The following is a 111,964-nucleotide window of genomic DNA, read 5'->3' as shown; positions in this document are numbered from 1 at the left end:
TGATAGGTATTGCACTGATCCTGTAGAATAAAGGGGATCTTCATTCTGATACCACATACTGATGGGTTTTTGATTGATGTATCATGTTTTTACAAATACTATTACTATTAACAAATACTTTTATTTTGCAGTAAATTAATTAATTCTATATTAGAATAAAAAATAGAAAATCTAGATAAGTAAAAAGGGGGAACTAGAGAGAAGAGCAGAATTATCTGTCACTTTAGATTCTATCAGTAATAATATTTGGATTCCATTAAAAATATTGTGACATGCTCAGTTCCTTAATCTATTGTTCTCCTTAGCCCTCTGTACCCCATGTCCAATATCAATATTTTTCTTTTGAAATTTTAAATTATATTTATTTATTGTGTGTGTGCAGCATGTGCCGCAGAGAGTGTGTGGAGGTCAAAGAACAACTGGCAGGAATTAGTACTCTACCATGTGCGTCCTGGGACAGCACTCAGTTTTTGCAACAAGCATTTTTATTTCTCTAGAGTTATACCAAATAATTGCAGGGAAAAGAGAAGGGGAAGGTGAAACACAGAGAGAGAGAGAGAGACAGACAGACAGACAGACAGAGAGAGACAGACAGAGAGACAGGCAGAGAGACAGACAGAGAGACAGAGAAACCAAGAGAGAAGGGGAGAGGATTGTCATCCAAAATGCTGTATTCTTTTCTACATTCTAGTCATTTGGGAAGTATCTTGAGGATGCTGGCTTCTGGGGTGCACGTATAATCAATCCTCTTGATTCATATTCTGAAGATGGGCTGTAAGTACAACATAGCTAACAAACTGCCCCAGGTAAGTAATGTATACTGAAGCATGAGGACCATTGGTATCCACAGTGTGCTTTCTGATATAAATGAAGACGTTAGGTAAATAGAATAAGGGTGTTGGAGAGATGGTGCAGTGGTTAAGACTATTGGACTGCTCTTCCAGAGAGCCTGAGTTCAATTCCCAGCAACTGTGTGGTGCCTCACAACCATCTGTAATGGGATCTGCTTCCTTCTTCTGGTGTGTCTGAAGGCAGAACACTCAGATAAGTAAAATGCATGAATAAAGAAAGATAAATAAAATAAAACATTGGTGAATGCTGAAGCTAGACGGATGGCCCAGCAGTTAAGAGTATTGGTTGCTTTTCGTGAGGTTCAATTCCCTGCATCCACATGGTGGCTCACAACAAACTGTAACTTCAGTCACAGGGGATCCAAAGTCCTCTTTTGGCCTCTACAGGCACAGGGTATGCACTTGTTACACAAATATACATTCAGGCACAACTTGTGTGTGTGTGTGAGTGTGTGTGTGTGTGTGTGTGTGTGTGTGTGTGTGTGTGTGTGTGTGTGTATGTTTGCTAAAACTTAAAAGTTAGAACGCTTATATAAACATAAATATGAATTTAAAAGGAAAATATTAGCAGTTCTATACATAAGACTTAAAAGCTTCTTGTTTACAAGGAAATACAGGATTAAAATTTTAAAACGCCAAAGACCAGAAATATGAGATAAAAGTTTTTTTGAACACCATGCTGAGCTATGCATTTTCTTCTTGTAACATGAGTAAGGCATATTAGGAAAAAAACACCTGCAAATGCGTATGAGTTTTCAAGATTGCACCAGCTTTATGGCTGCTGCCTGGGTTGGAGTTCCCACCAGAGTAAGGCTCCCCAGGCGAGGCTCATTGTGACAGTTTGACTAGAGTGGTTGTGTGTTCATCACCTTGATACTTAGAGGGTTACTCAGGCACAGGGCACGCTCTTCTGGGACCTCGGTCTGCCATTTGGTTTCTATGCCTCGGCTTGGATCAGGCACCAGCCCTTCCAGAGCTGAGATTTGAGAGCGATCCTGGACAGACTTACTTGGAGGGCAGTTCCCATTCTCAGCCTGAGCATGTTATCTCTTCTTCTGTTAATCTTTCTCTTTGAGAATTTTTTTTCCAGGAGAAGAGATAAAGCCTCAAAGCTTCCTCACTGGACAAACACTGGTTAGGACAGCCTTTGAGCTAGTAGGTGTCTCACTGGCTCTGACTAGGTTACCTGGGAACCTTGCTTCCGAGTCCATTGAACTAGCCTCTGGAATAACTGGCAAAAATGAGGTTAGTAAGCAAATAAGGCCTCCCCCACTTTTGTCCCATCTGCCCTGTTCAGACTTCCAGAATGGCCTGAAATGTGCCCTGGCCTGGTTCTATGATGACTTAGCTCGGTGTCTTGTCTAATGCAGGGCATCTCAAATCTGTGTCAGCTCGGGCCCAAAAGCATAGATGATTAAAAGTAGGAAGGGGGGAAAATGCCATTCCCTCTTGTTTAAACAACCCTACACTGCAGACTCAAGCTTTGATTTGGAGACTCAGGGCAATCCAACTGAATTGGTGTTTAGATGCTTTGTAAGGACCTGGAGACATGGCTCCCTGGTTAAGATCACTTGCTTCCCTTTCAGAGGACCTGAGTTTAGATCCCAGTGTCCACATTCATGATCACACAATCACCTGTGATTCCTGCTCCAGGAAATCCGATGCATCCGGTTTCCATGGGGATCTTCATTCTCTGCATGTTCTCATGCACACACATATATTTAAAAGGAAAAAAAATCATTGAGAAAACACAAAGCTGCTTTTTATGATATTGACAGAGGAAACAGTGCAGTTAAGTAAGTCATATGTTTCATATTTGTCTTTTGAAGAAATGTTTCTGACAACTTTTTTTAAAATCTGCTTTTGTTATTTATCTATCCATCCATCTATCATCAATCTATCTATTTTGGTTTTTCAATACTGGGATTCACTGTAGCCCTGGCTGTCCACTATTGTACTCCAGGCTGGCCTAGAACTCAGAGATTCCCCCCCACCCCCACCCCTGCCTGAGTGCTGGGATTAAATGCTAGCTCCACAATGCCTGACTGCTTTTGTTAGTTTTTAATTATATGTGTGTGTGTGTCGGTGTGTGGGTATAAGCGTGCTGGTGTGGGGTTGATCATGGGGGCCAGGAGCATCAGAGTCCCCCCTTGGAGCTGCCTTTACTAGCAGCTCTGAGCCCTTGGATGTGGGTGTTGGGAATTGAATTCTGCTAGAGTTCATAAGAAGCCTTTAACCTTTGAGTCTTTGAGTCCCCAGCTTCTGGCATCTCAAAGGATTCTTTGAGTAATGAGTTGAGAATATTCAAATTCTTTGATTTAAAAATGTAAAATGAGGCCCTCAGGGATGTCTCAGCAGGTGAAGGTGTTTGGGGCCAAACCTGAGAACCTGAGTTGGATCTCTGGCACCATAACAAGGAGGGAGGAACCAACTCCTCCAGCAGGTTTTCTTTTAAGTCCCACACACACAGAAAGGCAACTAGATAAAGAAAGTAGGGGGGAAAAGAAAGTAAGAAGAAAAGAATGACAACGAGGTTAAGTATATAGATAGCCTTAAAGACAAATAAATGAATCTCTTATCACTGTGGGGTACCAATTATCGTCTTCTCGAAGGACATCTAATTTTTTACATCTACTTTCTTAAAAACCAAGACATTTATAGTGTTCCAGACATAAGATTCTTTGACGAAACAAAATGTTTCTTCTCTACCACCATAGTTGCTGTGATCAGCAACTGATCTGTAAGTGATCACCGTGGACTCTGCTTGAGCCCAGGTCACAAAACAGGAGATTTTGAAATAATCATTAACCGAGCCCTGGAAAGCTATCCCCTAAAGTGATGGACTGAGTTTATTGAGAAAGCACATGGTAGAGTAAGATTTTCTGCTGAGACGAATGAGAGCAGATTGGTTAATTCACTTAAAATGAATTATATTCATACATAAAATCAGACTGAGTTGTGGAAAGCCAATTGGAAAACTATATGTTTATCAGTTGTCATTGCTACTGTCGGAACCACTACCTAGCCTTCTTTTTCCTTTGTATAAGAGAAGCAACTTTCAGACGAGCTAAATAAAATAACTAATTCATTTGTAATATAAAAAGCAATAGCTCAACACTGTGAATATTTACAATATGTATTCGTGTTCAATAAAGTAACATAATTCTCAAAAAATATATAGAAGCTGGGTGTTGGTGCCCCATGTATTTAATGCCAGCCTGTTCTACAGATCAAGTTCCAGGACAACCAAGGCCTCAAAACAACAACAACAACAACATGATCCTGAAAAAAAAGCAGCAACAAAAAGAGCAAGTGAGAAAAAGAAATCAGTAAGAAAAGAGCATTATTGAGGTGCTTTGAGGTATGTAGGTCAGTGATAGACCACTTGCCTAGCATGCATGTGCCCCTGGACTGGATCACAAAAAAAAAATCACATGAAAGTATGTAATTCATTTCACATCTACTATAGGTGTATGGAAAGAGAAAGTCTAGAAGGGCATATCTTTAATTATGTTTACCAGATAGCCACAGGTTCACATTTCATCTGTTTATTCATCCAGTCCAATAAATAATTCCTGGAAGACTTCTATATGTCTGACCATTGTAGCCCGAATCTATTTATCCATTTCAGAGTTTGAAGACTATCTATTCAGCTGCCCTCTGGGCCTGATCATTCAAAATGAAATAAATAGTATTAACTAGCCATGTGGGTGTAACTCTGCCAAGTTTTCATCACTTTTACTATCATTTCCTCAATCTCACCATGTTCACAACGTAAAATGGTTATAGGAGGGAATGCACAGGCTTTTGAGTTCATGGAAACTGCTTGAAATATGCATTTGCTTTTGTCAGAACTCTGTAAGTGATCAACAGGATTTGGACTAATCAGGTTTCCTACAAAAGCATACTTGTATTTGGCAGCCATGGGTATGGATGGTGTCCAAGGCCTGATAATTTTTGTGCTTATTTACTGTACTACTTTGGATAGGACCTAAACCACAGCAACATGCAAACCAACGTTCTTGCCTTCTGATGCATGTATGCGCATCTATGTGATTTTGGAAAGTTCAGATAAAATGTACATACAGGGAGAAGTATAGCTATCAAGTGTGCAACTCAATATGACTAAAATTGTAAAATGTGACAGTTCCATCTTTCTCAAAAGCTTTTCCCTTCTTACCCAATTTCCTGCTAGAAACCAGTCTAGTTATTCCAGAGAGTTGATATTCACTTATCTATTGAAGAACTTTAGATAAAAGTTTGTATATGGCATGCGCTTATTTGTAGCTGCAACCTTATCTGTCATTAATATAATGTTTTAAAACTTCACCTTGGTGGAACTGGAGCTCACTGTGTTACACAGAACAAGACAGACTCAGAAAGATGAAGATAGTTTGCTTTTCTATATATGCAGAACCTAGAATCATATATATATATATATATTTATATTTATATTTATATTTATATTTATATTTATTTATCAAGGCTAACCTGGAACTTGCTCTGTAGACCATGCTAACCTCAAACTCACAGAGATCCACCTGCCTCCACCTCCCAGGTGTTGGGATTAAAGGTTTATGCCACCAACACCCAGCTCAAATTTATATTATTATCTTATGTGTATGGCATATTTTTGCCTGTGTGTATTTCTGTGCCCCTTTGTGTCCTTGGCATCTGCAAATGTTGCCAGAGGGCATTGGCTCCCTGGAACTATAGTTATGGACAGATGGATGTGAGCCACCTTACGGGTGACAGGAATTAAACCCCATGTTTCTGAGAAAGGAGCCAGTGCTCTTAAATAGTGAGCCCCTTCTCCAACCACTCTAGAATTAAAAAATAAAATAAAAGACATCTAGAAGAGAAACTATTTGGGGAAGAGAATGGAGAACAGTAGAGAAAAGAGAGAAATGGGGAAGAGAATAGGTTCAAAGTACATTTATAAGCATTATGAAAATAATGAAACAAGGACTCTTCTTTTGTACAATTAATGTACATTAATAAAAATAAAATTTATATTGGGTGAAGATATATATATACCTGTAACCCCAATACCTGGGACATGGAGACATGAGAATTAAAATTCAAGGCCATCTTAAGCTACACAGGAAAGACTATCTCAAAGAAACAAATGCAAGAATAAAACCAAGCAAACAAAAAGGCTTTATTATCTGCAAGCTAAGAAGTACATGTAATCCCAGAACTTGGAAGGCTTATCATCCCAGAACTCTGGAGGCAGATACAGGCTTGAATGTTCAAAGTCAGTGAGAATGAATCAAACTATGAAGTTTGAGACAAGCTGGAGCTACACAACAATACCCTATCTATCTATCTATCTATCTATCTATCTATCTATCTATCTATCTATCATTTATCTATCATCCATCTTTCTACATATCTATACATATATACATGTTATAAAATAAGTTTTTTTAAAAGATTTATTTATTGGGGGCCAGTGCTCTTAAATAGTGAGAAAGGAGCCAGTGACAGCTCAGTGGTTAAGAGCACTGACTGCTCTTCCAGAGGTCCTGAGTTCAATTCCCAGCAACCACATGGTGGCTCACAACCATCTCTAAAGGGATCCAATGCCCTCTTCTAGTCTGTCTAAAGACAGCGACAGTGTACCCACATACATGAAAGAAAGAAAGAAATCTTTTTAAAAATGATTTATTTATTATTATATCTAAGTACACTGTCGCTGTCTTCAGACACACCAAAAGAGAACATCAGATCCCATTACAGAAGGTTGTAAGCCACCATGTAGTTGCTGGGATTTAAACTCAGGACCTTCAGAAGACCTCAGTGCTCTTAACCACTGAGCCATCTCTCCAGCCCATAAAATAACTTTTTATAGTTGTTTACTTCTGCAGAGTACTCCATAGTGCAAATACAGAATGGTTTGATATCCACTCAGATGCTGTGGGTTATATAAATTGTATCCATTTTCTGTCTGTTACAAATATAGTCCTTATATATATTTCTATAGGTCTTTTTGTCCACACACATAATCATTTCACTTGGGAAATATCAAGAAGAACAATTGCTGGGTTGTTAGACAAGATGAACATTTAATTTTATATGAAGTTTTCAGACAGTTTTCCCAATTTCAGTTGTTTCACATCCTTATCAAAATGTCAATGCTATGAAGAAACTTCTCTAGATTAAAGTGTGTTCAAATTTATCTGAATTCAATGTGACATGCAATATTTGAGTAAGGTTTGTGGATCAAATAATACTTATTATATCAATGCTGAATTTTCTGAATGTCACCATGATTGTATTGGTTGTTTAGAAGGCTGTCTTGCTAAGAAATTAAATGTAATCAAAATGTATTATATGAAAAAAGAAACATTTCCATAAAAGAAACATTTCCAAATGAAACATAATTTTATTTGATTTGTTTTTAAGTTGTTTGGCAATGAGGAAGAATGTGCATGTGGGGTGAAGCAATTTTAACATATTTATTAGTAAATGCAATATAGATGTGGAAATTTACTTTATTATCTTTGAGAAATGTTAAATTATCCACTTCATTATTCTTGGAACATTTTGCAAATACATTGAATCTATATTGTCTGTACTTAATGAAGGGCAATCTCATGAGGGAGGGAAACGAAGCTAACAAAACCCCAAGGCATGAGAACAATCCATTTAAAGAGCTTTTTTCCTGTGTTTTGTTTTGTTTTGTTTTGTTTTGGTGTTGCTCTAAAAAACAGTTTAATGTGGTCTTGTTGAGCAATCTTCTGGACCAAACAGAAGTGGAACAATATTTTTCTCTTTATCTTTGCTGATTTAGCTTGAAACTATGAATTTAAATGATTATTTTAAAAAAGATTTATTTCATGTATGTGATTACACTATCGCTGTCTTCAGACACACCAGAAGAGGGCATCGGATCTCATTACAGATGGTTGTGAGCCACCATGTGGTTGTTGGGAATTGAACTCAGGACTTCTGGAAAAGCAGTTAGTGTTCTTAACCACTGAGCCATTTCTCCAGCCCAGGCAATGTTGTGGGTTTGTTGTTGTTTAACTCAACACAAAATGCTATTATTTTATTTTGTTTTTTGTTTGTTTGTTTGTTTGTTTTGTTTTGTTTTGTTTTGTTTTTCGAGACAGGGTTTCTCTGTATAGCCCTGGCTGTCCTGGAACTCACTTTGTAGACCAGGCTGGCCTCAAACTCAGAAATCCTCCTGCCTCTGCCTCCCAAGTGCTGGGATTAAAGGCATGTGCCAACACCGCCCGGCTAATGGTATTATTATTATTATTATTTTTTAGCATAGCCTGGGTTTATTCCTTGTGATTGGATGTTTAGGCTCCACTTTCTTTCTTTTTTTTTTTTAATTAGGTATTTTCCTCGTTTACATTTTCAATGCTATCCCAAAGGTCCCTCATACCCTCCCCCCAATCCCCTACCCACCCACTCCCCCTTTTTGGCCCTGGCGTTCCCCTGTACTGGGGCATATAAAGTTTGCAAGTCCAATGGGCCTCTCTTTGCAGTGATGGCCGACTAGGCCATCTTTTGATACATATGCAGCTAGAGACAAGAGCTCCGGGGTACTGGTTAGTTCATATTGTTGTTCCACCTATAAGGTTGCAGTTCCCATTAACTCCTTGCTTATTTTAAAGGAGTTGTATTTGATTGCTCAGTTCAGGTTAGAGATACAGAATACTATAAGAAGGAGTTGGGACTGAGAAAATAATATCCAAAAGTTGAAGTCTGAGAAACAAAGTTTCTCTGTCACCTCCTCCTACTGCTTTATTTTCAACCATAAAGATAGGCTGTGGAAACTCTCATTTGTCTTTCAAAAGGTCAGCCATAGAAACTGGAATCCATTTTACTCAAAGCAAATTTATCTTGAATCTGAAAATAAGGAAATTCTCTGACCTATCTTGTCTGATAGGGGCTAATAAGAATTCCCAAGACATTCTACAAAATGTCCCACCCTTTACCTGGGAAAAATGAATGCTATATAAGGGCCAAGGGAACTCTGGACATGTCCCACATGGTTTCACCAATCAATCTCCATTATTAGCTCATACATCTAAAGAGCCAGGTCCTACCCTGTCTCAAAAAAAAAAAAAAAAAAAAAAAAAAAAAAAAAAAAGAAAAACAAAAACAAAAGAGAACAAAAAAAGAGAATTAATAAAAAAGAAATAATTGACTCTGACAATTTTCCTTTTTGATCTAAAGGCTCTTGTGCCGTGTATTATTATCTCGTTTCACTTGCTTACCCATCTTTTATTGTAGGGGTGTTGCTAATGATAGGTGAGGAAAGGATCACTCCTTCCAATCTCTTTGATTACATCCATCTGAACTGCTCTTTCTTTTTTTTCTAAGATTTATTTATTTATTATATGTAAGTACACTGTAGCTGTCTTCAGACACACCAGAAGAGGGCGTCAGATCTCATTACAGGTGATTATAAACCACCATGTGTTTGCTGAGATTTGAACTCACGACCTTCAGAAGAGCACTCAGTGCTTTTTAACCCCTGAGCCATCCCTCCAGCCCTGAACTGCTCTTTCTATGCATTGTGTATGTACATACTTTTGGAATCCAACAGGAGAAATGACAGTTTGCTGAGAATTTGAGACAAAAATAAAATATTTTTCCATTCTAATAGCTGCCTACTGGTTGTGCTAACAATGCTACATTCCCTCTTATGCTCTTTATCCTTTGTGATTTATTTAGAATAATGTGTGTGTGTGTGTGTGTGTGTGTGTGTGTGTGTGTACATGCACACATAGACACGTGAGTGCCTACTTGGACATGCAAATGTGTGCCAAAGATCAAATTCATACCCTTGGTTATGCTAAACAAATTTACCACTGATCATATTCCAAACCTTTTATAGGATTTGCAGGCAGCATTATCCTGAAGTTATTACAAGATCACAATGTTGATGGGGTATTATCTCTTCCTAGGAACCTGAACTTGAGTAAATTGCCAGGGACCGATGAGATGGTTTAGTTGGTAAAACTTGTGCTGTGCAAGTTTAAAGACCTGAGTTTGAATGCCTAGAGCCCACAGAAAGCCAGGAGTGGTAGCATGGGTCTGTAATCCCAGCAGTACTGTAGAGAGATAGGAGTCAGCAACAGAAAGATCCTTGGAAGTTACAGGCAAGTAAAAAAGGGGCAAGACATTGTGTTGTTCACTTCTTTTTCTTGCGTATTTTCTTCCTTTTGTTATATTATTTTGTTTGCCTGTTTGTTTGTTTGTTTGTTTTGAGACAGGATTTCTTTGTGTAGCCCTGGCTGTCCTGGAATTCGAGCTGTAGATTAGGCTTAAATATTACATTTTTAAATACTGAATTTAAAGCAACAGGTTTCTAAAATAGGTATCAATTTTTAAATAGTGAACAACATAAAGGATTTTGTTACGGCTTTCTTTTTATTTTTTATTTTTTGGACCCCACCCCACTGCTCTCTACTGGCACCCTGCCCACTGTTGTATTGGGCCTTATTCTTACACTTGTCCCCTTTCTCTTTTCTTTTCTTTTTTTTTAAAGATGTATGTATGTATGTATGTATTTATTTTTAATGTATTTGAGTACATTGTTGCTTTCTTTGGACACACCAGAAGAGGACATGAGATCCCATGACAGACGGTTGTGAGCTACTCATGACCTCTGGAAGAGCAGTCATTGCTCTTAACCAGTGAGCTATCTCTCCATTCCCCATTTCTATCTTTTAACATCACTTCTTCTCTTCTCATTACACACATACACACACACACACACACACACACACACACACATACACACACAAGACTTTAAAAACATAAGACAATAAATTGTCAACCTAATGCTCCATCTTTCCTATAGGTGACTGAATTGTCAAATATCACTTATATTTTCAACTGATTGTGTTACTCCTATCATTTTAAAAATTATTCAAAACCAGAGTATTTGGGTACCCTTAATCTGACCACAAGAGCCCTTTAAAAGGACAAAACTGTACCTATCTGGTGGAAGAAGGGGAAGGCGGATAGGTCTGAAACATGATCAGGCTGAACGCATCACCACTGCCAGTCTTGAAGGTGGATGGAACCTGTGTGAGTTGCTTTTTTATTGCGGAGCTAAGACACCCCAACCAAAACAACTTATAGAAAAAACAGTTTGTTAAGGGTGCACAGTTTCACGGAGTGAGCCTATGACTATTGTGTCAGGGAGCATGGCAATAGGCAGGCAGGCATGGTACCGAAACAGCAGCTGAGCACCTACAACCTTATCTACAAAATCAAAGAGAACAAGGTAGGGCCTGATGTAGGCTCTTGAAACCTCACCCTCAGTTACACATCTCCTCTAATAAGACCACACCCTCTAATCTTTCTCAACCACTCCATTGTGACTAAACATTCAAATATATAAGCCTACGGGGCCATAGTCATTTAAACGGCCACATTCCATTCCCTGGCCCCCACAGGCTTGTGACCATATCGGAGTCCAACTTCAAAAGTTCCTACAGTTTTTCACAGTCTCAACATGATTTGAACCACCAAGAACTATTGGAAGGCCAGAGAAAAACTTTAGGGAGCTGAAAGCAAACTTCTGCCACAAATTATCAAATAAGAACATTATTCCTATAACTTTAAGGATTTAGATTGTGCCACCAATCTGAATGAATTCAGAAAGAAACCCTCCTACTTCTACAGATAAGAGTCTAAGAGTTAATACCTTGATTTCAGTTGTATGAGGCCTCAAACAGAGAATCAGCCAATCTTATTTAAAACAGTGGTCTATACCACTATAAACTACAACCAAGTTGTTTTAAACTTATAACTGTAATAATTTGCTAAATATTGGATCACACACACACGCTGAGAGAGGCTGAAAGATCAGAAGTTCATGGTCTTGATGACCTACTTGAGAAACAATCTGAAACAAATAATTTTAAGAAGGAAACCTAACACGGATACATTATTACCGTCTAAACTTAGATTCAGACCTCAATAATGCCTTATCAGTTATTCTAGTGAGGTCCTTTTATAAAACAATGAATTGGTTCAGAATGAACCATTGAATTTACTTGTCAGGTCTTCTTGTTATTCTGTAAACTTGCTTATCCTTCGCTTTCATGGACTTAGTCATTTATTTTTTATAGTGTCTTTTTTTGCAATATTTTACTAAGTTTGAGAATTCCATGCAGTGTATTTGGAATGTATTCACTCCTCTCCCCTAGCTCCCCCACCCCCACACTCTCTACCCTCCCATGCCTTCCATTTTTAATACTGTCATTTTATTTGTTATTTCAGTTTGCCTGATATTTCATTTTGGATGGATTCAGATTGTGCGTCTTTAGTATGACTAGGGTGGTAGTGATGTTGCAGTATTCTTTTTCTATCCTTTCAAGTGGCTCACAATCCATGTTATTAGCCTTTTCTCTGTCACTTGTTTAAGGTGGTGACTTCTAGAAAATTCTAGAAACTCTTTCCCCTTGAAACCAATTATTCTATGGGAAGTTATTTGGGAGTAATTCAAATTATGTGCATGTATTTATTTTCTTAAATAAAATCTCATATTTTCCTGTCCTAGTTCAACAGGTTATGCTATAGTTTGTCAATATTAATTTTGGAGTTCACACTGTCCTCTATTTGGTTTTTGATCCTGGTTAGGCTTCTTTCCACGGTATTGCTTTAGCACAGTTCAGGCTCAGTCTGTTCTCTTCCTATCCAACCCACACAATAAACATTTACCCATAGAGTCTCTATTCCTTTTATTGAATAATGATGTTTAGAGGGCAAGGTAAGGACAGTAGGTGTAATGGCTATTCCTGGTTGTCAACTTGACTATATCTGGAATGAACTACAACCCAGAATTGGAGGGCTCACCTGTGATCCAGATCTTGAGGCTGGAAGATACAAGTTTTTGACCTATGAAAAGCTTAGGCTCAGGCAAGGTAGTGCACTCCTTTAATCCCAGGAGACAGAGGCATGCAGATTTCTGAGTTCAAGGTCTATCTGCAGAACAAGTTCCAGGAAAGCCAAGCTTAGGTAGTGAGGGAGTTGGAAAACAAAAGGCTGGTAATAGAATAGCAGGGGTGGGGGTGGGGGGGCATGTTCCAACCCCAGCAAACAGCAGAACGAGGCAGCTTTGTCCACGTGGCTCTGGCTTTAGAGTCTGTAATAGAAGGGGCTACAGGGACAATTGATACTGGTCAGCTGGAGCTAAGAAATAGTGGTAATTAAGAAGAGACCAGCATCACTGCAGTGAAATCTTCTGGGAAGTGTTTTCTGAGATCACAAAGAAGCTGTGTTCCAGAAATAGCCAAGGTTGTATCTCCTGCAACAGCTGGACTTGGTAATGTGTAAGGGTCACCCAGGTGGTACTGGTTTTGAAGGCATGAAGGGGCCATGGAGAACACCTGAAACTTGGCACTGTGAGAGTCCAGGGAAGGCCATTGGTGAAGGTACAGCCTTAGCTGTAGTTGATGGCCCAGGACTGAAAGGATCATGCAAAGGAGTTGAGGCTTGGTGCCATGAAGAGGGTCTATGAGAGGCTATTGGTGATATCTAGTTGCAGCAGAAGACCCAAGTGTATTGGGATGATCACCAAGAACAGCAGCAGCAGTAGAGTGGATCAACCTGACTTTAGAGTGTTACAGAGGACAGAGCTAGAGAAGTGACACTAGCTCTTTGGAAGAGCCCAGAAGATCATGTATGGATCCCAGATATTGGAACAAGAAGCTGTAACATTGAAGTTGCCTTGGAGCCCCCAAAATGTTTAAGATGCCAGAGCCATGGTCTATTTGTTGAGGAACACTGCTAACAGGGAGTGGAAACAGCCCAGGAAAAAGAACTTTGTTGCAGTCAACAAAGATGAAAAAGGAATTGGAGATCTGAAGACCACTTTGACATCAGACATGAAGGTACAGAGTTTGCCGCTTGCCCAGCTGGTTTCCTGTCTTGCTTTGGGGATTACAGTTAAATGATTGGCAGAATCTCAGAAGAGACTTTGAACTTTGGACTTTTAACATTGTTGAGACTGCTATAGACTATGGGGACTTTTAAAGTTGGACTAAATGTATTTTGCATTATGCTATGTTTAGGTATGGCCCCCATCTAATCATGTGTTTGAACAAGCCTATGGGGGTCAGGGAGTAGAATGTGATTGTTTGTATATACTCTGCCCAGAGAGTGGCACTATTAGAAGTTGTGGCCTTGTTGGAGTATGTGTGTCACTGTGGGTGTGGGCTTTAAGCCCCTCAGCCTAGCTGCCTGGAAACCAGTATTCTGCTAGCAGCTTCCTCCTGCACCACGCCTGACTGGATGTTGCTATGCTCCCGCCTTGACGAAAATGGACTGAATCTCTGAACCTGTAAGCTAGCCCCAATTAAATGTTGTCTTTATAAGACTTGCCTTGGTCATGGTGTCTGTTTACAGCAGTAAAACCCTAAAATAGTATGGTTTTTATTTTTCTGTTTTTATTGCTCCTGGCGTGTTGTAGCTCTCTCAGTGGAAAACATTAGGCAGCATTTAGATTTCTATAAAAGTTGAACACTTAAATATATCAATATATGATGCAGAATGTTCCAGAATCTAAAACCTTTGTAGCACCAACACATCACAAGTCTGATGATTCAATGTACAGAAGTTCTGTTTCATGGAGAACGATGTTAAAAATTAACGTATTTAACCTTTGAACTATGCATAGAGACTATATGTGAAACAAGTGAGATTTTGAGTTTAGGCTTGGGTAGTACCTACACAATGTCTATCCATATACACAATTATTAACCAAATTCCAAGAAATACAAAATACAAAACATTTTTAGTTTTAAACATTTTGAATAAATGATACTCAGCCTTTCACACAGAGAAAGTTATTTACACATATTTACACATATATTCCTATATCTTCATCTTTGTATACATTGAAATCCATGACTTCATATTGATAACTCACTTCAGTCTAACACATTAGGGAGTTTTCTTTTCTCCCTTTCCATATTTGTAGCTCCTTTGTATGAGGATGAGAACCTTGGTCCCTATTAGCCTTAAACTAGTTCTTTACTTGCCCAATCTCCCCGTATGGAAGCATCCTCTCATTTTCTGTGGTTCCTCATTTGTTTAGATGCCACATTCACCATCTCTTAGTCCCTATTCTACAATCCACCTTGCTAACATGCGATAACTGAGAACTATGCTCCCCACTCACCTCTTTTTTTAAAAAAAGATTTACTTATTTATTATATGTAAGTACACTGTAGCTGTCTTCAGACACTCCAGAAGAGGGCGTCAGATCTCATTACGGATGGTTGTGAGCCACCATGTGGTTGCTGGGATTTGAACTCCGGACCTTCAGAAGAGCAGTCAGGTGCTCTTACACACTGAGCCATCTCACCATCCCCCCCCCTTAACATAGTAGCTAAACATATGCCCTCTTCACATTTTCAATGGCCTTTTCTATGCACAAGCTTCTACTTGCCTTTCTCTGTTTATTGGTTCATTTCTCTATTTGTTTGTTGGTTGGTTTTGGCTCAGAACTCCTACCCAAGGCTTTGGAGCATTTTGATTGCACCTGTGCACTGACATATCCAGTTGTCATATGCCAGATTCTTAAACTGCTCAGACCCTTAAATCTTGCTTCGACTTACCACACACTATCTCCATATGGATATCCTGTTGAACTTAGTAGAATTCATTTTTACCATTTGGCTGTTTCCTGCTTAGGCGGCTTTCCTTTTTTTTTTTTAATTAGATATTTTCTTCATTTACATTTCAAATGCTATCCCCTTTCCAAGTTTCCTCTCCAAAAGTTCCCTATACCCTCTCCCCGTCCTGCTCACCAACCCACCCACTCCTGCTTCCTGGCCCTGGCATTCCCCTGTACTGGGGTATATGATCTTTGCAAGACCAAGGGCCTCTCTAGGAGGCTTTCCTTACCAATCGTAGACTGTTGCCCTTCAGTGAACCACTCTCCTAACGCTGATGTTATCTTTGCCTTTGTCAGGCATGCCTAGCTCGCTCTCTCCTCAATACCCGTAAAGACTTGATCTTCCCCATCTGATAGCAATGTATCTGAATTGTTCAGGAAGAGAGAAAAGATGGGATTGGAAAGAAAACAATGTAAACAAAACAAACAAATCGACAATTATGCTTTACATATGACTCATAGGCAGTATCACTCAACTAAAAAAGTATGATGTTAGATTTAAATCAAAGTCACAGGCAGATTTTGCTTATGTGCTATCAAATTGCTCAGAAAATAGCTGTTAATTGCAAAGCAATTACACCACCTTCGTAGCCAATTGAGGGTATTCTCTATGAAATGACTCCACTAAATGATGCCAAGGTAGCTTCTTAATACATGGACGCAAAGCAAGCAGCAAAGACGTCAGTAAAATCTATGTTGCTAACTGTGTATATTCATGAGGCTCCTGCCAAGATTCTAAGATTTCTGAAGACACTGAATCACAGGAAGAATGGCCACCTACCTTAGCAACCAACTTTCTAAAGAGAGATAGCCATACCCAGGCTTTGATGCAGGGACAGGAAGCTCCTCTTCTAGAATATACAAGAAAGCTTGATGACTATGTGTTCTGTGCATAGGTGACAGGAAGGAGAGAGGGATATCTGTTTTTATTGCCATGCTCTCATATGCTGTACCTGGAACTGGGAAAAAGAGAAAGCCAAGAGAGGGAATCGGGCAGATGGGACTCTGGCTCATAATACTCCCTACATTGAACCTTCACTGTCCTCCCCCATCTCATCCACATTATCTTTTCTCTTCATTGCTAGATGATGGAGTCTCTGATGTTTTTGAAGGTTGTGATGGTTTGAATATGCTTGGCCCAGGGAGTAGCACTATTAGGAGGTTCAGCCTTGTTAGAGTAGGTGTGGTCTTGCTGGAGGAAGTGTGCCCTGTCGGGATGGGCAATGAGACTGTCTTCCTAGCTGCCTGGAAAATAGGATTCCTTTGGATGAAGATGGAGAACTCTCAGCTCCTCCAGCACCATGCCTCCTTGGACACTGCCTTGATGATAATAGGCTGAACCTCTGAACCTGTAAGCTAGCTCCAATTAAATATTGTACCAATAAAGGAGTTGCCTTGGTCATGGTATCTGTTCACATCAATGTATCCCTGAGACAGACATCAATAAAAATGAGCCTAAAGATACTGTGTAATGAAGACCGTTTGTGCTTAGTCTTTCCTCATTTCCCCCAAATTTATAAGTAGGATAAAATTAGAAAACCATAATTCCCCGTGTAAGAGATGAATTGCAAGCCTTTTAATATTTATATTATGATAGAGGACAACACTTTACCTACTTTAGTATTATTTTTGATCCAAATCCTAAGACAATTGTTGTCATTTGCAAAGTAGATAACAAGGTGGTTAAAGCAAATCTTGCAAATAATTCAAATTATTGCTGATTCTGTCATCTGTAGACAACCATCCACTTCAAACCTATAAAAAAAATAAAACATTTTCAAGACCAAGACTTTTCCAGGCAGCTAGGAAGACAGTTTTTGAAGTTTGGAAGATTTCTAATGAGATATATTGGTATTCCATGTGTATCCTTACTTGAAGGAGGCACAGGAACTCTTCTTCCTACCTCAAACTTTGGACAGAAAGTTTCTAGATCATTCAGGGTTCCTGAGACCCGATACCATTATCTGAAGAGGCACAGCAAAAGCATGAGACTGGCTGGCCAGCTACTTTGCCGTCTAAGTGAAGAATGTTTGGAAGGAGCATGGCCTGTACGTTTGGGGGTCTTTTTTTCCCCAAAGGATGTGCTTTCCAACACACAACAAAGGCTAGAGAGGGGGTTACAGCTATTTTAGTGCTATCATAGATCTAGGTTGTGGTGGTCTTATGTAAGAGCAAGGGAACTTTTGTAGAAACAACCTGGAGATATATTTCTAAAAGCTTAAAGGCTAAGTATCAAAAGTGGCAAACCCTGGGATATATATGCTCCCAAACAAGCGCGCACATTTTTTGAAAGTGTTTTGTTGTTGTTATTTAAAGATGTATTTACTTATTTAAGTATATGAGTAAGTTGCTGTCTTCAAACATACCAGAAAGGGGCATCAGATCCCATTACAGATGGTTGTAAGCCACCCTGTGGTTGCTGAGACTTGAACTCAGGACCTCTGGAAGAGCAGTCAGTAAGTACTCTTAACTGCTAAGCCATCATCTCTCCAGACCTCGTTATTTTGAAGCAAGTCTTCACTCTGGTGTCCAAGCAGGCCTCAGACTTTCTATGTGGCCTAGGTTGGCCTCAAATTCTTGGTGATTCTATTTCAGCCACTCAAGTATGGATATTTCAAGTGTCCTACCATGTCCAGCTATGGTATGTTCTCTGTATGCTTTGAGACATGGTCTTCCTAAACTTTATAGATGAGGCTAAACTCAACCTCATAGAGATACTCTTGCCTCTGCCTCCAAAGTACTATGATTATTCGTGTGTATCACCCACCTGACTTTCAACATGTTGTATCTGAGGATATCTTTAAAAAAAAATAAAGCTACATAAGAGAATGTCAACTTTAAATCAATTTCTAGAGTAGAAAATGTCCACATTAGATAAACATAATCATATTTATCATATAAATTTTAATCTCTTCTCATTTACTGTCTACCTTCATGGAATGGAAACTTTCATGATAGAATTGGCATGGTTTTCACTTTATAAGAAAGAGCAAAAAAATCATAAGAAATAGATTTCGGCTGACAGGAAAAGAACAGCTTCCAAAAAGTGTGTTTGCATAGGCAGTGGAACTAAAAGTAAGATCGCTATTGCATCCTACAAGTTCTATTCACCCAAAGCATTTGCTACATTGGCAACAATGTCATAAAAACTCCTTTCTGGAGTGCAGATAAAAGCAGTAAGGGGTGTAACTTTAGGTAACTTTGTGAAGCATTTTTTAGCCCAGAGACTTTGCCTTTGTTAGTCCCTCTGCAAAGAAAACTCTGCCCTCAGCTATCTAACTTGTTTGTTTTTTACCCCTTTCAGGAAGTTCTTTAAATTCCTCTGATTTCTCCAGCAAGACTGGAACTTGACATGGCCTCTTGCATTCAGTAGTTATTCCAGAACCTCAGGTAGGGTAAAATGGGAAGTTTGGAAGGAAGATCTAATTACTTTTAACTACTTCAGAAATGTCATAGTAGACAGAATCATCCTAGATTAGAGAATTCTGTTAGTTGCAAACTGCTGCTGTGTTTCTCTAGCAGAAACAGGATAGGTGTTAACTAAATTCTGTTCAGTTTTTCTCCTGGATTTGTCCTCATGAGCTGCTTTGCCCTCACTGTATTACAGGTAGGTGAATGAATTCTGGCTTTCGGACTCTGAGCAAAATTGAGTGCCAGTTTCCTATCTTCCTCACAAAACTCCATCATAATTTCTCATTAAGCCCTTTTTCCCCTCCAGATTCTAGTTGCATATAACCCCAAGCCAAAGACTTGATATTAAAAATGACAGGCTTCTTGTCCCTTTGGCCATCAAAGGATTGTAGGAGCAGATCTGGCTTTTTCCTGTCTGCACTGAACAAATTAATATCTGAGTCATAGTTATAATTTTATTCCATCAAACCTGCAAAAAGTTTTAGACATGCACTTATTACTAGTAGAGAAATGGATAGGCTGACCACTGATTTCTGATAAGATTTGGGTTATTGAAAACTAATTATGAAAAACAATGACCAGATATGAGCCACTAGTAGTTAGTGTAGATTCTCTCTAATTTTAAAACCTCAATACATTTCAATATTATGTTCAGAGTCCTTTGATAAAGGACCTTATTATAGGGGCTGGAGAGATGGCTAAGAGGTTAAGAACACTGACTGCTCTTCCAGAGGTGTCCTGAGTTCAATTCCCAGCAACCACCTGGTGGCTCACAACCATCTGTAATGTGTGTGTCTAAAGACAGCTACAGTGTACTCCTATACATAAAATAAATAATTTTTTAAAAAAGCTTTAAACAAAGGACCTTATTATAACATAAAAATCAAGTACTGTGAACGACTTCCCTACACTGATAACCACAGTTAAATGTTATGGGTCCCCAAATGATAAACACAAAACCTGAGTCTCAGAAAATTCCCCCAAGAAATACACCTAGAAACATCATACCTGGGAATCTAACTTATAGTCTCAACTCTCAGATAAGACTGGGTCCTACAATTTTTGCTATATCATGCTCATGCTCTTCCATGACATGCTAGGATTCATTCACCAACATCTCTTAATATAATGGCATATTAGAAATTAAGCCCTTCCTAAGGCTTAGATGCCTGGCTCTGGGAAGTGCTTTAGCTGACGGAGCCTCAAATTAGCATAATAAAGGCCAAGAAGACAATCCAATTTTATCATATATCAAAAGGCTTTTGTATTTGCGTATATGTCTCTGTGAGGGGGATCTGTGTTGAATGTCCGTATGTGGTGTGTGCATTGTAAATGTGCAGGTATGCTCACCCAGGCGAGTACATATGGAGGCGAGAGGAGAATGAGAGGACATTGGATGTTGTCACCACTCTCTGCCTTCTTTTCTGGAGACAAGATCTTTCAGTGAAGTGGAAGCTTGCCACGTAGCCTAATCTGAGTGGCCAGTGATCTCCCAAGATCTGCCTGTCTCTGCTTCCCAATGCAGGGTTATAGTCATATGCAAGTGCCTGCCTTTTTATGTGGGTGCCAGGGATTCAAATTCAGGTATACCTACACAGAAAGCCCTTTTATCCATTGAGCGATCACTTGTTTATATATACAAGGCTTTACACAGTTTTTAAAATGTAATTAATTTATTTTTAAATGAAAGTTGGAGAGCTGGGCGTGCCTTGGTACTGTGTGGAGGTCAAAGGACAATTTTTGATAGTCTGTTCTCTCCTTCCATTATGTGGATAACGGGGATAGGTCTTCAAGCTTGGTGGCAAGCACTTTTACCTACTGAACCATCTTCCATGCCCTAAAAGAATTTTTTATACTTAAAAAAGTCGGTGTTACACATTCTACCTCTTATCTATTTTTTCATTATTGTGAGAGAAACAAACTGGGTGTTTGGTTTTTAAAGACATAGTTTCTCTGTGTAGTCCTGGCTGAACTGGAACTCACTCTGTAGACCAGGCTGGCCTTGAACTCAGAGGTCTGCCTGGCTCTGCCTCCCAAGTGCTGGGACTCAAGGTGTGTGCCATCATCCAGGAAAGCAAGCCGTTGTTTATAGTAAACTGTACTTCTAGCTAATAATAGCCCACCCAGTCAAACTGTTTTCTGCAGCAACTGCGTGATTACATTCTCATCAGAAAGCCTGAGATTTACCTTTCTCCACAGTTCAGTTCTCATCCACAGTTCTCCACACTTGTAGTTGTGTTTTCTTTTTGAGACCTAGGCTCACCATGTAGCCTCAGTCTCACAGTTCTCCTGTCCCTGCCTCCCGTGAATGATATTTACCGACTTGCACCCTGCATCCCACTTTCATGCCAGGTGCAGTATGCATTCTTCATGACTATGCTACTAGCTGCGAAGTGCTTAAGAAACACTTGCCTAATAATTCTTTTCTTGCTCTACTTTTCCAAAGCAATTGCCCCTCTTGCCGGATTGTACTAAACTCAAGTGATTGTCATTCACTTGGAAATGTTTGGGTTAATGCTTCAGAGTGACTCAGATTTTATATTGTTATTAAAACGGAAAGAGGTATCCTTAAATTTGTAATTGTGTCCTGAAGCATTTCAGATGCAGTTCCTAGTTCTTGACTGTCTTCTCACACTGCCCTTCGGAAAGGAGCTGAGCAAGCTATTTTCATGAAGCCCTATCTATCTAATCATGACTACTATGGGGACTTTAAAAAATATATATTTATTTATTATTATACATAAGTACGCTGTAGCTGACTTCAGACTCACCAGAAGATTATGGGTGGTTGTGAGCCTCCATGTGGTTTCTGGGATTTGAACTCAGGACCTTTGGAAGAACAGTCAGTGCTCTTACCCTCTGAGCCAACTCAACAGCCTGGGAACTTTTTTAAGATGAGAAAAAAATAAAGGTGTGAAAGGCTCAGTGATTTCAGCTTCTTTAGTTTAGAAGATAACAGAAACCATAGCTCCGACCTTCAGTGCTGTAAAGAGAAGATGGTTTTATACTTAAAAGAATCTCTTTGTAGAGTATATGAACGATATGTCAAAGTTGCACGCAGCTACTAGGACTACCTAATGAATTTAACAATATTAGGATACAAAGCTAACGTGGAAACATATAATGATAGCCCATCCATTGCTTCTGCCAGGCATTTTGTCACAGCAACAAGACACACACTCTTACAATTAGTTTAGAACATAGGCTTGACTCTCCTCTGTTGGGAGATCGCCTCATGCTTTCCCTCACTATTATTGGGCTTTTACCTCAAGCATGCACATTTCCTTAAGAAACCCAAATCTACAAATGTAAATACATAAAGACGGATAGGGATCAGTTTGGTCATCTTTTGTTGCATTTTTATTGGTTTCATACGAATATTTGTGTTTTCTTTTTCAAGGACTTTTAAGAGACACTGGTATCCATTTGTCACTTTAAAAGGACAGACTTCGGCCCGGCAGTGGTGGCCCACACCTTTAATCCCAGTACTTGGGAGGCAGAGGCAGCCAGGACTACACAGAAAAACCCTGTCTTGGAAAAAAAAAAAAAAGGACAGATTCTATCACCAAACAAAATAAAAAAATTTGACCCTCAAATAAGATGCATAAATTAATGCAACTGTTCACTTGGAAGGTGAAATTCAGTTTTTCTACTTTCTTTTTTTTTCCATTTTTTATTAGGTATTTAGCTCATTTACATTTCCAATGCTATACCAAAAGTCCCCCATACCCACCCACCCCCACTCCCCTACCCACCCACTCCCCCTTTTTGGCCCTGGCGTTCCCCTGTACTGGGGCATATAAAGTTTGCAAGTCCAATGGGCCTCTCTTTCCACTGATGGCCGACTAGGCCATCTTTTGATACATATGCAGCTAGAGTCAGGAGCTCCCGGGTACTGGTTAGTTCATAATGTTGTTCCACCTATAGGGTTGCAGATCCCTTAGCTCCTTGGGTACTTTCTCTAGCTCCTCCATTGGGGGCCCTGTGATCCATCCAATAGCTGACTGTGAGCATCCACTTATGTGTTTGCTAGGTCCTGGCATAGTCTCACAAGAGACAGCTATATCAGGGTCCTTTCAGCAAAATCTTGTTAGTGTATGCAATGGTGTCAGCGTTTGGAAGCTGATTATGGGGTGGATCCCTGGATATGGCAGTCTCTTCATGGTCCATCCTTTCATCTCAGCTCCAAAGAAAGCGGGCCTTTCTTAACTGATTTTCCCCCAGAAAAGCCTGTCCTCCATCTTTACAGAGACCTCTAGAAAGAAGCTTCCTTTAAACTTTAAATAACAACATCATGGCCCTTTGGCCCTTGAACCTTTGCTTTTAGATTTTTTTTTTTTTGTTGTTGTTGTTTTGAGACAGGGTTTCTCTGTGTAGCCCTGGCTGTCATGGAACTCACTCTGTAGAGCAGGCTGGCCCTGAACTCAGAAATCCTCCTACCTCTGCCTCGCAAGTGCTGGGACCAAACGCATGCGCCACCACCGCCCAGCAGAAATTTCTTGTTTTTAACGCCAAACTCAGTGCCAGGAGATAGTTTAGTGTGTGTGTGTGTGTGTGTGTGTGTGTGTGTGTGTGTGTGGTATTGTGGGGTGAATACCTACTCATAAATGTTTGACTAGCACTCTACTGTGGAAGATACACTTCCAGCACAAGAGGTGGCTTTCAACTAGCTCAAAATCAAAAGCGTAGTGAACATATTTCCTGACCTTTACCGCCTCTGGAACATTATGTCCTTATTCTATTAAAGGGATAAGGTCTTTTAAGTACTTGAACAAACCATATTTTGAATCGAAACATTGTTTTTTTTTTTTTAACCTCTTCCCAATCTTTGCATGCATCCTTTGCCCGATGAAGGGGGCTTCTGTTTCTCTTCCTTGGATGGAATCATATTCTGATTCCCCCCATGTTCTTAGCTTTAAAAAAGAACAGGTTAAGTGTGTGTGTGTGTGTGCGTGTGTGTGTGTGTGTGTGTGTGTGTGTGTGTGTGTGTGTAGGGGGGTGATACAGGAGCGCTGGTGAGCAAGACAGGATCAAGTACTAGTTTTTAAAATGTACTGAAAGAACATTCATGAACTTCAGTCAGACTGCTAGCCTTTTTTTATTGCCCAGGAATTTATCACTATGCATTTTCTGGCTAGGCTATCATCTCCTTTTTCTCGTCAAAGGACATATGATTTCAGTTCCAAAACGATATAGGCATGGTGTTGGTCTGAAATGTGTTTTGATGTAGAAAGTAGTAATAGCATCAACAATAAACATTGACCTTGTACGAGTGTGCATGAGCAGTCACACACATCAACTACTGGTCAGTATATGCTGGAAAAATGTCCAAACACTGTTCCGCGGAGCCACTGGAATGAGAAGCCAAGCCCCTTGAACTGGGGCTCGATAAGATAAAAGCTGCAAACGCAGCTCTTACACAAACTGGCTGTTTGGCTGTAGGTAAATCATTTTCCTGTTCAGTTTCCTTATCTGTGAAATCAAAGTTTGGACTGATAAAACACCCCCGAAAGACCTGAGACTGAAACTTCCAAGGAAAAGCACAGAGAAGCCACTTGAAGCTCCAAGGCAAAGGCTTTCTGATTAGGACACCAAGAGTCCAGAACAAACGGGACTGCATCTAATTAACTTTGGAGCTGTAAAAGAAACCAGAGAGCCAAGAGAAAAATCAAGGAGAATGTATTTGCCAGCTATTCATCTAACAGGATATTAATATCTAGAACATAAAAAGAGCTTTAAAAAAAAAAAAAAAAAAAAAAAAAAACCTTGCCAGGCTTGGCGCAGAGTCCTGTACTTCTGAGGGTGAAGTAGGAGGATCATAAATCCAAGCCTTATTTGGGCTACAGAGTGAATTCAATGCCACCCTGACCAGTTTAGTGATAACCTGTCTCAAAAATAGCAAGAGGTCTGATGATCTAGCTCAGCAGAAAAGCATTTGTATAGCATGTGCAAGACCCTAGGCTCTATTCTGTGTGCACACTCTCTCTTTTCTCTCTCTCTCTAATAATAAAAAAGAAAGTATAAGGATTATTTCGGCTAAAGGAAGGAACAGCATTAAGTGGGAAGGAATGAGAAACAAACATGTGTGGCATACATATATGAAATCCATTATTTGTAAAATAAATATAAACTAATAAAATAAGTTATTCTGTACTCAGAATTTTTTTTTGAAGTGCTGGGACATGAAAGCCAAAGGACTTGTTCTCGATAGAAAATGATATAGCTAGAAATGAGCTATATTCCTAGTCCTGAAATGCATTTTAAGGACCTGGGGATATGGATCAGTAGTTAAGAGCACTTGCAGCTTTTGCTGGTTTCAATTTCTAGCACCCATATGTGGCTTACAACCATCTGAAACTTCAGCTTTAGAAAATCAATAGTTTCTTTTAACTTTCACAAGCACCAGGCATAATACCCAGTACACATACATACATGCAAGCAAAACACACACACACACACACACACACACACACACACACATATACATGCACACACACTATTAAAAAAAACTTATTTTTAAAAAGAAACATGCCAGGCGTGGTGGCACATGCCTTTAATCCCAGCACTTGGGAGGCAGAGAGAGGCAAATTTCTGAGTTCGAGACCAGCCTGGTCTACACAGTGAGTCCCAGGACAGCCAGGGGAACACAGAGAAACCGTGTCTTGAAAAATTAAAAAAAAAAAGAAACAATTTTTTTTTCGAGACAGGGTTTCTCTGTATAGCCCTGGCTGTCCTGGAACTCACTCTGTAGACCAGGCTGGCCTCGAACTCAGAAATCCGCCTGCCTCTGCCTCCCAAGCGCTGGGATTAAAGGTGAGCGCCACCACCGCCCGGCAAGAAACACATTTTAAGAGTGCTTTTTCTCTTTATTTTATTTCTCTTTATTGAGGAAAATACCTAATAAAAAATTAATTCTAAAAAAAAACGAAAAAAAAAAGAGTGCTTTTTCTGCAGATAAAACTGTCCAGGTTTTAACACTAATGCAAGTATGGTGCTTTAAATATGTTTGGCCCAGGGAGGTGTGCTCTTGTTGGAGGAAGTGTGTCACTGTGTCGGTGGGTTTTGAGACCCTCTTCCTAGCCATGTGGGAGCCAGTGTTCTGCTAGAAGCATGATGAAGATGTAGAACTCAGCTCCTCCTGCACCATGCCTGCCTGGACACTGCCATGTTCTCACCTTGACAATAATGGACTGAACCTCTGAACCTGAAAGCCAGCTCAAATTAAATGTCCTTATAACAGTTGCCTTGGTCATGAAGTCTCTACACAGTAGTAAAGCCCTAAGACAGGGAGATAGACTTCATTTTTTTTTTTTTTTTTTATGTTGGAGATTTATCCCAGGGCCTTGCACACACTAGGCAGGAGAGTTCTACCATAAAACTGGTCTCTGATTTTTTTTTCATTCTTAGTTCTGTTAAAAAACAAAACAAACAAACAACCCTGATAAATCAGGACTAGGTTCATGGTCTCAGATTTTAACTGGTTTTTATGAGGCACAAACTTCTTTCGTGAGCCCAAGTGGAAGGGAATTCTTACTCTGAAGAATACTGAATGGAATTTTTTTATTGGATATTTTATGTATTTACATTTCAAATGTTATCCTCTTTTCTGGTTTCTCCACCAGAACCCCCCTATCCCATCCTCCCTCTCCCTTTTTCTATGAGGGTGCTTCCCTAACCCACGCCCACCTCCCTGCCCTGGCATTCCCCTACAGTGGGGCATCAAGCCTTCACAGCACCAAGGGCCTCTCCTCCCGTCGATGCCAAATAGGGCCATCCTCTGCTACATATGCAGCTGGAGCCATGGGTCTCTCCATGTGTACTCTTTGGTTGGTGGTTTAGTCCCTGGGAGCTCTGGGGCGGGGTCTGGTTGGTTGATATTGTTGTTCCTCCTATGGGGTTGCAATCCCCTTCAGCTCCCCGAAACTTTTAAACTTTTAAATTTACATTATTTCCCTCTTTGTCTTCTTTCCAGCCCTTCTTCCCGAATCGAATGTCTCCTTTTGATTATTATTATTAACACGTTTTATTCTCCAGTGTTCTAACTCTTAAAGTATCTGTTGAAGATATAAAGAGAAATGGAACTTCGTTTTTTTGTTGTTTGTAGCCATATTTTTGGTTACTTTTTGGGTTTTTTCTCCTCCCCTTACAACCCCCTAACTCTAGATAAGAAAAAGGAAAGAGGGGAAAGGGGGCACTGATATCATTAGACTACTTCCTGCTGATTATGAGCACTGAGTTCCTTGGAGCAAGTGTGACCTTGGCCATCAGGATATTTAATTTCTAACTTCTTTGCACACGACTACTTGACAAACTGCAACCAACAACACATAACCAATGCAGCCCACCTTTTGGTGCCCTAGCATTTATATAATCTCAGAAGAGTCCCCAGAATTCCAAACACCAAGCATTCTCAGAAATTATCTACAACTGTCCACATCACGTCCCTGCTAGAGCAGGAGACAAATTAGTCAACAGCTGTGGACAATCTGAACAGCCTTATATCCCATACCTGGGATTAAAATGAAACCATTCTTGTATTTCTGTGTTTTTAAAGAAACCAAAATGGTCACTACACTTGTTGATTCTTAAAACTCCCTGACTTGGTGTCTTCTGTCAACTGCCAATTATAAATTAAATACACTGCCTCTCAAAGAGGGTGCCATACACTATGTCACCAGGGAAACCCACACGATATACAGCGTGAGGGTGGCCCTGACAGCATCTCTCAATCCCAGGACTCTTATGTACACAGAGGAGATATGAGACTGGATAGGTTGTGATAAAAAATGAGATCCTAGATATTAAAAGTGCTGTTAAGGGAGAAAAACTACAGGTCAGTCAAGATGGATGTTTCCCTCAGCCCATACTTGCTTGGCCTTGCAGTGACTACCCTCGTTTGTCATAATCCCCACTATCATAATGTAAGACCTTGTGGTTTTTAATATTTTGGCTACTAAAATTAGTCACCCTGCTTTTGTCTGTGCTTAATCTATGATACACACATACTATCCTCTAGAATTAGAGATCTTGTTACAATGTTAAGGTTTTGGAAGTCTACGTTATGATTATGGGTGTAGAGAGGGCAGAGGTCTTATATTAAAAACATCTTTGTTATCCGAAAGACATTAAGGTCACACTCTTTGAAAAACACTATACATACATGGCTAGAACATAATATAATGAATGAATCAAAGGTATGACTGTTCCTTACTGATTAATTGGGGATGTGAAGAAAAGCAGTGTCCGGGCAGCTGGGAGAGGAAAGACACTATGAAGGAAGTATAAGAACTGAAGTAGAAGATGACTGAGCATATATTGCTTTTAAAATTGCTTTATTAATTTCAAATTATGAAAAAGATTTTTTTCTAAAATGGGTTAAATTGCCATGCTAACAGGAATGTTTGAATTAAATGCAACAATTAAACAATTTTACATAGAAACCGTTAAGTGGAAACACCAAAAGTTTACAGAAAAAATACCCCCACTTGATAAGAGCTTGTAAAACAGTAGCCATTTTATGAGCTCAGAGAAAATCTTAGATTTCAAGGTATGAGGCAAAAGTCGTAATGATTGTCAGGTTCCGGGGTTCGGAAACGCCTGTAAGGCCTCACCTGCTGCTCCGTAGTCTTTCTCTTGACTTCTGTTCCCTGCACTACAAATCTCCCAACATCCTCTCCCCCTTCATTGCGATCAACATGCCTATTTGGTATGGCCCAGAGAAAGTTAGGCACAAGTCGCCTGACTTTCCTTCGGACATTTCCCCCAGGCTTCTTGTTTTCAACCTCTTCCAGATGGTGGGGTTCTTCTTCACTTTGTTTGGAGGCCTTCCCACCTTTTTTGTCTTTTTTGTCTTTCTCCACAGTGAGATCCAGTATGACTTGTTTAAATTTGGATGCCATCACTCCTAGGAGAGATAAGATTGCTTACTTCCTGGACTTATCAGCACAGAACCCAGGCACGAGACTGGGCCAGAACCCCTCCCACCCCAGAGGCTACCATTTTGCCCGCAAACCCATTTCCAAGACCTCTACAGGTACAAAAAACAGAAGCATGGGATGGGAGGAAAGTAGGCAGGAAAGTTGAACTCCCGGAGGTCAGATCCAGCTCTGCGCACGTTCCCTTTCCTGCTTTCAGTCCCCAGCCCTGCCCCTGCACCTACCTGGGCCTATCCTTGCCTTCTCCTCTTTCTAGAGATGCTCACCACCAGGTGCGCCGCGAAGCTTCTGCTTCTCAGACCTGCGATCAACCCAGAAGGATGGGTGAGTAGGTGGGAGGGAGGACCTGTGGCGCTGTCCCGAGCGCCACCGCCCAGGCTCTTCCCGCCGCCTCGGCCGCCCCCATCCCTCCACGCCGACCACCCCTGGGTCCCCCCGATGCAGGGATGCCGGGGTCTATGGGAAGCTGTCGCGGGGCGCATGCTCCTACTCCCCGAGGGTCTCCGCCCGGGCCCGCCGCCCCCTCCCTGTCCGGCCGTGCCGCTGCGCACACCAGGACGGCCACCTGCAGCCTCGGCCTGCGCTGCCGACGGCCCGGGTGGCGGCCACGGGACCCCGACGACGGGCTCCGCGGGTCCGGTCCGCCGTCCCCCTCACCTGCTCCGCTCTTCCTCCTCCTGCTGCTTTCCGCGCCGCCCGGGCCCGCGTGCTCTGCGCCACCAGGAGCTGCGCCACCAGGAACAGGTGCCTCCGTTAGGGATGGCGGGCTGGAGAGAGTGAGCGAGGGCAGGTCCGAGACCCAGCGAGGGGTGTGAGCCTGCGTGGGCTAGTCACGTGCCACTTGCGTCAGAAGCCAAAGCTCCGCCCCCGGCCCCAGCCCCTCTTTCCGCCCCCAGTGTCTTGCTGTGCAAAGTTCAGGTCCCTTCTTCACCTCTGGGTCCCTTTAAGGTCTCCAGCTTGGGCCCTGTCTCTCTGAGCCCTGGGCATTTCATGGCCTGACAAAAAGAAGGGCAGTGGGTGCTCTGTGGGCTGCTGGCCATTCCCAGTTCTCTGGGAGATTGATTTTTCCTTCTCTGTTTTCAGAATGCTCCTTCTGGATGCTCTCTCTGCTCCAAAACCTGGATTCTTTTCTCAGAATTCAAATGGAGATAAGGATTGGCGACATAGCTCAGTGGTTAAAGTACATATTGTGCAAGTGTGAAGATGATAGGAGGGAACAGTAGAATTCTTGTGGATGCAGAACACGTGTAAATGTCTTTTGGGAAACCTGTAATTCTAATTTTAGAAGTCAGGGACTAGCTAACTGAACTTCCTGAATACAGTTTAAATATCCTATGGACAACTAAGGACCTTTTACAGGTGTGTTGAGAAATAAAAACCCTTAATAATTTCAACATGAATGCTGGGCAGTGGTGGCACATGCCTTTAATCCCATCACTTGGGAGGCAGAGGCAGGCAGATTTCTGAGTTCGAAGCCAGCCTGGTCTACACAGAGAAACCCTGTCTCGAATTTCCATATGAGCAGGGTGGTGGTGGAATATGCCTTGAATCCCAGCACCAAGGAGGGAGAGGCAGGCAGATCTCTGAGTTTGTGGACAGCCTGGCCTATAAAGGGAAACCCTGTCTCAAAAAATCATGCTAGCTAGAGTATATTTGAGATTTAGCTTTGACAGAAATCCCCTACCTCAATAAAAAGGTAGAAGAGCATTGGAAGATGATTTACATAGGCACATGTGTATCAACATGCATACACATGTGTATCAACATGCATACACATGAGTACACCACAGGCACGGAAAGTGAAGGAAAAAAATCATTTAAATGGAGGCAAAAACTAAATAGTAAAAAAAAAATTAATGCAGAAGATTGGTAAAAAGTATTTATGATGAGCAAGATGTCAAAAAACATATCTGCCCCACCTACTCCACTTCCAAACTGTAGTTCTTTCTGCTACCATACAGAAATACAGGAGAGGGTGAGAAAAATTAAATAGTGAATTTTTTTCTTAATACCTTGTATTTCTCATCCCTTTTCTAAAATAAAGTTTGTTGTTGCATTAACTTTATTTTGGTTTTCTACTATGGCAAATCTCCAACATATTTAAAATACAAAGGAATGCTGTAGACATAAGCTACTGATTACCACTGATTCCACAGTTAAGCCATGGACAATTTTTTTTCTCTATCCTTACCTATTCAATGAATTTAGTCAGGCATATTTCAAAGTCATGTGCATTTCTAAGATAAGGACTCACCACATACATTCACAGTTCATTTAAACACACACATGCACACACATATTCCATAAAACTTTAATATTTATGTCCAACTTGTGTTCAAATTCCTAGTTGCTTTATATGTTTTTAAGGCTTTGCTTTAGACACTAAATATGGCCCATGCGTTTGATTGGTTGCTGCATGTCCTAAATTTCTTGTAATCTATACATTTATACTTTTCAGTTTTCTCTTCAATTTAATTGTTGATGAAACAATCATTTGTAGGATATTTCTCCACAACTTGCATCTTGCTGTTACCGTCATTAACATTTGTTTTTAATTTTTTCTATCAGAAAAGAACTAATTGTAGAAAAGATCAAATTTAGGTTTTCTGTCTACTTCTCAGGTTCTCTCAGGGGAGAATCTTTGACTCTTCATTTGTTGTTTGATAAAATAAATATCAATTATTACTTGCTTTCTGTTTTCCTCTTTTTTGTAATTTTAGTTGGACTATTGACATAGGACTTCCTTTTTTAGGTTTGGCTCCCTAGAAAAAGAGCCTTGTTTATGGACATGACCTTTACATGTTAAAGTGGAGAAAAGCAAAGGGATGGAGAAGGAATAATGAAGCTTAACTGGAGCTTAACCTTAGTTACCACCACCTGGAGACTCTGAAGATCAGTGCTCACACTTTGATAGGAAGGCACCTATTTCGTACCCTAGTACCAGTCTGCTTCAAATTAGATATTACATAAATGAAACAGAGCATAATCTCTGGAGGAGGTGGCTCTCATTTGGTTGGGAACAATAGTTAGAGACGGGGGCAACATTTTTTTTCACAGCCAATACTCACGGCCAGGACAGGCTTCATGAGTATGGCCTATGGTGTATATATAACACAGTACATATGCTGTCTTAGGGTTTTACTGCTGTGAACATACACCATGGCCAAGGCAAGTCTAATAAAGGACAACATTTAATTGGAGCTGGCTTACAGGTTCAGAGGTTCAGTCCATTATCATCAAGGTGGGAGCATGGCAGTATCCAGGCAGGCATGGTGCTGGCGGAGATGAGAGTTCTACGTCTTCATCTGAAGGCTGCTAGCAGAATATTGACTTGCAGATAGCTAGGATGAGGGTCTTAAAGCCCTCATCCACAGTGACACACCTACTCCAAAAAGGCTACACCTACTCCAACAGGGCCATACCTTCTAATAGTGCCACTCCCTGGGCCAAGCATACACAAACCATCACATACGGTGTATATAACATAGTGTGATTCCAAAACTCTTCTGCCTGCCTTTTAATTTTTTTATTTTCTTTTTGCATTTTTTGAGACAGGGTTTCTCTGTATAGCCCAGGCTGTTCTCACACTCAGAGATCTGCCTGCCTCTCTTCCCTCCTTGGTGCCGGGATTAAAGGCATATTCCACTGCTCATGTTGAAATTTTTATTTCTTTTTTTCCTTTTTAAAGATTTATTTTATGCATATAAGTACACCACCATTGCTCTCTGCAGACACACCAGAAGAGGGAACCAGACCCCATTACAGATGGTGCTGGGAATTGAACTCAGGACCTGTGGGAGAGCAGTCTGTGCACTTAACTGCTAAGCCATCTCTCCAGACTAGGTTTTTAAATTTCTTAACTCATTTGTAAAAGATCCGTAGTTGTCCATAGGAGATTTAAACTATATTCAGGAGGTTCAGTGAGGCGACAGGTCCCTGACATTTATTCCTAAGCTTCCCTCTTCCGATGTTATTTTTGTGTGAACTAGGTACTGTCCCTTCTGCAGTAGTCTTATCTTCTGATTAGTGGGTGTGGTAAGTGAGTGTGGTAAGTTTCAAAACTCCACTTGTTTATCGGGAGCACCATTGGGCCAGAGTCTGACTCTGCTTCTAAGAAAGTGAGGATAAGTTCCTATCTAGCACTCTATACTTTTACATTTCCTCAGATGATTATTGTTCCAGTGCTGCTTAGGACCTGATGCCAAACAGGAGGGGGGAGGGGGAGGGGGAGGGGGAGGGGGAGGGGGAGAGGGAGAGGGAGAGACTGAATTTAGGTAATGGGAATTGGGTTGAGGACTTAATGGTCATTTAGAATGATCAAACTCTTCCCCAGGTAAGGGATAGAATCTGACTCCTAGTCTGGAAAAGTACTGATTATTTTCTTAGAACATATTTAGGAATAATTAACTCCAGCTAGTACATGTCTCCTCAATACCCACTAAAGCAAAGTATTTCCTGAAACACTAGACTTTTTTTTTAAGGAAAAAAAAATAGGGCTGGAGAGATGGCTCAGTGGTTAAGAGTACCAACTGCTCTTCCAGAGGTCCTGAGTTCAATTCTCAGCACCCACATGGTGGTTCACAACTTTGTTATGGGATCTGATGCCCTCTTCTGGTGAGATCATTAGATCTGATGCCCTTTTCTGGTGTGTATTCATATAAATAAAATAAGTAAGTCTTAAAAGACAAATGTGCTTTGTAGCCAAGTGTGACATTGAACTCCTGCTCTTTCTGGCCCTGCCTCCCAAGTGCTGGGATTGCAGACGGTCACCCCCATGCCTGGCCTGTAAGTTTTCAAATTTTGGTGAACGACTCATTACTCTTGATTTATTACATCTTACAAACTATTTTGAGAAGCTATGACCTTAAATTCCACTGTAAAAGATTTTGTCCACCACCACAAGAAACCCTACAGAGTCAACTAACCTGAGCCCAAAGAGGCTCATAGAGTCAGAACCACCAACCAAAGAAAATGCATGGGACTGACCTAAGTCCTTTGCACATATGTAGCAGATGTGCAGCTTGGCCTTATTGTGGGTCCCCCAAAACTGGAGCAGTGTTTTACCCTGATTCAGTTGCCTGCCTGTGGATCCTGTTCCCTTAACTGGGCTGCTTTGTCTAGCCTTAATAGAAGATGCACCTAGTCCTACTGCCAAGGCATTTGACATCCATGGAAGACCCCCCCCCCCTTTTCTGAAGAGAAAGGGAGGAAGTGTATGAGGAGGAGGAGAGGTGGAGGGAAGAACTGGGAGGAAAGAAGGGAGGGAAAACTGCATTTGGGATGTAAAGTTAATAAATTAATTAATTTAAAAATATCCATAATTGAAAAAAGGATTTTTGTCCATAATTTAATGACCAATATAGATTTGGTTTTTCCTCTTTTTATTGAAATATTATTCTGCATAAAACTTTATTATTTCTAAGTGGATACATTCAGTTGTACATTTATCATATTCACAAAGTTGTATAATAATAACCAGTATATAATTAAATGGTATTTCTATCATCCACTCCCCAAAGCCTACAGCTGTTATTAGTCACTCCTAATTCATTGCACAACTTTTGGCAAGGACTGATATACTTTCTGAATTTATGGATAGGCATGATGTGTCTTTCAGTCTGCATTTGAAATTTTATTTTCAAAGGTAGCTACATTTTAGCATCTATCAGAAACACCAACTGTAAGCTAGATAAACCCCTTTCTCTACTCCTCACAAGGAAATATGGTGTCCTGATGGCAAGACTCTATCCACCCAAGGCTTCATCTTGTGAACATGTAAATTTATTTGAAAGCAAAAAATGCTAATTTAGAATGATGCTAAAGGGGCTCCCTGCTTGAAGGCAATTGCATAGGGATTGCATAGAGTTGTATTTGTCCAGAGCCAGTACACATAGGCCCACGCAACCATGGTTCAATTGCAAGGTTTTGTGTGTGTGTGTGTGTGTGTGTGTGTGTGTGTGTGTGTGTGTGTCTGTCTGTCTGTCTCTGTCTCTGTCTCTGTCTCTCTGTCTCTCTGTCTCTGTCTCTGTCTCTCTCTCTGTGTGTGTGTGTGTGTGTGTGCGTGTGTGCGCGTGTGTGTGTGTTCATCTTGAATGAGCAACCATGTGCAGAAGGTTAACCCATTCCTGGTACTAGGATTTTCATTTAATACTTTGATTCTGGGAGCAGCTTTATCTATCCATGTAGAATACTTCTGTTTAGACTTTTTTTTAAAACCGTATGCCATGGTGCACATGTAGAGGTACAACTTTAAGGCATTGGTTCTCTCCTTCTACCACATGGGTCCCAGGGATTGAACTCGTTCACCAGAGTTGGCAGCAATAGCCATTTCACTGGCCCTGGATGCTTTCTTTTTTAAAATTGGGTTATCTTACTCATTAGCAGGCTTCTTTCTGCCATTTTTGTGAATTCTTAGTTTTGTTTCATCTTTCCCCACAACTCCTTTTCCTAATCTCACTCCCCTCTTGTCTAACCCATCCTCCACCCATTCCCTCGTTCATTCTCACTTCACACTTGCTCTCTTATTTACCTGGTAAAGCCTTTTTCTTCTTTCTTTTCATGGGCATTTGCTTTCCCATTAATGCACGTACATAAATACTAACTGTTAAGCTTCATGTATAAGAGAAACATATGATATATCTCTTTCTGAATATAATATTTTCCAATTCCATCCATTTACTTTGACGGACCTAACTTTATATGTGATTTTATTTCCTCTTTATTGAAAATTCGGACTCCTTTTCTTTGTTCTGTACATTTAGTGTTTTAACTATAGCATGACACGAAGAGTTTCTTAGTGTTTTCATGCCTCCTGTGCTTGGGTAGTCAGTTCTTCCCTAAACCTGGGAATTTTTTTTCTATGATTATTTTGAGAGTGTGTCTTATGCTTTGGCATGAATTCTTCACGTATGGGCATAATTCATAGATTTGGTCTTTATATAGTGTCCCCAAAATCTCACACATGCTGTTGAAATGCTTCCTAAATCTGGTGATTTTTCTTGCCTAAATTATCCAATCCCTCTACCTTAACTTTAAACCTGATGTTCTGCCCATTCTATTAGTGAAGCTTTTTCTTCATTTTCTTTATTATTTAATGTATTGAACCTTTAATCTACAGTACTACTTCAGTTTCCTTTTCCTTCATTATTTCTTTTTTAAAAATAAGCTTTATTATGAAAAAAATTTTCCTTTGAAAATAAATAAAAACGTCACACACCAAAATTAGCCAAACCCAAAGTCTATACCACCTAAAATGGAAGCTGTGAAGTTTCACGTTAAATTTTACATTTTCAGTACTGCATATATCTTATGCACTTAGTCACCACTAAAATAAAAAGGAAATCCATGACAGTATAATAACCAGCAAAACAGTTAGCTTTCTGTCCTCTTTCATAACCCATGTCTATTACTTGCATTTGGTCCTTCCTTTTCTCCTAATTTAACTATTCTTGTTCTCATTTCTTCATGTTATACTGCACCCACATGTACATTTGATTACATAGATACATTTACTGTTGCCTAGATTCTACATATGAGAGAGAACATGCTGTGTGGACCTCACTTAATGTACTTTCTAAATCCACCGTTTTTCCTGCACATTTTTAATGTCATTTTTTAGAGCTGAGTAATATTCTAGTTTTCATTATCTACTGATGGGCAACTAGGTTAATTATAATTGCTTGCTGTAGTGAATAAAGCAGCAATAAACATTGGGGTAGAATGTTTATTGTATCTTTATGGCAGGGTATGGGGTTCTTTGAGCATATGCTCAAGAGCAAAGTAACTGAGCCATATGGTAGATTTATTTTTAACATTTTTTGAGAACTCTCCAAAATGACTTCCACTGTATTAATTCACACCCCCATCAACAGTAAATAAAGGTTCATTTTTCTCATATCTGCTCCAACATTTGCTGTCAGATTTGTTGACGGTAGCCATTCTGACTGTGGTGTGTATGGTGGTATGTCAAAGTAGTTTTAACTTACGTTTCTCTGATGGCTAAGATACATTAAAAACAAAGTATTGGCCATTTGTGTTCTTTTGTTTTTAAACTGTCTCTTCTGTTCATTTTCCTATGTTGCTATTGCTAGTTTTATCCTCTTGGTATTTGTATTGGAGTCACAGAACTTATGGACTCTCTCTCTCTGTGTCTCATATATATATATATATATATATGTGTGTGTGTGTGTGTGTGTGTGTGTGTGTGTGTGTGTGTGTGTGTTTTAAGGAAAATTATTGGAGTGAATTACAGGCTGCATTCCAACTAACCCAACAATGGGCAGCTGTGAATGGGAAGTCCAAGAATCTAAGAGTTGTTCAGTCCCACGAGGCTGGGTATTTCAGCTAGTCTTCTGTATAAGCTGGAATCCTGAAGAAGTAGACTCCAACAGATGTGCTGACAGGTAAGTGCAAGTGGACAATGAAGAATGAACACTTCCTTCTTCCACTGTCCTTATATAGGCCTCCAACAGACTTTATGGTCCAGATGTTGTGTGTGCCTCAAGATCTGGATTAAAGGTGTGTTTCTGTCTGGATTAAGTGCATGTGCCATCCCACCTCAAAATCTGGATCAAAAGCCTGTGTCTTCCAGCCTCACGATCTGGTCCCAGGTGTGCCTTTCATTTCTGGATTGTAGTTCATTCCAGATATCGTCAAGCTGACAACTGGGAATAGCCATCACAGTATTTAATTTCTGCAGTTGTTTGTAAATTCTGCACTTTAGCCCTGTGTCTGAAGTATAGCTTCAGTCCTGATGTTCGGTCTTCTATATAATTCATTCTGTCCGAGGTTTTTATTTGCCTTGCTGAACCTTTAGTTTCCAGTATCATTTCAGTTTGTCTTTTCTTCAGTATTTTTATTTCCTCACTGAACTGTGTATTCTTGTTTTGAGTTAGCTTTACTGGTTTATTTAGCCATTTGTGATTTTTTTGGAATTCATTCAGGAATTTTTTGCGGGGGGGGGGGATTCTGTTTGAATTGTTTAGATATTTATGTTCATTCTTGTGAGATATTTATCCTGAATTTCATCTAAGTTGCTGTCATAGTGTGTTGATACTCTAAGATTGTCATTTTTGGAGGAGACATTGCATAGCAATGGTAGCACCACAGTTGGCCTGGTCACATCAACCATCAGTCAAAACAATCTCTCAAAGACATGGCCACCGGCCAAAGCTGATCTGGGAAATTCTTCAGTTGGGGTTTCTTTTTCCCAGGTTACTTAAGTTGATATTAAAAAACAGTTGTTGGGTGGGGATAGAGAGATGGCTTGGTGGTTAAGAGCACAGGCTGCCCTTCCAGAGGTCCTGAGTTCAACTCCCAGCAATCACATGGTGGCTCACAACCACTGTAATGGGATCTGATGCCCTCCAGTAGCATCTGAAGAAAACGAATGTGTATTTATATACATAAAGTAAATAAAAATTTCTTTTAAAAATTGGGATAATATTCAAAATAAACAGAAAAATATACTGATATCTGTAGGATTATCATTATGATTCACAACACTGGAAACAACCCATGTGTTTACCATTGAATGCATTGTTAAATAAGATACAAGAGTATGTTTTCACAATTAATGGGATGAAGTATTGATATGCTCGAACAGTGATGAGCAGGTGAAGTGAAGGAAATCAGATGCAAAAGATTAAATGCTGTGATCTGGGTGTAGCTCACTTGATAAACTGTTTGCCCGAGCTCTGGGTTTGATTTTAAGCAGCTAATAATCTGGGTGTCCTTGTATATATACTTGCAACCCCAGTACGACAGCAGTAGGTGAAGGCAGGAGGATAAGGAGTTCAAGGTCATCTACAACTAGATAGTGAGTTCAAAGCTAGCCTGGGTTACATGAAATCTGTCTGAAAATATAAACTAAAAAGGAAGACTAATGTTGTGTGAGTCTACTCATATGCAATGGCTGAAATGGCAACTCTAAAGACACTAAGAATATTTGTGGTTGCTGGGTTGAAAGAAGGAATTAGGATTTAACTGGACTAAGGGAGGATAGGATATTGGAGGATGATGGGAACATCTAAAACTCAGTTGCCCTGCTCTGTATATTACTATTCATCACCCTATTGTTATCATTCTTTCTTTTTTTTAAAGATTTATTTATTACTGTAAACAAGTACACTGTAGCTGTCTTCAGACACACCAGAAGAGGGCATCAGATCCCATTACAGATGGTTGTGAGCCACCATGTGGTTGCTGGGAATTGAACTCAGGACCTCTGGAAGAGCAGTCAGTGCTCTTAACTGCTGAGCCATCTTTCCAGCCCCCCCCCCCATTGTATTTTCAAATGGGTAGATTTTATTGTCTGCAAGTTATATTACATGAAAGATGATAAAACATAATACTGGCCTGGACTTCCACCATATCTAACCATTGCTGCAGATGGTAGCTATACTGAAGCCCCGCTGACTATATATTGATGCAAATTTCTGTAGTGATTATAATTTTCACTTCCTACCACAGGTGCTAACTTTACATTCCTCGTTTGCAAATAAACAAATAAATAAAAGCCACTTTACATTTCACCACTTCACATCTTTTCAACTATGGCAGTGGAGGAGAGTGGGGTTTGGACAGAATTTAGTACCACCCCTCTTTGTCTTCAAGGAGTCCAAATGGCACTACCTTTCTTTAGTGTTAATTTGACAGTGCCTACCCTAGGGTAAATAGGTGCATGTCCTTGTACCACCAGTTTTGTTTGCACGAATTCACTTTCAGGGCAGTGTGAGAGATACTGGTAAAGCCCTTTTTCTAGGCTCACACAGGACACAAAAGCACTGAAAAGGAAGAACGAAGCAGAGGGAAATGTGGTCCTCACCTCCCTCACCCCCAGCATGTTCTCTCATACACAGACATATTTACACCAGACGGCTCTTTTAGAATATTAGAATTCTCTAAGTCAGTTTGCTAGGCTCAAACAGGGCTCACTCATCTCATGTCACAAATGGGTACATGAGCTTGGTCTTAAACTGTGCCCTCTAGCAGCATATGCACCCTGAAAATGTCACTCACTACAAAGCCTATGACAGGGAATATCAGGATACATCCAACAACATGATGTTGTTAAAATTTACTGTGTCGCTTCCATAGGCAGAGATTTTGGAGACAACAAAACCACACTATAATGAAAATCAGGATGCAAGAATATTTCTTCACTCTCAGCTTATCAATCATTTCAAATGTGCAATGATGCAACAAATGCTGTTAAAATGGCTCAGGGTGTTTTGCATTAGCAGAGATGTGCATATATCTGAATATATGTGTTAGTAAGCAGCAGAGTATTACATACACTGTTTTTGTCACTCAAAACTACTTAAGGAACTAAACTTTTATTACTAGTATACTGAATAAATTTTGGAACATCCATAGAGTGAAACACTCAGCCAACAAACATAAATGTGAGGTTTCCTTGAAATTAGTTTAAAACGTTATAGAAATATATTGCTCTAGACAGTCATAGTGCTGTATACATATAAACTCCATTATTGAGAGAGCACTGAGACAGAGTGATTCAATGTAGTCTTTGCTACATAATGAATTCCAGATCTATGTAGGCTGCACAGGAAGAGTCTGTCAGGAGAGGAGAGGGGAGGGGAGAAAAGAGGACAGGAGCAGGAAGAGGAAAGAGACAGGAGAAGAGGAGAGGGCGGGGGGTTGGGGAGAGGGGAAGGGAATGTGGAATTGGGGAGAAAGGAGAAATCAGAAAGGAGACAAGGAAAACAGGCAGTATTTAACCCAGAAATTTCAAAGGATAAAACATTTGCTTTCATGTAAAAGTTTCTGTCCATGATGATAGGCCAGTCTTTCTGTCTGGTGGCCCACATTATTCCTGTACACTAGGACTGTCCTCTATTCTACCTAGGCTTCCTCAAAACTCTGAAGATGGGTTGGCAACAGCCACTCTTTTCTACCTTCCCACTCAATCGGCGTTCAAGCTGCAGAGCAGAATTATACCACAAGGTGGCGCGACTTCCATCCCCAGACCAAATGTGTCTTGGAAAGCATATTATATAACGAGCAGGAGATTAAGTCTCTACATTTAAAACTAGCTTATACAAACTGATTCTAATTCTGTCTAAAAAAATACAGGAATGGATGAATATTGTAAAAACACACTATGAAACACCAGGTTGCTCTTATGCGACTTGGCAGCCAGTCACAAGCAGGCATAGGGTAGCCCAATGACCCTGAGTGTCAGAGGGACAGAGTGCCAAAGTGGGGTCCGGATGTCTGTTCCATAGCATCCTGAAGAGAAGTGACAGAGGACAGGGTGAAGAAAGGTCTAGAAAGTCCCATACCAAGGGTAGGGTGATGGAAAATGAATATCCTGATCTTTATGGAATGTGTGTATCTTAATTTACACAGACTGCAGAAAAGATAGATCAGAGAATGCCAGGTAGATTTGAGGTCGATAGCAAATATAAGAGATTTAATATACGTATGGCATTTCCAAATAAGAATATTAGCACAATAAACCCCGTTAGTGCATCTGTTTCTCTGCAAATGTCCACCCTAGCAATTAAAACATATAGCTGGCACCGCTTGAATGCCATCTCTTGGTCAAAGTGAAGACTGCAGCTGTATCTGAGCACTTGGCCACAGCTGGAGAAAAGAGGAACTTCTGCCTACTGCCTTTAATGAGACCAAACCTCCAGGGCTTTGGGTTTCTGTCACCATTGTTTTCCTGGGCTATAAACAGGCACATTTTATCACATTCCTAAAGATAAGATTGGAAGGTAGCTGGGCAGTGGTGGCGCACGCCTTTAATCCCAGCCCTTGGGAGGCAGAGGCAGGCGAATTTCTGAGTTCGAGGCCAGCCTGGTCTACAAAGTGAGTTCCAGGACAGCCAGCGGGCTGTCTGTCTCGAAAAACAACAACAACAACAACAACAACAACAACAACAACAACAACAACAAAACCAAGAAAGAAAGAAAAAGATAAGGCTGGGTATGGTGTAATAGCATTACTTACGAGGCACAGGCCCAACTGATGCGAGTTTAGGGCAGGTATGGGCTACATAAGTAGTTCAAAGCTAATCTGGACTACAGAGTAAGACCCTGCCTCAAAAACAAACTTAACAAATAACAACAACGACAACAAACCATTGGGTTCTAGGAATTAGAAACATACAGGCCCACATACACAGAGTTCATTTTATTTTTCCATTTCCCTCATTTTTCATTTTCCCCCACGAAACTGAGTGAATTTTTTCATAAAAACATGGCAAATAACTTAATGTTTTGTCAGTTTGGGCAAACATATTTTCTCCTTTCCATTTTACAAATACATTTTATCCTCATACAAATTTCAAACGCTATGAAAGCACATTTGATTATTTGGACTAAATATACCCTTCTTGACCGACCTAAAGCTGCCTGTCCCTGTAGGTGACCTGAGGATGATTGTTGTCAGAATCGCAGGAAGCGCTGTCACACGCACCCTGCTTTTCCTACTCCTCAGAAAATGGTAAGGAAACAGGTAAATTGGCAGTAATTAATTCCTATGACTGGCAAATTTCAACATCTTAGTCAACTTCTATGACTCGTGCAGCTTCAGTTAGCGTTTTTTGTTTGTTTGTTTGTTTTAAGATTTTTATTTATTTATTATTATAAGTAAGTACACTGTAGCTGTCCTCACACACACCAAAAGAGGGCATCTGATCTCATCACAGGTGGTTGTGAGCCACCATGTTGTTGCTAGGATTTGAACTCAGAACCTTCAGAAGAGCAGTCAGTGCTCTTATCCGCTGAGCCATCTCTCCAGCCCTTATATTTCTTCTTTTGTCAACTATCTGTTCATCTCATTAGCCCTTTTGTCTATTGGAAATTCTATTTACTTGGTGTTTAATTTCTGTAGTTCTTTGTTAAATTCTGGATATTAGTACTTATTAGAAATATAGCTGGTGAAGGCCATTCTGTGGACTGTGTCTACCTACTCTGCTGATAATTTCCTTTACTGTACAGAAACTTTTCTCTGTGTAGCCCTTGGCTGTCCTGGATCTTGATTTGTAAAACTGGCTGTCCTGGAACTCACAGATATCTACCTGCCTCTGCTTCCTAAGTGCTGAGATTAAAGGAGTGCACTACCATCACCCAGCCAGTAACTTTTTCAATTTATATACTTGGAGTAAGTTCCTGTGCTACAAAAGTTCTGATAAATTTTTTTTGCCCACCCCAGTGCCTTTGCCACAGTCTTAATGTTTTCCTTTACAGCAGTGGATCTCACCCTTCCTAATGTTGCAGTCTTTTAATACAGTTCCTCATGTTATGTTGACCTCCAACCATAAGTTATTTTCGTTTCTACTTCATAACTGTAATTTTGCCAGTGTTATGTATTGTAATGTATATAACTTAGATGCTACCCTTGTGAAAGTGTTATTCACTCCAAAGGCATCACGAGTGATCCATAGGTAGACAGCTACTGCTCTAGAATTTCCAACAGTTTAGGTTTTGAATTAAGGTCTTTAATCCATTTAAGACTGCTTTCTATAAGGCAAAAGATATGGAAATAATGTCATTCTTCTATAAGTAAGTGGATATCCTGTTTTATTCCAACCCATGCATTTACTATCTTTGCTGAAGCTGTAGCTTTGTTGGTTTATTTCTAGGTCTTCTATTCTGTTCTATTGATCTGTTTTTATGCCAGTGCCAGGCTATCTTTTTCTTTCTTTCTTTCTTTCTTTCTTTCTTTCTTTCTTTCTTTCTTTCTTTCTTTCTTTCTTTCCTTCCTTCCTTCCTTTCTGTCTTTTTTTTTTTTTCGAGACAGGATTTCTCTGTATAGCCCTGGCTATCCTGAAACTCACTCTGTAGACCAGGCTGGCCTTGAACTCAGAAATATGTCAGCCTCTGCCTCCCAAGTGCTGGGAATACAGGCATGGGCCACCACTGCCCGGTGCCAGGCTATCTTTATCACTAAAGCTATATCGTATAATTGAGATCAGGTACTGTGAAATATTTAGCTGTGTTTTTTGACTTGCTTTGGTTAATTATGATATTTGTGGTTGCATATGAATTTCTATATTGTTTTTCCTACATTGATAGAATATGACATCAGGATTTGATGGATATTGTATCACATCTGTCCATTAATTATATTATAGAGCCACTTCCCCCAATATTTCACCATTCAGGAAGCATGGAGTTCTCCATTGTCTAGTGTCTTCTCCGATCCCTTTCACAATGTCTTTGACTTTTGATTTTAGAACTCTTTTTTTCTCCTTGGTTAGATACTTTAGTTTTTGGAACTATTATGAATGGGACTTTATTCTAATTTCTTTTTCTAAGATTTTATTGTTGCATGCATGAAAGATACTTTAAAAACACATACTCCATAAAGCTAGAAAGGCTAGATGAAATGGATGAATTTCTAAATAGATATGACTAACCAAAACTAAAGCCAGAAGATAGGAGGATACTTAACCTAATTCATTACAAACAACCAGATCAGTACTTCAGTCTAAAGACCCTTCAAAGAAAAGCCCAGGACAGGACACTTTCACTGCAGCATTCTGTCAAACTTTCAAGCAAGATTTACTATCAATTCTTTGGAAGTAGTTCTACAAATCAAAACAAACCAAAACAACAACAACAACAACAGAACACTACCAAATTCATTCTAAGTATCATATCGACACTAAGATCAGGTAACAACACAAAAAGACAAGAAAACTCCAATGAACACAAATGCAAAAATGGCAATAAAATGCTTGCAAATTGTATTCTGGAAGATATTAGGAAGATAATACATCATGACAAAGTGAGATTCATCACAGAGATGCATGGTTAATGGAACATGCAAAGATCAATAATATAAAACATGCAAAGATCAATAATATAGGCAGGCAGTGGTGGCACATACCTTTAATCCCAGCACTTGGGAGGCAGAGGCAGGCGGATTTCTGAGTTCGGGGCCAGCCTGGACTACAGAGTGAGCTCCAGGACAGCCAGGGCTACACAGAGAAACCGTGTCTCAACAAAACAAAACAAAACAAAACAAAACAAAACAAAACAAAACAAAACAAAACAAAAAACAAAACAAAACCAAAACAAACAAAAACAACAAACAAACAAAACAAAAAAGGTCAATAATATAATGCACCTTACAAACAAACTCAAGGAGCAAAACCACATAATCATCTCAATTGATGCTAAAAAGGCATTTGATAAATTTAAAGGTTTCTTGATGACAAAGGACCTGGATCTTAGGAGGAGATGTATTACAACTCAAAATAATAAGGAAGAACAACATTATTAACCAACCGGACCCCCCAAAGCTCGCAAGGACTAAGCCACCAACCAAAGAGTACACATGGTGGGACCCATGGTTCCAGCCCCACATGTAGCAGAGGATGACCTTCTTGGACATCAGTGAGAGGAGAGGCCCTTGATCCTGTTGATGACCCAGTGTAGAGGAATTCGAGGGCGGGAGGTGGGAGTGGGTGGGTGGGGGAGGAGGAGGATAGGGGTGTGTGTGGAGGGGAAACTGGGAAGGGGGAAATGTCAATAAATAAAATGACCAATAAAAATTATCTGTCCCTTATTCTAAAGTCACTTGTTAAATACTGGCCATCATTTAGGTGTTTGATGGGCCACCTTCATTGAGAAGAATTTTCAGAAAGGGCCTGACACATGGTGATTACTGGACTGCAGAAAAGCACACAGATGTGTAAGTTATTCTTTAACTATATATTTAAATTTCCCACTTTCTCTAAATTCACACGGGTTATGAGAAATACCTTGTAGCAGAAGAAAATCACAATTGTTCTTTCCCTGGGGGAAATGTTATAGCTTTGATTATATAACTTTAACTAAACCATGAAGCAGCCATTTAGTTTTTAGGGTTGAAATTTAGAAACCTTCTTTCTAACTTACCTCTGCCTTTGCTATATAGTTCCCCCAATAACAAGACAGCTACTATCTGTCCTAATAAGTGGACAAAGCTTGGCTTTTGTGGATTGCCTATATAATACAGGCAGTAATAGCTCATAATGACTCAGAGAGTCTAGCACACCCTGCCAAATCTAAAACTGTCTTTAATTCTTTAATATCCCCCAACTGTTCTTGCATTGTTGGTGATCATCAGTGTACTCACATTGGGTCGAACTTCACATGCAACTCTGCTGAAAAAATGAGATGTCTATATCTGATTTTATAAGCTTCATATAGCCATAGCCAAAACACACATATTCAAGGTCCATCTACATACTCATAAGGAACCAGTAAGATGTCCTTGCCACTCACTCCTGGTTTTAGAGTAGACTTCTGGTGCTGGAGAGATGCCTCAGCAGTTAAGAGCACTGACTGCTCTTCCAAAGGTACTCAGTTCAAGTCCCAGCAAGAACACTGTGACTTACAACCAACTGTAACAGGATATGATGCCTTCTTCTGGTGTGTCTGAAGACAAGGTATTCATACACATAAAATAAATTAATCTTTAAAAAAGAGTAGACTTCATCTCCAAGCTTTTTGCCTCCTTGGACTATGATTAATGTGCTCAAGCTTCAAGCCACCTTGTCAGCAGGGCTTATAGAAGGGACCATGACCAACATTCTAACTAGTCTTTCTGGTTGATGTTAAGTTGAATCAAATGTTCCGAGATGAAGTTGAAGTATTTTACCATTCTCATCTATTTTAGAACATTCATTCTAGTTGATGACATTACCTAACCCAAAGCTTTGCGCACCAGACATTTTTCCAGAGAGGATGTACACATGGCCAACAAGCACATACAAGGGTAAAAATGTAAAAAGATACAGCACCATTAAGCACTGAAGAAATTAAAGTATAATAAACCCCAGATACCACCTTATAACTGCTAGATAGTCAGTATCAAGATATAAGAGATATCACATTTTGGCAAGGATGTGGAAAAACAAATCCCTTATATACTGTTGGTGGAAATGTAGATTGATAGACATTAGGCAGAATGATGCAGTAGTCCCTCTGGCATTTAAACTAGAGCTACCTTGTGGTCCAGCTATCCAAATTCCTCTTTTGGTCACAAACTAAAAGGGTATAACAGCAACAGTGTTTATCAAAACATTATTCATAACAGTTAATATGTGAATAATCTAAAGCCTGTTGGCATACAAATGGATGGGTTATTGCCTATGTTCAAAGAAAAACTCAGCCATAAAGGAAAGTTTTGCTATTTGATAACATAGATGAAGCTGGCAGGCATTATAAGGCAAATATTGTATGTTTTTACTTATAATGTAAACCTAGTTAAACTCGGAAGTCACCTGTACATATTTCCAGTTAGAAAGACAAAATGGGGGCTGGTGAGATGGCTCAGTGGGTAAGAGCACCCGACTGCTCTTCTGAAGGTCCGAAATTCAAATCCCAGCAACCACATGGTGGCTCACAACCACCCGTAATGAGATCTCATGCCCTCTTCTGGTGCATCTGAAGACAGCTACAGTGTACTTACATACAATAAATAAATCTTTAAAAAAAAAAAAGAAAGACAAAATGATGAAATGTTCATCAAAATATACAAATTCATGTCTATCCAAGATAAAGTGGATGAGGGGTATAATAATGTAATGTGTATAGGAAATTTTGTCAGAGTAGATGTCATGGTTTGAATAGGTTTGGCCCTCATAAATTCATGTGTTTGAATACTTGGCCCATAAGGAGTGGCACTAATATGAGATTTGGCCTTGTTGGAGGAAGTGTATTATTGTGGGGGCAGAGTATGAGGTCTGCTATGTTCAAGCTAGGCCTACTCTCTCAGTTTCCTGTTGCTTTTGGATCAAGATGTTGAATTTTCATTTCCTCCATCACCATGTCTTCCTATACACTGTCATGCTTCCCACCATGACGATAATGAACTGAACCTCTGAAACTGTAAGCAAGTCCAAATTAAATGTTTTATTTAATAAGAGTTGCCTTGGTCATGGTGTCTCTTCATGGCAGTAAAACCCTGACAGCACTTCATGTGCCATCACAAAAAATTTTAGATCTATTTAAGAATATCCATATCACCTTATTTTGTTTCCATATAGTAATAATTCCTTTTCCTGATTTTATATGCATATGTTAATATACGTGTGTGTGTGTGTGTGTGTGTGTGTGTGTGTGTGTGTGTGTGTGCGTGCTTGGGAGACTAAAGTAGGAGGAACAAGGAACACAAGTTTGAGGCCAGTCGTAGCCACAGAGTGAGGCCCTGTCTCAAAAAAGAAAGAAAGAAAGAAAGAGAAGAGAAGAAAATGAAATTAATTTATACATACATTGATAAAAAGATGCTACATACATTTATTATTTTCCAATATGTACAAACCATGTTTCTCACTGGGAAAATAAATAGAATAAATGTTTAAAACTATGTATGTAAGTCAGTGGCAAAGCACTTGCTTTTATCATCAAAACCACAGAGGTACACCAACTGCTTAGACACAAAAGATATATATGTCTATATGTGTGCATGTATCACTATAATATTGTATGTGTCATGGTTTCTACATCTCAAATATACATATACAAATACTTGCAAGGTTCAGTTCTCTATATCTTAGAGTCAAGTTGGGAATTCTTTGGATTTAAGAGATTCTAAAAGTGATGGATACAGAGGGATTGCTGCTACAATGGAAATTCCAGAAACTCCTATTGAAAACATTAAGCCACATTGCTAGCTTCCTTTTACTATACATACTTGAGTCCTCACTAGTCACTTCTCCAAGTGTGATTATAATTTTTGTTCTCATTTCTTAACAATTAAGCTTCTAATTTGTTAAATAAGAAAGCATGTAATATTCTGTGGAATAATTTATAAAATAGAACAATAGAGCCAATCTTTAAAAACATTCTTTTTGATTTTGATTTTCTAAGATCCATTTGGTATTGACATCACATATTTTGTTCATTAACCATCTGCTTTATCTACTCTGTCCCCTCCTTTATACTGTTAGATATGATTGCACTGCAGAAATCTTTCACAGAAAGCATTCCACGATGATGCCATGATCCCCACCCCTGCTCCTACACCCCACCAATTACCCCCACTGCATCTGCAGGGCATAGCTACACAGGCTATTTTTTCCCAAATCATGCTTTGAACTCAGAATCAAGCTCTTGCATAGCAACAGAAGTTGACAACCAAAAACTGTCCCTGGAAGAAAAAGTGGCCTCAAGTAATGCTAATGGTTTTGGAAAAATTGATGACTTCTTATCTCCAAAACACCCCCACAAGCATCCCATCTCCTTTTTCTACTAATGCTCCTAACCCTGTGTGACCAGCATTATCTGTTCTGAAGAAGAAGAAAAAAAACTCTTTCTATTCACTGAAACTATTCACTGATTCCTCCATTTTGTGAGTAACCCAAGACCTCGTCCAATAAAGGGGCTGCTTTTTACAAAGGGTTTATGATCCACACACAGAGTTCCATTCTTTATGATTACCTTATAAAAGAATGGAATCAATTTCATTTTCTTTACTGAACAAGAAACTTTCCCCCAAGATGGTGAGAAGGAAGCCTGTCTCTCTTCCAGGTGTGGCTTGCTGTAATTCATGAGGAGGACACATGAGTGGGATCCCACAGGCCTAGCTTCTAGTTTTGTGAGACCCTGACTTAGAGTGTTTCTCCCTAGAAGGTAAAGCCCTTGGACAGCCCCCAAGCTTGTTTTCCCTGATCTCTAAAAATGCAGCCAGAAAGAAGCTCTTTGTTCTCTATAGCCAGCAAAAAAACCTTTTTGTTTCTGTGCCTTACAGCCAGAGATGCTGTTTTGTAGCAAGACCTACAAGGACATGGAGATAGACGCCAGAGAGGAGGCTGCAGCTCACTCCCCCCCTCGCCAGAAAGGAGCTGTAGCCAACTCTCCTCCCAACTCCTCCCAATTCCTCAGCTAGCTGTTCAAAGCCCCCTACTGTTACCGCTCAGGGTCGAACTCCCCTGCCCTGCACAGCAGAGGGACTTTGTCCTCAGCTAGCTGATAATAAAACCTCTTGTAGTTTGCATCAGGTGTGGTTTTCTCATGTTATTGGAGTGCTGGCCAGCTCATTCAGGGACTTGAGTGGAGGCTCAGCTTCAGGGGTCTTACAGTTTCAGCTCCTGAAAACCTAGGGGAAAAGGGTCCCAGGCTAACGTCTCAGTCAGTGAGTTGATGGTCCAGGTATTCATTGTGTGGTTCTTTCTTTAAAAGCCACCTGCTGCCTAGCTTGCTGTGACTCCTGTCCTCCTCTCAGTTGTAGGAGACTGCCCTGTCCTGTCGGTGGACTCTTAAAAAGAAACCATATGTAACATTTAAAGGAATCAACTTTCTCCCATTACCACCCTCAACCTGCCTGTGTGAGGAAAGCTATATTTCTGTCTGTGGTCACAATGTCAGGAGCCAGTATCCTAAGCAAACAGATATAACTGTGTCATTCTCATAGGGATTCCAGATAGCTCTGAAGAGGGAAAATATGCCACCTTTATTGCTGGTCACCACTGTTATAATTGGCTCATTTGACTTTGGACCACAATGTCCACCCATTTCTCACATCAAAGTCCCGCTCATCTCAGAGCTTCCCAATAAGCTGACAGTCTCCTAGCATTTCAGCCACATGAGAGCAAATCTGTTTTAACATTTTCTTTGTGTGTGAAAGAGTAAGCATAAGTTTCATTTGTTATTGACATCATACATTTTATTCACTGACCACTTCTTCAGCTTAGAGTGTTGGAAGATACACTGCAGACCTCATTTCTTCCAGAAAGTATTCCACAAAGAACCCCAGACCCTGACCCTCTTCCTTCCTCAAGAGCCACCCCCTAGTAGGTAGGAGAGCCTTGAGGGGAAGGGGATATTCATGCAAAATAAATGACCACTGAGATCTTAACTCAGATAAGTCAGTTCTAATAAACTGTAAGAAGGAACAGCTATGGGAAGGTTGAGGGGGTAGTAATGGGAAAGGATTGACTCCTTCCAAAAGCATAGGAGGTCTATTTTTTAAGAATCCACTGACAGAGAACAGCACAGTCTCCTACAGCTGAAAAGAGCCCAGGAGTAGCTGAGTGACAGCTCACTTTGAAAACAAGAACCATACACTGGTAAATGAAGACTCAGATCATCAACCCACTGACTGAAATACTGGCCTGGGACATTTAGAGCACTTCCATCTATCATTTCGAAGCACACATTAGTCTACAGAAAAATGCAGTGAGTGACATACAGACATCTCAAGGAGTCCTAACTGGATCCAGTGGATATTGTCCTGTTAAGAACGAGACATAGAACACAGGAGCCATGAGTAGGAGGATCAATACCAGCTTTCAGCAAAAATAAATTGAACTAAAATAAAATCATAAAAGAAAGTAAAAAAAAAAAAGGCAGGACATCACCAGACATGATGACACACATCTGTGATTCTACTAACTTGGGAGAATAAGGTAATATGACCACAAGTTTGAGGTAAACATGGGAAAGCAATAAAATGCTGTCTCAATGTATACACAAAAAGGGGTTGAGGGAGTCATAGCTCAGTGGTAGAACACTTATGTAGCAAGCACAAGGATCTAGGTTCAACTCCCAATACCAAAAGGAAAAAAAAAAGAGATAGCATCAACTAGTTTTGCCATTCATGAAAATTGGTGGCAGAAACAAATCCTAGAAGCCTAATCTAATAAAGTATTTTGTACCCCTTTGGTTTACTTTTAGGTTAATCATAGTGTGTCAGGAAAATAGATTTGGAGAAAGCGACCTCAAGATTAGCACACAAAAGAAAGCCCTTCTGAGCTTCATTTAACCAACAGAGCATGTGCGAAAAAGGTTAGCTTTCCATATAGATAGGAGGGAGCTGTGTAAATATCCCATAAAAGGTCGCATGGCCTCACAGACCAGCACTTTTGGGGTCTTTACAAGCAGATTACAGATTCTTGTCTCTTTCTTTTTTTTTAATAAATAATCTCCATTTCGACTTCTAACTTTATGCCTCTGGTCGAATTCATTACCCTTGGAAATGAGAACCGATATTTCAGTAGACACCTCGGATGCAGATCCACTATTGTAACAGAAAATGGTTTTTCCCTTCAAGTTCTTAAAATAAAACAGAGGAACCAGATTGGTAAATCTGCACGGTGAATGACCATCAGAGACTGCACTTTCAATGAGGCAGCTAGGAAAAGAATGTTATTGGATGAAATAACAAGGGGGGAAAGCGGGACCTTATTGTCTGGAGCAAAGCCCTTGCTAGTAACATTTATAACCTGCTGTTTATTGGCCAAAGTAACTTAGGCGAGAAGACAATACGGTCAACTTCAAGAAATGTGATTTTTAATTTTAACTTTGTGCTATAAAATGATTCTCTTCTCAGGAGTACACTAGTGGTAGGTACTGCTAATATGTTCACTCTTTGCAAAAGGAAGCCAGGAAATTTCAATCTCATTCATGTACAAGATGCCATTGTCTTAACAAGGCTGAGCTAGCGAGGAAAGCACTCGCTGCCCAAGTGTGAGGACCTGAGTTCAAATCCCGCATAAGACCCAGAACCTGTAACACACAATCAGAATAAGGGTGAATGGAGATTCCAACTTTCTAGAAGGGTCCTGTATGCCAGGCATGCAGTGGGAGTTTGGCACTAAACGCCAAATGCAGAACAGAAAGAGTTACAGATTCAAGGCAAACACATCAGAAACGGCAGACTAAAGGTCGGGATTGGTGCAGCAGCTTAAATGAGCCACGATAAACTATCCGCACAAAAAAATTGGTTCCCACTTCAGAATGATTGATAACCTTGTGAGTCATCCTCGAACAAATGACAAACGAGAAGGTCAAGCATTTTATGTGTTTTAACATAAAAGATGCCCAGCTTCAAGAATGAGTTGGCCTGCTCAACAATTCCCCATGTCAAACCGTAGTTGGAGGTTGGAGCAGGCTGGGCACTCTGCGTTATGTTACTGTGTCCGGTGTGGCCCCGGAAGGATGCTGCGAGATTCTCGTTGGCTGCGACCTTCGCAGAGGCCTCTGGGATGGAGCTGGTGCGGCTACTGCCTCCAGCGCTGTTGCCAGAGGCTGTAGGCTACAGGGGCAGCGCCAGTCGGCTTAAGGGGAGAGGGTCAGCAGGGAAATCACAGCGCGTTTTTCTGGCAAAAAGCCAGAGGGGGGAAAAAAAGCGGAGGAGGGCAGCTACCAGTGGCATGAAGATAGGGATCCAAAAAGAGTAGGGACCACTTGGGGGTCTATAGAAGCAGGACTAAACTGCAGACGACCATTGATGACGTCCCGGAAAGGGGGTGGTTTTTGTCGCTGCTTCCAGTGTGTTGTGAGCTGGATTGGTGGTCTTTCGGTCTTTCAGGGGCAGGTGTGGGGCGGGCGCTAGGAGACAAGGCCTGTGATTGGAGAGTAATAAGATACCAGAAAAAAACGTGTTGCCATGGCACTCATACACGACTGGCTCCAAGTCTTTTTTTTTTTTTTTTTTTGGTGGATTTATTTGGGTTGCTAGTTTTAAATTCAAGTTCTGGTGGGATAACTGAATAGTACTGAAGATAACTGCCACCCCTGCTGTGTTCTGAGGATTGCATTAGAGGACCGGGTGTAGAAAATGACTTTATAAATGTATCCTTTACATCCTTCCTGTTGCCATTAATCCTGTAACAGGGGTGTTGACAGGTCTACTTAGAGATACCACACTGAAAAAAAAAAAAAAAAGAAGTCAGCGACCAGCCCTCCCTGATGTGAGCCTTTAACATCTTTTTAGGAGGAAGCAAAGGCAAAACCCCGTTTCCTTCCTGTTTTAGTTCCAGCTGCAGCATCTATTTGGGAAGGCAAATAGTACATAAGATCCAAACGGTTAGTTTGTATAGAAAATCCAGAACCTATTTCTGAGAATCAGTTTTACTCCTTGCCAGTGAAAACCTGTATGTAACCTCTGTTTTGAACAGCAATGCAGCATGCAAGTGTTTCTCTGGCTTGAGTATTTGATAGGTACCTGTACCAATTCTTTGTTTTTTTCTAGCCAACATAATTCACAGCAGGAAATCTGACACCTATCAGAAAACCTAAGTAAACATTTAAAAAAACACAACTTTTTCTTCGTTAAAAATTTTAAAGTGTGCAGGTGTTTTGCCTGCATATACAATATACAATAATCAGCATAATAAATCCATGCAGCGCACATAGTAGCCAAAAGAGGGCGTCGGGTCTCCTGGGAATGGAGTTGCAGATGGTAATGAGGTGCCATGTCATGTCGATGATGGGAATTAAATCTGAGTGTTCTGAAGCCATCACTCCAGCACCACTAAGCAAATTGAACACTTTGGAATCATTCAACCTGTTGCTTTGATAATCCCAGAGACAGTAGTATAGCAGGTAACCCAAGTCAGTAGTCTTCTGATTTCTCTGGGCACCCCTCCCAATCATCTGGAGGGCTTGTTAAAGTAGAACTGAGTTGAATCTATATAGCTGCATTTTTTAGTTATTGGGGTTGAGCTTCGAATTTAGTGTCCTAACAAGTGCCCGGAACATGTAAACAACCACTGGCTCTGAGACCAGTCTCAGAATAGTGGGAAGCTCTACAAGAAACAAACATGAGTAAACTATTTCTCTTTCCAGTTGCCGAGTGTAGCTTCTAGACTGGCTCTGAAAACTTTCTTCCTTCCCCTTTGTTTCTTTGCATTAGCAAGAAACAAAACATTGATACATGAATATGAAACTAAATTCACAGTTTTGGCCAAAAGTGGGTAGAGAGAAACTCTCAAATCTATCTACACCTTGCCGGTAGCAATATTACAATTTACAGAAAATATTAAAATTTGGGAACACATCCCTGTAGGTAGAGCTATGGCATTGTGTTAGCACAGTTGGGAAGTAGGTCTTTCCGATGTTAGGTATCAGGGTGTTGAGATGGTCCATTTTCATTCCTGATGTGACATTTCCTGTAGGAATCCTAATTCCTAGGACTCCTTACTAAATTAGGAAAGTGGCAAGAGAGTCTAAGCACACTCCCAAATGGATTCTGTTTTCACATGATACAGATAATATTTAATTCAGTTTTATCAATAGTTTTTCTTGTGTACTGACAAATTCTGATTATAGGTTACAGCAATGTTATATGTATGAATGTAGTGCAGAATTAAGTAAAAAATTAGCATATGCATTACCCAAAACGAGAGAGGTTTACATTTGTTATAGTCACAGCACTGACCTTTTGTTGAGGCAGGCTTTCTCTACAACGTCCTGGTTGTCATTTTACTCTAAGCTAAGTCCTTTGCACGTGGAACAACTTGATTCTTGAACTGGAAGCTGTTGGGCTCTCCCTTGCTACCCTGGCTGAGCTAAAAGATAAGGTCAAACTGGCACCTTGCTTATCCTTATGCCAGCAGTTTTTTGTTGTTGTTGTTGTTGTTTGTTTTGTTTTGTTTGTTTTTGTTTTTTCTGAGACAGGTTTTTTTTCTGTGTAGCCCTGGCTGTCCTGGAACTCACTTTGTAGACCAGGCTGGCCTCGAACTCAGAAATCTGCCTGCCTCTGTCTCCCGAGTGCTGGGATTAAAGGCATGCGCCACCACGCCCCGCCCCATGCCAGCAGTTTTGAAGTCAATAAGGGTGATTTGATGAGAAGGTATAATCCAATCTTTCCACCCTTGCTCCTGAGGCATAGCCTCAGACATATCGCTTGCAGGTAATTTGTACTGGATGTTTTCCATCAGGCAAGTAGATCTGAGTTTGAGGCCAGCTTGGTCTGTGGAGTGAGCTCCAGGACAGCCCAGGGATTTACACAGCTGATGGGAGAAAAAGTATCCCAATGGAAGGGCATCCTGAGACACTAGAGCTCAGGACAGCACAGCTCTGAGGTAGGACAGAGTCCCTACGGAAGGACATTCATAGATGTGAGAGCCCATGAGCCATAAATCTCCAAGGAAGCCTCTTCAGAGACTTTGCATCTCCAGGGGGCTGGGTATCCCCAGCTAAGCTTTAGACCTCCGGACCATCAGCCCAGTCTCTTCAGTGTTACAGTTCTGTGCCCCAGTTGAGCAGAGGATCCCAGAACCATCAGCGCAACTCTTTCAGCATTACAGCTTGCATGGGGTAGGGCAGTATCCCCAGCTTAACTGAAGAGCTCCAGGTCTTCACGTCCTTTCACTTCTTCATTGCTTCTGGAAACGTCCAGAAGAAGCTACATATGTTCCTAAGGGGGAACCAACAGCTAGGAAGCGCAGACACAGTCTTTATATAAGGTTTCTTAGGGGGCGGGGCTTTTAGGGCAGAGATTTCCAGGGTGAGGATTGGTAGGATTTCAAGTCCTGAGTTTGTGGGAGTTCAGGGATTGGTGAGTGTTCTTGTTCAGGGATTGGTGGGCTTTCCTGATCAGGGATTGGAGGGTTTTCCTGCTCAGGGATTGGTGGCATTTGTTCAGACTTTTCTGGTAAAACTGGCAGAATCTGGGGTGGGTTCTATTGAGGAGCTGGCGATAAAGTGTGTAAATTGTTACAGCAGCTGGAAACAACTACTATGAGAGGTGGTCTTGGGGAGGAGCCTTGTTGCCGGAGCTCCTTAGGTGCTGGACCTGACCACTTGCCTGACTTAATGGTTTACAAAGTTTACAAAATATATAACATTTACAAAGGGAGGCCATGGCAGGGAAAGCTTTCCCCCACAACTTGAGTGGCGTGAATAACGAAAAAATCCCTCATGAGATATCTTGGCATTGAAGCAGGAACCAGCTGATTCGGCTCTAGGATCTCCAAATATCTTTACTCCCAAAGGTGGTTCACTTCCTAGTGCTGAGCATCCTCACCCACAAATGAGCCCAAACACTTGCAGTCAGGACTTTGTCCTTCCCTCCAGCTTACAACAGCCTCCTTCCGAAACTAATCATGATAACCATTATGAAATCAGTTTCCATGAGAACCAGGATGCTCATAGGCTGTTCTCCATACATGAACTGCCTCTATATAACCATTTCTTCATTTCCCTTGTCTTTCACTGAAAGCAAACAACCTCAGCCTCCAAGCACCCTGAGAAAACATACTTATTAGAGAAACCAATCTCAGATGCAGGCAAATGGCAGACTTCGGCTCAGCCAGTAGGAACAAAGCACATTTGTGTTGTTAGCAATTTTGCTTTCTATAAATGTGACTTTAGGGGAATATTATTTACTGATACTGAACTAGCCCCTTTGAGGGGGGAAACTACTATGTATGAGAGATGGTTCAGTGGTTAAGAATGCTGACTGCTCTTTCAGAGGTCCTGAGTTCAAGTTCCAGCAATCACTTGGTGGCTCACAACCATCTGTAATGGGATCCGGTGCCCTCTTTTGGTGTGTGTGAAGACAGTTATTTTTAACTATCTGGAAGAAAGCAAAGAGTTTGTCCCCAATCACAAGCTGATACACCAAAGGATTAAAAAAAAAAGAAGAATGCCATTTTGAAGAATCCAGCAGTTATTTCATGGATGTAGACCTGAATAATATGGTTTCATAGAAGGCAGAATCCTACTTGATTCAAACCTATATTGATTTATCCTCAGAAATGTATAAATAGAGATAGGTATACAATATACAACCCCAGTAATGCTAGGTTGGCTTACACATTTTGAAAGGAAAAAGAGAAGTGACAAAGTTCAGACTCCTTTTCCCTTCAAAACTTGGTGACAAGCTCTCTTTTAGGGATATATATTTTGCTTTACTCCACAGAGAAGGGTCTTAGCATGCTCTACCATGCGTATGTGTGTATGAACCTGCATGTGCTCATGTGTGCAAGCATTTTTTTTTGAGACAGGTTTTCTCTGTGTAGCTCTGGTTTCCTGGAACTCACTTTGTAGACCAGGCTGGCCTTGAATTCAGAAATCCACCTGCCTCTGCCTCCCAAGTGCTGGGATTAAAGGCGTGTGCCACCACTGCCTGGCTGCAAGCGTGTTTTTATAACTTCGATGTTTTGTTCGTTTGTTTGTTTTCACTAAACTATGTTTGTGTTTTTAAAGGTACTCATTCTTGTTTCTAACTGGAATTGTATACTAATTCAAACAGTGACTAAACACTAAAAATATTATGATGGCCTTATTCTTTACAGAGAGAACTGAAGATTGTAAATTAAATTTTCTGTCAAGTTGGATTCTTGTAAATAGTTCCTAGAACTGGACAGCAGTGGATCAATGAGATGGCCACAAGACCTTAGACTTCAGGGTATAGCTATCTGGTGTCTACTGTCTGTATGTGCCCATGGAAAAATAAGGTTTTTTAAAAAAAGTTTTATGCCTGGGCCAGGAAGCAGAATTTCAAGGCGAGCTCTTTGGGAACCATTTGTCAAAGTGTATAAACACTACCCAGCTTTGATTGTACATTCACCAAACAACTTAGGAAAGACCTTTCATCTGTTGGGAAAGCAGTTTTTCAAGTCAAGTGACTTCAGTAAATACTTACCTTTCGAGGAGTTTGGAAATGTTTAAAATGTCCAGGGTTTGTGTGTGAAGACTTCTGAAGAAGCTGTGTTTGCAGAGACGGATTGTCTGACTAGGATTGCAGTACTGTGCAGACATTGGAATGTTGCAGGTTGAGAGTCTTAGGAGGATTGCCTTATCTTGGAAAAGTTCTAGCCCTCAGGAACATGCATTCCTTGTCTACCTCTATTTTAGAACTAATATCCTGTAACAATGGATAGAAATTGTTTAGAATCTATTAACTAAGTAGACCACTAGCTCTCATCCACCCAAAAGCCAAGGATGTTGTTATCAGATAGTATCTTGGGCTTATAGGAAAGCTTCCCCCATTCTGCTTTAACTACCTCCATAATGTACCCACAAACATATTTTTAAATTGCGTTGATTTATGAATTTCTGTATTTTGTAAAACTGAAACTTCATGAAAGTGTTTCCACAATGGAACATGGAATTTAGGGTAACCTAAGTCTGTATTCCCTGGTCATGGCTACTCAAAATGGCTCCAGAATCAATAATTTCTTATTCTCTTTAAGATGAGAATAGATTTCAGTGTCAGCAGTTGAAAAAGCACATATCATGAATATTTCCTTGAGAAATCTCTTTAAGAATCGAGTAGAATTCAGAAACACATCCATATATAAGCCAATAAACTACAGTTAGCATTATGTGTAATCCCTGGTGAGGCTTAGATAAAGGTTCATCAAGGTCTTTGTAACCTGCACCCTGTTTAAAGGGCTGTGGTTAATGGGGCATAACGTTTAAGAGAAGCCTGGCTCCAGATTCATCGGTGTCTGCGTTTCATCTCATTACAACCCTTCTAGGGAGGTACTGATGTCTTCTCTTCATAGATGTGTATGACTGCATAGGTGCTACCTTCTCCTAAGCACAGAGCTGGGTGGGAAGCATGATCCTTACCTGGCTCCTGCCAGGGTTTTCAGGTTACCTGAGAGCTTGAGTAGCCGGAATGGCTGGTGGCAGTGTTGCAGCAAATGTGTGCAGACACTTTGTGCTGTCAGGGTTGATTTCAGGTTTCCTTGTGTTTCTCTCCTTATATTTTCAGCATGGATCCAGGCTTGTGGCCATTTTAACTTGTACCAGAGGGGGCTTATATCAGGTCTGGCTGGAGTCAGAAAAGGTCTGGATTCAGTGCTCCTCCTATACTTTATGAAAAATTAAATTTGTGGAGGACATTAGGCTGTTTGTTTAGAAAAGAGGAGTCATTTTTGGAGGACAAAGAAGGAAAATATCTAGACAGAAATGAGGGAAGATGTCTACATGTGGCTTTAGGAATAGAGACCTGAGCAGTGCTCCATTTCAATGCCATGGGGAGCCTCCTCCATGGTCAACCAAACCAGGGCATCTGACCAAGAGGCAGACTTTCTGTAAATGAAAAGATGAAGCCCAGTTTGGGGTCTTAAGGGCACAGGGTCAGCACCAATTCAATGAGGACATATGATGGATGATGAATGATGGTAGCCCTCAGGATATAGCATAAATTTCTATGGGGGACTACATTAGCAAAGAATACCTTTGAACATTTGTAATATTTCCCATCTAGTTACAGTTTCTTTAGTAGTATGTATCCTAATCAACTTCAAGGTGAGGATACATGTTTTTTTCAGGTATGTACCGTAATGTATTTTCTTAATGTTATTAAAAAACAGTGAAGGACAGCTTTTTGTCTATCAGTTTAGTAATAGAAAATTAAATAAATTAAATAATAATTTCTATTATTTTAAGTGTGACCAACACCAGATACTTTTAAACAATAATGTTAAAAATATAAATTATTTTCAATGTTATATTAGTATAAAATATTATAATGTTCCTGTGTTTAAGAAATACAGAATTAATACAGAAATACAAATATATTTGTTTATATATAAGTAGGATTTACACAAGGGAATTAAATGTTCACCACTATAGTACTATTCATACAGTAAAACACTTTGACCATATACAAGTTAAAATTTGTTACAAACTTGATACATTTGTTACAGGAAAATATATTTATATGTATACTAGGCCACAAAGGTAAAGGTTCCATATTTGCTAATGTAAGTCTCTTGGCATTTATTCAGACATCTAAAAATGAAAAAAAAAGTGTTGAAATGATTGTTCTTCTCGCGTAAACATTTTCAAGCAAAGAAACGGGCTGAAAGTTATTTAATAATACCTAGTATATACCCTGATATCTTACAGGTGCCCTGTTAACTATTCAGGATTCTAGAAAACTCTATAACGTTGTATTGAACCACAACTCCTACCTTTTTTCTGCCATCTGTGTTCAAGCTGCAGTTCTGGACTCTTCCATGAGGTGGCACAAATCTCTCAGTCACCAGCATAAGGTCTAACCGTGATTCCATAGCCAAGCTGCAAAGTCTACGAGGAGAAAAACAGACAAATCAATAGCATCTAAAATATAGCCTTCTAAAAAAAGATGACTGTAAAATACTCTGGTACATGTGCATGATGAATGACAGGTAGCAGTGGCAGAGCAGTGTGTGTGTGTTGGTGTGTGGGGGTGTGTGTGGGGGGATGTTTCTGCAGCAGAACATCACCAAACTGAAACGAAATGTGTACAACATCTATAGAATGGAATTAATACAAGCAGAAGAAAGAAAAAAAAGTAAGATGGTTTTACACCATCATTAAACACTGTTCCGTTATCCATCCACAATGTGGGGATCAGCCTTAGCATCTCCTTTATAAAGGTGTTGTGAGTATAAATGAATAGAAAAATCACTTGATACATAAGGAACTGCGATGAACTATTGAGCTAGGCATGTAGAGTGGTTCATGCCTGGAGTTCCAGCTGCTAAGGAAGTTAAATTAGGAGGATCACAACTTTGCCTGGGAGATGGGTAAACCCCTGGCTCAGATTTTTTTTAAAAGAATCCTGATAAGTAGGCTCATGCTTACAATCAGGAGGCTGGAACTTGATGTGAATGAAAGCCCAGCCTGAGCTATGTTAGGAGACCTCTTGTTGGTGGCCCAGGGCCCAGGGATTCAGATCAGTGGTACAACACCTTCACAGACTGAGTAAGTTCTAGGTTTCATCTCCAGACCTGGAAAGAAAGGTCTGGGGGTGTAGTTCAATGGTAGAGAGAAAGAAAAGAGGAATTAAGACTTTGGCAGGAGAGTAGAGGAGGGGAGGAGGAAGAAGAAAGAAAGAGGGAAGCTTAAATATAACTAGTGTACAATTGAGAGTAATCTAATTTAAGGTATATTTAGTGACTGTTAATTACATACATTTTCCCATTTCATCTACCATGAAACTATCCTGGCTTGGATAGTGAAAAGAGTAGGAATTTTAAAAAAAGAAGAAAGAAAGAAAGCCCTTCTAGCTACATTACCATTCGAAAATGGCTCCGTGACAGAAGAGTACTTAGAGAGCAATAGAACTTCATAAAAAGTGTGGGTGTCTCTGATGCTGCCTTACTAGTGTAGCGAGAGGCCTGGGTGCTCAGCTTAGGCAAATCAGTCACCTAGCGGAAGGTCAGAAGCATCTCTAGGTCGAACCATGCTTTTAGCAGTTAGAGCTTATCTCCACGTTCTGGATTTCAGCAAAGGCCACTCTCCTGGCATTTCCTGGCATGCTTCTCCCTACACTCCTAAGTAAAGTCCATCGAATGCAGAGCAGGCTTCTCTGATTACATACATAGTTAACCCAGCAATGCATTCACATGAGAAAAAAATGAGGAAAAACTGTGTGCAAACACCCGGTGCCCAGTGCCATAGCTTCCAGATGGGAGACATGTTTACACAGCAGGATTCAGGGTAAAAGCTGAGTCCTGGCTTCGTTCAGAATAACATTCCAAGATTCATTAAAACAGGAATTAAAGAATGTCTGTGGGACTTTCCTTGTGCATCTAGAACAAATAGGAGAGAGGAAAATGTATACATGTCCACATGGTAATGCAAAACCAGACTGTATTCTACACAGGCTTTATCTCTCAAACAAGTAAGAGGCTTGCATGGCATCTAGGACACAGCTGTCAAACACTCTTCTGTTTACCAGGATGGTCAAGGTTCTAGACCCATAGGCTTAGATGAATATGATGAAAATGAAAGACAGACTTAGGCCTAGAGAAATGGAAAATGTTTCATGCTCAGTACACCAAGAGGCTATTTAAGACTATTTGAATTTGACACATCACAGCTGGGGGGGCAGTGATGATTTTTATAGTGTACAAATATCAACCAAAAGGCTGTGTTACACAGGAAGGATACATGCAATTTACCTAGAAAATAAAAAATAAAATCCAAAGTGAAATGACAACTGTTTTGGAATGTAAATTCTATATATTCTATTAGTGGTTCAAACAGTGTGAAAATCTGAAAACTATAAAAAGGCAGGCAAGTAGGTGAGTGGATAAAATCAATTGGGATGTTATGTACTGGCATACTGTATTACAATAAAAAGAACGATTCAGGCTGGAGGTAAAGGGTAGTGGCATAACATGTACCGAATAAGCTGAAGGCTCTGTGTTAACTTTTTTATCACTGCAAAGTTAATAAATAAGAAAATATAATTGTTATATGCAGTAGATAGGTAAATATAAAAATACTGTGAATAAAAAAGAACAGTTCAAAATGCCAAAATCTAACTAAAAGAATTTCCATGAATCTAGTTAAATAGGTTTCTGGTACATGAATGCTATAGCAACAGAAGTGCTGTACTTACAGAGGTCCAGGGCATTAGGAAGGTCAGAGAGGCTAGTACTACAGAGCAGGAAACCTCCTTTCCTGGGGATTAATGATGATAGTGTGGAGATCTGTGTAGTTTTAGAGAACATAGTTGGCTATTATTATAACAGACCAATATGTATGATTTTAATATTTTTGAAACTGCTTAATTTGAGTATCTGACATTTTGACCCCTTTAGTGAATACTTGATAAGTTCGTACTTTCATGAAAATCATTACAATTTTTTTTTTTTAAAATGGGAGGCTGGTGAGGTGGCTCATCCAGTAATGGTGCTTGCTGTCAAGCTGGAATGCCTGAGATCAGTTCCAGGTCCCTGTCCCTGCCCCATACAAATACATGTAATAAAAATATGAAAAGATGGTACCATAGAATAATACATATCAAAATCTCAAACATGCAAACAATGACATAGCTCAATAACTAACCTGAGATCATTGACTATTGTTCAAGTAGGTGTTGACTACTGATCAAGTAGGTGTCCTGAACCTTATGAGTGAGAAAATATGATACCCAGTTCATAGCATGGGGAAGCTGGACTGAGAACAGAACTATTTCCTGCCCCATCTTCCAAGGTACTATCTACCTGGAAATGGAAACTGAGGCCATGACAACCTGGAATAGGACAACACATTATCTGGGGGTCAAGAGGTTACTACCTCTCTTAGGAGACAATGCATGGCCAAGTCCTAAAACAGAAACCAGTTGACTTGATTCTGAAATCCTTTAGTCTTTCAACTATTAAGGATGTTCAGCCACTACCATGGGGCATCCATACCTTCAGCTGAGCCCAAACATCTGCCTTTCTTGCCGCATTACATAGATCTCCATTAAAAATCACATTGGTTGCTATAACGACATCAGGTTTCTATGGCAACTGTGACTCACCGGATGTTTTAGAAAATGTAATTGTCTCTTTGTAGCCCTCCCTTCTGTGCCCCTGCATTTCTCAGAACAAATCAAATCAAAACAAAACAAAACTGCAAAACTAAACTAAACTAAAATACTGACTCCTTCCAACCCACATGAAAACACATATTCATTTGAGATGTTGAGATGGGAAGCCGATAATTAGCCAAAGAAGCCCAACAGGTTAACTAAGCATTTTCCTGTAACTGGGATCCTGCTGTTCTCGCCAGATCACCTTGGTCTTCATGAAATGTTCTGGTTGTCATGGTTTCTTTGATTCACTCGTTACTGTGGTAACCGTGATGCACAGGCTTATTCTCACACAACTCTCCTCTTCTCCTTTTCATGCTGCCTGCCCCCCCCCCATCCTGTTTGAAAGCAAAATAAAATGTCTTTGCTTTGTTGGCAACCACATGAGAAGCATAACCAGAAGGTCTAGCTGGAGAAGCAGGCAGCTGAGAGACTACCCTGCAAAACAGAATGCTCCTTTTTTGAGGAATTTTGTTTGCTATAAAAGTGACCTTAACAAGCACTATCTGTTCACATCTACTCAGGAATATTTTCTGGGACTCTTGGAGATGAGGTAGCTCTTGAGTGGGTGGAGCTGTGCATATAAGACATACAGTCCACATTGTATAGTTTGATATGTGTGACTGAACACCAAGGGACTGCTTCTAATCTTTGAACTACATGAACTAGAAATATTTTTTAAAAGTCATTTGTGAAATAGAATGATTTTAAGAAGGGTTGGAAAATTATACTTATTTCACATGCTGAAATTTAACTATCCATCTGAACCATATTGAATGATCCCTATAGCAATACTCACACTCTTAAATTGCCATCCAATGAGTATGTCAGAGGTATTTTCAGAACACTCCCCATAATCTGGAATTGTAAAAAACCGAATGTTACATCCATAGGATGGAATTGTGCGAGGTAGTAAATACTATCACAAGAGATCAGACTAGCAATCAATGGTTCACATTATTTCTAGTGTGTAGAGAAATAGACACTTTCAAATAACATTTTAACAATTTTATTAACACTAGTATTAATTAACACTAGTATTAATTAACACTAGTATTAATATTTTGCATGTATTGTGCTAATAAATGTTTCATGGTTTTGAAAGAACATTTAAAAATGATTGTAAAGAAATTATTATAAATATATTTTTATTTGTAAATATATGGGGAATTGTACTAAACTTCAGTGATATTGTTAAAGAGGACAATAATTATTTTAAAATATATTTTTTATGTATATCAGTGTTTTGGTGACATGTATGTGTAGCTGTCCAGCAGACACGGAGAACTGGGTTACCTGAAAGGGGGGCTGGAAATGAAAAAGACAAAGTGCGAGAGAAGGATGAAGCCAAGACAAAAGTTTCTGATCGAGCCTCAAAGTTTAATATTCAGCACTGTATTTATATAGGGAGAGCCCACAGACCCCATCCTTTGTTTGAGCTGGATTATGTTGCAAAGTAAGCTCAGCAGGCAGTCTGCTCCTGTGGGAAATTACAAATGCAGCAAGACCAGAGACTTCAGCTAGGTTGTAAAACTATTGTGGGTCTGTTTAGCCTACTCAAGGCTGGGGAAAAGGCACATGTATGTATGTACACTACATGTGTATCTGGTATCCTTGGAGGTCAGAAGAGCATGTTGGATGCCCTGGAAATGGCGTAATGGACAGTTGTGAACTAATGTGTGTGCTAAGAACCAAGCCTGGTGCTCTGCATGAACAGTACGTGCTTTTAACCACTGATCCATCACTTCATCCTCAGGGACTAAGAATGTATTGTTAAAATGAACTTGGAAGCAACCATATGATGAAAGAACTACTTAATGTAAAATTCTAAGTTGTAGAAAAATTAAAATGTCTTTACATATGAGCGTGGTCACAATAAAAGAAAAAAAGCATGCTACAAAGAACACATATAGCTTGGATGCACAAATTTAGAAACAAGATAATTTTGTTCCTGTCAAACAGTTTAGAATTCAGTCTGGTGTTCTATGGCAGTTTCTGTCTGTATCCCTCAGTGTTCAGTATACTGAAAACTCTTGGATTATGCTTGCAGGCTTTCAGAAAGTTCTTTGGGGTACTCCCAACATCTTCCTTCTCTTTCTATCTCAGAAATGTTCAAACTCTGGTTCTCTGTTTTGTCCTGAGATCATACCTGTGCATCACCAATATTTACAAAGAAAATTATACAAGGAGCAGAAAAAATATGATATAGTACAAAAAGACTTATATGGAATGATTCTGATTCTTCTGGAGAACCTGGTAAGTATCAAAGAATACTGAAAAGGCATATATGATGCAAAACAAGGTAGTTATGAATGCTGTTGCAGTCACCAGCAGGTATAGGATAGCACAGGGATGTAAGCGAGTAACTGACCAAGGATGTGGTACAATGGGCCTGGAAAATTGTACCATAGTACACTGGACAGAGAAGGTATGGGAGAAGTTCTGGAATGCCTATTAAGGATGGGGATGATGGAGGCAGAATATTCTGTTCTATGTGAGGGATTTCTTTATAGTGTGGCCACCTCATTCTATACTGAGGGAAGAAGAGGTAGCTCAATGAATTCTAGGTAGAAATGAGATCAACAGAGAATGGTACTACTTTAATATATAGGGGGTTGTGATGGTTTGTATATTCTTGGACCAGGGAGTGGCACCATTTGGAGGTATGACCTTGTTGGAATAGGTGTGACCTGGTTGGAGTAAGCGTGTCACTGTGGGTGTGGGCTTAAGACTCTCACCCCAATTGCCTGGAAGTCAGTCTTCCACTAGCAGCCTTTGGATGAAGACATAGAACTCTCAACTCTGCCTGTGCCATGACAGCCTGGATGCTGCCATGCTCCCACCTTGATGATAATGGACTGAACCTCTGAACCTGTAAGCTAGCCACAATTAAATGTTGTTTTTTATAAGACTTGCCTTGGTCATGGTGTCTGTTCACAGCAGTAAAACCCTAACTAAGACAGAAGTTGGTACTGGGAGTGGGGTATTGCTGTGATAGGCCTGACCATGCTTTTATTTGAAAAAAATGTGGATTTTGGGACTTTGGATTTGGAACTCAGTGGAATGCTTTAAATGGGGCTTTATGGGTCATCCTAGTAGGTATATGGAAGACTTTGTTGCTGGGATTAATTTGAACTGTTTTGACCTGGCCCAAGAGATTTCAAAGGAGAAGAATTTCAGAATGTGGCATAAAGACTGTTTTTGTGGTATTTTGGTGAAGAATGTGGGTACATTTTACCCTTGTCTGAAAAGTTTGCCTGAGGCTAAGGTGAAGAGACTTGGATTAATTGCATTAATTACATTGACAAAGGAAGTTTCAAAAAAGCCCTGCAAAAACTTTGTTCTCTGGTTAAGTCTTATGAAGAGAAATTTGAACGATTATAGCAAGCTTAGAAAGGAAAAATATAAAATATATGGTTTGAGTATTAAAGGGGTCCCAGGAAGTAAAATGGAGCAAAATCCTGTGTCATAGGAGATAACAGATTAAGGGAGTGGGACCTTTGGGCAAGATCCTACCCAGTTAAATTAAATCCAGGCATGGTGGTACACACCTTTAATCCCATGAGACAGGCATGCTGATCTCTGCGTTCAAAGCCAATCTACAGAGCAAGACCCAGGATAGCCAAGCTTAGGCAGTGAAGGATTTGGAAAACAGAAAGCCAGTGGCAATGTAATAGTACAAGTGAGTCATGTTCTAATTCCTGCAAGCAGCAGAACTCTGCAGCTTCAGCCATGTGGCTCTGGCTCTAGAGTTAAGAATGGAAGGAACTGCTGGGACAATTGATGCTGGTTAGCTGGAGCTAACACATTAGCAATGATTAAGAAAAGACCAGCATCACTGAGTTGAAATCTGGGAGTTGTTTTCTGGGAGCACAAAGAAGCTGTGTTCCAGAGATAGACAAGGTTGTACCTTGTGCTGCAGCTGGACTTGGTAATGTGTAAGAGTCACCCAGTTAAATTTAAATCCAGGTACTGGTTTTGAAGGCATGAAGGTGTCATGAAGAACAGCTGAGGCTTGGCACTGTTAGAGAAGGTGCAGCCTCAGCTGTAGTTGATGGCCCAGGACTGAAGAGGTCAGGCAAAGGATTTGATGCTTGGCACCATGAAGAGAGCCTATGAGAGGTTATTGGTGAAGCCTAGTTGGAGTGGAACACCCCAGTGTATTGGAGATGTCAGTACCATGGGATGATCACCAAGAACAGCAGCCATAGTGAAGTGGATCAACCTGAGCATAGAGTGCTACAGAGGACAGAGATGGAGAAGTGATGCCAGCCCTTCGGAGGAGTCCAAAAGATCAAGTGGAATCCCAGACACTGAAACAAGAAGCTGTAACATTGAAATTGCCTTGGAGACTCAAAGATGTTAAAGATGCCAGAGCCATGGGATACATGCTGAGGAAAGCTGCTAACAGGGAGTGGAACCAGCCCAGGAGAAAGCAGTTTGTTGCAGTCAACAAAGATGAAAAAGAATGGAGATCTGAAGACTGCTTTGACATCAGCCATGGAGATGCAGAGTTTGGAGTTTGCCCAGCTGGTTTCCTGCCTTGCTTTGGAGATTGCAGTTAATTAGTTGGATGAATCTCAGAAGAGCCCTTGAACTTTGGACTTTAAACATTGTTGAGACTTCTATAGACTATGAAGACTCTGAAAGTTGGACTAAATGCATTTGCATTATATTATGTTTAAGTATGGCCCCCAAAGACTCATGTTTTTGAACAAGTCTTTGAGGGCCAGGGAGTGGAATGTGATGGTTTGTATATTCTTGGACCACAGAGTGGCACCATTTGGAGGTATGACCTTGTTGGAATAGGTGTGACCTGGTTGGGGTAGGTGTGTCACTGTGGGTGTGGGCTTAAGACTCTCACCCCAGTTGCCTGGAAGTCAGTCTTCCACTAGCAGTCTTTAGATAAAGACATAGAACTCTCAACTCTGCCTGTGCCATGACAGCCTGGATGCTGCCATGCTCCCACCTTGATGATAATGGACTGAACCTCTGAACCTGGAAGCTAGCCCCAATTAAATGTTGCTGTTGTTGTTGTTTTTTAAATAAGACTTGCCTTGGTCATGTTGTCTGTTCATAGCAGTAAAACCCTAACTAAGACAGGGGTATATCGAAACAACTGCAATAATATTAAATAAATTGCTCCATTATACTTGTTACTCATTGAAAAATATATTCCTTTGGAATAGAAAAGAGGAGACAGAGGTGGCAGAGGGGGAGGAGGAAGAGGAGGATGGGGCCTGGGAAGATGGTTCATTAGTAAAGTGCTTGTTGGGTAAGCTTAGGACATAGATGCAGATCCACAAAATTTGTGGAAAAAATTGGTTATGTCAACAGTATGCACCTGTAGTTTTGGTACTGGTGAAAATACATGTTGATCCCTGATAGCTGGTCTAGCCAAATCAGTGAGCTCCAGGTTCAGTGAGAGGGACCTTGTCTCAAAATGCATAGTGAAGAGTAATAGAAGGATAAAATAAATATCAACCTTTGGTCTTCACACACACACACACACACACACACACACACACACACACACACAATCTAATAGCCACACAAAAATAAAAGGGAGAGAAACAAGCTAGGAATTCTAGTAACTCATGCAATTCCAGCTTCTGGAGGTTGAGGCAGGAAAATATCAACTTCAAAGCCAACCCAGGCTATAGTGAGACCTTGTTTTAAACTCCAAACAAAACAAACTGAAAAGGAACTATAAAGAACAGTGGAGATGCATATCATGGGGGGAGGGGGTCCAAAAGAAGGTTTGCAACTTTGAGTGTCTCAGACCTACAAAAGGAAGGTGACATAGGCTTAGAGCTTACCTCCAAATTCCAGAGTTTTCTAGAATTGCTGAACTAATAGGAGGAATCCTATTGAAACTATAATGGGAACATCTGAAACAGAGATTGCTTTCTTCTTCCCACCTGAAATGAGATGAAAGAGTACCTGTGAGTGCTCAGAGTTCCCAACAGGGCTCAAGGGATGGACTCTGTCCAACCAAGTAGGGCATCTGGAGATGATCGTGTGCTTGCTCATCTGTGTAAAAAGGACAGGACAGGCTTTTCTTCCGGGGATAACTAAGGAAACGAGCTCAGTGTGCACGTCACACACAGAGTGGGACATTAGGATGTTTGCTAATAACTTTTAACTGTTAGGACACAGCAGCAAGGAAGGTCTGGCTGAGCTTTACTAAAATCTAAGGCAGGCACCATGAAAATCATTCCTGCTTTCCTTGCCTAATGGGTACACAGACAGCCACAGTAGGGAAGCCATATCTCTCTGGCACCCTTTGTGTTCCCAACGTTAGAGTAAGGAAGGGCTTCATGTTCTTGGGTCTTCCATAGTGCGCTAAGAGATGTTTCACGTCATGCTTCCAAGCAAACCCAAATCAGGTGCCCACCTGGGAAGACAGACCATGTATGCCTTGATGTGGGAACACACTGGTGCTAGGTGTGCTTAGTGGCTGCCCTTGAATGATTCTGCATGTTAGTTAATATCTACGTAGGAAAATGCTAGGCCTGTTCCACTATCAACCGTCCTTGGATCTATCCAGAGGATCTATCCAATGGATAATTTCACCTTTGTCCTGCCTGCACAGGGATAAAAATGCATAAAATAATCTGTTGGGATTTTTCTCATTTGTCAGCAATTCAATATTAGTTGAACGCAAGTCCTACACTGTTCTACTAGAGGTGATCCGTCATTGCCCTAGTAAGCACAAAGGACGAGGGATAAATATGTGGCCTTGCAGTCTGAGAGGTTCTCCCCACCCCGACCCTTTGAAATTTCACAAGTGGCCTGTATTCTCTGTAGCATTCTTCTCTTCTCACCCCACACATTCAGCTCAGGCCCCTTGGCCGAAGCAGACGTTCTCTCTTCAAGGTCACAAATTTTCTTTTAATCATGAGGCACAGTTCCTTGTTGATATAAATGTTAGAATATTACTTTAATGGTGTCCTATCATATGCTCAGTTGTACAGATTGTCTCTCTCCCTTAACAAGAAGTCTTTGACAATTCCTCGGGAGCTGGAGCACAATGTCCTGGGTGTGAACGAAAGCCTTCCTCCTCCCTAACTCTGCAGCCTTGAGCACCGTCCTTATCCTCACTGCCCACGGTGTTTCATCTATGGTGCACTGTGAGGGTTAGCAACACTGTCCATCTTCAAGGTCTGCTCTGAAAATGACTCGACACTTTAAAGGGGTAAGGACTTGAGGGTTTAGCTAAAGCAGACCATGTGCTTATTTTGTCTAGAGGCCCAGGTCCAATCTCCAGTGCTAACAACAGAAATGATGTGATGCAAAAGAATTTATTTTTCCCATTGCTTGCTTGTGTGTGTGTGTGTGTGTGTGTGTGTGTGTGTGTGTGTGTGTGTGTGAAAATACACATGCCTGTTTCAGGGTGTACATGTGGAGATCAAAGACCAGCTTTCCAGGGTCCGTTTCTCTCCCCCTCTCCCCATCTCAGTGGCCCTTTGCTGATTTTTACAGATGTTATTTTCCTTTGTGTCATAATAAAACTGGTTGTTTTTTTGAACAGTCAATGACATTTGAGACAGGTTGTTAGTGGGCTCATTTATTCCTTTTTCTCTAGCTTTTGGGCTTTGTGGCACTATGCCTCCAATTTGCCTCCTTACACAACCTTCTTCCATTCAGTTTGTTACAAGAATAAGAATTGTTGGATTTAAAGATCACCCTAAATCCATCACTTCATGTCAAGTCTTAAATCATACATAGATTCCATTTTCAAAAAGTTTGCATTTACAGGCCCTAGTGATCTAATTCCAGGCCTCTTGTGTCCTAGGCTCTGCCACCAAACTATGCCCTCAGTCCAGGCTTTAATACTTTGTCATTATTACCACATGTGAATGGACCCTTACCATTTTTGTAACAAGTTCATTATTATGTGGACTTTATGGTTGGCATGGATACACATTCAACATATAGTTTTGTCACATAAAGAAGTTTGCAGGGTTGTAAGTAGGGTATTAGCTCTGTACTCTTTTTCTTAAGTTTTCATTTTTCATACAGCATGGACTGGCCTCAAACTTAGTATATAGCCAACAATGGCCTTGAAGTCCTGATATTCCTGTACTCTAGAATTATAAGAACAAACCACTACACCTGACTAATTTCTACCCTTATATAATCACATTCACAAAGTTAAAAAAAATCTGTCCAAATACTTGCAGGAAGAACCCTGCTCAACTCATCTGGCCATGGAAGTCACCATTAAAAATGTCATCAAAGTCATAATAATTATGTCAGGTTGGAACGGTGATGTTCAGGCTGTCCTACAAAATGGAAATACGTCTGTACAATTCTCCTTTCTATGCCTTTACTTGTCTCGAATGAACAATTCACCCTTTAGGTAACTTTAGAAAGCATAGACATTAGAGAAGCTGTGCAGAGTATAGGTGATTGGCAGAACTCTGCCCCCTTTTGATATCACAGCAAGCTCTCAGTACCAAAAATGTTGCTGGGCTTTAAAGTAGAGGAGAATGAGTATTGTCAATATTCACAAAGGTAGTGAAATGCCCTGGGCTTTTGTAGAAATGCTCAGCTATTGACAGTTAACTCGTGCTATTTGTGGTTCCCCTAGGAGTCCAGTGTACTTGGCTAGCTCATCGTCTGTGACTCGAAGACTCATGGCTGGTTGTAGTTCTTTTCTGAAAGATTTTTCCACCCATTATAAAATTTCCCATGGGTATTTCACCTCCTTGAAGCCTCCCTGGTTTTTGTACTACCTGAAGATTGCTTTTAGAATCGTACTTTGATAAAATTCACACAATTCAACAACTCTGTCTTTGTTGATTAGCTGTAATTTCTGTGTAAAAGAAGCATTCTTACATCAGCTATTAGGTTACATGGACAATGATATGCACAGAGGAACACATGGAGTTATTGACTACTTTTAGTATTGTCAGTTTTCAGAATAAAGAGCCCTCTTATTAAACGACCTCCAGTAATTGAGCAGTGACTTTCCTCTGGCTTTCTTTTTCATTTCTTTAAGAATTCATAGGGACTTATATAGATTATGTGTTTTAGTAAACCACCAGAACTATGTTATTTGGTGCTCACATCATTCTGTTTGGCCACTGGGATGGGATCTCAAATATGCAAACCCAATGCCCAATAACTATCTGAGATCATTGACTGCAGTTCAAGTACGTGTTTACTACTGATCAAGTAGGTGTTCTGCACCCTATGAGTGAGAATATGATACCCAGTTCCTAGCATGGTGGAATCATGCTTTTAATGATTTCATTATTTTTATTTTTAAAACTTATGTGATGCCAATCATAAACATATGGTGTATACTAATGAAGTTTCATGCCAAGCAGTGGTAGCACATGCCTTTAATCCCAGCACTTGGGAGGTAGAGGCAGGTGGATTTCTGAGTTTGAGGCCAGCCTGGTCTACAGAGTGAGTTTAAGGACAGCCAGGGCTACACAGAGAAACCCTGTCTGGAAAAACAAAAACCAAAAAAAGAAAAGAAAAACACACTAATAAAGAGTCATTATTTTTCATGCTTCCTACTGTGACAGTTTAGTTTAGACTCACACCTGACAACTGACATAGAGTCATTCCTCTCTCTCTCTCTCTCTCTCTCTCTCTCTCTCTCTCTCTCTCTCTCTCTCTCTCTCTCTCTTTCTCGTAAATAAGGACCTGGACAATCAGTCATCTAGGTAAGATCATGGCAAAGGAACTATGCTTCTACATGTTTCTATAAAGCAGAAGCAGAAGCTAGGCCTGCAGGGTCAAAGCACTCCATTAATTACTCTCGGAGATACAGCTTTATGATCCATAACAAAGATTAGGATTAAAACCACAACCCCTTACAGGATGACACAGAAGATGGAATACCACTATGCATATGTTGAATACAAATTCTATTAAAATGTATACCTTTCTGTGAATGAGACTTTGAAGTAAATGGGAAAACTGAGGGATCAAAAAATGGTGCATTTCGTCAAGAACAGAAACACATTGGGGAACATACTAGGTTGGGAGCATGAAGTGAGGGGTTTTGGTAGGAAGAGGTTGTGGGCTGCTTTTGAGGCTGTTTGAGAGGTATGCTTTGTTCACTGTTCTAATAGCATTGACATTACCTGGGGCTACTTTTCCTTCCATGGTCTATATTTGACTCTGAGCCTCTGTTGCTATGCAACAGCCTGCCTCTGAGCTCAGAGAATGATGCAGGGAAACTGGTCTGGGTAGCTTTGTCTAGAGCATCCTGGAGACCGGATATTAGAGAGTGGGTGGGGGGAATGAGTGGGCAGCGTTGTCAAGGATGTGAGCTTGTTGTATTAATGGGGTTCTTTTTAGAAGAGACCATCTTTGCAATGTGGTCATATTAGCCACTATTATGAGGAACAGAGCAGGAAAGCAGATGGTCAAGGAATAAAATATATGATTTCAATAGCAATGGAAGCTAATATTTATGCTTTTAATACATATAGGAACATACATTATTAAAGTACATATGCTTATGTACTTTAATTATTTTTGTGATTTAGTCTAAGGATTACTGTGAGTTCTAATTTCAAAAACTAAGAATTTTAATCTTTAATAAGGGAGAACCAAAGGAAAAATAAACAAATGACCTTTTATTGGTCAATTCCAAAGTATCTCACTTGGATACTGTAGGAGTGACCGGAAAGAAATAAAGACTCTTGCATCAGTGGTGGTTCTATGGAATTTTCCACCCAGGAGAAACAATCTAATTCTCATCTTTTTTTTTTTAATCTCTAAGCTCCAAGCCTGAATTCTGACCAAGAGACAGAAACCTACCCGTGTAAATGTGTGTCTACAGAGATAGACTTGAGATCCAGGAACGCAGAATACACAGTTTTGTTATGTTCAGCCATAGAAGCACATGCATGTATGTACATACAAGTACACACATGCACCTACCATATCAAAGGCAATTATTTCAGCCTTCTTTCCTCAAAGTCTGCATTTTGTATCCATTTTTAAAAAAACCAACAGGTATATTTTTTGGCAAAAAAATTTCTCCATGAACAAATTTACACCAGTCTTCTGAACCCTTTTTTGAAAAAACTATATATTTTTATCTTTGTGTGCTATTTTTGGCCTTCCAGAGTAAATCTTAGCACAGCACTTTAATTAGTCCAGCTTCTGATGTGTAATCTAGTTCCCCTATATTTGCCCTTGATTCCTGATCATATTGTCTTACTTTTTAAGGTGGTTTAGCAAAAATCCCTCTACATTGTAACTGGGTTTTTTCTTTTTAAATCCATATTTGCCCTCATATTTAAAATTGGGCCTGGCTGTATATTAGAGTTTCTTTCTCCTATGATAACAATAACAAATAAAATGTTTTAACTGCCTTAAACTAACATATAACTACACAGGAACATTTACTTGTGTCAAGCCAATCGTAAATTTGTTCTGTTCAAGTTATTATCTTGATATTTTCTCCGGTAAACTATGATGTAAAGAGTAAGATGGTACTTTTGTGTTAACTTTTCCTGGGGAGAAGCCTACGGCTGTTTAATCACTCCATATAGGGCGCTGACAGCAGATCACCAAACTAGTGATTCCTCCCATCTTGGCAAAACTATGGGCACATCTACAGAGTAGAGATAAACGTTACTTGCAAGAGTGTGGGTGACTCCAGAGCAATTGCATCATCACAAAGTCCTATCCAAACATGGAAGCTACATCTTGCAATTTGTCCCTTAGTTAATCTTCAACTTCCTCTATACTCTAGCACATCTTCACTTGCAACGGGGGTGGGGGGGGTGGGGGGGTGGGGCAGTAGAAGTCAGTAACAGCTGGAATCCCAGGTGAGAGTTCCATGACACCCCCCTCCTCCTTCTACTAGTATCAGTTACCATTATCAATCACATGCCAACCTCAAGATGGTGAGGAGATGATTCTAATATACACAGAGGACAAAAAAGTTTTTACTGTAACAAATGACAGGAACACAATAGGGGCTCTGCTTATTCTATATCATAAGGACACATTTGTACTTGTTCTATAGGAAGGGACCCACAGGCACACACTGAAAATGGTTTGTTTGCTTTAAGTTATCCTTCAACCTGGATATCATCCAAACAGCTGCCCCAGTGACTTTGGTGTTTGTGAAACCCTCACCCCTATCTCCCTCTCTCCTACCCCTGTCATGTGGTAGAGAGGATGAGAAAAACACCAACACCATAAATCTCAGAGATAAGACTGACCTCCTGACCAGAGGGCCAAGTCTAAGCTTTGGAATAATCAACTATCTCTATTTCTCCTCTCTCTATAGTTTGCTGGCTGAAGATTAGATGGAAAACAGATCTTTATGCTGCTACTCAGAATGCTGGCTCTCTGAACAAAACCCAAATTATGAATTTAGTTCCCAGATTTTTCCCATGTCATAAGCAAAAGGTCCTCTTACACAAATACATATCTATAAAGTTACATTGTTTTGTATCACTTCCCTTGTTGATCCTTGCCTGACATGAGGCCTCTGTGAGTAGATTGATATATATTATTTAAATTGATTAGTCTTCAGACAGAAAATTAACTCATATTTGTATATTTACAAATTTATATCGATGAACTTATTCAAAATTATAGTAACATTATGTGTACTTGTCTTTAGGTTGCCTCAATTAGTATTTATGCTTCATTATTTTTTGTGAGCTTAATATGCTTTCTTTTTTTGAATTTATTTTTTAATTAGGTATTTTCTTCATTTACATTTCAAATGCTATCCCAAAAGTCCCCCATACCCTCCCCCCACTCCCCTACCCACCCACTCCCACTTCTTGGCCCTGGTATTCCCCTGTACTGAGGCATATAAAGTTTGCAAGACCGATTATGACTGTCCCAATTGTCACCATACATTAAAGCTTGGCTTTACTTTTTAATGTTAGAAGGAAAACTTAAAAGGTTAACTATATTTAGGACTACAGTGATGGCTCAGTGTTTAAAAGCAAGTGTTGCTCTTGAAGAGGAGCAAAGTTTAATTGCCAGCACTCACATGGTGGTTCACAACCATCTGTAATGTGATATGTTGCTCTCTCCTGACCTTCTCTGGGCATGCACCAGCACATACATGTGGGCAAAGCATTCATAAACACAAAAAATAAAATACATCTAAATCGTTTTAAAGGTTAGCTATGTTTGTCAGTGATTTGTGATGTAACTGGCTATTTGAACCTTTCCTCCTTCCATGTACTTTCCACATTACCTAAATTGTATGGGTATTCCTGTTATGGAATTAAACAAAGTTTATAAAAGGCTACTCTAATTGAAACAAGGGCAGTTGAAGTAGTAAATAAAATAAAATAAAATAAAATAAAATAAAATAACAAAGGCTTTGATCTCCAAGTTTCAGGATTCAGTCTTGGTTCTATAAGATGTGTTGGAGACATGCTTACAATGTCCAAACCCCTGGTTCTCCACCCACACAGAATGATTGTTCCTCTTATTTGGATTTGCCACATGATGTTGAAATTTTAAAAAAAATCAGTGAAGATCACATAATAGATATGACCTCATCCTGTCTAAAATGCCAGGCTGTTTTTTCATCTGCAATGAAATATTTTATGCAGATTATGCCAAAAATTTACATGTTATGGGGTTGGAAAGATGCTTCAGCAGTTGGGAATGCAGAGTGCTCTTGCAGAGGACCTGAGTTCAGTTCCCAGCGTTCATATCATTCAGTTCACAACCATCTGTTAGTCCAGCTCTATACTGATTCAGTACCTCTGACTGCCACAGTCCTCTGCACACACACACACACACACACACACACACACACACAAATTAAAATAAGATAAAAATTAAATATGTGTTATAATGTAGAATAAGTTATAAAACATTGTAATATGTACAAAGTCAGTGAGAATTTAATGATTTCTTATTGCTTCTTTAATTTATCCTACTTTTCAAAAATAAAATTAAGGAGCTAGATAGATGACTCAGCAGTTAAGACCACATGCTGCTGTACCAAAAGACCCAAGTTTTGTTTTAAGATCTATGTGAGGTGTCTCATAATCACCTGTAAATAATATCCTCCTCTGGTCTCTGGGAGCACCTGAACACATATTTGCACAAGTACATGTGTGGGCATACACACACACATATGCATACATACACAAATGAATAAAAGTAAAATAAATCTTTAGAAAAACTTAAATATTTTTGAAATATATTTTAGAAGATATTGCTTTCCATAAAGTAAGCTGTTTGAAACTTTCAAGTCTGTATTCTACCTACAGAGACTTTGTATAGACTTTATTTTTTTATACCAAACCATGTGTGTCCATAGTAAATGTTTTTTTTTTTTGTTTCAATCTCCAAGAATATTTTAGAGGAAAAAGCATCAAAGAGTTGTGTTAGTGTCATGAAACACCTGGAAAATACTCATGAAGATTAAATGGTAATTTTAGCTCACAAGTTTGAAGGTCAATTCGATGACAGGATAGATTATTGCTTGGGCTTCTGGCACAAGTGCTGGGTGGCAATGGAGGGAAGCCTGTGTTAGATAAATGTGTTCACTGCATCAGCCAGCAAATTGAGAAGATCCTGGTGTCCTAAATCCCCTTAAGGGGATTATTCCTAGACATGTAAGAACCTCCCACTAAGCCCTTTTTCCTAAAGGTTGTACTACATACCAATAGTGTTTTCTTGATGACTAAGGCTTTTCCATACAAACCTTTGGGGAACACTCATTTAGACTATACTGTAGTATATATACTACTGCAAAATGGTAGTGATATGCACCATTTTATAGGTTGTGAAGATTTTGTAGATTGAAGGTGTGGAATAATTTCACTAAGTACACATTTTTATTTCCTTGGTATTTTGTGATTAGGTAAATTTTGAAAGGAATACTTGAATATAACAAATTGACAAAATCTTCACATATTTGCTGTAAAGAGAAGCTTTTTTAAAAAAGTGGTGGCAGCTACACTTATCTGTGGGTATAAGGATATGATTCAGAGTGTAGTAAGGAATTATGCTATTCTAGCAAAATGGTGGTAATAGAATCTCTTCTAAGATCCATGACCTCACTAGCTGTGGGAGTTGGCTAGGTTTCTAGGCCCAGGCATGGTTTCCCTCCTAATGAGTGAGCCTTAAGTCTAATTAAACACCTGTTGGTTACCACCAACATGTGAATACCACTTACTAGACCTTTATGTATATTTTATCATTCTGGTCATTGCTGTGTGTGGTCCACGGGTCCCGTGGCTGGTAGAACTATTGACTGCTTCCCTCCTTTGGCAGCTTGCATAGGACTTTCTTGTACCATTGATGCTAGAACACAGGAAGGGATCTTCCAGGTTAGGTACAGTTCAAATGATCCAAGTCCTGTTTCCTAAGTGTGTGGTATGTTCAGCAGTTGGGTTCCACCCTCAGCCTCTGAAAAGCAACCAAGGACAGCTGACATAATCTATATTAGTGGGGGATTACTTGAATTTCCCTGATGAACCACTTGAAGGATTTATTATACATGGTACTGGAGTTTTTGTTAGTCTATGGTTATTGTAGGGAGTCTTATCAGTCATTTCATCAGTATAACTTCCTTTAGCGTGTGTGTGTGTGTGTGTGTGTGTGTGCATGCACGTGCATACATACACATTTACAATTTTAGGTAAATATAAAATGATAAGTTTCCTTGAGGCTTTATCAAACACCCTTGGTGTTATTTGTCCCTACTCCCTTCATCTCCTGTACTGACCTCCCATTCCTTCCTCATTTGGAGCCCCCTCCTGTTTTTCTATTTCCTGCTTCATATAACCTGTATCCTGATATTACCCTCTCACTTCCACAGACCCTTTATACTTTTTTAAAATTTCTGTAGCTACTCCATGTTGTATATTCACATTTGAAGATACAGAGCCAGAAATCATAGATGAGAGTGGATATTTGTCTTTCTGGGTCTGGGTTACATCACTCAGTATAATCTTCTCTAGGTTTATCCAGTTACCTGCAAATTTTGTGATTTCATTTTCTGTGCAGCTGAACCATATTTCTTACATACATGTATCATTATTGTGGTGCTTTGGATAGGTTTTGCCCCTATACATTTATGTGTTTCAATGCTTGCCCATAGATAGTGGCACTATTAGGAGGTGTGGCCTTGTTGGAGAAAGTGTGCCACTGTGTAAGCCAAGCTTTAAGCTCTTCTATGCTCAAGCCCTGCCTAGTATGGCATAGCCTCCTCTGGCTGCCTATGGAAGACAGTTCCCTTCAGATGCCTTCAGATCAGTATGTAAAATTCTAGTCTCCTCCTGCACCGTGCCTGCCTGGATGCTGCTAAGTTCTTGCCATGATGATAATGGACTGAACCTCTGAAACTGTAAGCCAGCCCCAATTAAATGTTTTCCTTTATAAGAGTTGTCTTGGTCATGCTGTCCTTTTACAGCAATGAAACCCTAACCCCTGGTGTGTGTGTGTGTGTGTGTGTGTGTGTGTGTGTGTAGTATAAGTCCTTCATTTAACAAGTCTGAGTCCTTTATTTAAGCTAGTGACCAAGAGCAGGCTCTTGCCAAAAACAAAAACAAAAACCCAAAACAAACAAACAAAAACCAAAACAACAATAACAACAACAACAACAAAACACCCTATCTGCTCAAAGGTAGGGTAAGGCTTTTAAAATGTACTTGTACATTTTCACTGTCCACTCATCTGCTGGAGTGCATTTAGATTAATTGTGTTTCTTAGCTGTTGTGAATAGGGCATCAATGAACATGGCTAAAACCAATATCTATGGAGTGGGATGTTGAGTACTTTCCACATATACCAAGGGCTTAGCTGGGTCAGGTGGTGGAGTTATTTGTAGTTTTGGGGGTTCTTCATACTGATATGTAGAATGGCTGCACATATTGATATTCCCAGCAACAGGGAATGAAGGTTTCCCTTCCCTACAACCTCACGTGTTGCCAATTGTTTTGCTGCTCTTAACTATTCTGAACTATTTCTTTCTCTTTTTACGTCACTACACTGTTTATTATGTGAATTTTTGCAATACAAACAAAAATATAGGCATGAAATATATAGATACAGCTAAATGCAGAATGGTGACTTTTTTTTCTCAAGAGGCTATGATTCCTATTTCTAGTGAAGCAAGACTGAGTATAGGTAGAAACAGGCTGATCGTTAGCTTCACAATTTGCCTAGAAACGATATACAAATGCATTTTCCCTCCTGCTTCTTACTATAAAACTACAAAAAAATGAGTTAAAGGAAAGTGTCCTCGTTGGTTCCTACCATATGAAAGATGCTATATTCTATTTTAGCAGGGCCAATATAGGGAAAATACCTAAATTAAATGTTAGTACAAAAATGAAGCAGTAATGAGATTCTGGCTAAAGGGGCACCAAATGAGAAATGTGTGTGGATGTGTGTGTGTGTGTGTGTATATATATATATATATATATATATATATATATATATATATATATATATTCCAAACAAATAAACAACAAAAAGGCTGTTATAAAAAGTTCTAGGTGCACTGTAAGCATGTAGGTTTTTTTTCATGTGTACTCTTAAGCTATGGAAGTGTCAAAAAATATGGTCCACTGTGTTAGACTAAATAAATTATTATTGTATGGGCTGCATCAAATGGAACCTCTGTATTATAATTATCATGGATAAGCATAGTTTGCATCCTATTATGGCAATTTATCCTTGATGAAAACAGTCCAGAGTCCTTTTATTTTAGAATATGCTGCAAACAACCAAACCACCAGAACATGATTGCATAACCGTAAAATGTTTTCTTGCAGTAAACTGAAGACATCTTTTTAATTTAAAAAAAGAAAAAATGTAGAAAGTTACTTAGAGCAGTTAATTTATTTTTCTTTTTTATTCTTTTTTTTTTCTTTGAGACAGGATTTCTCTGTGTAGCCCTGGCTGTCCTGGAACTCACTCTGTAGACCAGGGTGGCCCCGAACTCAGAAATCTGCCTGCCTCTGCCTCCCAAGTGCTGGGATTAAAGGCGTGCGCCACCACTGTCCGGCCAAGCTGTTAATTTCTAAGTACTCAATATCCTAGACAATTCAAGGCATCTTAATCTCCTTAGAGAAAACAACAACAACAACAAAAAAATGTGTTGCCGTTAAATCCATCATTATGGATAAAATTGGTGCAAATTGGTCAGATAGATCCAACAAACACTGATGCCCAAGCCTTTCATGAAAGCAACAATACAACATGGAAGTACAGAGGCCCTGTGGCTTAGACAACTTTCAATTGCCTCACCTCTTAATATTATTGTATTGGCAGTTCACTGTTAGCATGGGTTTGTTGAGAACAAAAACACTGAAGCCATAGAATCTTCCAGTTTATAAAAATATTTCTATGAAGCTTGCTGAGATAACTAACTAGATAAGAGTCAAGACTGAGTTTGATTCCCTGAGTGCGCACAGCAGAAGGAGGGAATGGCCTCCTTTGTTGTTCTCTGACCTTCACATGCACGTGTCTTTGCTCTCTCTTTAGCTCTCACTCTCTCACACACATACACACACACAAATAGGAAACTGGTAATATACTGTGGATAAACAAATTAGTTCCTGACTTGGCTAATTTTTTGTAGGTGTGTGTTTTTTCTGTATTAAATTGTGTTCACCCTAGATATGTATACACACACACGAGAGAGAGAGAGAGATAGAGAGAGAGAGAGAGAGAGAGAGAGAGAGAGAGAGAGACAGACACAGAAAGACAGAGAGAGAGGTAGGGGGCATCTGTTCAGTTCATTCAGTGGTCGGACTTTATCTCATTTCAAGAAAGTCTGTAAATACACTAGAATCTAGACCCCTTTTCTTCTCCCCTTCTTGGAAAAGGGCCTGACAGGTTTGGAACTTAATTCCTGTCTGTTATCACTGAGACATTTCTTCACAGTGACAACTTTCATTCTAAGTCTCACTAAAACATCAGGACGATTTAATAAACTTTGCTCGTTCTTTTATCTCCCGCCTCTCCTCTCTTCTCATCTCTCTCTCCTCTCCCCTCTCTGTTTCTGGAATGAGCCGAAGGTAAGTTCCAATCATAGGACACTTTTCAGAACATTTTGTTACTTTGTTCTAACTTAAAAACAACAACAACAACAACAAAGGCTGCTACTTGACTCTACTCAAACCTGACACGAGGGGCTCACCCTTTGCCACGGTTCTTATGTCTACTCTGTTTCCCAAGGTAACAGGTGAATATCTCATTAATACCCCATTAAGCCTCCACAACTTCAGTCATCTGCTGAGTCTAAGATCAGATAATTTCTTGAGGAGTCGGGGAGGGGAGAGCAGATCTGATGTAGAACAGAAGTACAGTGCCTGGTTCATAGTGGGCACTCGGAGCTCTCAAAGAATAAAGAACACAGTGTAATGTAGCCAAAATAGATCAGGGAATGCAAAGTTCCCTGCGTTTGTAGCAACAAGTACCAGAGTCTCGAGGCTTCAGACTCTAGTTGGCTTCTGGTATAGCAGTGGTGCAATGTGAAAGAGCTCCCTGGGCGCTTCGCTCGTAGAAACTTCAGGAGACAGTGAAAACAGGAAGTTGGTCTCCTCTGCCCACCTCTAGGGCCCTCCTCCCTATGCTCTATGGGATGAAACTTCCTGTAAGGGATTCCATCTTGTAACGGATGTTTGAAGCCTGCTGTCTGTCGTCTTTCTCGGCAGCTCTCTTCAGTTTTTCAGCTCTAGACCACACAGAAGAACACAATAAGGACATTCGTGACGGGAAACTTGAGGACCTACCATGGGTGAGTTGCTCGGCATGATGTGCTTGCCCAGGTTTTCTTAGGGCAGAAGTGATGCTGCCCCTTTGTCTTCTCATATGGCATTTAGGTGACTTCTCTAGGCAGGAACAGGGTGGGGTCGGAGTGGCAGGACCACCCCCCCCCACACACACACACAGACAAGCTGTCTAGTTTATCTCCTCCAGAAGACAAAGATCAAATGAGTATTGAGGTGATTGCCATGTTTCTTCGATGGGAAGCCTCCATTCTTGTGGCTTTAACTGAAGTGAGGTGTCATCCCCGCCGCCTCCTACCCCCCTCCCCACCCCCGTTTGAAAAGGAAGACTTGATTGAGCTTTGGATCATTTCAGGCCTAGGATCTGAGAAGTAGGAAATATGACCTAGAGTATATTTCGGTGGAAATTAATATTCTTTGGATTCATACTAGCATTAAAAGAGGAGCAGGGAAGCAAACATTAACATTGCATCTACCGAGTCATTCAGAACACTGCATTATCCTTATGGAAGTTTGTAGATACTTGCTTTATGGCTTGTCATATGAACTGTTATGAAATGTTTCACTTGTGTGTAGGTTTCCACCTCAGTTAAGTACATTTGTTATATAATGTATGTACAGTATCTAAAATCATATATATATATATACATATATACATATATATATATATATATATATATATATATATATATATATATATGCGTGTGTGTGTGTGTGTGTTACATAAAAGACATCTCAGGATGTTCTTGAATTCCTGGGCTAAAGTGATCATTTTGCTTTACCCCATCCCCACCCCCACCTCCCAAGTATTTAGGACTACAGGCATGTGATACCATGCCTGCTTTGTTTCTCAATATTGTTTAAACATTCCTCATGCAAATGAACTGTTGTCTGATAGGTTTATCTGTTATTTAATGAGATACGTTGAAATTTCATCCAAATTATATATTGTCCACTTATTTTAACTCCAATCTTCTTTCTTTATATTAAGATATGCATGCAAATACATATTTGAAAACTTTCCTCTTGCTTAATTGAAACTTTTATCACTGAAATGTCTTTTCCTCTACTACTTCATCCCTGTCCCCTTCTTCTCCTGTCTAAGACAGTGTTTCTTGTAGCCTCATCTGATCTTGAGCTTTTGATGTAGGCAAGGGTGACCTTGAATTTGTTACTCTTCTGCCTTTACCTCCTGAATGCTGGGATCACAAAAGAGCATCATCAGCCCTGGTCTGTGCAGTGTTGGCCATGGAACCTAGACCCTTATGCATGTGAGGGAGGAGATACACCCCCATCCCATAGAGCTTCTTTCTTTAAAATATGCTGTTTCACCGGGCGTGGTGGCGTATGCCTTTAATCCCAGCACTTGGGAGGCAGAGGCAGGCAAATTTCTGAGTTCGAGGCCAGCCTGGTCTACAGAGTGAGTTCCAGGACAGCCAGGACTACACAGAGAAACCCTGTCTTGAAAAACCAAAAAAAAAAAAAAAATGCTGTTTCTTTTCCAGTAAAAACCTGCAGTTGCATAGTACGAAAGTGTTATACATTTTGTTATTTTACAAATATTATAGATGTATATATAATTATTGCTGAGTATTGCTCTCTATTGTGTAGTAGAGCATTAGAAATTGGCACTGGAGATATGGCTCAGTGGTTAAGAACACTGGCAGAGCAATCATGGGAAATGGTATTTTAGCCTTAACCTTCATGTAGCAAGACAGGCTTCCTGCCAGCAATTGTAACTCTGATGCTGAGGGATCAAATGGCTCCTTTCAGGCCTCTGCACATGCGTAGAAGTGCCTGCACACACGTGTGTGCATATATTCACATAGACAGACAGGTACAAACAAACACAGTATGTGTGCACATAAAAACACAAATACCAAAATAATATTAGAAGTTATTCCTCCTGTCTTAATGGATAGCCTATCTTGTACAAATGAACTATTATTTATTCATCTCCCTTTCTCCAGCTTCTAGTCTCTGGTAATCATATCATACTCTCTATTTCTATGAGTTCAGTCTTTAAGTGTCCACATATAAGTGAGTGTATTTTGCCTTTTTATTTAAAATTTATTGATAATTGAATGTTATGTGTTTAAAAGAACATTTGACAGAATCCTTTCTTTTATTTGTTCTCAGACAGGATCTCACCTTGTAGGCCAGGCTGGCCTTGAACTCCCTAAGTAGCTAAAGCTGGCCTTACATTCCTGATTCTCCTGCCTCAGCCTCCCACGTGGTGAATTTCAGACATGTTCTACCATCCCTAGCTGATGGAATGGTTTTTTATGTAATCAGGCCCTTTCTGCCTTCAATTTGGAATATTTAACCTATTTTTTTGCTTAAATCATAGGTTAATTTGGTCCAAATACACTATTTTGCTACACATTTGTTTTTTACCTGTCCTCAGACAATACTTGAACATTGCAACATTATGGTAATATTTACCCTCACCTGATTTGACATGCATTTTCATTATATATAATATATGCTTACCACATGCCCTTTAATATTTTCTCCTCTCTTTTTCTATTCTTCATTGTACTATATATCCAAGATATAAATATATGTCCCAGAAAAACTATTGTATTACATAATACGTACTCAGATTTGCCTACAAATTTATCAGTCTCATTGACTTTCCTTTGCTGCACAGATGATTGTCTGTGGACCAGTTGACCTTGAACATGTGCCAATCTTTTCTCTGTCTTCTAGGGGCTGGTATTATGTGTGTGCTTTTAGACCCCACAGGGATGTTTTATTTTAAACACTCATTCATTCATTCACTTACTGTATGCATGTGGGTGCATGTTTGGAGGTAACAGGACAACTTGAGGAGAACAGTTCTCTTCCTCCGACAATGTGAGTCTAGAGAATTGAACCCCAGCTTTCAGGATAGGTGTCAAGCCCTTTACATGCTGAGCCATCTCCCCAGCCTGTTTCTGTTTTAGTTTAACTTTTTTTTTTTTTGGTTTGATTTTTCGAGACAGGGTTTCTCTGTATAGCCTTGGCTGTCCTGGAACTCACTTTGTAGACCAGGCTGGCCTCGAACTCAGAAATCCACCTGCCTCTGCCTCCCGAGTGCTGGGATTAAAGGCGTGGGCCACCACGCCTGGCTTTAGTTTAACTTTTTAAGATTTATTTTATTTTGTGTTATATGTGTTTTGCTTAACTTTTTAAGATTTATTTTATTTTGTGTTATATGTGTTTTGCTTTCATGTCTGAACATGCACCCACCATGTGTTTGCTTGGTGGCTAAGGTGGTCAGAAGAAGACATTGGGTCCTCTGGAACTGGAATTACAGATGGTAGCAAACCACCATGTTTGGTCTGGGAATTGAACTACTGTTCAACACAAGAGTATCAAGTCCTCTAAAGTGTCGCAGCCATCACTTTTTCTCAATGCTCTCTATTTGAACGTGATGCTTTTTTTTAATAAAATTTGGAAACTTTGCAACTAAGATCTGTTAAATATGCTTACCATATTTTCTCTAATTTCTTTCCTTCTCTCTTTCTAGTCTTCAGGATAATATACGAGCAAGATACGACCTGTATATTTTGTTCTGCTTTATATTATCTCTTGTCTAGTTCTTTTTTCAGGCAGGGAGTTTGCCTTTGATCTTTGAACTATTAAAACAACTTCCAATGTAATTTTTTTTTACTATTCTTCAAGCAGAAGAGAGAGTGAAGACTGAGGAATGAAACGTAATTTGTCTCAGATCACTCAGCCTAAGAAGGGCAAGACGGTTAGTAACATCACAGACCAATTATTCAACCCAAACTTTTACCCCTGTATTTTCTCCTCAGGTGTGAATGTTCCTTGCCTCTCATCTCCCAAGAAGTGGAAGCACAGTGAAATATTTTATTTCTACACCGCTCACAGATTTATTTGGGGGATGGTTAAAATAACGACTTTCATTAGCCATTATATTTTTTCCACGATCATTTTTTTAATTGTTCCTTGTTGTATTAATTTTAATTTGAGGGCGCAGTTCTGAAACTAACCCCTTGCGAAGAAGAATGAGATGCAGGCGTATTTTCCAACAGAGATTTCTTAACTCGCCTGCTCACGTCAGTGATACAGTGCATACTTCATTTTATCAGCAGCCAGCCATGAGTAATCCTCCCATGCATACCCGAAGATAGTAAGTAACCAATCAGAATGGCTGAAATATACCAGCTAGTGAAATCCACATAACATTGTGCTTAAATACGTTGTTTACATCTTCAAGTGGTTGAGCATCCTTTTGGTAACACTGGTACAAGTGGGGCAAATGGTCTATTAGAGGATTTCTAAGTATGTAGAGACTATTTTTCCCTTCATTTTCCACAGCACTCCATATGGCATTCCATCCCGTTATCAGAGAGTCAGTGTACAGAAATGGAACCAAACGGATGTTAACATGGAGGGAGGGTCAAAACCTCCAGAGAGAAAAATGCAGAGGGACAAACAAGATGATACTTCAGAGAACTGGTTCAAGGTCACAGTAAGTGCCCCAGCAAAATGTATCTAATATTTAAAAGAAGGGTTAGGAGGAGTTGTGTTTCACTTGCGTAGAGTCATTAGGTGCTTTTCTGGGTACAGAGAAGTTGACATAGGAGCCCACATGCTAGATCAATTAAAGAGGAAATGAGAGAAGGAATATAAAGAGAACAGGGTCACTGGAGGGAGAAGACAGGGGGTTGTGTATAAGCAAAGGAATAAATCAATGCTAAGAAGATATAACAACTCTGTATTAGAAGGCTGTTTTGCTAAAACTGTATGTGTGTATTTGGGGAGGTTGTTGTTGCAATGTCTTTGGGGTTCTTGTTAAAGAGAAAAGCTAGGTCTGCTGTAGGTAAGGTCTTTTATTATGGCTTTTTAAATGAAATTATGTTTATAACCTAAAATCTCGGGGAAATGATACAAAGTAAATTCATTCATTCAAGTTTTAAAAAGAAAGTCGATTTAAGTATCTGGATTATCAAAAGAAACCACCCGGATGAAAGGACAGGCAATTCAGGAAATCTACAAGTGATGTAAAAGAAATAATGAAATTTGTTCAATCTTTATATATTGCTTTAAAGCTTGAAAAAATATGTTTGGGTCTTCTTATTTTTATGGCTTTTTAAAAGGAAAATTTACAGATAATAAATCACATACATTTAAGATATATAAGCTAACAATACTTGGGTTCACATCTCTGAAAGAATTATTCCAGTCAACATGCCTGTCAAACACATCATGCATCCGTGTCTCCCTTTATAATTAATTGTTCTATTTTCTTCTTCCCTCCCTGTGCCCTGGCATTTTTAAGCAACTCTTGGCTAGTTTTCTGCCACCATAGATTTGTTTACATTTTCTAGATGTTTATGTAAACAGACTCACAGAGTACGTTACGGGCTGAGCATTATTATATGATTAAGTCAAACTTTCAATTCCAGTTGGCCAATGTTTCTCCTGTTCTTTATTCGTGTTTGGCTAGATTCCCTTTGGCATAAAATATGATAAGAAGTGGCTGCTGAATTTGATCCAGAGCCAGTGCAGCATCCCTTTCACTCCGGTGCAGGTAAGAGAGACATAAAGGAGGACAAGCAGAGACTGGACAGATGAGGGACTCTGTTAACCTGCATATTCTATTTATCTCACCCTTCTCCTTGCAGTTTCACTATGAAAAGATGCAGGCCCATTTTTTTGTTGACAATCCCAACATTGCCTTTATGCTGAAGGCCATCAGTGACAAGATTCTAGATGAGACTGATAATAAGGTATGTGTCAAGAGTGTCACTGAAAACTTGTGAGCCAGGGGGGCAATATTGTTTATGATCCTGGGGCTTCTTGGTTCAGTGTCAACACAGACTCTCATGGGTTCACTGCAGATATCAATCTTCATCAGCCCCTGTGATGAACCCCACTCAGTGACAGAGCTGAAGTTAGAAAAGATGGATCACACAATGGTAATGTAAACTGAAGACCACTTGTATACTCACAGCTGAACCTATTCCTTTCTTCCCATCTTTTTATCACTTCAGCCTCAGAGTCACAGAACTCCATCTGTGATTCTGCAGCTGACTACAAACCAACAATGTGCTACTTCTCAGCGAGTTCTTAACCGGCAGAGACTTCCCTTTGACCAAGGTATGAAAGGGTTTCACTGGGGTGGAAATTTAGGAATTATAAATCCAGGAAGGGTTGGTGCTGGCGCTGTACTAGTGGGGTGCCTCTCAGTCTTCTGATTACCTGTTCTTGCCTCCTGAAGATTTGATGACCCGTCCTACTGACTTGGCACTGGTTCCTAGAAGGTATATGACTCCTTCCTTGAGTATCCATAAAGAGGATATGACCCAGGTAATAGCTTCTATACTTGTTGCTGTTTTTGAGAATAAGACTGGAGATATTAGCCAGTAGTTAGATTGGTGTCAAGTATTCCCTGTAGTATCATGAACTTTATTTTTACCCCCCATCACATTTGCCCTTGAATCAGAGTTACAACAAACCCTATCAGCTGCTTGCTTGATTCTATGGCAATGGCCCCTACTATTGACAAACTGAATGCCTATAAAAACTAGATGAGACATCATAATGAGATCTTTCTTTTTCATTTTAAATTATTTTCATTTATTTACATTCCAGTCATTGCCCCCTCACTCAGTTCCCCCTCCCACACTTCCTCTGAGAGAAAGTGGAAGTGAATATCAGAGTGTTGACAGCAGGCAGGGGAGTGGAGTGGAGTTACTGGTAGTGGATCAAGGAAAAGAGCTGAGATCTTAGACCTCTTCTGCTTCACTTCTCTTAATCTATGCATTTATTCCCATAATTACAGGTGAACTCTGAAGGGGAGGTGGCCAAGGTGCACGCCCCGGATCTAGAAAAGATATGTGCAGACCAAAGCTCTCTGAGTACTACCATGCCGGATAAGTCCAGTAATATAAAGTCAGTGTATCTGCAAGAGGAGTAGTTCTGGTCCTCTTGGAGGACCACAGACTTCACCCTCACCTCTGCCTGTTTCTTCAGCTGTTCCCACAACCCTTCATTCTGTCTGACCCCCCCCCCATCCTTTCATTTGATCAGGGGTGTGATTCCTACGTCTGAACACTTTGTCTGTTCCAAAAAGATGCACCCTTCCTCTAGCCTAACTGGAGCTCCCCTTTGCTTACTCTTGTGAAATCCCTTCATCTGTCCCAGGCTGCCCCAAAAGGTCTGTTATGCTAGGATGAGGCCAGAAGTTCCGGATGATGGTAACATTACTTACTCTGGGCTACTGTTGGAAGCTCATCTCTCTTTGGAGGGAAACATGGGTTCTCTGAATCAAAGATGTAGAAGTGGGCCAATGTCAGGGAGCAGAGTTCTTCCTGGAGCGGGAGGATCATGTAGAGAAAGAGGCCTCCATCCTTCCTTCCTTTTTTATATACCTACCTTGCTCATAATCCTACTAAATGTAAAAGAGGATCTCTGCATAGCCAGAGAGAAGTGAATTGATTCCTTAGATTAGACCCCAACTCAGTCATACACAAGTAGAAAGGGACCTCCAGGAAAGAACATAGTGACCATAAGAGACACCTGCTTCTGGGGAATGTCTTCTTCCCTCTAACCCCTTCATTGTTCCCAGAGTAAGTCCAACATAGGAAAAAAATGAGCCTGTATTCAGTGGTACCCAATACTGTAAAGTCTTGCTTTCTTGGGTCCCTGAAGCAGCCTACTGCAAGTGAAATAGAGGACTGTTGCAAAGGAGCCCTTTTCACTGCAGCCTGAGTCTGAATGGGGAACTGCCTGCTGGTCTAAGGGGCAAGTAGAAGAAAGCGGTGTACTACATTTTCCTGAATCAGATGTTAGATTCAGATTTGAAGGAGTGACTTCAAAGATGCACTGCCTGATATAAAGCTTTTAGCTGAGCCTTACCATGTGGGGTCATATCCCGCTGGTGGCCCCTCTCAGCACTGAGAAAGATAGAGAGTACCATCATCTCTCATTCTTGTGTGGCTTTGTCTTTGTTCCTCCCCTCCACTCTCTTATGTTTCCCTGACATCTCCCTCATCTCCTTTCATTCCTTTTCCATCACCATCTCCCTGACTTCAAATACTGAGTCCTGAACCATGATATATCCTTTAAGGAGGAACAAGAGTCCTTGGACCCTGGCTCCTCCATTGTGGCTTCTTGTGCTGTGATCCTGGAGAAAGGGAGTAGAGCAGTGCTCCTATATTTATATGCCAATAGATGGATGAATGCATAAAAAGTCAATATATTAACCCAAAAACCCCCATCTAACTTATATATTAATGGGAGGGATGCTGTGTAATGTTTGTATACGCAAATATACTGCATAATTCTTAATAAGGCTACCTTTTTTTTTTGGTAGTTCAATTCTGGAATTGTTCCCCAAGTTACTAAGCCTGGTAAGTGTGTTCCTTAATCATTGATTTCTGGAACTGGAACTGACATTGCATCCAACCTTCTCTGAAAGCTATTAGATCTTGCTCAAGTTAAACTTTCTGTAGCTGTCCCTTAAGCTTCAAAGGGACAGGGAGAAGTGATTCAAACTCACAGGGGAGCCATGATCCCAGCTGCAAGACTCCCAGCGACATTTCTAAGGCTCCTGTAAACCTGTCCCTTTCCCTCTCCTTTATCATCCAGCATCACCTTCCAGCCATGCATTGACTCTCTTGCCTCACACAGGATGGACAAGAATCACATAAACCAACTCTCTGTGGTCCTGAAGATCACAAGACCTTATCAGCTTGCAAGGTGAGAAGAGAGGTTTTAATTTGTGTGTAAGAATGGGTCAACACCTACATCCTGTTCACTTTTATTTCAGGAAATTTTTTTTGGATCAGAATCCATAAAGACAATGGTCCTACAGTTCCTGAAGCAGTAAGTCCCTCTGGGAATCAGACAAAAGGGAGCAATGAGGGGTGGGGGTGAGGCAACAAAATGATAGTTCTAGTTAACAGAACTACGAAATCTTATTCAGGGTCCAACCAATGAGATCATCCCACTCTATTACCTCTCTCAAAAGGTATTACTTCATCTATGACAATGGAGATCGGCAGGGACTCCTCAATGCTTATCATCCTGAGGCTTGCTTCACACTGACCATCCCCTTCAGTTCCATTGACTTATCCATGTAAGTAGCACACTCCACTCAAACTCTGACCCAGAGCACTGCACTCTGTTCTCCAGAAGATACAGGCAGTCCCTTGGAACCATCACACTGGCTAGACTGTTTCCTTCTTTTCTCCTAGGAACAGCTTGTGTGAGTACTTCAAGTTTAGCAGAAATATGAAAATTCTCAAGGATCCTTGTAAGTGTGTGGTGGACAAGACTGGGCAGGATAAAGGGGGATAGTAGGCACAATCACGGATGCCAGAGGTTAAGGTTCCTGTTGTTCCTCTCCTTTCCTGTCACGTTCTCTTGATTTCAAACCAATAGCTGTCTGTTCCTGAGACCCTTTAGCTTAGGACTCTGACTGGGAAATGCTATATGTGCAAAGCATGTGCAACTCCAAGGGCACAAATCTCTGTCTCCTTTACAGATATGCGGAGGCAGCTGCTGAAGCACAAGAAATGTGACATTATTCACTTCCTTCGTACATTGCCCAAAACTCAACATGACCTCACCTCCTTTGTGGTGGACATATGTTTGCAGACAGTAAGCACTTGTTCCTTCCCTGGGGCACATCACATACCCAGAAAGATGGTGGTGAGTAGAAAGTTATGCAGGACCCTGAGCCCCTCTGTGCCTTCTTCCCTTTCAGGAAAAGATGCTCTGCTTCTCTGTTAGTGGGTTGTTCAAGGAAGGTGAGTGCTTGTAGAATCCTCTCTCCAGATTCCTTCTTGCTTCCTGACCTGGATGTGCATCTCTGAGAAATTCCCCAGCACCCCTCCTTTTGTGCCTTCCTGGGTGATCTCCTGCCTGATAACCATCCTGGTCTGACCGAGGTCTGTGCTTGTCTGCTGCACAGCTCCTGGGTGAGGGAGAGCACATGGGCTGCAGGGTTTGTTGGCTCTCAGTCCAGATCCTTACTCTGTGACTTTGGGCCAGTTGCTTAGCCTCTGCATTTCCCCATTTGCAAATGGTGCCAATTGCCCTCCACCCCAGACAGATGGGAATCAGAGCCCAAGTGAACATTGGAATTTATTTTTCACAGGGTCCATAATGTGGCAGGAGACCCATCAATACGAGTGGATTATTCCCCTTGTTGCCTGCCCCACCTTTCCACCACAGCCCCTTGACTCCAAGCCAATAGTTGAGTGGTCCTGGGCCCTTTCAGCATAAGGCCCTGACTGAGGAATGTTTTGTGAGGGTGCAAAACGTGTGTAACTGTAGTAAGGATGCTTTATGTTTTTCCTCTCCTCAAAGTGGACAACAGCGCTCAAGGGTGCATGCATGCCTTCACTCGGATTTTTGTTGTTACCCATGACAACAGTTCAGAGTAAGTGCTAGTTGTGAATGGGCACTTTCACTCCATTGTGGGGCCATCAATATGACAATGTGGTGGTGCAGTTCTTGGGGGGTGATATTACCAATATTGTGGAAGGTCAACAGATATATTTAAGGAGTAGGGCTAGTGGTTAACAGTGTAGACTTTGGGGTCAGACCATCAGGCTCTTTCTTGCTGTAATACTCACTTGTTTTGAGAATTTGTTCAAGTCACATTACCCATTTATAGCTGTTTTTTAAAGATGTTGATCATATTGTCCATTCTTTTTACTTGATAAAAGGCCAGATGAGAACTTAAAACCATTGTCTCATTCTCCCCTGCCCCCACTATTCAGGTTTTCCAAGACAAGGTTTCTCTGTAAGGCCAGGTAGTCCTGGAACTCCTCTGTAGACCAGGCTGGCCTTCAACTCAGAGATGCACCAGCTTGTGCCTCCTGAGTGCTGTGATTAAAAGTGTGTGCCACCACCACCCAGCTAAACCATTCTTTAATTAAAGATTAACCTACCATTATAGTAATATAGACAGTCTCCAACAGTGTACTCACTCTATAGATAACCAGGGGAAAAAAACTGGGATGTTGGAAGAGTGATAGCATGACAGTTGTTGGGAAGTACAGTTTTGTCTGTTCTTCCATCAATCTCAGGGAATGTTTTCCCTCCAGACTCTGTATCATCAATGACAAGCTGTCTGTGACTAATGTCCACGAGGTTCCCAGTGCCTCCACCCCTGTGGCCACATCGTCTACCAGTTATTTGCCTTCATTCTCTCAAGATCAACAGGAGATGGTGCCAACATTCTGTGCCCAGTCTGGGGTGAATGTTGACAGGTCTCAAAAGTGAGTGTTGTGTGTATATGGTAATGTGGTGTAAGGTTGGCATAGGAGAGTGAGTTATGGGAACATACAGACTTCACTTCTTCTTTATTTCGTTTCATTTACCACCTTACTGAACAGTTTCTTCTCAGTAAACAGTAAGCTAACTAATCATTTAAAATAGCTATTTAATCATTCACTGAAGTCCACAAACCCTGTTCATTGAATGGGAACCATTTGAGTTTTCAGGAATTTGCTCATATTATAGCAGAAGGGTCATTTTGCTGAATAGTTGGAAATATATGTGGAGCCATGTTTCTGTTACATAAATGCCTTCATGTTTGATGTCAGTGTTATCTTTTCTTGTTGGATAATCCCTGTTCATCTTCTATCACAGATCCCTTCATGATGACCAGTGGAATTACAACAGAGCTATACAAAGCCTTGCTTTGCTCAAGGTGACACTTGGGAATTCAAGTCAAGTGAAGAAAGGCCAGGTAGCCTGGAAGTGGTGCTAGTATTCTTGTATCTGCTGACCTCCCCATTGTCTTCTGTATCTCCTCCAGGTAGAGGACACGATCTCAGAGGATAAGTTCACACAGACAGATCCAAGATCCTAAGAATAGCACACCAAGAAGAAATTCCTAGGTGTCACTATCTTATTTCTTCAAACCTCTGCTGAGATTTTGTTCTAGTACAAACATGTAAACAAACTGGGATGTCTAGTTTCATCCTGGAAGCTGAAGCCTATCTGGTAGAGCCGACTCAAATTGTTCTGTGTATTTGTCACATATTTAAGGATCCACGCTTCTTATATTTTCTTTTATTATAAGTTTTATTAATTTTGTTGAGCATTCCCCATTTTTATAATATATTCTGGTCACTCTCACCCCTCACCATGTCACATCTCCTTCCTACCCCTGTCCAACCTCCCTCTTCCCTATAAGTCCTTGTCTCATACTTACTTGTTTTGTTTTGCATTGTGACCCACTGAGGATAAACAGGGCCACCTATGTGACCATGTGTTTGGAACTATCAATTGAGATACCTGTGGGTACATAACTAAAGATAGTGACTATCTTTCCCCTAGAATCCTTCAGTAGCCAATAGTTTAGCAGAGAGGGATAGGACCCTCACTCTGTGGTTGACTAATGAAAGACTTAGTCTTGTGCAGGCCCAGTGGAGGCAGTCTCACTTGCTGTAAGATTGCAATAATTGTATCATGCTCTGGAGATACTATTGATGTTGCTGGTTATGTTAAATACCTTCAACATCCACTGGTGCAAGCCCGTATTATGAGAATGAGGATCTCCAAGGTAGGACTGCTGTACATACCGAAGTCCTAGACTCAACCATAGGGTACAGTCCTGCTACTGTAGGCTATATAGTTTCATACGTTGAACATCCTTTCTAACCCTGTTAAAACTGAGTCCTATGTGCCTAAAGTATTAATCCAGTATTTCGTGCAGATAATATTCTTTCATTAGCTGTAAACATTTATTCACAATTAAAAGCAGCATAATTTGTAGGAAATATTATTACAGGACACATAAAAGCCTGTGACAAAAGACAGTCCCCATATATATGATTGTCTTACTATAACAATCCTTGGTATGAACAAATAAGAGTAAGGAAACTGTTATTGACTTTGTACTTATATTGAAAGCAGTAACATCCAGGAAACTTAGGAAAATATGTTCAACTAAAAGTACAAACGTTGCCGCAAACACTGAGATAATTTAGAAAAGGAAAATAAAGATTATTACTTTAAGAAAAAGGAACATTTGTGTTTATATGTATGCCTACATAAGTGTGTATATGTATTTGGATGCTTTGTCTAAAGATTTTTAAAAACATACTGCAGTTTGGGTGGTTTAAACCTACAAAATTTTGTTTTCTTATAATCTGGAGGTCATAAATCCAAACCAAAGTGTTAAAAAGACCATATATACCTTGTATAATCCTCTCTTCAAAGTTTTCAGTTGGCATAACATTATTAGGTTTTACTATAACATATGTTTACTAGACAATCCTCTCCTCCCCACTCCTCCACTCACTTGGACATTTTCCTATCCCCAGTGATCTCAGTTTTGTTTCTATGTCACAAGTATTTTATCATGCTGACCTCTTCTTCAATATTTTTTTCCCCTCTCATGGTTCCATTTCCAGCTTGACAGTTTATACACACACATACTCTACACACACACAGCCACACACATCAAAAGCTATGACTCACATATGAAAGAGAAACATAAAGTATTTGTCTATTTGAGTCTGTTTTATTTCATTTAATGATCTCCAGTTGCATTCATTTTAGTGTAAATGTCAGGCTCTTTTAAATATCCAATTATGTTGTCTGTGAGTTGGGCTAATCTGACTTCTTCCTTTCATATTTTTATCCCCTTTATAGTTTTCTCCTGTCTTATTCCTCTAACTAAGTCTTCAAGAAATATATTGAATTAAAAGTGGAGAGAGTAGGTATCATGTATTCTTCCAAATTCTAGAGTAAATATTGTTTTACCCCATTCAATTATTCAGTTTAATGTTGGTTACAGGTTTGTCATAAATAGTCTTTATTGTTTTGATTAATGTTTGTCTATTCCAAATGATTCCAGGACATTTTTGTAGCTTTATGTCAGCTAATGTGCAATATTTTACTATACCAGTTTCAGGAGACTAATAGAATTTCTTCTCTCTCTCTCTCTCTCTCTCTCTCTCTCTCTCTCTCTCTTTCTCTGTGTGTGTATATAATGCCTGTGCCTCAACATATACACTAACCAGTATTCTTTTTCTGAAGATAACTATCCTTATTTTTCATTTTTTTTTTTTTTGAGACAGGGTTTCTCTGTGTAGCCCTGGCTGTCGTGGAACTCACTCTGTAGACCAGGCTGGCTTTGAACTCAGAAATCTGCCTGCCTCTGCATCCTAAGTGCTGGGATTAAAGGCATGTGCCACCACTGCCCGGCTTCCATTTTTTAATTAATATTTTAATACCCCCCTAATCCCTGTGTCCTCTTTTAAATTTTAATAGCTCATTAACTCCATTTTTTTGTTGTTGGCCATATACTTCTCATTCTGTATGCATCCACTGTAGCTTGGTCAGTCTACCAGAAGCCAGTAACTGTTCAGCCCTTACACGTGAATGCACCCAATCATGTTGGATGAGAAATTTTGCTTGTATTTTCACCAGGGAAATTGGCTTGTAGCTTTCTTTTTCTGTTATGTCTTTTATCCAGATTTGTTGTCATAATACTAATTGGCTTCATAGAATTAGCTTTCTCGTGTTCCTTCTGTTTTTACTTTGTGGAACAGTTTCAGAAGTGTTGCAGTGTGTTAGGTCTTCCTTTAATGCTTGATAGAATTCAAAAGTCAAAGCTTTGCCTTGTGGAGAAACTTTTGTGAAATACGGTGTCAATCTCATTGCTTTTTTGTGTGTCTTCTTAATTTTTTATATCATCTTCCAGATTTAATTTCAGTAGAACATAGAAGTTGAGAATTTATTTATTGTTTCTAGGGCTTTCCATCTTTTTAGGATAAAACTTTTTCAGATTTTTTACTGGTTATTTTATTTATTTACATTTCAAAAGTTATCCCCCTTCCCAGTTTTCCCCCAGAAATCCCCTATCCCATACCCCTCCCCCTGCTTCTATGAGTACTCTTTGATTGGTGGTTTAGTCCCAGGGAGCTCTGGGGCGTCTGGTTGGCTGATAGTTGTCCTTCCTATGGGGTTGCAAATCCCTTCAACTCCTTCAGTGGACAAAACTTTTCAAAGTGTTCCATAATTGAATTCTGTTTACAACTCCACTTTCATCTCTGATTTTATTGACTTGGGTTTTCTCTCTCTTTTGCTAGTTTGGCTAAGATTTTGTGAGTATCATTAATCGTCTTGAAAAAACAAATCTTTTATTGCATGTATTGTTCTTTTAGTTTCTATTTTATTGATTTCCCCTTTACTCTTTTATTATTTCTTACCATGTGTTAAGTTTGGGCTTGTTTTTTGTTGTTTGTTTGTTTGTTTGTTTGTTTTCTTTGTTGTTGTTTTTTAAGAGCCCCATCATTTTGTCATTCACTTGAGATCTCTCTGTGTTTGTTTGTTGTTCTTGCTTTTTTTTTTATAACAGTATCTCACTATGTAGCCCCAGGTGGCCTGGCACTTGCTATGTTTACCAGTCTGGCCACAAATTCACACCTAGATCTTTCTGTCTCAGTGGTCTAAAGGGTCCCAGCAAGCCACACCTCGCCCGAATGCTACAAAGAGTTAACAACCAGAACCCAGACAGGATTCTACTGGAACTGGGTGAAAAGAGAAGAGCCTTGGGAGCCCCCTTTCCCCCCACCCAAGAGACCCTTCTGTAATTTACATAGGATCTAAAAAATGTAGGATATTTTTGTGGCTTCTAATATGAGAGCAGACCTCTAATCAATGCTAAAAAGAACTGGGGGGGGGGGTTCTGGAAGAATTGCACAAGAGGAAGCAACGGTGATTGGTTTCTCCATGTGGTTTTGAAGAATACAACAGGAACCTGGATGGAGGAAATGAGGGCCTCTGGAATTTGGTGTTAAGGAAACCAATGCCTTCCTAATCTCACTCTCTCTCTTTTATAAAAAAAAAAACAGGTACCAGTTCTGATTTTATTTCACCATACTAACATACACGGCACTTGAGAATGAGAAATGCACAAGTGAACCATTCAACAGCTTGCCTTTTACTCAAGGACACGATATTCATATTAAACATACAGTCTTCCCACTCTGACTTTTTTTCAGAGCAGGGATGATAACATCTTTGGTCTGTCAACCCTCAAAGCTTTCTCCCTTTGCTTAGGTCCTTAAAGCTATCCACAGTGATAGCCAGGAACTTTCAGTTGCTAACAAAAGTCTTTCTACAGTTAAAGACTGATGGTAATTACAGGGTAAGACGGAACAGAATTATTAATACTTGGTATTGGCTCCTAAAGGGGAAAAGATTGCTTACAACAAATTATTATGCTCTAACAACTGGACTTGTTTCTTAAGATTCATTAAACTGATTTTAAATACACACATTTTTCAAAGAGATCCTGTTTTTAACGTTTTCCAGGAAAAAATTTAAACAAACTATTGATGATCAGAGTAAATCTATTGAGTCGAGCACAGAGCACAGGAGAACATTTTTTTTCATGTTTGTTTGTTTAGTTTTTACTTTGCCAGTTTTAAACATTTTGTTCAAAACAAATCTTCTACTTTTCAAAATTTGAGCCGTGAAAAACTGTTCTGAAATAGGGACTCATTCTATGGCCCAAACTGATTTGAAACTCACTGTGTAATCTATATGGGTTCCAATCCATGGTGAATTTCCTACTCCAGCCAGGATTTCAAGAGTGGGCCACTAGTTCTGGCTCAGACCTATTAACATTTAAAAAGAAAATAAAGAGAAATTAATAGAAGGGATTTATACAGATGGAAAGAGAGAAAACGGACTTCCAGGATGAGGGTGTGGTGTTGCTGAACCAAGGAGCATGGTGCAGACCCTCCCTGGTAACAGGGAAGGGAGATGTCCAACCTCCTGATGGTGATGCCACTTGTGGTTCCTCAGATTGGTGAGGATCCGGATGAGTGACGGGTGGGGCCCGAGGTGAGCACTGGCGGCGGGGAGGCGGGGGCGGGGCCTCCTGTCGCACCGGCCTCCCGAACAGGGGGAGCGGGCTTGGCAGTGACGCAGGGCCCTCACGTGACCCGGGGCTGCAGAGCGACGCAGCCTTGGGTGCAGTCGTCACGAGCGTCTGGCCAGCAGCTCGGAGCTCCTCTGCGCGCGGCGGGCTGGCAGCGGGCCCGAGGCGAGCGGGACAGGTAAGGGGCCTGCACGCCGCGGCCCTGCGGGCGACAGCCTCGCGACGGGCGGGCGCGCACCGCGGCTTTGTGCACCGCGCGGGGAACCCCGGCTGCGCCCGGGAAGGGACGCCCGGGCTCAGGGGCGGGGACGGCGCGGGGGTCCCGGGAGAGGGGCGGCTGGGCGGGCCCGCAGCGGAGAGCGCTAGAGCGAGCCCCGGAGAGCGGGGACGGGGACGGGGACGGGGATGGGGACGGGGACGGGGATGGGGACGGGGATGGGGACGGGGCTGCTAGAGATCGTGGGCGGCCCTGTAGGGGGATGGGCGGTGGGTCCGAGGAAGGCGGGTGCGGTGCTGAGCTCGGCGCCCAGTCCTTCCCATCCCACCCTGTCTGCAGATTGACTGGAAACCGAGAGTCCAGGCGGCAGCGGGAATTGACAGGAGGACTACGCCGCAAGGGATAGGCCCAGGTTGGTTCAGTGGCGGTGGGGGTGGGGTGGGGAGACTGAACGGGGATGGATGGGCGTTAGTCCCCTCATATCCCCCTCATCCATCCCTTCCCACCTACTATCCCACACCCCTCATTCTACCTCCCAGCTCCCCTTCCACCACCCACCATTCCCACAGTTCCATCCTCCATTTTGATGCCTGCAAAAGCTTTGGAAACAGATCTGCAGGGAAAATGGTGGGTTGTGGGGAGGGAGGGTCTGGGACTGGGGGCCCCCTAGAGGGCGTGTTGAGCCTTTCAGGTAGAAAAAATAAAATTTGAAAAACAAACATATGGACATCCAAGATTGTGAATGGTGGCAAATGGGCCTCTGTCCTCGGTGCTGAATCTTTGAACATTTCTCTTGTCTTCTAGGAGAAATGGAGTCCAAAGTGGAACAAGGCGTGAAAAATCTCAACATGGAGAATGACCATCAGGAAAAGGAGGAAAAGGAAGAAAAGCCACAGGATGCTAGCAAAAGGGATCCGATTGTGGCCCTGCCTTTCGAAGCTGGAGACTACTACGTGCCTAGAGGAGGTCGCAGGCGGTTCCGGGTTCGGCAGCCCATCGTGCACTACAGATGGGACCTGATGCATAGGGTTGGGGAGCCCCAGGGAAGGATGAGAGAGGAGAACGTACAGAGGTTTGGGGATGATGTGAGACAGCTCATGGAGAAGCTGAGGGAAAGGCAGCTGAGCCACAGCCTGCGGGCGGTTAGCACTGACCCGCCTCATCATGACCACCATGATGAGTTTTGCCTTATGCCCTGAGTCCTGAGCTTTTCTCTGAAGATGACATGGGGACCCCTGCTTTCAAAACTTACATGTTTGTGATGTACTGTTGTAATATTTCTGGTGTCACTTGTTTCCCCATGGGGCTCCAACTTCTGCCAGCTTCTAATTGAAACTTGTGTTTTCGACTCAGTCTTACATTTCTTTTTTTGTTAGCAGAATTTATCTATTGCATGGGAAGATGCTCAGTATATATTGTGAACCTAATAAAGCAGATTTAAAAGGCTATCTTAGTAGTTCTTTAAAGGCTACATATACACACGTGTATATATGCTATATATGCCATACACAAAGGGAAAAGTGATGGAATGAAATTGTCACGTGATTACTGCTGGGCCTCATTCTCTGGAACTCAGGCAGATAACATAGGGAACATTTTAATAACTCGGGGCCCCTGTTTGGTTTTGGTTAAGCACACTTCCCCATGGTGTAATAATACACTTTTCATCTTATTCCTTTCACCTGTGTGCAGTATACACACAGCCCTCCTGATACAAGGGAGCTAGAGATCCCAGATCCCGTTCAATCCCTCACCTGAGGCTTTGCTTCTGTGTCATGGTGCACAGACTCTCATATCCAAACAAAGAACAGTGTGTTTTCCCGTCCCTCCCCTGGTAACGATCACCTTTACATTGTTTCTGTTCAATGAATTCCCAAGGTGTCTGGGTATGGAGAATAGCGGGTTGATCTGTCTGGCTTGACTTGTCTTGGGTACATGTGTAGTAAGGCAAACATTTGTCCTGTAGTAAGGTTTTATCAATAATCCCTTATTTACCATTATATAGCTTCCATAAATGGGCATATATATTATTAAAATTGGATGCATTATGGGAAGGCATATGTGCATTAGGGAAAACAAATGTATGGCCTGATCTGTCAGTCAAAGAAAGTGAATTACCTAAACGATGTCCCATAGTAACCCCTTAAGTCCTATAAAAGTAAGCCCCACACTACAACGGGGCCCTTGAATGTTCTAACTCATGTGGCTTCCTGTCAACCTCGACAATGTATTCCTCTATAACCTACGTTATTGTTTTGCTTTGAACAAAATTCATCTTGCGTCTTTAGCAAATCTGTGCCCTTCTTTTCAATGATTTGATTAAGAGACCTGGGACCTGGAAACCCTTTGGCCAGATTCTGTCCACCAGTAACAAAAGGTACAATCTTACACTGTGCATGTTATAAAACACCTGACAGGAACAACTCTAAGGGAGAAAGGATTTATTTTGGTTCCCAGTTGTAAATATTTTAGTGTATCATTATAGGGAGAATGATGTTCATCAGAGGAGTGCACACCGTGGTGGCAAGGAGTGGGGAAAAGGGAGAGAAATTCACACCACTGTCTTTTTGCTTTCATTCCACCCCCCTGACCCCACCAATGGAAAATCACGATCGTCTTGTTAAGGGTGAGTCTTTCCTGTCATACTCACCTTCAGGGTAATCCTCTAGGCCTCTCAATCTAATCAATTTGTTGTGAGAAATATAGACTGACATATTTGGGTTTTTTCTTTGTTCATTAGGAAAAGAAATACTTTTAATTATAAAAGAAGCAAGGCCACATAAGATGTCATTAACTGAAACAGGGTCTGGTAGTCACACAGATGAGACAAGGAATTTTTTACTAATTGAGAATGACATTGCTTTCACACAAGTGAAGCAAAGTTTGTCTGGTTTTCACCCATCCTCACCCACTAGGCAAGAGCCCCATCTGCATATTTCTCCCTTTAGGTACTAAACAGTGTCCAAGACCAGGTTGCAGTAATCCAGCACACTTCTTGTGTTCTGATAAAAATGCAATGTTGGAGCCAGCCTTTAATCCCAGCACTCGGGAGGCAGAGGCAGGCGATTTCTGAGTTCGAGGCCAGCCTGGTCTACAAAGTGAGTTCCAGGACAGCCAGGGTTATACAGAGAAACCCTGTCTCGAAGAAAATAACAAACAAACAAACAAAAAAACAATGTCTGCCGATCATAATATGATGTCTGTCTGCCGATCATATTATTATGTCTGCCTGACTGGAGGCAGACATGTTTAAAAGGAGTAAAATAATGATTGAATCTGGAATCTATTTCTTTTTTTGTCTGAGTACAGTTCCTAGCCAGACTAATAACTTTGAATGTATAGCTTCCTCTTCTAGAAGGTATTGCTTGCAATTTTTAAAAGAACATTAAACTTATTTAGACATGCCCAAATGTTCCTCACAGCATGCTAAGCTGTTACCAGTGCAAGAAACACTTGGTGTCTATTAAATTATGGGTTTATACACGGACACAAGGTTCCACCCAAGGTTCACTAAATAGGAACCTAGAACTTTCATTTTTTTAATAAGCATCTTTGGTGATTCTGCTGCACATTAACGTGTAAAAGATTACTGATATGTATATACTTATTATCTTGATTTTTAAAGAAAAACTATAATTAACTTCTAGTGCTTTTCAGTGGATCATCCTGTGATTAGAAATAATATGCTTATTGCAACAACCTTTATTTTTTCTACAAACCCATATTTCTTGCTTATTATTGCTCCAGCACTGTCTGAAAAGATGCAGACACAAACTTTCGACTGTAAATCTATATTTGTGAAAATACCATCTTAGGATTTTTACTTCAGTAATAGAACAGCATGACCAAACATAACTTGGGGAGGAAAGATTTGATTTCACCTTATTAATTATAAGTCCATCCCTGAGGGAAGCCATAGCAGGAACTCAGGGCAGGACCTGAAGACAGACACTGATGCACACGCCATGGAAGGATGTTGCTTACTGGTTTGCATTCTATGTATGGTTTACTCGTACTTCTTTCTTATATACACCAGGACCAGATGACCAGAGGTGGTTCCTCTGACAATGGGCTGTAAAATACTAGATGTGGCCTACATCTTGATGCCAGCTTTATAAAAGATTTTAAGGCAGAGGACTCAGATAAGTCACCCTAGACTTCTGATTTAGAGTCACTGGGATCATAAAGTTATAATGGTTTATATGTTATATCTGGAATTGATGACACATAGTAGTAAATGACACATTATGTATTTCTTTTTTATGTATGTATGTATAAATGTAGGTGTTGTACATGTCTATGTGGGTAAGCTGGTATGTGCACAAGCATGTTTGGGGAGACCAGAGGACAATCTTATGTGTTGTTCTTTAGGTACAGTCCACTTGTTTTTAAAGGATTCACTTTTATCTGGCTGTTTTGCCTGTATGTATATGAGGGTATCAAGTCCCTCAGAACTAAATTATAGACAGTTGTGAGCTACAATATGGGTACTGGAAAACGAACCGAGGTCTTTTGGAAAAGCAGCCAGTGCTCTTAACCCCTGAGCCATCTCTTCAGCCCCTCCACCATCTTTTTATTTTTAATTTTACATAATTCTTTTATATGTATGGTTTTTTATTTTTTTTGCTTTCATTTATGTCTGTTCACTATGTCTGTGCCTGGTGCCTGAGGATTCCCAAAGAGAGCATTGAATCCCCTGGAGCTGGAATCATAGACAGTTGTGATTGTGAGTGCTAGGGTTTGAACCCAGGCCCTCCAGAAGAGCAAGCAGTATTCTCAACTGATGAGTTATCTCTCCAGTTCCCATCATTTTAATATTTAGGGTAGGGCCTTTTGCTGATTTAAACTCATCAAGTAGGATATTCTGGCTGCCCAGTAAGCCACAGAGACTGGCCTATCTCTACCCTCCCAGTCCTATGTTTACAAGCACTTGACACCAAGTCAGACTTTCATATTTTATAAAACATTGGCTCTGAGGATAAAAGTCAGGTCTCAGCTATTGCAAGGCAATCTCTCCATCCAAAACAGAATGTTGGTTTTTTTTTAATCTAGAAAAAAAACCTTGCACATTAAAATGAACAATGTCCAGTCAGTATTAAAATCCTCAACAGTCTCATAAATTTTAACCCCGAACTATATAAATTAATGTAAAATAAATTATGTCTAAGGAATACTTTTTGCCTTATTGGGTTGTAAAATAGCAGGAGCAACCTATGTAAATATTTCCATTGATTCTTAACTTGTTCTGCAAAATAACATGTGTTTTTAAAAAAGCTGTCTCGGATTTAATAATAGCATGGAGCTACAGATGCTGAAAGTCTAGCAAATGCTAGGAGGAGAGCCAATCTGTTATATGCAATGAAAAGTAAGAATAAACTGAGAGTCAGCAATGGGTTTCAGAGTAATAAAAATATTCGTTTGATAATATGATATCTACATTTTGTAGTTGTTTGGAAAAGCAATTATATTTAACCAGATTTGTCAAAATAACCTATATATCCCCAGAAGAAGAAAAGAATTGCAGACCGGAAAAACTTAAAAACATGCAAACTTCTACCATTACCAGTCACACCGTGGTAAACATCAACAGTGAAAAGTTAAACTTTGGTACTCTTTAGAGAAAATGTTATAGCAAGACCATAGGATAAAAAACGAAGACAACTGGTATCTGAACTTCTTTATTCATCTTATTTGATATTATCTTATATTTATATATCTCGTTGAATATTTATGGCGTAGCTTAGCAAAGAGACCTTTGAGTTTTTCCCAAGAAGCTCAAATTTTGGATATTAATATGAATAGATGGAGTGTCCAGGGGGACCTCTATTTTCACAAATGGGAATACCCTCTGAGGATTATAAATTGGTAAATCTGCCAATGTGAATGACTTTCCATTTCTGCGGATAAAGAAATTGTCAGTGAAATATCTGTTAGCATAATACTAAAACATCTGGGAAAATTAACTATTTAGTCCATATAATCTCTATTGCCATGTAGGCATAGTTATAGAAGTGTTTCAGAGAAAGAAAATTGATGATGATGATGATGATGTAGCAGGACCTTGTAGATATTTTTAATGGCTTGAGGTTTCAAACAGGTAAAAGCTGAATGGCAAAAAATTAAAACTAATTTCAGAAATGTAGAGTAAGATACAGCAGACAGAAGAAAAGATGCTAACACAGGGCAGGAAAAACAAAACAAAACAAAATAGACCAACCATACCAAAAAAAATCATCTATTTGGACTATAATATCCAGCTGGTATGGGAAAGAAGAGTTATTAAGAGCAAATACTAATTAGTGAATATTCAGTAGTGAATATTAGAGTACTAAAGGACATGTTTAAATAGGAATAAGAAATTTCAGACAATGGGAAATTTATAGTAAGATATTCCAATAGAACTAGAGAATGAAACTGACTTGAGTGTCAGAGGAATAGAATGGACCTCACACTTAGAAGCATGATTAAATGAAGAAGTCCATGTAAAAATTTTGGATACAAAATACAATATAGTATTTATAACTCCATAAGAACATGTAGAAAGAAAAACTATAAAGGTGTGGTTTTTAATATGTTATCAACATATTAAAAGTTATCAACACAGCAACAATACCAAACATATTAAAAACCACATTTTTAAAAAATATGACTGCCACTTTCAGTCAGCAAAAAAAGGAATTGAGGGTGCAAAAGCAGCGAGTAAGGATAAGAGCATAGTGTTAGCCTAGCTCCACTGTGCAAATACGGTGACAGCGACTTTATGCTAGCAACATATCATTTAATGTGGAATCGAGAAAAATGTATACAAGAACCTATCAGGAGCGCACTATCGGCTTAACAGCCTCCCTCATTAAAGTGATGGAAACAGGTACAATACCATGTAAGGAAAATGAAAGACAAAGCTGAACAAAATGGAACATCCTTTGGAAAGGAGTTCTAGGATGATATAAAGGGGAAAACTTGATCAAGACAGACAGGCAGGCAGGCAAGCAGACAGACAGACAACAGATGTATGCAGTAATCTTGTGAGAACTGACCACATGGACAAAGTGGAGGAAACAGGAAGAGATTGTGTAGACACAGCAATCATGTGAGGGAGTGTTTGAACAAGCACAGACTTTGGAGCGAGAAGGCAAACTAGTTCAAATATTGACACCTCTACTTAGAAGTCCTATGACTTGGAACAAAGTTGCCTGACATTCCCTCTTAGCTGTACTTCTCTTACCTGTAAAACATCAAAAATGTTCATTGAGATGCATGCCATATACCAAGTTCTAGTAAATATTAAGTGTTTGTTTTAAAAAGATTTATTTATCTTATTTATATGAACACACTGTCTCTGTCTTCAGACACATCAGAAGAGGGTATTGGATCACATTACAGATGGTTGTGAGCCACTATGTAGTTTCTGGGAATTGAACTCAGTACCTCTGAGAGAACAGTCAGTGCTCTTAACCACTGAGCCATCTCTCCAGCCCCAAATGCCAGCTCTTAATATTATAAAACATGCAAAACAAAAGCAAAAAGATTTCATTCACTAAAATGAGTATTCTAGTATTTAAAAGTTAAGAGAATTTGCAAGGTTTAAAAAGTATTTATTGATCTCAGGTGTAATAATCTGTCTTACAGAGTGGTGTACAATATTTGAATCATTGATGAATTGCTTAGGAAATTTGAGATTTTAGGTCTAGATCATATCAAGTATAATTCCAAAGGAAAGTACTGGTTACTCAAGTGATTGAGATTCCAACTGATGAGGGATACAAGATATTTTTCCCAAGTCTACAGTGACCATAAACCACATGTGGCTATTGAGAATTCGAAATGTGTATAATGTAAATGGAGATGTGCTAAAAGTGTAAAATGCATACAAAATTTCAAAGCCATCAGTAGCTTGTTGATAACTTTCGTTAATTATTTATTAAATATCGTGCTATTTTGAATGTTCTGTCAAAATACATTTTTTTTCTTTATTTTTCTCTCACACATGGTATCTCAAGCACAGCCTCTCCACCCTCCTGCTCTCCCAGCTCCTCCCCTACCTCCCCTCTCCCCTGGATCCACCCCTCATCTGTTCCCTTCAGAAAAGCACAGACCTCCCAGGAATAGTAACTGAGCACAGCATAACAAAGTTACACGGAGACTAGGTACAAACCCTCATATCAAGTTTGAACAAAGCAATGCAGTAGGAAGAAAAGGCCAGGTGAAAGAGTCAGAGACACCCCTACTCCCACTGTTAGGAGCGCCCCCCCCCAACCCTGAGCTAAACAATCACAGCATGTATGCAGAGGGCCTAGCACAGACCCATGCAGGCCCTGTGGTTGCCACTTCAGTCTCTAGGAGCCCCTGTGGATCCAGGTTAGTTGTTTCTGTATGTTTTCTTGTGGTGCCCTTTACCTCTCTGGCTCCAACAACCCTTTCTCCTCCGCAGGATTCTCCAAGCCCCACTTAATGTTGGGCTGTGGGTCTCTTCATCTGTTTCCATCAGTTACTGGATGAAGCCTCTCTGGTGACAACTGGGCATGCCAACTAGTGTGGTCATTATGCAGGTCTTATTTAGGTGAACGTATTGTTCAAATCTCACCACTGATTGCTTTTCTCCTTTGGCAGTTTGTGTAGTCCACTTAGATACTAGGAGAGCTAGTTTTCAGGGAGGAGGTTTACAAGTCATTTCTAGTTTCCTTCAAAATCCTGAAGTATGTGGTGTTTTCAGCAATATGGTTTTACCTCCAAGTTACAGGCAGTAACAAACAGTAGTGGAAATAACCTATATTGTTATGGGAATCTCTTAGAGGTTTTCCATGGTTGGCACTGTTCTGTTGTTTTTGGTTTAGATAGTCTGACTCTAAAACAACTATTTCTTAAGTAAATTTAAATCTAACCTAGTAAGGGAAAGACTTCTTCTATAATATAAATTTTAAACCTTTGAGGAAAGAGACTGAAGAAGACACTAGATCTCCCATGGACAGGGTTAGTAGAATCAATATTGTAAAAATGATCATCCTACCAAAAACGATGTACAGATTTTATACAGTCCTAACAAAATCCCCAACACAGAAAGAGAACAGAAATCCTAAAATTCACATGGATCCACAAAAGGTCCCTGATAGCCAAAGAAATCCTTAGCAATGCTAGAAGGATTACCATACCAGATTTCAATCTGAATGATAAAGCCATAATAATAAAAAACAGCACGGTACTCGCAAATGAAACAAAATCAAAGTCCCAATCATGAATGCACATAACTGCAGTTATTTGATATTTGATAACAATGTTAGAAATTACCACTGTACAAAGAAAGCATCTGCCACAAATTGTGCTAGGGAAATTGGATGTCCACATAGAAGAATTAAATTAAACTAATATCTACCACCTTGCACAAAAACTAACTCCAAATGTACCAAAGACCTAAACATAAAAACTGAATTGAAGAAACTGTTAGAAGAGAGCACAGGCAGTAACCTACAAGATGCATGTTGAGGAATAGACTTTTTTGAAGAAAACTGCATTCTTTCAGGAACTAAGACCAACCACCGACAAATAGGACCTTAAAGATCTCTAAATCTGCACAGCAATAAACAATAAAGAGAGTGAAGAGGAATCCCACACAGTAGGAGAGAATCTCTAGCTATACATCTGACAGAGGATTAATTTCTGAGATAAACAAAGAACTCATAACCCAGAGTCAGAAAACGAATGATCCAAGCAAATGGGCCCTGGATACAAACAGAACATTTTTACACACACACGCACACACACACAGAGGGAGAGAGAAAGAGAGAGAGGGAGAAGGGAGAGAAGAGAGGGGAGAGGGGAGAGAAGAGAGAAGAGAGGGAAGAGAAGAGAGAGAGAGAGGGAAGAGAAGAGAGAGAGAGAGCACCAGGAAATATCTTTAAACGTGTTAAACATCCTTAGCAATTTAAGAAATGCACATTAATACTACTTTGAAATTTCATCTTACTACCTACAGTCAGAATGGCTAAGATCAAGGAAATAACTGAGAATAAATGCTAACCAGGATGTAAGAAAAGGGAAGCCCCATTCACTTGTAGTCAAAGTGCAAACTGGTGTAGCTACTAAGGAAATTCCTGTGGAGAATCTCCAAAGGCTGAAAGAAGATCTGTCAGATGGCCAAGCTATGTTATTTCTTGGCAGATGCCCAAAGGACTCTCTATCCTACTCCACAGATATGTACTCAGCCATGTTTATTGCTGCTCTATCCACAATATCCAGGAAATAGAGACAATCTGAAAGTCATTCAACAGATAAACGGATAATACAGGAGTACAATAGAATTTCTAAAAAAAAATACAGCTTTATTTTAAAAAAAAATGACTCATACTATATATACCATTTGTGTACTTCTTTTTTGCCCAATAATTTAAGATACTTTTTTTTACAACAGCCTTAAAATTATGTGAGCTCTAATCCTTTGCCAGGGTCTATGTAGGTGACTTAGCCCTTTGTGCATCCTTCCCAAGCCCCAGGTTCAGGACACTGGCATAGTTTGCCCACCACTGCCTTCAACATCCCTAACTTCTAGGTTTCTGCCAAGACCCTCTCTGCCTGTCACCAACCTACATGCTCCTACTATGTCACATCAAACCAATCCACTCAAGTAGATGCTGCACAAACTTTGGCAGGGTCTGACCAGGTGACTCTACCTGATTCTGCCCACCACATACCTTTCCCAATCCCCAGAACTACTCCTCCAGGTTTAAACCATGATGGACATCCAGCATGCCAGATCAGCCTTTTATGTCCACCCGACTTCATTCCAACTAGGTTATATCCACCCTGCAGGCCTACCCTGGGCCACACATTCTGTATTTTGTTCCAAGCTGCTCTGTCAATGTCAGACAGGGAACTAACAAAAGAACTTCACATGCCCCAATTACATCGAAAACTACAGTGGGAAAGATCAAGGCAGTATCTTCCTTCCTCAAACATCAGTCATATAAAAATGTTTACCAATGAGAATTTCCTAGATAAAATCCAAGGTACAGAATTTAAAAGGGCAATCATAAATATCATAAAAGAATACAAGGAATCTCTCTGTGTGTGTCTCTGTCTCTCTGTCTCTCTCTGTCTCTCTGTCTCTGTCTCTGTCTCTGTCTCTCTCCAACTTTATTTTATGTATATGACTATACTGTAGCTGTCTTTAGACACACCATAAGAGGGCATCAGATTCATGACAGATGGTTGGGAGCCACCATGTGGTTGCTGGGAATTGAACTCAGAATGAGCAACCAGTGCTCTTAACCACTGAGCCATCTCTCCAGCCCCAAGAATACAAAGA

The 111,964-nt window shown here is 40.2% G+C and overlaps 3 protein-coding genes and 1 long non-coding RNA gene across 15 annotated transcripts; 2 read left to right on the top strand and 2 right to left on the bottom strand.

Annotated features, from left to right (window-relative positions):
• Positions 1-28,233: 28,233 nt before the first annotated feature.
• On the bottom strand, positions 28,234-29,681 carry Bex4 (brain expressed X-linked 4). 3 transcript variants are annotated; one of them, NM_212457.3, is made up of 3 exons: positions 29,511-29,681; positions 29,078-29,154; positions 28,234-28,822 (listed from the first exon to the last, which is right to left on the bottom strand). In NM_212457.3, exon 3 carries the CDS (start codon positions 28,815-28,817, stop codon positions 28,461-28,463), a length of 357 nt encoding a protein of 118 aa, NP_997622.1. In that variant the 5' UTR covers positions 28,818-28,822; positions 29,078-29,154; positions 29,511-29,681; the 3' UTR covers positions 28,234-28,460. The 3 variants fall into 3 exon arrangements, with proteins under 3 accessions (NP_997622.1, NP_001346498.1, NP_001346499.1); NM_001359569.1 differs by having other exon boundaries at positions 28,234-28,819; NM_001359570.1 differs by having other exon boundaries at positions 29,120-29,154.
• On the top strand, positions 29,098-97,154 carry Nxf3 (nuclear RNA export factor 3). Of its 9 annotated transcripts, none has more exons than XM_030251344.1 (21): positions 29,098-29,177; positions 83,498-83,580; positions 87,554-87,713; positions 87,902-88,055; positions 89,034-89,117; positions 89,212-89,316; positions 89,428-89,505; positions 89,617-89,686; positions 89,808-89,896; positions 90,372-90,481; positions 91,905-91,941; positions 92,222-92,290; positions 92,361-92,416; positions 92,562-92,669; positions 92,788-92,846; positions 93,078-93,193; positions 93,300-93,342; positions 93,905-93,977; positions 94,648-94,821; positions 95,195-95,255; positions 95,364-97,154. In XM_030251344.1, exons 2-21 carry the CDS (start codon positions 83,577-83,579, stop codon positions 95,415-95,417), a joined length of 1,704 nt encoding a protein of 567 aa, XP_030107204.1. In that variant the 5' UTR covers positions 29,098-29,177; positions 83,498-83,576; the 3' UTR covers positions 95,418-97,154. The 9 variants fall into 9 exon arrangements, with proteins under 9 accessions (XP_030107204.1, XP_006528599.1, XP_006528594.2 ...); XM_006528531.3 differs by lacking the exon at positions 29,098-29,177 and adding an exon at positions 87,245-87,314 and having other exon boundaries at positions 83,197-83,580; positions 87,616-87,713; XM_011247739.2 differs by lacking the exon at positions 29,098-29,177 and adding an exon at positions 87,242-87,314 and having other exon boundaries at positions 83,197-83,580; positions 87,616-87,713.
• 5730412P04Rik (RIKEN cDNA 5730412P04 gene) lies at positions 53,257-64,074 on the bottom strand. 2 transcript variants are annotated; one of them, NR_045424.1, is made up of 7 exons: positions 63,807-64,074; positions 62,898-62,988; positions 61,133-61,278; positions 60,478-60,592; positions 59,154-59,365; positions 58,194-58,415; positions 53,257-53,466 (listed from the first exon to the last, which is right to left on the bottom strand). It is a non-coding gene; the product is annotated as an RIKEN cDNA 5730412P04 gene (long non-coding RNA). The 2 variants fall into 2 exon arrangements; NR_045425.1 differs by lacking the exons at positions 53,257-53,466; positions 61,133-61,278; positions 63,807-64,074 and adding exons at positions 57,064-57,122; positions 63,697-63,755.
• A 3,286-nt stretch (positions 97,155-100,440) lies between the features above and the next one.
• Bex2 (brain expressed X-linked 2) lies at positions 100,441-102,112 on the top strand. The gene is made up of 3 exons (NM_009749.2): positions 100,441-100,626; positions 101,005-101,077; positions 101,470-102,112. The coding sequence occupies exon 3, from the start codon at positions 101,475-101,477 to the stop codon at positions 101,862-101,864; it is 390 nt and encodes a 129-aa protein (NP_033879.1). The 5' UTR covers positions 100,441-100,626; positions 101,005-101,077; positions 101,470-101,474; the 3' UTR covers positions 101,865-102,112.
• Positions 102,113-111,964: the final 9,852 nt, after the last annotated feature.

Source organism: Mus musculus, chromosome X, assembly GCF_000001635.26.
Source record: "Mus musculus strain C57BL/6J chromosome X, GRCm38.p6 C57BL/6J".
Lineage (NCBI taxonomy): Eukaryota > Metazoa > Chordata > Mammalia > Rodentia > Muridae > Mus > Mus musculus.
This window is presented reverse-complemented; position numbering and strand designations above follow the sequence as displayed.

Bases quoted from the DNA above. Each gene is read 5' to 3' on its own strand.
- Bex4 (NM_212457.3), bottom strand. From the start codon at position 28,817: ATGGCATCCAAATTTAAACAAGTCATACTGGATCTCACTGTGGAGAAA.
- Nxf3 (XM_030251344.1), top strand. The intron at 91,942-92,221 runs GTAAGTGTGTTC...TGCCTCACACAG, and splicing joins TCCCCAAGTTACTAAGCCTG to GATGGACAAGAATCACATAA. The intron at 92,847-93,077 runs GTAAGTGTGTGG...TCTCCTTTACAG, and splicing joins GAAAATTCTCAAGGATCCTT to ATATGCGGAGGCAGCTGCTG.
- Bex2 (NM_009749.2), top strand. From the start codon at position 101,475: ATGGAGTCCAAAGTGGAACAAGGCGTGAAAAATCTCAACATGGAGAAT.